This window comes from Mytilus trossulus, chromosome 5 (genome assembly GCF_036588685.1).
Source record: "Mytilus trossulus isolate FHL-02 chromosome 5, PNRI_Mtr1.1.1.hap1, whole genome shotgun sequence".
NCBI lineage: Eukaryota > Metazoa > Mollusca > Bivalvia > Mytilida > Mytilidae > Mytilus > Mytilus trossulus.
The window spans coordinates 12,392,529-12,536,707 of NC_086377.1; the positions used below are offsets into that span (position 1 = coordinate 12,392,529).

The window sequence follows — 144,179 nt, forward strand, 5'->3', positions numbered from 1 at the left end:
CGGCTTTGTTTATACCCAAACAAAAATTTACGAAAATAAATATGACAGACCTGAACCAACGACCACTGCTGTATTAATTTACAATCTCATGAAATTGTCTGTTTGGAAAGGCACATTAGCCATTTGAGCAATTTTCTGTTGTTTTTCTGTCTTTTTTTTTATTTTCATACTTCAGTAGTAACTTTTTTTGTTCTGCTTTTATTCGAAATGAAGTTCTATAAAAGTCAGAATATAGAGGGTAAAAATAAGAAAGTCAAAAAACTAACCCAATGTCTAATTTAAGGTAGCACAATACAAAGATTTTATAACTCCAACTTTCCAAGTTTTAAAATGCTGTAACTTTCTTAATAATGATTGAAAATTTATAAAAGTGGTAGTGTTGGATAGCTAACAGATTACTCTTTCAAATTAATGCAATGTTAGTATTATGCAACAATAATGTAACCAATTATAATGTTAACTGTGTCTAAAATATTTTTCACCAAATTTCCACTTTCAAATGAAATTAGCTTCTGCATAGGTATCCCTAGAGGGTTGATTTTATTATATGTTGTTCCTATGGCCATTATCTACAAAAGGGTGTCTCAGATTTCAGATATAATGTATAGAACAAATTTTACACATAATTAAACATTATCTTCTTTTATGTGGTTAGGATGTTTACACCAATTAGAGATTTATGAGAGAATGGAATACCATAGAGACAATCTGAGACACCCTTTTGAAGCCCATGATGTGCTGATTAAGATTTCGTTAAAATTTTCTGTATAGTTAAAGAGATGATAGAGCTAAATTCATTCAAGTGAACTTACCCAGATTTTGCCACTAATTACATAATAATTGATTACATAATGATTGCATAATAAAAATATTGTATTCATTTAAAAGATTAATCTTTTATCTATCTATATATACCACTTTTATTATTTTCTGTGCATTCATAAGAATGTTACAGCATTTCAAAGGTTAGTGATTGGAAGTAAAAAAATCTTTGTATTGTGCTACCTTAATATAGGACTGCTTTTTGACATTGCTTGACCTTAATATGCAAATGATAATTAACAGGATATTTTATCCACGTGGTAATATTTGTTTACAAAACTTTGATGACACATGCATACATCAGTTAATATGATAACATTGGGCGGGGTCAGTTATCAAATTATTTGATTTTATACATGGAAAATCTAGATATGTTTACTTCATTTCAATGAAAATCCCGAGGAGAACTCCCACATTCTATTGATCAAAGATCACCTGTATACATCACCTTGTGTAACCTTACACATAAAGTTGATACATCTATTAAATAAGGACAAGTATTTGGCAGGTAGGCTTGCAGGTAGTCATTTAATTGTTATCAAATATAACCCCACTCGGGTTGGGTGAGGGAACGACCATTTTACCTTAAAAAAAACGGGGGGGGGGGGGGGGGGTGTTACTGCGTGTTCTAACTATAATATTCTAATCCCTGATGAGATGAATCAAAATAATCTGGTCAAGCAGATGATAAAAAAATATGAAAGCAAAATCCCCCAGTAACATTATGGATAAATTTTGAAAAACTTAATAAATTTGTTCGCGCTTGCTTGAAAAAACAATTTCCGACTAAGAAAAAAAAACATAATCCCCCTCCTCCTTTTTTGTAGTTAAATGGTTGATTCCTAACTATTACTCAACTAAAAACATCAGTAAACATCACAACTCCCTAGACATTTGAAATAAAACCCCAACTAGGGTAGGTTTCTGTATTCAACCACACACTCCATGCATGTAAAAATTACCTCTCCCGAAAACATGTCAAATATAACCCCACCCATGGTAGGTTACTTTTATCTGTAGTTAACAACACACTTCATGTAAACACCACCTCTCCATAAACATGTAAAAAAACATCTAGGATAATTTACTCTTTGAGTATGTTTGTTTTGTATATGCATCGTTGACAATTTAATGGAATTTGATGCGACTGTCATATAAGTGAGAGGTTTAGCTAGCTATAAAACCAGGTTCAATCCACCATTTTCTACATTAGAAAATGCCTGTACCAAGTCAGGAATATGACAGTTGTTACCCATTCGTTTGATGTGTTTGGACTTTTGATTTTGCCTTTTGATTTTTGATTTTCCTTTTTGAATTCTCCTCGGAGTTCGGTATTTTTGTGTTTTTACTTTTTACTTAGTATTATCTGTACGTATATCCCCCCCCCCCCCTCCGGGGAGGGAGTGTAACTTCCTATATTGTCAGTGGTACGAGTGTGCCGCAAAACAGGGTCGCCTTTTATATGTCCTGCTGGTTAGAACAGGGCCGCCTTTACATGCCCTGCTGGTGAGAACAGGGTATTTTTTTAAACAAAGTAATTGTCTAGAACTGGATCGCTTATTTAACTGTTTAAGATATAGTCTAGAACCCGGGACAGCAGCATCTATTTTATACGGTCTAGAACATGATACATTTTCTGAGCCTGTCTAGAACAGGGTGTTTTTAATGTTTTCTAATTTGGCAAGTGCTGTCGGCGCAGTTATATTCGGATAGAAAGTACCCCCCCCCCCCCCGGGGGTGGGGTACAGACTCACACACATCATGTAACATCGCCACTCCCTAACAACATAATCAGATGGATGTGTGACGTTTACGGTAACAGTTTAATACTAGACGGTATGGGGTTTGTTCGTTGTAGAAGTAGGTACGCGATAGTTTGTAGCTTCTTTATCATTTGGTCATTGGTGGATAGTTGTTCCCGTGGCTCCGGTTGAAGGCTTCACTGTGACTTCAGTGAGACGAAGAACACCAATACAAGCGCGTTTCATTTGTTTTTTCTTTCATACGACTTTTTCTTATTTATTTATTTACTTACAAGATTGATCGTTTATATAAATGTTCCGGACCATATGAGTATTTGGTCCATACGCGTATGGTCATGACCATATGGGTATATACTCATATGGTCCGACCATACGCGTATGGTCGGACCGTACGCGTATGGTCGGGGTAATTAACAGGTACATTTAAATGCTTAATATAACTCTTCATATAACCCTTCTAGATGTCTCGTCATTAAAAAGACACTACCAAAAGTCATTTTATCATAGATCTATTTAAGAAATAATTGATGCCAGCTATACTTTATTGTAGTTTTAACATGGGTAGGCATTATATTCGTGATTATTTTTGCCAGAGCGATAGCGAGGGCTAAAATAACACGAATATAATGCCTACCCATGTTAAAACTACAATAAAGTATAGCTGGCATCAATTATTTCGATTCTGATTAGGACAATTACGGTAATATCTATATTCGCTGTGTATAAAGTGTACGGTATTTGTGCTGACATTCGAGACTTGGCAGGAGGGGCCCTTTGACTTGCGGTGGCTACACCTTTTAAAGGGGTACACGACAACTCGTACTTTCGGCAAGTCGTACTCAACCAACTCGTACCCTATTTTTACCAACTCGTAACCATGTTTTATTTGATATTATTTATCTGGTTTTCACAAATGAATAACTCTTCAAGAGGTGCATTTTATTCATTTTATAAAAAGGAATTTCGTTTGGAAACCTATTTGATCAAGATGAAGCTGTGTGACAGGATTTATATGGCAAAACTCAGATGTTCAAATTTAAAAATTCCTGTAGAAACGGGAAGATGGTCCGGAATTCCAAAAAATGCACGAATTTGTCATCTTTATGGAAATGGAATAGGGGATGAATTTCATTATCTTTTTAAATGTCAAAAACAGGAAATAAAACTGCTTAGAAATAAATATATTCCACAATATTATACTTCAAAACCAAAGGAGTACAAATTGAAACAGCTTTTAACATTTTGTCATGTAGAACTTTACAAAAACTTAGCAATATTTATCCTGCTGAACATACTTTAAATAGAGCTAATACTAATGATGACCACTGCCCTTTCCTCGATCTAGATATCTATATAACTAACGGAAAGCTGAATACTAAAATTTATGATAAAAGGGATGATTTTTCATTTCCTATCGTTAATTATCCGTTTTTAGATGGTGACGTTCCCTTGTCATCATCTTGCGGTGTTTATATATCTCAACTTGTACGATTCGCTCGTGTTTGTAACAATGTTTTAGATTTAAACGAGAGAAATTTATGTATTACTGAAAAATTATTACACCAGGGTTTTCGATATCACAAACTAGTCAAAACTTTTACTAAATTTTATCATCGGTATAAGACATCATTCGTAAATATAGCTCAACATGCAGACTTCTTACACGTTCAGGTATTTCACATCCAATTTTTTATGGAAATATTCTTTATAAAGCACAAAGGTGTCAGTATTCACCTCAGAAACTTACAAAACCTTTAAATAGACTGATTAAGAAGGGATATAATTACGATACTGTTGTCAAGTCATTAAAGATTGCATATTTTGGCGTTAATATTGAGTCACTGATAAGGTCTTTGCGTCGGAACTAAAGACATTTATTCTAAAAACAGTTGTTGGCATGACACGGGTTATGTTCTTCTCATATATGTTATGATGGTATGATACTAAATCCTTAACGGGAAGGATTGTGCCTGATGTTCATATGATGAAATCATAATCTTTCAGTCAGCTTAATTGAAGTCTGGAGCTGGCATGTCAGTTAACTGCTAGTAGTCTGTTGTTATTTATGTATTATTGTCATTTAGTTGATTTTCTTTGGTTAAATCTTTTGACATCAGACTCGGACTTCTCTTGAACTGAATTTTAATGTGCGTATTGTTATGCGTTTATTTTTCTACATTGGTTAGAGGTATAGGGGGAGGGTTGAGATCTCACAAACATGTTTAACCCCGCCGCATTTTTGCGCCTGTCCCAAGTCAGGAGCCTCTGGCCTTTGTTAGTCTTGTATTATTTTTATATTAGTTTCTTGTGTACAATTTGGAAATTAGTATGGCGTTCATTATCACTGAACTAGTATATATTTGTTTAGGGGCCAACTGAAGGACGCCTCCGGGTGCGGGAATTTCTCGCTACATTGAAGACCTGTTGGTGACCTTCTGCTGTTGTTTTTTATTTGGTCGGGTTGTTGTCTCTTTGACACATTCCCCATTTCCATTCTCAATTTTATTACACGATACGTGTGATTTATGTTGGTTTTTAGTTGAAAGTTATAGTAGTTTGTAAATTGACATTTGCTATATTTTCTCATGTATGTAGCATTATGTTTAGTGTGAATGTATTGAGTATAAACATGTGTATACGTGTATATATGATGTCCACTTGTACACCTATGTGTCTGAGGTTTATTAATAAAGTATTGTATATTGTCTATTGTTAAAAGTAGAATAAACAGAGAGAAGTAAATGAAAACAAAAAATCGGTATAAGTGCGGCACTATGAACATCAAAGACCGTTAAGTTATACTTAAACAATCACCATCCTCATCGAAAAGAAAATGCATGGCTTAAACGTTGTAAAAAACCAAGCTTTGAGAAACCCATATTACTATTATTTATAGCAACAAAGCCTTGTAAAAATGTTTTATGATTTAACTCTTACAATGTGTTTGTAAATATTAGTGATACTAGTGGTTTTTTTCATACGTCTCTCATAATTCTTCTAAATATTGGCTTAATTTTTGTTTTAACTTTTATACTTTTACAATCAAAATGTGCTACTGTATAATTGATGTCAATACGTATATAAATGATAGAAGAATTGTGATGAAATTTACATTTTAAACTATTGTGCAAACGTACATGCAGAAAGATTAGATCAGGCGTGAAGTTGTTTTGATAACGGTTAATTAATGGCACACTTCGTGTGTGAATAAGGGCCGATTTACTGGTAATTAATCGACATGCTTCAGGTGTGAAACAATGATCAATGATCAATTTATCACCGGCACGCGAACTGCAATAATTAATTTGTTTATTAAAGTGTCACATATTACTTTAAATATACGTGATGTCAAGTGCCTTTGCATAGAATTGTTAGTAAAATTGAATTATGAAATAAAATTATCTATCATAATTATATAAAATTAAACCAATACATTTTAATTCTTATAGGCATATCTAAAGAGTTTTATAATCAGCTAGTACAACAGGAAGAAGAGATAAATATTAACTACTAAAGTAACACGAAAAAACTAAGACATGTTCAACGCAATGTTCACTAAAAAATATCCTTTTCATATTCTATGCATCTACCTCAGGGTGCACTGGGATACTTCAGGAAGTTAAAATATCCATATCTACGGATATAAACGTAGAAAACTTATATTATAATCCTAAAAAAATATAGGATACGACTTAGTAGAAGTACGAGTTGGTAGAAGAACGAGTTGCCGAAAGTACGAGTTGGCTGAGTACGAGTTGCCGAAAGTACGAGTTGACATGTATCCTTTTAAAGTTGATCAAAGGGCACGCCTTTGTGCATCTGACGATTTCAAATGCTGTATTTATACATGAGATTAAAATTAATGCTGGGTGACAATCTTGTTGCGTTTGTAAAATGGATTGGAAACCTTGGTGGTATATTGGTAATTACGCCTATTTGTTTTTATAGGAGAATGGGGTTCGATTCCCTGCTAGGGTCAATCCATTTTATCAGAAATATGAAACAATTTTGTCATTTCAGTACAACAGTAATAGTAACCTATTCTTTATTTTATATTTTATCGTCGGAACATATGTTTCAATGAAATTAATATACAATGACATGCCTTTTTAACAGGAGAGATGAAACGTGTTTTTAGGGGAGGGGTTTTGAAGTTAGAACAGCCAACATGGACGTTGCTGTATCTAGGTCAACTATTTTCAATTACGAATTGTAACACATTGTTGTCATTGTTAAAGTATTAGTAACAAAATGTGTATCATTTTAGTGTTTGAAAGTGTTTTAATTTAAGGAAATACATTAAATGCATACCATTTTGACGAAATTCATTTTTCTGCCGTAGTCAATATACGCATGTGCAAACTAATTTTATTGGATAATAAAGTATGGTTTCTTTACAAAACTAATGAAAACACGTCATATTAGTATGACCAGGTTGTTGGTCACCTCTGTCATGTTAATTAGTTTCTGGGGGAAACTAGCGATAGTTGAGATAAAGTCCAAGTCGCTGGAAAGTTTACATATTTATTTCACATCCATATATTTCAAATATTAGAACATAACTGAATAACAACATAAAAACAAATATAAATTACAATTTCAAAAGACTGATTGACATACGGAAAATGAACCAATGAAATATCTTTTTATTAAATAATATTAATTCGCGTTTTGCCGAAAGCGGGGATAAAGGATTAAAAACATGCTTCGTATAAGTTTGTCAAGAATGGCTTTCGGCAGTTATCACTTAGTGTCAAATTATCTATATTCTTTGTTACAAAACCTTTTATCTTAAAGACGGATATAAATCTTTGATAATTAATCTGAATGAAAGGATTATAGTTAAGTGTACAATACAAGTAACTTTTGAATAGCGTAAAATACAATAAACTAATAAATTATTAAAACACATTGACGACTCGGAATAATTGATCAAAAGCAAATATTATAAAATATACAAAATCCTCAATGTGAACTTTGAACGAACAATTGTCGGGTCATATTACCCCGTCGCTCCTTATCTGATACTCCCGTATCAGCGTGTAAATTATGAACGAATAATATTTCAAAATGCATACAAGAAAAATTAAAAAGAGCAATTTACATTATTTACAAGCGCGCTATTACGAACATTTGTCGTCTAAAATTTTCTCTCTCGAAAATTTCTTTAAAATACATGTTATTGAACCAGTGTGTCTAAATACCAACACGAATACATCACGAATCAATAAGTATAAAACGAACAGTCTGTAATATTTGCCACCATGCAAACAAACGAATGAATAAACACTCTGTCTCTGTCACAGAAATGCGATACTCAACTCTATATTGGAATATAAAAAAAATCTGTAAATATATATATATATACATTAAGCATTGTCATTGAATAAAGAGTGATATTGTTTTGTCAAATTAATCTGTTTTCATCACCAACTCTATTTCCACCTGGAATGAACACTAAGATTTAGAATACTAGTATCACGGAGATTCTCTTCAATCTGAACTTTGTTACTTCATATTTTAAGTTTCAGGAACATTTGTCCGAACTAGTTCTGTAGCACTATATGTATTTATGTACACATTTTTGTACTAATACGTTGAATACATCTATGTGAATGTGTAACCATTTATCAAAATGTCGCTTATACCTGATATCTATTTTAAATAAAAACGCAAAGTGTAGATCATTTCGATACTTGAAAAGACATTGTATGAAATATCGCAATCCTGACTGATTGTAAAGTTAAAAATATATATTTGCAAGTAAATAAATCTCAACATATTTCTCTTAAAATATTATAATAACTTGGGTACGGACATAAAATGTTGGTAAACAAATAGGGGGGGGGGGGGGGGGGGGGGGTCAAACTGTTGAACTTCAAATTGAGAAAAATAGAAAATAGGATATATAAAACTCAAGTGTAAAATTCTTTCTGATTGTAAACATGCTGTGTATTTTAAAACTAAACAGGTTCTGATGGAATTTTAAGACACTATTTTGTCTGAATAAAGATCTGAAGTAACTTTTTTATACTTTGAAATATGCAAATGAACTTGTGTTGTGATGTTGTTAGGAAAAAACATATAAGTTTTGAAATAATATAAAAGTTTAACAATAGTTTCTATAAATGCAAAAAGCAGTTAAAATGATTTTTCAAGGTTTGATCGTTTCAGCATAGGATCGTCACTCCTATATTGAAACTCCTTTGAACACGAATTGGGTGACGAGTCCAAGTCATGATCGAAAGGGGTCGAAATAAATGCCAAAAGTTTGGTACGACTGTACCCGTTATACCATTGTTAGAACATGAAAATAACACCAATTTTGTAACAAAATTGCAGTTACTTGATGTATGAACTGTCACTGATGTTTGTCTGATAATACGACCATTAACTTGTGTAAAAAAAACACTAGGTCCAAATTTACGACAAACATACTATGACAACCCAATATAAATTTAAATGTTGTAATATACTATAAACAATACCGTTTGAAGGTAAAAACATATGGAAATCTGAAGTACTTGATTATGTAAATCTATCAAATTGTAATGTAAGAAAAACACGGGATTTTACATTGTATGCAAGTTAACTTTTGCTATTTATGATTTGAAAAAATAATTTGTAATTGTAATGTGTGATTCTACAGAAGAATAAAAAGGGTGTGTGTCAATTCTATCTCTTTGTTTTACGTGCTTTTATACGTTTAGTCTGATCAATACGAACTTTAAATTCGTGTCTTAATTCTGGAGGAATATTTTCTTCCGGTTCCCATGTATTATCTCTGTGACTAAACCCTAACCATTTTATTTTGTAATGCATTTTTTTGTTTATACGTTTTGCGTCAACTATCCGTTCTACTTGGTACAGATCTGGATCATCGTTAGTTCGTCGGATGTCATCGGTATTTCGTTGTACTTGGTTCTCTGGGTGTGTATCAGTTTGAACAATTTCGTCGGCATCTTGAACATTTTCCTCTTCATCTTCGTCGTCCGACATTTCGTCGTCAGTTGTAACATCTACATTGTTTGTAGGCCTGTCTTGTGGATCGTGATATTGTTTTAACCTGTTTGCATTAACGGGTCCTTTGATTGGTACGTCGTCTGAACAGCGCCGTAGTTTGTACGTATTCTTTCCGGTTACCTCAGTTATGTAATATGGACCTTGCCATTTGTTACAAAGTTTTCTAGAATATCCAACTGGCGTAGTCTTTGTATCCATCCAAACTTTATCTCTTATTTTAAAAGTTGCCTCTCTCGCATTTTTATCATGCTGCGCTTTGTATTTCTTTTGTGCTTCAAGTGAATTTTCTTTAGCTATCTCTCTGGCTAATAAGACATTGCTATGTAGTCTATCGATGAACAGTCTTGCGTCTGGTCCAACATTTGTGGGTGTTGTCAAAACTGTATCAATCGGCGTTCTGCATTCTCTACTAAACACCATGTAATACGGGGTATACTGTGTAGATTCTGTACATACGCTTGTGTTCATCGCATGAGCAATACTGGACAATTTATCTGGCCAATCTAATTGGTTTGCGGCGATGTATGTACGAAGTTTCTCTGCTATTGTTTTATTGTTCCTCTCGCAAGTACTATTTGTTTGAGGTCTGTAGCTACTAGTTCTCATCTTTTTGATCTCGAATATATTGCAAACCTCTTTTAATATATTAGACATGAAGTTTTGACCTTTATCTGTAAGAATGGCATCTGGCGCGGAATAACGGCATATCCACTGGTTGTAAAATATGTTGGCTACATCTTTTGCACCTGTATTCTTCATTGGAAAGATTTCTACATATTTCGAGAACGAGTCTACGACAAGTAAGACATGTGAATATCCATCTGGACTCTTTCTAAATGGTCCTAAAATATCCATATGAACCCTTCTGAATACGTCTAGAATTGGAAGTGGCTGTAAAGGTGTCGGGCGTTTGTGCGCATCCGGCTTAGCTCTTTGACACTGTATACACGTCTGTACGTATTGTTGAATGTCACTGTACATGCCAGGCCAATAGTACTTATATCTTATGGTATGATAAGTTCTTTCAATGCCACCGTGTCCACCAAGTAAACTGTCATGGTATGATATCAGGATATCGTCTCGTAGAGTTGAGGGTACTGCTAACCGTTTGACTATTCTATCCGCCCTGTGACCTTTTCCTTTCGGATAGTATAAGTGATATAATACGTCATCGTCCATGATATAATCTTGGGATTCAATAACAGTTTTTCTCGCTTGTCTGGTTTTGTCTGGAAGTTCTTTATCTAATATGTACTTGATGACATCTTTGAAATTTTCATCTGTTCGTTGATCATTTACGACTTTTTCCTTTGAACTTGTTGTTATTTCGCAAATGGACGCATAGGGGTCTAACTCGATGAAAGAGGCTTCTGTCTGTGTTGACGATTCGACTGTAGCTGTTGTAATAGTAGCTATTTCGGTATCATATGGTCTTCTACTTAACGCATCAGCATTACCATTAGCCGTTCCCTTTTTGTAAATTATTTCATAATCGTAGCTTTGTAGAAACATAGCCCATCTTGCAAGTCGGCCTGTGATTTTCTCCTTCGTAAGCTTCTGAGTGTGTAGTAGTGCTTCATGATCTGTAAATATTGTGAATTTCCGGCTAGCCAAATAAACATGATATTGTTTAACTCCTTCAACCAAAGCTAAATATTCAAGATCCCTGATACAATAGTTCTTTTCGGCTCCTCTTAATGATCGTCCACCATAAGCAATGACTTGTTCTCTGCCTTTATGATCTTTTTGTCCAAGTATGTAACCAATAGCGATCTGTGAAGCGTCCGTGTAAAGTATGAAATCTTTTGAAAAGTCTGGAAACGCGAGTATTGGAGATGAGATTAAAAGTTTCTTTATCTCGTCGAATGACTGCTGGCAGCTCTTGTCCCAAATAAATTTAGCTCCTTTCACAAGCTGTCTGTGTAACGGGTTAGCAATTTCAGAAAACCCTTTTACGAACTTCCTGTAGTAATTTGCCAGTCCTAAAAATGCTCTGACATCTGTTGTATTTTGCGGAACAGGAAAAGTTTTTACGGCATCTGTCTTGGTTGTGTCAACAGCTATTCCATCTTTGGACAAAACATGGCCTAAAAATTTTACTTCTTTTGCAGCGAAAGTACATTTTGTTGGTTTAAGTTTTAAATTGGTTTCCCGTAGCTTTTGAAATAGAGTCGTAAGGTGTTGCAGATGCTCTTCAAATGTTCTTGAAAAAACGAGTACATCATCCATGTAGACCAGTGCACTCTTCCAGTTTATACCACGTAAGGCTTCGGACATGACTAATTGAAAAGTGTGAGGACTGTTAGAAAGGCCGAATGGTAGTCGGTTAAATTCGAAGACTCCTTCGTGACATGTGAATGCGGTTTTATGTTTCGTTGCCGGATCAAGCTTTATTTGATGAAATCCATTAAACATATCGACGGTACTATAGTATTTCGCCTTCGCCTCGCCTAACATATCAACAATATCGTCCATTTGTACAATCGGGTGCACCTTTTTAGTTGTTAAAGAATTCAGGAGACGAAAATCAACGCAAAACCTATACTGGGGTGTGCTTGGTGTTGATGATGCTGACTTTGGACTCTTCTTTTGGACTAAACAAATGGGACTGGCCCATTCACTTTGTGACGGTTCTATAATATTGTACTTTAACATCTCTTCGACATGTTTGCTGGCTTCTCCTTTGACGACTGGTGATTGCCTGTAGAACCTTTGTCTTACAGGTTGCGCATCGCCTGTTTCGATACGGTGGGGATGGAGATCTGTACAACCAAGTTCGGATAAATTTATAGCAAAAACGTCCCTATTTATACCTAACATAACCATTAGTTTTTGTTTTTGTTCTTTTGTTAAATCAGAGTCAGAAAAATTGAAATTTAAACTTTTAGCTATTTCGATGTACTTTGCTTCATTATTTTTATCTTGTTTACCCTTATCTATTGAATTTATTTCTACTGTGTCATCGGTGATTCCACTTGAAATCGAGTTCTCTATAATGTCGCTGAACTTGCCTATTTTTGTATGTTTCGATAACCGTACATTTGCATTTGTAGGATTAAGGACTTGTAAAAATGTTTTATTGTTTCTTATTTGTACAAGACATGTGGCACCTACAATATTCTGTTTACCAACTAAGGCTGGGTTCGGTTCAATGATACCTAATTTAGATTTTATACTTTTGTCAACAGTTTGAACGGGGATAATGACTTCGGACCTACTGGGAATTACTTCATCGTTAATTAAAGAAATAAAGCATATACTATTGTCATAATTATCACCATTAGTAAGGGGAACCTCAGTAATACCAGACTGTAGAACAAGGGTTTTGTCATCAAAGTTAAGCCTTGCCTTCTGGTTGTCTAAAAAATCTAAACCCAGAATTATAGAATGTGTAAAATTTTCAAAAATATGGAAAGTTTGTTGCATTGTTAAACGACCTATTTCTATAGGGACTTTAATTGTTCCTATTCCCCTTAAAGATGCTCCACTTGCTCCGGTTGCAAGAAGAGATGCCTTTTCAAGTGTAACCTTCTTATGCAAATTTGCATAATAAAAATCTGCCGAAATTGCGCTAATAGTAGCTCCAGAATCAACCATAGCCATACCAGAATGATTTGCAACCCGAATTTTAATTAAATTTGATGCTTTTGTGTTATTTAAACCTGTTGCCGAAATGAATTTTGTTGGTTGCGCCGAAAAATGTTTTGGTTTTGATCTACACATTTTTGCTTTGTGGCCTATGGATTTGCATTTATTACATTTTATTCTAATAAAGCGACATTGAGATGGTATATGGTCACACTCACCGCATCTGTGGCATGGGTTACGTCTGCGTTGTCGTCTTGGCGTTCTTTGCCGATGTTGAACTTTGCGATCATCAAGAAGTGGTTCCACCATTGTCGGACTTGCAGTAGGTTGCTGAAATGCTTTGCTGTTTACGGCACTAATTTGTTGTAACAACTTCTCCATTCCCGGTTGCAGTTTTGTGACGATATAATCCTGCATTCTCTTCTGGTCTTCCTCTTGTAGACATTTTGATGTCGCTTCTACTGAACGCAATCGAGTTTCTGCTTCTGCCGCTGTCTCTGGCCATTTACCGAATGCCATTTGTCGCATAAGCTCAGGTTTACATTCATTCCGGAGTTTCCATAAAGTAAATTGTTCTCCATAATCGTGGTTTTCAGATAAAACATGAAGCCGGTTAATATAGTCTGACACTTTTTCATCTTCGCGTTGAGAAAGGTTTATTAAATCAGTACTAGTTTGAAAATTTTGTCCTGAAGAAAATTCGTATTTCTTTAAAAACTCGCACTTCAAATTGTTTTGACTTTTTGTTACATCCTCTGACAGTTTATTATACCATATCTGTGCGTTTTCTTCTAGAAATAGTGGAAATGCATTACAAAGTTTAGATTCATCGTAATATAGCGAAACAAAGTTTTCAAATAATTTCCACCAACGACTTGGGTTTTCGGTAAAGTCACCTTTGAATTTAGCTAATAATTTAGTAGGGTCCATTTTGGAATCGGTTGTACAGATCTATATTTATGTAAAAAGTTCATCATAGTTGTGATAGGAATAAGTCCAATGGAAACGGAAAACACAATTTTCTCCTCTTTCGTCGTTTCATTTCCTCGATAAAATTTTGTAACTAGCACTTATATATAACGAAAAATTGTTAATTTTAAAAGTACATTTTCTCACTCGCTTGGCTTTTGAGGTACACTTCTGAGATCACGGGTACTATTCCACCACTTATGACCAGGTTGTTGGTCACCTCTGTCATGTTAATTAGTTTCTGGGGGAAACTAGCGATAGTTGAGATAAAGTCCAAGTCGCTGGAAAGTTTACATATTTATTTCACATCCATATATTTCAAATATTAGAACATAACTGAATAACAACATAAAAACAAATATAAATTACAATTTCAAAAGACTGATTGACATACGGAAAATGAACCAATGAAATATCTTTTTATTAAATAATATTAATTCGCGTTTTGCCGAAAGCGGGGATAAAGGATTAAAAACATGCTTCGTATAAGTTTGTCAAGAATGGCTTTCGGCAGTTATCACTTAGTGTCAAATTATCTATATTCTTTGTTACAAAACCTTTTATCTTAAAGACGGATATAAATCTTTGATAATTAATCTGAATGAAAGGATTATAGTTAAGTGTACAATACAAGTAACTTTTGAATAGCGTAAAATACAATAAACTAATAAATTATTAAAACACATTGACGACTCGGAATAATTGATCAAAAGCAAATATTATAAAATATACAAAATCCTCAATGTGAACTTTGAACGAACAATTGTCGGGTCATATTAGAATAAAAAATAATAATAACAAGATTAACAAAATAAAATAAGCAGTTTCACACAGTAAATTTCATCACTAGTCAAAACTATAGTAAACTCATTTTTTTTCATTACCGATAATAAATTATGTTTAATATTACGAGTGAATGGCAAAATGTCGACCTGGGAAGATAATTTTCAAAAATATTTTAATTAATTGTTACACACGGAGTCAACTGTTTTACTATAACCTGACGTAAAAGTCGACAGGACAAAGAGTCTAATAATTTGCTCCCTTTTGAAACTTAATATAATAAGCATAAGAAGTGCAACATTCAGAATTTTTATACTTATACGTGTTTTGTTTAAAAAAATGAATTACGTCAACGGCAAGGACACTAGTTCATTTTTTTAAGTTGTCTGGTGATATGATGTACTTCGGTCATATTACGATATTGGAGATCTAGAGGTTTTGAAAATCACCGTAGACACAGCTATAGTACATGTACCGTGTGGAAGTAAATTTCATACATGCAAGAATGCAACTTAGCCATAAAAACTAACTTTAGCATCGATATTTAATGTTATCTGAATTGTAAATAATACAATTGCATGTAGTAATCATTGTTTTTTTATAAAGTTTTTTAATGCATATTATTGAAAAAAATACCTGTATGGTCCAAATACTCATATGGTCCGGCCCGTTTATAACCAAACGAGTATATACTCATATGGTCCGACCATACGCGTATGGTCCAGATACTCATATGGTCCGGAACATAAATATACAGTGTTAATTTCCATTGTTTAACCCAAGCGTACATTTTAGAAATGAAAAATTGAAAGAAAACTACGGTTCCTAATTTGTGCATTGGGATTAAAATTCGATATGTATCATTACTTTCTTTTGTTTACAACTCTGTCTTGTATTGTTCTTATTGACATAACTGCACGACTCGATTCTAAATTATATGTGGTAGGATAATCGTTGCAAATATAATCCTGCTCAAACTTAAGTGAAAGTCGGCCGGATTTAACTTTGTTTTGTTGCGAGAGTTTATATTCTTTGTTGAAGGCAATTGTAGTGACTTGGTATACAAGTACCATTCAATTGAGTTTAGTTATGTCTTGTGTTTCAGTCTCTGCCCTAGGTTTTCTATATTTTGCATTGTAGTGCATCATGCCATAAGACATTGTTACGTGTACCATGATGAGCTTTCGCGCAAGACTGCTGTGTGAATTTTCACATGGAACATTTGGACTTTGACTTTTTGACTCCCGACCTACATGTATGTACGTTGAATGTGTCATCATGTTGCAGTGTGTTCCACGGTATATTACCTTGACCTCAAAATATAATTTTCAATTGACCTTGCTTCTGAATATGTTGCATGTAGATGTGTTGTCATAAGATGACTAGTCTATTGGCACGATAAACTTCATATGAGCTTGACCTTTGCCCTCAATGTAAAACTTGTATATTTTGTTTGCATTAAATGGAGAATTAACTGTATGATTGGCACTCTTACCACATCTTCTTAGATATATTAGATATAAAGATATATTGTTAGTTTTGTGTACCACGATGACCCTTGTCTCAAAATCCACTTTGTGTTGGGTTATTTTGGTCAAGGATCTCTTGACCAGACTATAACTTTTTGACTCTTGACCTTTGCATATTGGATGCGTCTTCTGGTATGATAAGTCAGGAGTCTCTGGTTTTTGTTAGTATTGTATGATTTTAATTGTAAGATTATTTTATTATTTGGAGTTTGAACTGGAACACATTTTGTTAAGGACCAGCTGAAGCCTTCCTCTGAGCGAGGGATTTTCTCGCTTTGTTGAAGATATAAAAATGAAGATGTTGTATGATTACCAATGGGACAATGATCCACAAAAGACCAAAATGACACAGACATTAACAGCTATAATGGTTTACTTTTAAAAATATTATTTGGATGGAGAGTTGTCTCATTGGCACTCACACCACATCTTCCTATATCTATAGGTTACCGTACGGCCTTAACAATGAGCAAAGCCCATACTGCAGTCAGCTATGAGGACCAATGAGTGGCCTTTGACTGCTTTCTGCCCTTTTTGCAATGTAACTGTCTCTTTTACACATTCCACATTTCCATTCTCAATTTGTAAGAATGTTTGGTTCAGATGAAACTAAATCTTTTAATTTCCGTGAATATCAAGTAAGAAAATTTACTGCTTCACTTGCATCGTGTGCTGCCAGTTGTGATAGATAATGTAAAATGTTTAACTCCAGAGGCGGATTTAGGGGGGGCATGGGGCCCGCCCCCCCCTTTTGGGAAAAATTTTGGTTGCTTATATAGGGAATCACTGAAGCGCAACTGAAGCGGGCCCCTCTTAGGTCAGTCAGTGGGCCCCACTTATGAAAATGTCTGGATCCGCCACTGAACTCATTTTACCTTAGATTTCATTTCATGGACATGTAGGTGGTGGATAGTCTGCTTTTACATCATAAAAATTCACACTGACGAAATACGCATATCAATAAACTGAACTCAATGCTAAGCACCTTTAAAGTACACTTAGACAGAGAGCTCAACCTAGTGAAACACTTTGTTAAGTTGGTCACATTTAACTTAGAATATCACTGTCTGTTACCAAACTGCACCGAGATTCTGAAAAAAAAAATGTGCAAGTTACTTCTGTAAGTCTATTCAAAGAAGAACTCAATGGAAGTAAATAAGCTGATTAATGAAATAAATGTAGAATATGTCTATTAACCACAGATGACCCTGCTTGTGAAAAAAATGAGTAAACTTTCACATAAAATAGATGCCGGATTCGCGTAATTTTGACCGTTTTGTGTTCATAAGCATTGTGAAAAAGTTTCAAAACATTTGGTTGAGGTAAATTAAAGTTAAAGAACGGAAACAATGGTTTTAGCAGTTTTCCTATCTCAAGGCTCCGGGTTGACATTTGTATCATTGGTACTCGGACAACAGCTTTATACATCTAAAAACTCATGAACAGTGTCGCCATCGGGACCCAATATCGAACTTAATAGATCTATGTTATTGGGTAATGTGAATCGCGTATTATAAGGTTCCTAACATTTTATTGAGTCAGACTTATTTAAGAGAAAGGAAACGAAAGAGTCAGCACTTATGTTTTTAAAGGGACATGATAACTCTTAAACGGTAAAAGTGACACTTAAAAATTTGATTTTGTGTTGAGGTGTGGATCCCGCTTACATGCTCAACTCCGCCTTATTCGGTATGTATGTGCCTGTGGTAAGTCAAGAGCCTGTAATTCAATAAATGTTGATTTTATGTGTTACAGACTTGTTTTTCGATCATTTTTTGTTTGTTTATTTTCTCGTTTGAATATTGTTTTACAATGTCATTTCAGTGCCTTTTATTGCTTACTATATGCAGTATTGACTTTGCTCATTGTTGAAAGCTGTGTATGACCTATGATAGTTGTTAGTGTTTGTGTCATCTGGTCTTTTCTTTTGTGGAGAGTTCTCATTGGCACTCATGCAACATAAGGGGGAGGGTTAGATCCCGCTTACATGTTTAACCCCGCCTTAATTTATGTGCACGTACCTATCTTGTTTTTCAGTTATTTTTTATACATAAATTAGACCGTTTGTTTTCTCGTATTGTCATGTCGGTGCCTTTAATAGCTGACTTTGCGGTATGAATCTTGCTCATTGTTGAAGACTGTGTGGTGTCCTAGGCTACATTGTATAATTGTTAATTTCTGTGTCATTTAGTCTCTTGTGAAGAGTTCTCATTGACATGCATGCACCAGCTTCTTTTATATAGTGTGTATAAGTTTTGTAGTATTTGGTTGAGGCAAACTAAAGTTAGGAGAGCGGAACCCGTTTTTATGGGACGTTCGGGACAGATTAGTGTAACTCTTTATGCCCCTTAATCATGGCGCTAACACAGAAGTTCTGACTATTGTGCTTATGATACACATCCCCACTAACACTGTCATTAACACATCTTAACATAATTTATTATAAACATTTTCAATCTTAATTTTGATTTCTTTATTTTTGGCCGAATGATTATATGCATGCCCTTTATAATGACTGAATAAGTATCAAATTTAACAAATTTATTGTATAATCATACATTTTATTATACTTTACAACTTTTTTCCAACTAGTTAAAGCTTACCAACTTATTGATCATCGCTTTCCGTTATATGTCTTTTAACATTCTGTTTTGAACAAAAAGATTTGTTGCATATACTTCCCATGTATTTCAAATCTGACATTATTAAAAAGCCATTAAATAAAATTCAGTCGAACTTGATAATAAATGTGCAATCAAATATTTATATTAAATAAATGCAAGTCGTCAACTGGTCAAGTGGCTAGATGCACATATTGTTAGCCATATAAACAACATGTACTTTCGTGGGGGAAAAATTGTGGATTATATAGGGAATCATTGAAGCATGACTGAAGCCGCCCCCCTTAGAAAAAGTTCTGGATCAGCCTATGTCAATACATATTTACGTAAATAAGGGATGAGTAAAGGGGAAAAAAGAAAACAAAACGACTGCATTAAATAAAAGGATGTTCGATGTACTGTATACTTCGTTTTTTTTTTAAATCTATACGATATGCTTTATTTTATCTAGTTTCCTTATCAAAATAATTAAAATGAGAAGATAAATACCTTAAAGCTTCCTTTACCGTCAATGCTCAACTGTTTAATGTTATAAAATAATTATAGCGTCTTTGACCTACATTACCTTTTTATTCGGAGACTTGCGGTTATCTTCTGTTATGTTCAACGGGAACATTAGAATGATCTAGAATAGAACCCAGATGGAACCAAGAAATCGGGTTGCCTTAACCAAACAACCCGGATGATGAACCAGTTACCATGGTTTCGAACCAAAGAACCAAGGTTCAGAACTAACCCGAATAATCCAGTCGTTATATTACGATCACTTCGATCACTCCTCTGGAGGACAATGACCGTAAGGGGGCGCTGTAATTATTCGAGTTAGTTCAGAACCAGAAAACCCAGATAGAACCAAGGTTTAGAACCAGAGTGCCCGGATATAACCCGATTGCATTCGGAATTCTCATGACTTTTTATACCTTCAGTGTATTTTCCAAATCATTTATTTATTTAGTATACAAGATTGATCGTTTATATAAATATACAGTGTTAATTTCCATTGTTTAACCCAAGCGTACATTTTAGAAATGAAAAATTGAATGAAAACTACGGTTCCTAATTTGTGCATTGGGATTAAAAATTCGATATGTATCATTACTTTCTTTTGTTTACAACTCTGTCTTGTATTGTTCTTATTGACATAACTGCACGACTCGATTCTAAATTATATGTGGTAGGATAATCGTTGCAAATAATCCTGCTCAAACTTTAGTGAAAGTCGGCCGGATTTAACTTTGTTTTGTTGCGAGAGTTTATATTCTTTGTTGAAGTCAATTGTAGTGACTTGGTATACAAGTACCATTCAATTGAGTTTAGTTATGTCTTGTGTTTCAGTCTCTGCCCTAGGTTTTCTATATTTTGCATTGTAGTGCATCATGACATAAGACATTGTTACGTGTACCATGATGAGCTTTCGCGCAAGACTGCTGTGTGAATTTTCACATGGAACATTTGGACTTTGACTTTTGACTCCCGACCTACATGCATGTACCTTGAATGTGTCATCATGTTGCAGTGTGTTCCTCGGTATATTACCTTGACCTCAAAATATAATTTTCAATTGACCTTGCTTCTGAATATGTTGCATGTAGATGTGTTGTCATAAGATGACTAGTCTATTGGCACGATAAACTTCATATGAGCTTGACCTTTGCCCTCAAAGTAAAACTTGTATATTTTGTTTGAATTAAATGGAGAATTAACTGTATGATTGGCACTCGTGCCACATCTTCTTAGATATATTAGATATAAAGATATATTGTTAGTTTTGTGTACCACGATGACCCTTTTCTCAAAATCAAATTTGTGTTGGTTTTTTTTTGGTCAAGGATCTCTTGACCAGACTATAACTTTTTGACTCTTGACCTTTGCATATTGGATGTGTCTTCTGGTATGATAAGTCAGGAGTCTCTGGTTTTTGTTAGTATTGTATGATTTTAATTGTAAGTTTATTTTATTATTTGGAGTTTGAACTGGAACACATTTTGTTAAGGAACAGCCGAAGCCTTCCTCTGAGCGAGGGATTTTCTCGCTTTGTTGAAGATATAAAAATGAAGATGTTGTATGATTACCAATGGGACAATTATCCACAAAAGACCAAAAATGACACAGACATTAACAGCTATAATGGTTTACTATAAAAATATTATTTGGATGGAGAGTTGTCTCATTGGCACTCACACCACATCTTCCTATATCTATAGGTTACCGTACGGCCTTAACAATGAGCAAAGCCCATACTGCAGTCAGCTATGAGGACCAATGAGTGGCCTTTGACTGCTTTCTGCCCTTTTTGCAATGTAACTGTCTCTTTTACACATTCCACATTTCCATTCTCAATTTGTAAGAATGTTTGGTTCAGATGAAACTAAATCTTTTAATTTCCGTGAATATCAAGTAAGAAAATTTACTGCTTCACTTGCATCGTGTGCTGCCAGTTGTGATAGATAATGTAAAATGTTTAACTCCAGAGGAGGATTTAGGGGGGCAGGGGGCCCGCCCCCCCCTTTTGGGAAAAAATTTGGTTGCTTATATAGGGAATCACTGAAGCGCAACTGAAGCGGGCCCCTCTTAGGTCAGTCAGTGGGCCCCACTTATGAAAATGTCTGGATCCGCCACTGAACTCATTTTACCTTAGATTTCATTTCATGGACATGTAGGTGGTGGATAGTCTGCTTTTACATCATAAAAATTCACACTGACGAAATACGCATATCAATAAACTGAACTCAATGCTAAGAACCTTTAAAGTACACTTAGACAGAGAGCTCAACCTAGTGAAACACTTTGTTAAGTTGGTCACATTTAACTTGGAATATCACTGTCTGTTACCAAACTGCGCCGAGATTCTGAAAAAAAAATGTGCAAGTTACTTCTGTAAGTCTATTCAAAGAAGAACTCAATGGAAGTAAATAAGCTGATTAATGAAATAAATGTAGAATATGTCTATTAACCACAGATGACCCTGCTTGTGAGAAAAATGAGTAAACTTTCACATAAAATAGATGCCGGATTCGCGTAATTTTGACCGTTTTGTGTTCATAAGCATTGTGAAAAAGTTTCAAAACATTTGGTTGAGGTAAATTAAAGTTAAAGAACGGAAACAATGGTTTTAGCAGTTTTCCTATCTCAAGGCTCCGGGTTGACATTTGTATCATTGGTACTCGGACAACAACTTTTTACATCTAAAAACTCATGAACAGTGTCGCCATCGGGACCCAATATCGAACTTAATAGATCTATGTTATTGGATAATGTGAATCGCGTATAAGGTTCCTAACATTTTATTGAGTCAGACTTATTTAAGAGAAAGGAAACGAAAGAGTCAGCACTTATGTTTTTAAAGGGACATGATAACATAACGGTAAAAGTGACACTTAAAAATTTGATTTTGTGTTGAGGTGTGGATCCCGCTTACATGCTCAACTCCGCCTTATTCGGTATGTATGTGCCTGTGGTAAGTCAAGAGCCTGTAATTCAATAAATGTTGATTTTATGTGTTACAGACTTGTTTTTCGATCATTTTTTGTTTGTTTATTTTCTCGTTTGAATATTGTTTTACAATGTCATTTCAGTGCCTTTTATTGCTTACTATATGCAGTATTGACTTTGCTCATTGTTGAAAGCTGTGTATGACCTATGATAGTTGTTAGTGTTTGTGTCATCTGGTCTTTTCTATTGTGGAGAGTTCTCATTGGCACTCATGCAACATAAGGGGGAGGGTTAGATCCCGCTTACATGTTTAACCCCGCCTTAATTTATGTGCACGTACCTATCTTGTTTTTCAGTTATTTTTTATACATAAATTAGACCGTTTGTTTTCTCGTATTGTCATGTCGGTGCCTTTAATAGCTGACTTTGCGGTATGAATCTTGCTCATTGTTGAAGACTGTGTGGTGTCCTAGGCTACATTGTATAATTGTTAATTTCTGTGTCATTTAGTCTCTTGTGAAGAGTTCTCATTGAAATGCATGCACCAGCTTCTTTTATTTATTGTGTATAAGTTTTGAAGTATTTGGTTGAGGCAAACTAAAGCTAGGAGAGCGGAACCCGTTTTATGGGACGTTCGGGACAGATTAGTGTAACTCTTTATGCCCCTTAATCAAGGCGCCAACACAGAAGTTCTGACTATTGTGCTTATGATACACATCCCACTAACACTGTCGTTAACACATCTTAACATAATTTTATTATATACATTTTCAATCTTAATTTTGATTTCTTTATTTTTGGCCGAATGATTATATGCATGCCCTTTACAATGACTGAATAAGTATCAAATTTAACAAATTTATTGTACATAATCATACATTCTATTATACTTTATAACTTTTTTCCAACTAGTTAAAGCTTACCAACTTATTGATCATCGCTTTCCGTTATATGTCTTTTAACATTCTGTTTTGAACAAAAAGATTTGTTGCATATACTTCCCATGTATTTCAAATCTGACATTATTAAAAAGCCATTAAATTAAATTCAGTCGAACTTGATAATAAATGTGCAATCAAATATTTATATTAAATAAATGCAAGTCGTCAACTGGTCAAGTGGCTAGATGCACATATTGTTAGCCATATAAACAACATGTACTTTCGTGGGGGGAAAATTGTGGATTATATAGGGAATCATTGAAGCATGACTGAAGCCGCCCCCCTTAGAAAAAGTTCTGGATCAGCCTATGTCAATACATATTTACGTAAATAAGGGATGAGTAAAGGGGAAAAAAAGAAAACAAAACGACTGCATTAAATAAAAGAATGTTCGATGTACTGTATACTTCGTTTTTTTTAAATCTATACGATATGCTTTATTTTATCTAGTTTCCTTATCAAAATAATTAAAATGAGAAGATAAATACCTTAAAGCTTCCTTTACCGTCAATGCTCAACTGTTTAATGTTGTAAAATAATTATAGCGTCTTTGACCTACTTTACCTTTTTATTCGGAGACTTGCGGTTATCTTCTGTTATGTTCAACGGGAACATTAGAATGATCTAGAATAGAACCCAGATGGAACCAAGAAATCGGGTTGCCTTAACCAAACAACCCGGATGATGAACCAGTTACTATGGTTTCGAACCAAAGAACCAAGGTTCAGAACCAGAAAACCCAGATAGAACCCGATTGCATTCGGAATTCTCATGACTTTTTATACCTTCAGTGTATTTTCCAAATCATTTATTTATTTAGTATATTTATATATAATTTATATATAATTTATCAAAAACCGATATTAGGATATGGGCATCTATTGTTATTTTCATGAACAATAAACTGTAGAAATACATGTATATCTAATGAGTTAAGCCTTTTTCAACTGATTTTTATAGTTCGTTCTTATGTTGTACTGTTCTACCACTGTCCCTATATGCAAATGTTCATCAACTTGTAACTACAGGTTCAAAACTATATCGTATGCCCTTAAACCTTCTTCTGTATTAAAAAAAATAAATATGCAAGATACTCTTACTGAAACTTTGAAGAGATGATTACAAATGTAATTTAATTTCTACTTGATAATATGTATATATTCTTATGGCCACCTCTGTTATTGCGTCCTTTAAGCTGGGGTCACACATTCCCGAGTTTTACTGCCGTCCTTAACAGGACCATTTCCGATTAAAATTTATTAAAAGTCTGATCAAGATCCTATGAATCGTGGATGGAAATTCAAACTTTAATTTTTGTAAAAAAAAAAATTAATCACGAAAACAATCAGATATTATTCAGGAAGCGTCGATATTCAACCGATTCCAAGCGTATGTATCCCGATAATTCCGTTCTAAATCCGCTTCTAATCCGATTTGTATCTTTCGCCAGGTAAAATTCGACCGAGTCTGTCTAGACTGCGTCCCGATTCTACCGAATGTAATCCGACAGAGATCAGATAGTGACAAGACAGTGAACCGAAGCTGACGGAAGTTATCCGTTCGAAAACTGTCGATCGCCATACTCGGGATGATCAGGTACTGTCGGAACGTAATCCTATCACGGTCCGCTCTATCGCATTGCAAACGGCTTTGTCTGGTCTCAGGCGTATTGTAGTCTGTATTTGTCGTGGGTATCATTGACGAAGTTAGAATTAATAACGGGACTGTTTCGGAACGGTTTCGGCAAAAACGGTTCGCAATCGACAAGATCTGGATGCAATCTGGACTCAATCGGCAGAAAAACAGCAATGAAAAATTTCTCCAGATCATTCCGGTTCCACAGGACACCGTCCCGAATACACAGAACATTGTTAGGAATTCGATCCGATACAGCAGAATCTGTCATGACATAGGCACGATTGTAATCCGACTAGACAAAATCGGCTGAGTTTCCCCGAATGTTATGGGACGCACCTATCTGTCGGGGTGCTTGCCGAACTATTTGGACCCTTCCCGACCAGAAGGAATCTGTTACGAACTAAAACGACTGCGTTCAGACATTCCAGATAATTGATGATACTAATCCTATCGACTTTTTCACTTTTCGTGTCGTATTGCTGTCTGATCTCAAACGGGAGAAATAATCGGCAATGTGTGAATAGCATACAGTTTTGATCCTGTAATGTTATCAATCACATGCAATTAAAGGCCAAACTTAGTAAAGATCCTATTGACCGTTACCTTGATTATATATTATTTTGAATATCTAATAATTTACAATTTATTTTGCGGAAACATGAGAACCAGGACAATTACTTTAAGTAACAAATAATATATACTTACATGAATCTGATGCACAGTAGTTGTCGTCAGTTTATGTAATTTATATGTGTTTCTCGTTTCTTGTTTTTTGATATAGACTAGACCGTTGGTTTTTCTATTTGAATGGTTTTACACTAGTAATTTTGGGGCCCTTTATAGCTTGTTGTTCGGTGTGAGCCAAGGCTCCGTGTTGAAGGCCGTACATTAACCTATAATTGATTACTTTTATAAATTGTTATTTGGATGGAGAGTTGTCTCATTGGCAGTCATACCATGCACATCTTCTTATATCTATTTACAGCAAAAAAAAAACCCAGTCATTTTCTACTATAGATTGGATAAAATTATTAGTCTCACCATTGTGAAACTCATTAAAAAAAGTAACGGCATGAGAGATGCTTTTTTTTCTTTTGTCATCATAGTTTTTTTTTTTATTCTGTGATATTTCTTTGTCTTCTTCTTCCGATGTGTAAGATATGTCAGAGCTTAAAATTGAGAATGGAAATTGGGAATTTGTCAAAGAAACAACAACCCAACCATAGAAAAACAACAAAAGAAAGTCACCAATGTAGCGAGAAATTCCCGCTTCCGGAGGCGTCCTTCAGCTGGCTCCATAACAAATATATACTAGTTCAGTGATAATGAACGCCATACTAATTTCCAAATTGTACACAAGAAACTAAAATTGAAATAATACAAGACTAACAAAGGCCAGAGGCTCCTGACTTGGGACAGGCGCAAAAATGCGGCGGGGTTAGACATGTTGATGAGATCTCAACCCTCTCCCTATACCTCTAGCCAATGTAGAAAAGTAAACGCATAACAATACGCTTGCTTGCAATTGTCCTAGTCGGTATTAACGTTTTTGTAAATATTGCTAAGAACGTAGTCTATAAGTATACCTGGTTAAATTACAAGATTTTGTAACCACAAAATCAAAACTTTTAAAAATTCCTAAATTCTTTCAAAGATTCAAACATTTGCATAATGCTTTTTTTCTAAACGGATCCCGGAATATCCCATCGGCCTAGTTTAGCGGCCTTTTATAATGCATAGATGCAATGACAGGTTTATATAAAGACCCAAGCCACCATCTTAAAATAAATGCATAAATATCATCGGAAATATATCAAGAATAAACTGTTGACACAGATATATATGTCTAGCATTAATGTAATTTAGATTGTATAAATGTAAATGTAAAACTTTAACATATAAACTATTCTAACAATTCGAAGTCAATATATTATCTCATATGCATGCCACAAAATATTGCCTTATCGTTATTTGTGTATAGTGCTTTACAAGGGTTTCAGTGTGAGGTAGGAGATTCCTGTCACGGCTGAAAATGATCAAATTGACCGGTTTTTTTTTTTACAGGCAAACTAGTCTATGCAGAGCGGTAAGTAACTCACGACTCGCATTAAAATCAAACTTTTTGGAATTCGGATAACACTTGAGCTACATGATTAAAACTACAAAATGTTGTTTTTTTTTAAGACACTCACACGCTTTTTACCTTGTGTATGTCATGATACGTGCTTGAACTCAAATATATTAAAAAAATATATAAAATGGTATCCCTTTTAGATAATGAACGCGCATTTACGTGAAGTTTCGCATATTTTTTTGCGGACCTGTGAAATTTCCCCATCACTTGGCGTTAATCGTAGTCACCATTACCTACTAGTATCACAAACGTGAAATCAAAGCTGCATGATCAGCTTCTGTGAAACTTTTGACTATATATTTGACTATCCATGTGATCATGGACTTTCCGAATAGATTTTCGTATAAGTTCAGTATCATAGTAACTGTTTTGTGATTTTACTTTTTTTTTGTACATCAACACTGTCAGATAAACTTCTTTTATGTGTTATATACTGTCCTTTAACGACAAATTCTAAATAAATACATGTATGTTGTATCTCGTTTAATTTAAAAAGCAAAAGACCAACAAGGAAATGTCTCCGTAAAAATAAGTCAACAAGAAAAGATCCACAAATGAATGAAATTATAATATCAGAAAAGGGCGTCAACAAACTTCTTCACAACATTAATCCGAATAAAGCCACAGGTCCTGATGAACTATGTGGGAAGGTATTAAAGGAAATGAAAGATCATCTAAGTCCTATCATCACACTCATCTTTCAAAAATCAATTAACACTCATAAAATACCTACAGACTAGAAACATGCAAATGTCTGTCCTGCATTCAAAAAAGGCGACAAAAACACTGCCATAAATTACAGGCCAATTTCATTAACACTGATGTATACTTTGTAAAATAACGGAGCATATCATAGCTAGTCAAGTAATGGATTGGTGACTTTTTACAAAATCGTACATAAACAGTCATGCTAGATGGAGAACAATCAGAAAAAAATGGGGTAACATCTGGGGTGCCATAGGGAACTGTCCTTGGCCCAATTTTATTCCTCATTTACATAAACGATTTCCCAGAATATTTACAACACAGCAGATTAAGATTATTTGCCGATGACAGCATCATCTATAGAAACATCAAACACTCAGAGCATGCTGCCAAACTACCACAGGATTTAAATTCGGCGGCACAATGGGAAAAAGACTGGTTAATGTCATTCCATCCAGACAAATGCTCCATAAGTAGAATTACACAAAAAAAGAAACCAGTCAACCATGACTACATCCTGCATGGTCACATCCTCCAAACTGAAACAGCTACAAAATATTTAGGCATAACCATCCAATCTGATCTAAAATGGAATAAACACATAAATAATGTAACAGCTAATGCAAACAGACAACTTAATTTTCTAAAACGTAACCTTAAAGTTTCATCCCCAAAAATCAAAGAAAGGGCATACATGTCGTTAGTCAGACCTAAGCTTGAGTAAAGCTCTTGCGTCTGGGATCGACCCTCACACCAAAAGTCAAATCAACCAAATTGAGTTGGTCCAACGCAGATCTGCTCGCTACACATGTAATAAATATCACAATACCAGCTCTGTCTCAAACATGCTTGATCACCTACAGTGGCCTACATTAAAACTGAGGTGTATACACACAAGACTAGTGGTATTCTATAAGGTCATACACCAACACATAGCAATTTACCCTAAAGATCTTCTTGTTAAATCAGACAGTAGAACAAGACATAAACATACCAACCACTTTAAATAAATTCAAACAAATAAAGATTCATACAAGTTTTCATTTTATCCACATACCGAATAGTATGTAATGGAACCTACTTCTTACATCAGCAATCCTTTGTACAACAGTCGACGGCTTCAAAAAGCAGATTTCTCTATCTGCTCTTTCACAAATATTCTAAAATCTGCATAACATTTACATAGTTTTGACAAGAAATATACATAGGATAACAATCCACGGTGAAAAAATTTAAAACACTGTACACAACTTTTTGGAATTTTGGTTCCTCAATGCTCTTCAACTTTGTATTTGTTTGGCTTTTTAACTATTTTGATCTGAGCGTCACTGATGAGTCTTATGTAGACGAAACGCGCGTCTGGCGTATAAAATTAAAATCCTGGTACTTTTGATAACTAATTATATTTTTACTTTATTTATTTTTTCTAAGCACCAATGCAATGTAACGTAATATTACTGCAAATTTATTTCTTTTAAATTGCAAATAAGCCACGCATGCAACGGCACGTAATAGTCAAAGTTGTGACTGAGTGCAGAAATATATAGATAGAGATATAGATAGGATGTGACCTGTGACCAGGTGAGCCAAACTTTTATGTTTACGGAAATACATTTGTCCTTCTGTGTGCGCATGCGGTTTGGATACTTCCGGAATTATCACCCCATAATCTAGATGACAGAAAGATGGAATTTTATGAATTTTACGCCGCTTTTTGCATAGTAGTCGATTGAATGGTCCTGAGACAATTAAACACTCTCACAATGGCTTAAAGAAACAGTGATTTAGCTTTAATCAACCAAAAAATATACAAGAAATCGATCGAATACACGGAAGATGGCGACTAGTGTCGACCAAAACGTCCCCACACATAATGATCAACCTGTCTTACAAAATATTCAAAAAGAAGGTGAATATCGCATATAATTTGCACAACTCCATTTATCATTTCTTTGCAGAAACTCTTATTTAGGTTGGAAGATATGTCATAAATTACACACACTCTAAGGTTGGGACATAATAAATTATATATATTTACAAGTCTTACATTATTAACAAATTTAAGATACATGTATGGTTATGTAAAATACTTCCATATACATATAAGGCACATATCTATCCATATAAGACTTCGATGCAGTAATTACTACACTATAAGCATATTTACATTATAATATCCATGCTACATGTAAGTCTGTTATTAAATTAATGTATTTATAGTCTAGTCTGGACACTGAGCGGAAATCTACAAACCATGTATTTCATTCCATGATTGTTCCTGGAAAGAATGAGCTCCTGTATACAACACTGTAGTCCAAATAATTATGACGTTTTGAAAGGCTTTTATTATTTTTTTATGTAAGCCTTTAAAGACGTCATAATTATTTGGACAAACAACACTGGTGATCCTCTGTAGGTCATTGTTGGTAAAACACTGAACAGTAATACAGGAGATTCTAGATTTGATTCTGCATCTCTTACTAAATTGACCTCGGGCATGTGGGGAAAACTTCTAATAGCACATTGTGGCGTAATGACATTTTTTGTTGCCTCAATATTTTCCTGGAAAAAGCAATTTGAAATCATGTATATTGTGGTTACTGTTTGCCACAGTCAGTGTTATTTTCATGATCTTGTTCAATTCAGTTTTAAATGTTTGAGTTTGTTGAAACCACAAAATCTGATAACCACTAAAATTTGAATTTCCCTTTATTATTCATCATGATAATTAGTACATTTATGCATTAAAAGATTATAATTCCACAGTCATGACAGTATTATCATGATTAAAACTACAGTGGTTAAATTATTATGTTTATTTTAATGTTTAATAATGTCAATGTTTTATTTATCAGGTACATTGCCCAGAGAAATATATAAACAATCACCATTAGAGGTTAGTACGTTTTATAGTAATTTTTTATATTGAATGAAAAAAATATTGAGATGGGCCAGTCATGTGGTATGATTGATAATAAGACACACATACACCAGAGACAACATGGGATGTTAGCAAATATCATGACTGTAAGGCTTTTAACAATTCAAACTTTTGAAGAAACTTAAAAGGCGTAAAGGGAAATGCATAAAACAATTGGAAAGACAACAAAAAGCCTAATTATACATTGTACTACATGTACTAAAGAAATTACAATATATACATGACATAGCAAATATACCATCAAAATATGACACACATCAACATGATCAACCAAGTTATGAAGTCATGCATTGTTTTGTTTAGAGTGAAGTCAAAACAGGGAAGTCAATGTTAACTGACAAATTCATTAAAAGACTGCATCAATCTTCATTTTTGAAATTCATTCAATATGTGATACATGTAATACTTGAGAAACTGTAATCAGAATTTTTTTTTTGTCATCATGAATACAAGACCAACAAATAACAGATTATTGTACACATTAACATTTTATTCTAGTCAAAAATGTTTGAGATGGTCCATATTTGAAATGCTCATATAGAGACCTAGGTGATCAAATCATGCTATTTATATCATTGAGAATTTTGTCTAAAGAAATAAAAATATCTCCAATTGTTTAATTTTAGCCCCAGACAAACCAAAACATGGCTACAGATACACTGAGGCCGTCAAGTAGTATACATGCTGGTAAAGACAGAGAAAAGAAGATTGGTCACAGAAGAGTGGACCATCACACAGGAATGGTCACTTATAAAAAGGTATTTTATAGGTGGTCATTATATTCTATACATCATAGACACAGGAGAGTGGACCATCACACAGGAAGGGTCACTTATAAAAAGGCAGATATTTTATAGGTGGTCATTATATTCTATTTTTATCTTTGTATATAAAAAGTACAGGCAGTCTTCACGCTGAGTGGCAGCCCTTGCAGCCCAGGCTGGTAGAACTACTCTTGTGTTTGTACACATCAGGCCAACAGAATATATAACTAAAAAAAACCTAAAATTGAGCTCTGGGACCTGTAGATTTAACCCTTTCAACGCTACACAAAAAAATAGAAAAATGGTTGCTGCTGCTGCATTTTTTGTGTGTTCATTCATTAGAACAGTATATTCCTTTTCAGACTGCTGTATCTTTTTAGCTCACCTGGCCCGAAGGGCCAAGTGAGCTTTTCCCATCACTTTGCGTCCGGCGTCCGTCGTCGTCCGTCGTCCGTCGTCGTTGTTAACTTTTACAAAAATCTTCTCCTCTGAAACTACTGGGCCAAATTAAACCAAACTTGGCCACTATCATTATTGGGGTATCTAGTTTAAAAAATGTGTCCGGTGACCCGGCCAACTAACCAAGATGGCCGCCATGGCTAAAAATAGAACATAGGGGTAAAATGCAGTTTTTGGCTTATAACTCAAAAACAAAAGCATTTAGAGGAAATCTGACATGGGGTAAAAATGTTTATCAGGGCAAGATCTATCTGCCCTGAAATTTTCAGATGAATCGGTCAACCCGTTGATGGGTTGCTGCCCCTGAATTGGTAATTTTGTGGAAATTTTGCAGTTTTTGGTTATTATCTTGAATATTATTATAGATAGAGATAAACTGTAAACAGCAATAATGTTCAGCAAAGTAAGATCTACAAATAAGTCAACATGACCAAAATGGTCAGTTGACCCGTTTAGGAGTTATTGCCCTTTATAGTCAATTTTTAACCATTTTTCGTAAATTAAAGTAATCTTTTACAAAAATCTTCTCCTCTGAAACTACTTGGCCAAATTAATCCAAACTTGGCCACAATCATCATTGGGGTATCTAGTTTAAAAAATGTGTGGCGTGACCCAGTCAACCAACCAAGATGGCAGCCACGGCTAAAAATAGAACATAGGGGTAAACTGCAGTTTTTGGCTTATAACTCAAAAACCAAAGCATTTAGAGGAAATCTGACATGGGGTAAAAATGTTTATCAGGTCAAAATCTATCTGCCCTGAAATTTTCAGATGAATCGGTCAACCCGTTGTTGGGTTGCTGCCCCTGAATTGGTAATTTTGTGGAAATTTTGCAGTTTTTGGTTATTATCTTGAATATTATTATAGATAGAGATAAACTGTAAACAGCAATAATGTTTAGTAAAGTAGGATTTACAAATAAGTCAACATGACCGAAATGGTCAGTTGACCCGTTTAGGAGTTATTGCCCTTTATAGTCAATTTTTAACCATTTTTCGTAAATCTTAGTTATCTTTTACAAAAATCTTCTCCTCTGAAACTACTGGGCCAAATTGAACCAAACTTGGCCACAATCATCATTGGGGTATCTAGTTTAATAAATGTGTGGCGTGACCCTGTCAACCAACCAAGATGGCCGCCACGGCAAAAAATAGAACATAGGGGTAAAATGCAGTTTTTGGCTTATAACTCAAAAACCAAAGCATTTAGAGGAAATCTGACAGGGTAAAAATGTTTATCAGGTCAAGATCTATCTGCCCTGAAATTTTCAGATGAATCGGTCAACCCGTTGTTGGGTTGCTGCCCCTGAATTGGTAATTTTGTGGAAATTTTGCAGTTTTTGGTTATTATCTTGAATATTATTATAGATAGAGATAAACTGTAAACAGCAATAATGTTTAGTAAAGTAGGATTTACAAATAAGTCAACATGACCGAAATGGTCAGTTGACCCGTTTAGGAGTTATTGCCCTTTATAGTCAATTTTTAACCATTTTTCGTAAATCTTAGTTATCTTTTACAAAAATCTTCTCCTCTGAAACTACTGGGCCAAATTAATCCAGACTTGGCAATCATCATCTTTGGGGTATCTTGTTTTAAAAATGTGTCGGGTGACCCGACTTTCAAATCAAGATGGCCGCCATAGCTAAAAATAGAACATAGGGGTAAAATGCAGTTTTTGGCTTATAACTCAAAAACCAAAGCATTTAGAGCAAATCCAACACGGGGTAAAATTATTACTCAGATCAAGATCTATCTGCCCTATAATTTTCAGATGAATCTGACAACCCATTGTTGGGTTGCTGCCCCTGGATCGGTAATTTTAAGGAAATTTTGCTGTTTTTGGTTATTATCTTAAATTTTATTATAGATAGAGATAAACTGTAATCAGCAATTATGTGCAGCAAAGTAAGATTTACAAATAAGTCAACATGACCGAAATTGTCAATTGACCCCCTAAGGAGTTATTGTCCTTTATAGTCAATTTTTAACAATTTTCATAAAATTTGTAAATTTTTATTAACATTTTCCACTGAAACTACTGGGCCAAGTTCATTATAGATAGAGATAAATGTAAGCAGCAAGACTAGTAAAGTAAGATTTACAAACACATCACCATCACCAAAACACAATTTTGTCATGAATCCATCTGCTTCCTTTGTTTAATATTCACATAGACCAAGGTGAGCGACACAGGCTCTTTGGAGCCTCTAGTTTATTATAAGAGATACAGAGAAAGTTATTGCATGAAAAATGCTCAGGAGAGTATGAACTGTAATGTTAGGCAGTTATTTCAGTAAAATTTTTATCAGGTTACCTGCATTTTCAGGTAATTAACAGGTAAAAGGTGTAATTTATTACATTTGTGTTAAATTTTGAATAAAAACTACTTTTAGTCTTCATCTATTTTGTTGTTTTATCTGCCATATAATAAAGAAGACATCAACTGCTCAATTCCGTAGCGAATTGCACCATACACAACAGATTATGTAATCGTGGCACAAATCAGTGGCTCCGTTCTCAAAATTTTCAGTCAAGCTCCGTTTTCCCCCCTTTTTCTACGTCTCGTAATGATCGATCAAATTATATTTCCCAGACGAATTGAATGTAATAAACACATTGAGGTAACAAGAAACATTTTAACTAATCCTCGTTGTAAGTTTCCCCATAGAAATGCTGAAATATTTCCATATTTACAGCTTCGTTTCCGATTTCCGCCATTTGCATTTTTCAAAATATTTGTTTTTATTTTCCTTCAATTTTCCTTCTACTGCATGATTTTACAATAAAAATTGTCGGGATTTCAAGCACAAATGAGACCTTGTATATCCTCGATTCATACAAGGAAAAATTAGAGAGGACCCGAATGAAAACCGAATGGTTTAAGAGTCCTTATGAAAAATCCGTTGTCATCGAGGCATATGCCGGGAATAGCAGTGGCGGACGGCGTATGTCATCGCGGCATATGCCGTGTATAGCGTTGAAAGGGTTAATACTTCATCAATAATACATATATGAACACAAACTATGTGACAGAATAGCAGAAGGTGTTGTAGTAATAAAAAAACATTGTTTTAACATTTCAGATCTAACATGTCTAAGCTTAAAAGATCTAAATATAAATTTACCTAAATTACACAACTCTTTCATAGCCTTTCAACACTGGTGTTGTGAGTTTTAAGCCTGCATATGTCAGATACGTAATTGATTGTCAGTTATCCAACTGATTGTATGTGTTTCTTAAGGTATTCCAGCTTCCTCTGACAATAAAAACTAATGCATCTGTTTAACTGACTGCTTGGCATTGTTAGTCCTTCTTTAGGTTTCTATCGATCCTTCAATTATTGAAAATTATTCGCAGGGCGTCGACTATAAAATTTATGATTTACACTAATTTAGCAAAAAAAATCTTAGTTAAACGACAAAAGTGACTGTCAAATTCTCAATTGACTCTGCCACCTTTTAACATTCCTTAGTTGATATGTCACACAGTGTTCAGAATGTTGGAATTGTATTTTGTAGAAACCTACGTCCGAGTTAATGGCTGCCATACAGTTGGGTATTGGACAGAGCGTGGGAGGTTTGTCATCTAAGCCAGAGAGGGACGTTCTCATGCAGGACTTTGCTGTTGTAGAAAGTGTCTTCTTTCCTTCGTAAGTACATGGAAAATTTGGGTTCAAAGTGTCAATAGTTATAAGAAGATGTTGTATGATTGCCAATGAGTCAACTCTGGAACCAAGTAAAAATTCATAAAAGTAAACCATTATAGGTCAAAGTACAGCCTTTAATACATGACACACTGAACAGCAAGCTATAAAGGACCTCAAAAAGGAATAGTGCAAAACCATTCAAACAGGAAAATCCACGGTCTTATCTGTATGAAAATTGAAAAACAAGAAACACTTATAAACCACATCAACAAACAACAGCGGTGGATTTAGGGGGAGGGGGGGTTGCTTATATTGGGAATCACTGGAGCATGACCAGAGCAGCCCCCTCCTAGGCAGTCAAAGGGCCTCCACTTATGAACATTTCTGGATCTGCCACTGAACAACAACCACTGACTTATAACAGATGCAAATAAATGAAGTGGGTATAAATGTTTTAACAGGTGTCAACCTTCATCCTAACCTGAAACAATAGGAGAACACTACAACATATGAACACACCCTCCAAAATATCCTTTGAAATGGCTTTACTCAAAAGACATATTAACAAATACAAGTAAACATACACTGAACTAATAAACTTAATCTATGACACAATGTAAATACAAATTGCATGTTACTATAGTTATGATAGTAGATCCTTGTTTCTTGTCTGTAAATATAGGATAAAAAGTTATAAATAGATATCATCATGTCCATTTTTTTATCTTTCTAATACACATGTATGTCAAGCAATAAAATAATTGAATCAACTCCTATTTTATATATTTTCAGAGAAGGCAGTAATTTGACCCCAGCTCATCATCTGAGTGATTTTCGATTCAAAACATACGCACCAATTGCATTTCGTTATTTTCGTGAATTGTTTGGAATCCAGCCAGATGATTTTTTGGTAAGTAAGAAATATATGTGATATGTTTACTGTCTACATATCTGTTTTTTAGAAGGGGAGATCTTTCTGATGTTTTTCTTAAAAAGAATGTGTCTGACTGGTTCATGAAAAGAAAGATCAGGGACTAAAATTAAATCTTTTTCTCCAGGGGCCAGCTGTCCCCTAAAATATTTTTTTCAGGGGCCCAGATGAAATTTAGGGGCCCAACCAATTTCTATTCTTAAAAGTTAAAAAACTTAAATTTTCTGTTCATATACTAATAAAGCCTTTTTATGTAATTCATGTGAATTGTTCGAGTCAGGAAAAGATTATGTGTGATATACTTAAATTATTGCCATCAGAAATTTTTCATAAGATTTGACAGGTAGCTGAACTTCCTGTTCATGGAAGAATTACGAATTTACCCGTATTTCAAAGGCAGAAGTTGTTGATTTTCCGTCAAATAAAACGGCAGGGCGTCTGAGGGACGGCAGAAAAAAGGCACAGGTGTCAATAAATTAAGGCGGGTGCTGTGCCCTGTTCAAACTTTGTAGCTAGAACACTGCATACCAAAATTTAGTCTAGATGTTGAGTTCATTTACATTTGATGCTGGGGATCTGAAGAGGTTAACTTACCCAAATGAATTAATATTTGTATCTTATTATAGTTATCGTGTTGTGATGAAGCTCTGAAGGAGTTATCTAACCCTGGTGCCAGTGGAAGCATTTTTTACCTGACAAATGATGATGAATTTATTATAAAGACAGTACAGCATAAAGAAGCTGACTTCTTACAGAAACTTTTACCAGGCTATTATATGGTGAGATACATAACGTAACTAGTAAACTATAAAATAAAATATTAAAAATACAAAAAAACAACAGAATTCTCATGCTGAAATAATGAAATAATAAAGACCTTTACAAATGGTAGTAATTTAAGAGAATTGAAACATGCAAAATGTTAGGATATTGGAAGGGAAACAAGAAATATATAGAAACATGAGATTTAATAGAAAATAACCATTTTTGGTTAAAAATATAAGAAGGATGTTGCATTTTTTCTATTTCACATGTTTAAGAAGCTGAAATTTTATCTTAAACAAAATGATGTTAATTTATGATTTATTTTGTTGCAAATCGGTTCTTAGAATATAAAGGAGGAAGTGAAAAACAAAATTATCATTAGAAATCTTTTTTTCCCTTCCTACTGACACGACTGATAAAAAATTATGTTAGGGCAATTGATGTGAACATGAAATATATTTTAATTCACATGTTGAATGAAGCTGAATATTTTCCTCAATCAAAAAGATGGTATCTAATGATTCATTTTGTTGGCAATTAATTCTGAAAAGATTTTTTCCTGTTCCTTAATTTATGACTGTAATAAAACTTAAAAAAAAAAAAATTAATACAATTTGTTTATTTAAATCAATGTTTTGACAAGATGTATTTGTTAATGACATGACCTTTAATTTATTTTGTACACATTTCAATCTTTGATTTTATCTTACAGAATTTAAACCAGAATCCTTGTACATTGTTACCCAAGTTTTATGGTCTATACTGTTACCAGGTAGGTATTTAGTTAAAACCAGTAAAAGATAAGTATTGTTTATTAGATTTTATTTCCGAAATAATGACATAGTGACATGACAGCTATCCACCAAAGATCAGAGAAAAATGATCAACTAAAGGGCACTGTATGACCTTCAACAATAAGCAAAACCCATACTGTTTAGTTATAGGCATTATAAGGTCTATGAATGAAGAAAAGCATACAATTCATTAAAGGCAAAAACACAAACACATGAACGAAAACAATAAATCATTTGTTAGGGACGAGATAAAAAGTGAAAAAAACTATGTGAAGTAAGTATTTGAAGGTAAAATTTTGTATTTTCACCTATTCTATCATGTTTTTTGGCTAGTAAAATTTATATTTATATACTGCAACTCCTTAAACTTCAAAAAAAGACAATCATTTAAAAGTTGGAGTGACCAGTAAATTCTGCAAACCTGTATTTTAAAAAACATCATAAGTAAAACTCTACTGAAACACCTTGTCAAGATCATAAACTAGGCTAAATATGTTCAGCGACTAGTATATTACATATCTTATACAGTCAATGTAATTTGACTGGTCAAATATCACAGCTGCAGTATATATATATATATTAAAGGTAGTGATTTGCCCATGACACATTTTAACAAATATTAAAGTCTTGTTAACAATGATTTGTGTCTTTCAGTGTGGTGGTAAAAACATTCGATTCGTTGTGATGAACAATTTACTTCCAACAACAGTGAAAATGTCTGAAAAATATGATTTAAAAGGAAGTACTTATAAACGAAAAGCATCCAAACACGAGCGTGAAAAATCAGTTCCTGTGTACAAAGACTTAGACTTTATAAATATACATGCCGATGGGATATATCTGGAAAAGGACAAACAGGAACCTCTAATGAAGACCCTTATAAGGGACTGTCGGGTAAGTTATAATATATACATACAGGAACCTCTAATGAAGACCCTTATAAGGGATTGTCGGGTAAGTTATAATATATACATACAGGAACCTCTAATGAAGACCCTTATAAGGGATTGTCGGGTAAGTTATAATATATACATACAGGAACCTCTAATGAAGACCCTTATAAGGGACTGTCGGGTAAGTTATAATATACACACAGGAACCTCTAACGAAGACCCTTATAAGGGATTGTCGGGTAAGTTATAATATATACATACAGGGACCTCTAATGAAGACCCTTATAAGGGACTGTCGGGTAAGTTATAATATATACATACAGGAACCTCTAATGAAGACCCTTATAAGGGATTGTCGGGTAAGTTATAATATATACATACAGGGACCTCTAATGAAGACCCTTATAAGGGACTGTCGGGTAAGTTATAATATATACATACAGGAACCTCTAATGAAGACCCTTATAAGGGATTGTCGGGTAAGATATAATATATACATACAGGGACCTCTAATGAAGACCCTTATAAGGGACTGTCGGGTAAGTTATAATATATACATACAGGAACCTCTAATGAAGACCCTTATAAGGGATTGTCGGGTAAGTTATAATATATATACAGGAACCTCTAATGAAGACCCTTATAAGGGATTGTCGGGTAAGTTATAATATATACATACAGGAACCTCTAATGAAGACCCTTATAAGGGATTGTCGGGTAAGTTATAATATATACATACAGGAACCTCTAATGAAGACCCTTATAAGGGATTGTCGGGTAAGTTATAATATATACTGTCGGGTAAGTTATAATATATACATACAGGAACCTCTAATGAAGACCCTTATAAGGGATTGTCGGGTAAGTTATAATATATACATACAGGAACCTCTAATGAAGACCCTTATAAGGGATTGTCGGGTAAGTTATAATATATACATACAGGAACCTCTAATGAAGACCCTTATAAGGGATTGTCGGGTAAGTTATAATATATACATACAGGAACCTCTAATGAAGACCCTTATAAGGGATTGTCGGGTAAGTTATAATATATACATACAGGAACCTCTAATGAAGACCCTTATAAGGGATTGTCGGGTAAGTTATAATATATACATACAGGAACCTCTAATGAAGACCCTTATAAGGGATTGTCGGGTAAGTTATAATGTATACATACAGAAAGAAACGAAACATAGGGAAAGTAAAAAATGCAGAAAATCTATATACAAAAGAAGATGTGGTATGATTGCCAATGAGACAACTATCTACAAAAGACCAACATGACACAGACATGAACACCTATAGGTCACCGTACGGTCTTCAACAATGAGCAAAGCCCAGACCTGATTGATGTAATAAAAAAACAATGAATAAAATTTAAATATGTTATTCAGCAACTAACACTGATTTACAGGCTACTCACATACAAAGTGTTAGGGCATCATTGCTTTACAAAATAAAGAAGATATTGGGTATACCCCAGTGAGACAGTTACCCAAATGAAAATACTGGGGATTCATATATTATCCTTGGTACCAATTTTCATAGATTGAAAAAAAATGATATGTTAGTAGATATTTGAATAGTGGTTTTGAAAAGACATGAAATCCACGAAAATTGGTATTTAATGAATAATAATGTATCCATGGCAACTAAAATCAAGATATCAACAACTCAAGTGCTTTTTGTTCTAATTGTTACCACTGCCAGATTGCAAAAAAGTGGCTTATCGAAAATTTGCAATCAATAAGAAAGAAATTCCCTATGTTACATTTGTACATGAAAAACAGGTGTGTTTTACATGAAAAAAAGATGTATACTAATAATGATTAAGCATAAGATTAAGACAAAGCTCTGTAGATAGTTGTATGAAAAAGAGAACATCCACTCCAAGCAGTTAACAGATCGTTTTAATACATAAGTTTGAGAAAACAATCTTCTCTTTGAATCATGCTATTTTCACATTTCCTGACCGGTGTGAGAAAAATATTTCTAATCTCTAGTGAAATATTTGTTCTCAGCAAATGATTGGTTGAAATTTAATTGTGATGTCAAATTTTTTTGTTTTTTTTCTCAGAATTTTCTTATTGTGATGTCATGAAAAAAGGCAACCATGCCTGATGACTTGACATCAAAAGTGCACAAATTTCCTCAAATCTTTGAAAAGGAAGAATAAAAATCATTAGAGAAACAGATTCAATGAGATTCCACCACTGTAACTCGTGAATTACAGTATTTCTCCACTCTCAACAGTTAAATTTCAATTATTTTTAAAACTCGGCAAGCCTCGCACTTTACATTGCTTTAGATATTAAAATTTAACTGTCTTGAATGGAAAATTATCGTAATACACTTGTTGCAGTTGTGGAATCTATATATAATCTAGAACTTTTTTAGAATGACTATCTTGACTCAACATGGCAAAGAAACTACTTGTTAACTTACTAGAAACCATTTGGATATTTGAATTTAGAAATAGCTGTTTATTTCGTGACAATTTAAGTCATTTATAAATCATAATCTAAAGTAAAAACATGGAACCATTATTTTGCTTCATGTGTTGCATCATATCTATTTTTAGGTACTTGAAAGCTTTAAAATAATGGATTATAGTTTGTTAGTGGGTATATATAACTTAGATCAAGCTGAGAGAGAAAAGGTATGTTAGTTTTATCAACTATAAAAGATTTACAAAGTTTAAAGGGGGGCAACATGTTAACAAAACCGCGATTTTGGCAAAAACATTTAACAAAAAATGCTAAAATGCTAATAACAGTTAAATAAGTTGGTTGGAAACAGTTAACAGCTTACATTTATCTCAGATAACAATATTAACAACACATTGAAAAAGCACCCCCCCCCCCTTTAAACCTACAGGCTGTATGCTGAAAAGTGTGTGTACATGTTTGTTCACGGTTCTGATCCTCTATACACATATTTATATTCTGAAAATCATGAAATAATGCAAGTGCATGTATATATGACTTTGATAGATTTGTGAATATTCAAATGGGAAAAAAAAAGATGAATTTTGGTCTGTTTTGTAGGGTTCTTACATAAAGTCAATTTTCAAACAGTTACAGACTTTCTGAAGACATTTGTTCAACTTCACATAGTTTAACAAATGTTTTGATATTCACTTGCATGAGGTCAATTTCTATCAGAACTGAAATTGTTAAAAAATTGTGAAAATTTCTTGAACAAATATAATAATCATTTACAATCAAATACTTACTCACATGTCTATTGTTTTCAAAGTATTGACAACTTAAGGGAGGTACCTAACACTACAGGGAGATAACTCTTTTAAAATCAGCTAAACGTTTTAAATACGTTGTGTTGTAAAAGGACTATTCAAGCTTCTCAATGATCAAAATTAGTGTTTTGTCAAACTGCTATATTTAACCAGTGTATTTTTTTCTGATTGGTTCAAAATTTTGGAAATTTTGATAGTTTTGTTAAAGATTTATTTGGCCCACAATTTTGATGAAAATTAAACGAGCCAAATTAATTTTAGTGATGGTGTTGGGTACCACCTTAAGTTTTAGATGATGAATTGCAAACTTAGTTTTGACTATGTATGACTGCATAATGAAAAGTTAATTTCAACTGAAGCTGACCATATAAAAAAGAAGTTCTGGTATGATTCCAATGAAACAACTATTCACAAGAGACAAAATGACACAGAAATTAACAACTATAGGTCACTGTACAACCTTTAACAATGAGCAAACACATACAGCATAGTTGATAGTCAGCTATAAAAGCCACTGAAAAGACATAAGTAAAACAATTAAAATATGAAAACCAACGGCCTTAATTATGTACAAAGTATGAAGAAAAAACAAATAAGTTACACAGCAACAAATGACAACCACTGAATTACAGGCTGTTGACTTTGGACAAGCACATTTAGAATGTGGTGGCTTTAAACATGATAGTGGGGGCCCAACCATTAATTTGACCAGTCAATTTGCAAGTTTCATTCAAAATAGTGACTTGAAATGTTGGGTCATAAGAAAAAGAACTCTTATAAAGAAATAATAAATTGAAGGGGAGATAATTCAGTTGTGAAATTGTAATGGATTAACAACAAGTTAAATGTTTTGGAAATTTCATTAGATATAATCCAATTATACATTATAGGGAAGAACACGAGAAGATTCCGGGGCAGATCATACAGACATTCCAACATTAGACGGTCCGTCTCCAGAGGCAGATTCTTCAGGTGCTAAACCCATAAATAAAACAGGTGTGCTTTACTAACAAACTAACATAGATATATATAGTAGTAATCTAGATACTAGAGTTTTTGTTAAAATTTTATTTAAAAAAAAGCACATGAATCATGCTAATTTCAGCTTAACTGAGTGTGTTTAAAATGGATGAGGTTAAATTTGCTTGCTTGAAAATATGATAAGCCTTACCTTTGTTTTATATTTAAAAAGAACGAGAAATAATACATAAGTTTATTATCTTGTATGTTAGGTCGATATTGAAGTCAACATTACTTATATTCATTATCACTGAACTAGTATATATTTGTTTAGGGGCCAGCTGAAGGACGCCTCCAGGTGCGGGAATTTCTCGCTACATTGAAGACCTGTTGGTGACCTTCTGCTGTTGTGTTTTTTTATTTTGGTCGGGTTGTTGTCTCTTTGACACATTCCCCATTTCCATTCTCAATTTTATGATATATTTCCCAATAAAACTGATTACCCAGATTATTATTTAGTCTTTAAATGCTGATGTGGCGTAAAGCAAACATCAATCAATCAACTAAATAGAAACAATAACAATTAGTAATCTAATAATTACATTAGTACTCAAGCTGAATGGATTTAAAATGCAATGTGGAATCATATATAACACCCCCCAAAAAGGACCTAAACAATATTAACATTTCATGTACTGTATTAAGGTGGTACCTAACACTACAGGGAGATAACTCTTTAAAATCAGCCAAACGTTTTAATTACGTTGTGTTGTTCAGGGAATATAAAGCTTCTCAATGATCAAAATTAGTGTTTGTCAAACTGCTATATAATCAGTGTAACTTTTCTGATGAATTGGTTGGTTCAATTTTTTTGAAATTTTCATGTTTTTGTCAAAGGGTCAAAATAAATATTTTGTCAAAATTTTATGAAAATTAAACGAGCCAAATAAATTTTAGTCAAGGTGTTGGGTACCACCTTAAGCTTACAAAAATTATAAAGAATATAAATACCTGTTTAATTAACCCTTCTAGTTATGATCTTCATTCTTTTCACATGCTTAAAATCTCTTTTCTGTTTGATGAAAAATTATACTCTCAAAATTTGAAAGTAAATCTAAATCACTGCAAATCTTTATTGTTATTAATATTAACTGTTTGTATTTTATGACAGTTATTTTTTTAAACAACAAATTTTAAGGGACCATATAGAATGATTACTTTTATGTATTGATGTTTAAAAACACAAATTTTAAGATTTAAAAATCAATAGAAATAGTCAGGGAGAGAACATATACCATACATACAAAATGTCACCATATATGATAACTCATAAGTTTAATATCTAAACCTGAACTAATACGTAGCGTTAATTGTGTAGAATTGTCATAACTTATTTTATAATGTTGGTAGGATGTTTTCATCACTAGTTTTAAGCACTCTTTCTTATTGTCAAACTTAACCAGTGAAGAAATAAGACCATATTGAATATGGATCTTTTAATTTATGAATTCAATTAATAACACTATAAGTTGTTCTGACTGATAATGAACAACTGCTAATTTCAACTTTTTTAAATTTCTGTTCAATTTTTTCAATGTTTGAATTGGTTTTCTTATAGTACTTTGAGGTCTTTGATAAATTTGTTTTTATTTTAGACTCCAATGGAGAGAGTTAGTATTAAACATATTACTAATCAGTGGTGTTGGGTACTAATATATAACTTTTATTTTGGGGTAATATTATAATAAATGTATCCCTGGTTCTTAATGTGTCTGTAGTATGGAATTATGGGGAATATTATGGAGCCTGAATTTGATTTGTTTTAAATGTGTCTGTAGTATGGAATTATGGGTAATATTATGGAGCCTGACTTTTGTTTTTAATGTGTGTGCAGTTTTGAATCAATGGTAATATTCTAAACTCATGTTAACATCACAGACATTTGGTGTGATTGCCAATGACCTTACCAGTGGTCATCTGGTATGATTGCTAATGACCTTGCTAGACCCTCGTTTGTAGTCAAGGTTGTTTAAGTAGTATGATTGCCAGTGAGACAACTGCCTGAAGCTGAAGGTCAATGACTGCACATCTACAGACAAAAGGTGACCATGGCTGGTCACACCTCACAGAAAGAACACTTTGTTTTAGAAAATCATTTAAAAAATAAAAATCCAAGAAACAGATTTCTCACCCAAATCTTTCACAAATATAATATTTATCCACTTTGACAGTTGTATATTAATGCTTAATTAATTTTTATAGTGTAACTGCCTCCAGTGCAGAAATACTGTATTGCACTGGGGACCATTCAAGTTTCTATTTTAATCTTGCTCAGAAACTTTTAACTAAACATGATAAATTCTGAACTACATGTATATACATGATATATTGTCCTAAAGTAAATGATTCAAAATTTCCATCTGTACATCAAATTTCTTAGTATACCTAGGGACCCTTGGTGACTGAGTGGTCTCTGTAGTTTGACTGAGGTAGAGAATTTAAACCCCACATATTGCAAATCAACTATCTCAATTGACAAGGATCATCATGCAGTGGCGGATCCAGAACTTTTCCTAAGGGGGAGGGGGCTGCTGACTGACATAAGGGGGCCAGCTCCAGTCATGCTTAAATGATTCCCTATATAATCAACCAAATTTTTCCCACAAAAGGTGGAGGCGGGCCCCCAGGACCACCCCCAGATCTGCCTATTGGATGGTTTCCCGTCGTTGATTGGTGATTTATTCCCAGAGTGTCTTGCTTCTTCCACCAATTAAAACTTACTGCTGCAAAATAAACAATGGTGCTGAGAGTGGGGTTTAACATCAATCAATCAATCATACCCTGAAAAAAACTATATAATTGTTTACTTTCATTTTATATTAAAAGTGAGTTAAAGTTGACACTAAAACATACAGTTGTCTAATGCTATTCTTTTTATCTTTATATAAAAAAAATAATTATAATTCTAAAGCTTGGCTTTATTACAATTATTATTGTTACTATTTTTTATTTAGAAGCTAGTATAGTACAGACCTAATGCTATTAGTTAGTATATCAATCATTTATAAACTTAACCCTTTCCTTAATCATGTTAATGGAAATTTGTTGTTCGCAAACTTGATTCGCATAGGATTTTTCAATAAAATGCTGAAAATATGCCTGAAAGTATTAATGCATTGCAAAAAACAAATATTTCATCAAATAAATTTAAGTCAGATATTCTTATGAATATCCTTTTCATTTTGGATACAAATTTTATTAAGTCTAATGCAGACATTTCGTATTCAAAACCTTTCAACTGAGCCTGAGGTACTACACAGGCGTCAAAAGGCGCCATGGAGTAAAGGGAGAGGCGTCAAAAGGCATCATTATGGAGTAAAGGGTTGAGACAAATAATAGTGAGTCCCAAGTCAATTAAGCCATGAGCCTATCTAAAACACAGAAGAGCCAGTTTGCTGTCAATTTGATAGCTAAATCCTTGTTTGTTAATTGTTTGTGATATCGATCAGGTAGTTTGTTTTCCCTTTTGAACAATTAGCCTAGTCTGAATCTAATGCATTCTGGGTAATATTTTAAAACGTTTTAAACAATGGAAATTAAACCAATGACGTAACGAGATTACCCACAATCGTTTAGATTCTGAAAAGGTGAAATTTCATGTTTTGTCCTGTTAGGGCCATTTATAGTATAAAATAAAACTTTTAATTTTATATGTCTTGATCCATCTTCATCTGGAAATATGCCTATTAAACTTAAACTTTCAATAACCAGGGATATATTGAATTCATAGAACTTGGTCAAGAGACTGTTGGTTAATTTTATTTGTTTACTTGGTCATGGAACAGTTGTTTACTAATGTTGACCTACTTTGGATTTATTTATTATCACAGATTTGCAAAATTCTGCATTCAAGTCAAAGAAAATTTGCAATTATTACATTTAAATTCGTGTTCAACTGTACCCACCAAATCAATGAAAAATTGATATCCAATGTGAAAATAATGAATCCACAGTATTAAAACTAAAACCAAATTCATCAGATTTCATCTCACCAGAGTATAAGTGAAATTAAGTCCTACTTATAGATACATGTATATATAATTATATTTCATGACTCTTTTAAGTTTCATAATTTCGCCAAATAATTGCTTTGAACAATAATACAAAAATATATGAAGATGTAAAAAGATAACATAAACTGTATATTGTTTTGATATGTGGAGAACTAATGTTGCCTGTTATGATTCCACATGGAAGCTTATAACACACATAATTTTTCGTCAGTTTTAGGAGTAATACTGATTTTTTACTCTTGAGAAATGAGCATAAAATGTATTGGATTTACTTAGGTTTGCTTGAAAATAAAACAAACACCATGTTTTTAAGCAAATTGTGTACAGCATATCAAGTTTTTTAATTAAGTGACAGTATAAAGTCTGTGATGAAAATAAACATGTTGATGTGTACCATTTGGATAATATTGAAGCCTACCTAGACTTAATGCACAATGTCTTAATAATAATACAATGTAATTATAATAATGACATGATAATACACTGTAGTGATAACAAGGATTGAATTTTATGCCTACCTTATCTTTATCCTTAGGTACCTCATTAACAAGAACTAAGTCAATGAAGACAAGGCTGGCAAATTATTCCACAGCTATAGAATCTATACAGGCCAGAAATGTAGATGATGATGATGAGGAGGACGAAGATACACCGTAAGTCAGGGGTTCTGTACAGGGTGGGGAGGGGCACTAGATGTCAGTAGACATACCAATTATTCCACAGCTATAGAATCTATACAGGCCAGAAATGTAGATGATGATGATGAGGAGGAGGATGAAGACACACCGTAAGTCAGGGGTCCAGTTTGGTGAGGAGGGACAATATATGTCAGTAGAATAGCAGTTTTCTATCATTGACAGGGGTCCAGTTTGGTGAGTAGGGCCAACAGATGTCAGTAGAATAGCACAGTTTTCTATCATTGACAGGGGTCCAGTTTGGTGAGTAGGGCCAACAGATGTCAGTAGAATAGCACAGTTTTCCACTGCTATTGACTCTGTCCTTGAGTTACATCATCATTGACAGGGGTTTCGTACAAGGATTGGGCAAACATATAAGAAGATTTTTATATAAATAGTGTGTATTACAGATTCAGTAGTAATTTGTATAAGGTTTAAGATTTTTAGATCAATTGAAATATTATAATACAATGATTTTGTTTCAAACCATGCATCTTTCTATTAATAGATTTGTTTATTTTTAGGCCTGGTGGTATTCCTGCAAAAAATGCAAAAGGAGAAAGGTTGTTAATATTCCTTGGTATAATAGATATATTACAGAGTTACCGACTGAAGAAAAAACTTGAACATACCATGAAATCTATAGTTATAGATGGGGTAAGTCTCCAAGAATATACCATAATATACCATCAAATGAATAGTTATAGATGGGAAAGTCTCAAAGAACACACCATAAAATCAATAGTTATAGATGGGGAAAGTCTCAAAGTATATACCATAATATACCATCAAATGAATAGTCATAGATGGGAAAGTCTCAAAGAACACACCATGAAATCAATAGTTATAGATGGGGAAAGTCTCAAAGTATATACCACCAAATCAATAGTTATAGATGGTGAAAGTCTCAAAGAACACACCACCAAATCAATAGTTATAGATGGGGAAATTCTCAAAAAACATACCACAAATTCAATAGTTATGATGGTGAAAGTCTCAAAGAACAAACCACAAAATCAAGTTATAGATGGGGAAAGTCTAAAAAAGAACATGCCACCAAATCAATAGTTATGATGGGAATAGTGTCAAAGAACATACCAACAAAACTATAGTTATAGATGGGGAACGTCCCAAAGAACATACCAACAAATCAATAGGTATAGATGGGGAAAGTCTCAAAGGAAAAGACCATCAAATCAATAGTTATGATGGGAATAGTGTCAAAGAACATATTACCGAATCAATAGTTATAGATAGGGAACGTCTCAAAGAACAAACCACAAAATTAATAGTTGGGATGAGTAAACAATATGACAAGAATTATACTAATTTTTCCATCAAGGATCTTAGGCTGAGGGAACAAGTTGAACACATTTGATGTATTATTAAACTATGTAATTTTCCTTTATGATTTTAGGATTCTATATCTGTACATAGACCTAGTTTTTACTGTCAAAGATTCCAGGATTTCATGTCCAAAAGAGTTTTCAAGAAACTACAAACTCGTAAGTTTTTACTGTAATCTTTTACTTCTACATCTACATATAGCTTTGTCATTTTGATTGGTGTAACATAAGGAGATAAAAAGTATTTTATCTGAAATGGTTGATGGATTCACAATGGTGTTTATACAGTGCTTTTGAAATTTAGTGAGTCTCTTATGTATTTGCATTGAGGATTTTATTTAAGTAATATTTAGGCAAGATATTTTACATACACTAAAGGCAACTTGGTGGCTGAATGGTATAAGTAGTTCATGTACTGTATCACTAGCCTAGCAATAGACCACTTTTGAGTTCATCCGTCACTGGAAAAAAACTCGTCAATTATACATGCCTTTAAGATGTCATTTACCAGATAGTGGGGATCGCCTGTATCCCTGCACTTTTAACATTCATCAAGCATCTTAGTGATTGTCATTGTGCAGGAATAACTAGAAATAATGGTTGTTCTGTATGAACTTAATGAAAATTCCTGAATGACAGCGATTGCCAATTTTACGAATAATTGGTACAATATAGAATTACAGTTTTCCAACCACTCGCTCAACATTGGAATGGAAGTGACGACGCCCCTTATCATACAAATGACGTTCACTAAAACCAGAGTTTTTGACGGAATTGCATCGAACTGGAAAGTTGTCTACACTAAGGCTATGAATCAATCACATGGCAGGTTTATGAGACTCCAATCTTGATTGATGAGGATTGTCAGTTTTCCTGCTGAAGGTCAGAGGTTCTCTAGGTTCATACCAAACTATCTTTACCAATAAAAACTGTAATCCTCAATACAAATACATGGAATTGTGCTGAGACAAAGATGATACACCAATTAATTACATGCATTTTAAGTCCTATCTGCTTTTACCATTTTAAAATGTTTTAAAAAAAAGTAGGCAAATTTGACTTTTCTGAAAAATAATGCAGTTTTTGTTATTTCACTTATTATAGAGTAGGAGTGTGAAGATCTTATGTTGTTTTAACCAAATCTCTGTTTTGAACAAGGCAGTGTATCTTATTCATGTTTGATGTACATGTATTTCATTAAATTCTTCTTGTCCTGAATATGCATGAAATACTGTCATTGAAAATTAGTTCTACTTGACAATGTTAAGGTTAGTCTTCAATATGATGATAATAGACAGGTGTCCGATATAAATGAATTAACCCATATAAAATAAATATCTTTCTATGAAAAACATTCTATCCACATAACTGGCATGACTGGTTAAACATTTCATGTACAGTGAAACCTGGGTAAACCGAACCCTGATAAAACCGAATTTCAGATTAAACCGAACAATTTTCAAAGTCCCACAAAATTTCCCTATGATTTAACATTAATATAACCTGAAAAAACCGAACCCTGTCAACACCGAATTCCGAACGCTTTTTGAAGGGTCGTTAGTAAATTTGTATCTAAAAATTACCCGTCAAAATCGATCAATACCAATCAAAACAATAAAATATTATTAATGATTTGTATGATTTAATTAAACAAACACAGGATGACAGAGTATTCCCGAGGGTACTTGAGGTTTAATGAACTTGTGAGATGTTATTACAAACTAATTAGTATGTCTGTGTCCATGTAGAAAGTATTTTTTTGTAAAGAAGCGTTAAAATGGTACCTATTGCCGATAATGACAAGAAAGGAAATTTTCCTCAGATCAATTAAATGCACCTTATTTAAAATAATAACGGCCACAAAATCGTAACTTTCATTCTGTCGCTAAACTGTTTAATTAAATAATAGTTTTAAAGCCTTTCACTTGATTAAGAGGTAGTGCAACACAACAAGGTCAACGGATTTCGATTGCTGGATTCCCTTTAGAGGCCCTATATATTTGATTCGAATACTCCCGAAGACTTCCGTTAGCTATTTTAAAAGCAACGATAAAGTCCGAGAATAAACTTGATCTCTGCTGTTGCTTCACTGTTATCATGTGCCTAAGTTTCAATCAGCGGGTGACCAGTTTAGTCAGAGAACTCGTGTGCACAATGACGTTCCCAATTCAACAACGGAATCGTCATTTAACAGTGAATCTGAATTGGTCAATGAATTTACGGATGAGAAAATAATTATAAAAAGCAAAATCGCTCCACGTCGGACATCTCCAATTGACGAGCGTGATTGACGGAGTGGCGTTTGATTTATAAACAAAAATGTAGCAAACGTCTATCTTCATCTTCTTTTATTTTTACATTTACATCTAAATCAACACAAAAATAAACTGTCGTTTGTTGTGTCACCTATGACCCCTTGTCAGTAAATGCCAAAAAATATTTTGGTGTCGACTTCCGTTAACCTCTACAATCTGAACACCTGTGCAAACCGAACAAAACGCAAAGTCCCGTGGGTGTTCGGTTTGGACAGGTTTCACTGTTTTTACATCACATGGTCAGTCACCTATTTTATTAGTCCCAAGAGCCCCTTGACCCAGAAGCCTCGATGTGAAAGATAAGTGCACCAGTAAGGCAATTAGTGTTTCAGATGGATTAGATTCTACATTCATGGGAAAAGTAACAAGTTAACTATGAAAATTTGTATTAGTGAAAACTATGAAAATATTATTTAGAAAAAGTTACACTGATATAAACAGTTATGAAAGGTACCAAGCTTATGATATAATGCGCCAGACACATGTCTCATCTACATAAGACTCATTAGTGACGCTCAAATCAAAATATTTAGAAAGCCAAACAAGTATAAAAATTGTGCCAAATACAGCTACGGTAATCTGTGCCTAGGATAAGAAAATCTTTAGTATTTCGAATATTTCATGTTTCTGCAAACAGTTAGTTTATAAAAATGATAATATAATTGATATTCATGTCAACACCATAGTGCTGACTGCTGTGCTTTGATACCCTTGGGGACATATAAGAAATTTACACCACATGACAGGTTAGATATTACATGTATTTTCACCACATGACAGGTTAGATATTTCATGTATTTACACCACATGACAGGTTAGATATTTCATGTATTTACATCACATGACAGGTTAGATAGTTCATGTATTTTCATCAAATGACAGGTTAGATATTACATGTATTTACATCAAATGACAGGTTAGATATTTCAAGTATTTACATCACATGACTGGGTAGATATTTCAAGTATTTACATCACATGACTGGGTAGATATTTCATGTATTTACACCACATGACAGGTTAGATATTTCATGTATTTACACCACATGACAGGTTGGATATTTCATGTATTTACACCACATGACAGGTTAGATATTTCATGTATTTACACCACATGACCGGGTAGATATTTCATGTATTTACACCACATGACCGGGTAGATATTTCATGTATTTACACCACATGACAGGTTATAGATATTATGCTTTGCTGTATCGGCACAATTGTTTATTTTGCTTTATTTTTGCTCTCAGTGGACCCTCCAACATTCAAGGGATCCCAGAGATTTAGAAAAATTGCCAGATTAGGTAACAGTTGTCTCCCTTGAAGCAGTTGTTTTCATTTCATCAGTTGCCATATATTTTGTATTTTTGCCTTAATTTGTACTTATGTTTTGTTTTTTTCATCAATATTTTGATTTTAGTTGATATTTACACATAGTTTGAATTCCCCATGGAAGCTGTCCCCTCAGATTTATAATTCATTTTTGATTGCATTTAATGATATAAACTCAAGAGGACTAAAAATGCCATTGTTGACAATGTTTCATGGTGTCTGTTCTGTATTAATAAGGTACAGGCGAATGACTAGGAATTGAAGTGTTTTTCAAAATGATGAGTTCCTTCCTTTAGAATTGTAGGAAGATCATTTTAGGGGGAACACCCATCCCCACTCCCACTCCCTTTTTGTGGGAAAAATTTGGTTGGATCATATAGTGAATCACTGAAGTGGTGCCCCTTTTAGGCAGCCACTGGGCCCCTCTTAAGAATATTTCTTGATCCGCCACTGATTAAATCTTTTTATAGTATAAGCATAATTTCCATGGAAATTCAAAATTTATGGAACAGTTTGGAACGTTTCAATGTATATTTATTTGCTAAAGTGTCATATTTTTTTGTGAAAAGAAGTTTGTTTATTACAAAAATTTGTCAACAGAAACAAGAATCATTTGACATATGAAACTTGATGAAATACCTACTTTCCATTTTATTTTTTTGTGAGAAGGATTACAAGGTTGGATGTAGTTGTAGTTTCCATGGAAATTCTAAACAAAGTGTAGCATGGTTTTATTTTTCAGTATGTCAATATATTTATTTGCATAATTATTGTAAATTTTTAAATGTTATTCGAAACATTGATTTATTTTTCTCTGTTCACATCACTGAAATCAATTTAAATACATATTTTTCTTAAAGGCAATACAAAATATTTTTTTCTTATTGATAATATTTCCAATATTCTATAAATTCCTCAATTACTGGTGCAAATTCTTTACTTTGACCTATTCTTTAAAGCAGCAGTAACATAATTTTGGTTGAAAACTTGAATCATTACTCCCAAACATATACATTTGATTATTGATTTAAAATTTCAAACTTTCTCAAACATACATAATTATAAACTGTTAATTCACTAATGTAAGGGGTTATCTTCCCCTTTTTAAATGAAGCTGCTTTTTATTCATAAACTTCTGTACCAGATTTCCTTTAAAAAAAACCATTTAATCTTCAATTTTGAATATTTAGGAAGAAACAATTTAAAAAACCAAGATCCTTTAAATTCAATAATATTTATAGTTTTTTTTTAAAACTTTTATTTGATATATTTCAGTAGGAGATGTATTGTTTTTTGCTATGATTGTTGTAAACACAATATTTATTTTACTGCAATTTAAAAGGTCGTTTTTCTCTTGGTCTAAATTTCATCAACAACAGAAAGGCCAAACAAATTAAACAAAGTGTGTCTTATAATCTCATTCGGAATTGAGTAGTGACTTGTTTGTATTCAGAGCTCACTGTGAGCTGAAGGTCAATAATAAAAGTGCTGCTCTTTTTATACCCCTGCTTTAAAAAAAGGGGTGGGGGGTATTCTGTTTTACCACTGTCTGTCCTTCAGTCCGTCAGTCAGTCCGTCCGTCCCATGAATATTTTTCGTCGCATTTTTCTCAGGAACTACAATACAAGGATTTCTGAAATTTGGTTTCAGGGTTTATCTAAGTCAGTTGTACTGTGTGATGCGTTTTCAGATTGATCACTTGACAACTTCCTGTTTACCAAACACTTGTATGATTGTACACATGATAGCCAAGTTGAAACTTTTCGTCACATTTTTCTCATGAACTACAATACAAGGATTTCTGAAATTTGGTTTCAGGATTTTTATAAGTCAGCCATACCGTGTGATGCGTTTTCAGATTGATCACTCAACAACTTCCTGTTTACCGAACACTTGCATATTTTTACACTATTAATGTTATCCACTTGTGGCGGGGTTTTATCAGTGAGCAGTAGCTCGCAGTTTCAATTTCAAAAAGGACCATATCCCAAACACATCAAGTCCTAAAAGCGCTACCTAGTTAAAATTTTAATTTTATGTGTGCATATGATAATGTTGTAAGAAGCAGTAAGTTATTTGCTGGCATTATTTGAAGTGATCAGTTTCTTCTTCATGAAATCATACTTAATATCTTTCGGGGATTCACCAAAGAAAGATCATTTCTTTTTGCTATGATTTGAGGGGAAAATGTAAAAGAGGTAATTTGATCCCGTTAAAATGTGACTTATCGTCAGCATGAATTTCAGTAAACCAGGACTTTTTGGAAAAAGGTTAATTTAAACTCAAAAGAAACGCATATTCATCATAAACAAAGCAACATACAGTCAGTAACTATTTACCACAAATGAATCTACAATCAATGCAATTTGACTGCTTAAATAAAAAACACAGTTGAAGTGTGAATTGGTAATTTTGTTTATTTAATCCTGATGACTCTAAAACTTTGCATTCTGTGCCATTGTGTTATATTGAAGGAATAGGAGGGCAATTAATATTTTAATGGAGAGAGAGTAGATTGCTTGGCTCACTGCAATATAGCATTTTGTGCTGATACAGCATTATTAATGATTGGTATTCTCCCATGGGTAATGTATAAATCTTGTGACTTGATCACAAAAGATGAAAAGCAATGTCAGAAGAATCCTATGTATCATGTTATGTGTAGACTAGCTAATTATCTACCTACCCATTTTGTATTTATTTGGCTGAAATTATTATTCACTTTCGTTTTATATATTTTCAGCCATTAAGCATTCTCCTTCCAAAAGAAAACCTACATATCCAAGAAGACATGGGAATTCTGAAGGAGAAGGTGAAACCTCAAAATATAGGGCATATAGTTACTCAGAGGAAAGTCAACCTGTCTCAGGTAAAGGTCATCAAAATATAGGGCATATACATGTAGTTACCCAAAGGAAGGTCAAAAGTATTAAGCTAAAAAAACTAACTTACATGTACATAAAAACAAATGAAAAAAACAACAGATATAAGAAAACTGACAGTAACTGAAAGTTAGTTCAAAGCTATCAATATCTAAAAGATAAAACCATGTTCTCCAAGAATTAAGTATCAATGCTTACACATCCAACAGATTTAGTTTTAAAATGTCATAAATAGTCTGGGAAATTATTGCCTATGTGTAATGCAAAATTACTAGTTAGTAGTATTGTGTGTTGCTCTTAATAATGTACTTAGGTGATCTTAGGTGAAATTAAATAAATCAAGAATTTAAAATTGATAGTATAAGCTGGAAGAGTATTAGTTAAGGATCCAAATAATCTAAGAATGTTGGTAGTTCATGGAGCTCCTTTTGAGATATTTGATTGATATAATATGGGGAGAATACCTTAGATTTTCATTGGTATTATTTGGGTCTCAAATCAAAAGAAAGAAAATCAAGAATCTGCTTAAATTTTGTCAAATGACCTTTTATGAGTTATTAAGTCTTCTATTTAAAAAATAAATAGGTGCTATGGGGCAAAATATTTTACCTTGTTTTGTGTGGAAAGAACACCAAGGAGTTCAATCATCTGATAAAATTCCAAGAACATCTTAAAATGTTTAAATCCAAATTTTGTTTTAGGAGCCACAGGAAGACGCCCAGATTTAGTCCCAGAAAACTCAACTCCTCCTCCTACATTTGCAGAGGCCCTTGACAGAGGGCCATCACCACAACAACAAAACAGGTCACCTAACGCATCAAGAGTTTTATATACAGGAAGAACTATTTCTTCTGAATCTGAAAACAAGCGGTAAGAAATTGTCTATAAAACACTGTTCCTTTGGTTTTTAACCAGATTTCGGAAATATCAAGTTATTAATTTGGTCGGCAGGTAGTTGCTATGATTTTAGCCTATATAGTTTTTGGGTGTTAGATCTTTTATTTATAGCAAAATGTGATACATAGAGCAAGGCTCTGACAAATATTGTAAATTCAGAAATGAATGCATGCATTTAACTTGTTTAATATTGCAATTTTGTCATTTTATCTCTAAAATGCCAATTTAAATTTTTGCTATATTAAGAAAAATCCTTTATAATTCATACCTGTCAACATATTTTATTTGTTTTTCAGGCTAGATTATTCCAGTAGTGGTAAATTTACGGTAACATATCAGGAGACCCCACAGATACCAGCGTCACCTAATCTCAGTCTGTCAGAGTCCACGCCCACTCATACAGATTTTACAGAGGGTACGCCCAGTTACACGCCTTCTACACCCAGTTGTTACAGTGAAATAGGTACAAGTGACACCACTGCTTGTCAATCAAAAGCTTAGATTTCACAATTCTGTTAGCTTTCTTTTTTATGACCACAATCACAAACTTTTGAAATGAGCATTATTAAGTGACAGCACTGCTTGTCAATCTAAAGCTTAGATTTCACAATTCTGTTAGCTTTTTTTTTATGACCACAATCACAAACTTTTGAAATGAGCGTTATTAAGTGACAGCACTGCTTGTCAATCTAAAGCTTAGATTTATTCTTGGCCAAATTTAGCTTCAAATCTGTTAGCTTTTTATTTTATGACCACAATCACAAACTTTTGAAATGAGCATTATTAGCTTGCTTGGACCCTTTGCAGCCTGACTATTTTGAGGAACTCTTATGTTGTGACCTTATTGTTGAAATGAGCCCTTTGTAGCATATGTGTTATCATCAATTTTTTTTGGATACCAATTTTTGTGGGCACCGGTGAACCACGAATTCAAATGTCCAAGCAATAACAAACTTTCAATAGTCTATGTATACAGAGATAGGTAAACCACAAAATCAAATGTTCATAAAAATGTTTTTCAGTAATCCATAAAAATTGATACCAATGAAAATCAATGAATCCACTGTAGCTTCTGTTTGCAGTATAGCAGTATTATATAGATCAGCTTATTATATATCTAGAAATAAGTCTGGCCTCTTTTAACATTTAGTTGACAGAAAGTGAACAAGCTTGCTATATAATCCACCCAAACTTTGTACATGTACGTATGTTAAAGCTTGCATTTAGTTTTTGGGTTGTCAAAATAAAAGATCAAAAGCAGATTAATTACATTCAACTTGAATAAATAAGCCTTTCTTTACTAAGCACCAAACTTCCTTGTGGGTTATTTTATGACGAAGCATCACTTTTACAGAGTCATTATCTGGTTTTATTTAATGAGATTTGATTCATGTTAATTGTTTCAAAGAGTTATGGGACTTTGATTAGGAAATATTGAAACATCTAACATTGACATTAATTTGATCCCTATAGCATATTTTTTTCTGCACAGATTGAGAATAAACACCCTTCCATACTAGCTGTATTTGAATTTTTTTTTCGTGAATAGCAGTTCATAATAGATTTTTTATAACCAGACACAATGTTGCTATTTCTTTATCTTATTCTTTTAAGCAAACAAGATATGTTTTTTATATGTTAGCAATTCAAAGCACTTAGATTTAGCCAAAATAAGTAATATGATTTTGAATAAAATTGAGTAAAATCTTTATATCAGATAAGATACCTACAATTAATCATTTAACTTAATGAATTATCATGTCATGGAGCTGTTGAAAATGATTCTTGAAATATTTATTTGTTCTTACACTTGTGAGATTCAGAGGTTGTACAGTTTTTCATAATTTTTACAGATCAGCTTTTATTTTATTCACATAGTTGATAAATTGTTTGACAAAGCAGCAATGGATAATTGTTTTTTTTTTCACTTGCTGAAGGAGGTAGACCTAGGTTAAGGGAAATAACTCTTAAAATCATCAGTACATTTGTGTTAATCATTTTCATAAATATATTCTAAGCTTCTAGATTACATAGATTATTTCCAATCTGTTTCAGGTAAATTCATTAATGATTCTTGACTTTTACAAACGCATAACTGATTTAATGAGTTATCCCCCTGAACCAAGGTCTTCTCCCTTAATGTGAAATTGTAATTTTGAATTTAACCCATTTTTTTCCTCCTGATATTTACAGAACAAAGTTTCCAAGCTGAGCTGGACTCTGAAGCTCCATCATCTCAATCTTTATCTCCCATTAAATCTGTGAACAATACAATGATAAGTAGTACAGAGACATCATATGCCTCTGCGTTAGAATCACAGGGACCAGAAAACCAGGAACTCAACGGTGAACTGGATACTAAAAGTGAGGACACAACGTTAACAAACCAGGGGGGAAATGTGAGAAACCCAACTGAAAATCCAAGTCAGATTGAGGAGGAGGAGGAAGAAGAAATGGTTAGTAGTTTTGTAAGCATTTAGGTGAAGGGACTGTTTTAGAAGAAATAATGTATAGTATGCTTAAACGGAGCTTCTTACAGAATACTTTATGCAAGTCAGTCTGATTCTTGTCACATCAAAAAAAGAAACAAAATGATTGCAAATATGTATGATTGTAAATGGTGTTTGATATTTAGAATATTGTGAGAATACCCTCTGATCTATCCAAACAATCAGAAAATGAACATAATTATGTGCAGTAGTGTAATCTGTTTATGTTCATAATTTTTTTTGGTAAAAGGATGTCAGATTGTTAACCTTTTTTTTTGTGTGTTTGTTTTTCATTATCAGGCGATTGCTTGTCTCTTTATCAGCATTTTCATGTATTACCTATATGCTAAGATTTTTATATAAAAAATGAGAAAATGTTAAAGATGGAAAAAGAAGCATTAAAATTGAAAATATGTTGGTGAAACAGGGAATTCAATGAAAGACATTTGCTTTATTACTGTTTGTATTCAGACATCAGGTACACAAGTTTTGCTTTATGTCAGTTGTTTGGATTTTATATTTTAATATTCTTACATTTTTGTGGCTCCTTATCAGACTTTTCATTTATGCAAAATATAGTGGACATTTTGATTAATTTGAAAAGATATTGCTGAAACAAGGATAAATGAATGAATACTAATGCTTTATGTCAGTTGTTTTGGATTTTTTTTTTATAATCTTACATTTTGTGTATGATTTTATTTATCTCTAAGAAGTCATTTGAAAGTTTCATTCCCTATATCATGTATATAATTTGATGCATAATTTGAAGTCATACCATATTTTTCTTTAAGTATCTTTAAGTATCTTTAACAAATGCTGTAACGAATGGACCAATTAAAATCATTTTAATAAAATCATTTTTAGAAAGACAGGAGGGTGATAATTTATGAGGTAAAAGCATGAACTGTATATCTACACACAAACTACGTATACTTCTCTATCTCTTTAGTTCTGTCTTTTGTCATATTCACACAGGATAGATACAGTTGTATTCCCCAGCATTTTCTAGTTTGACTGAAATACCCCACAACTTTTCATTCTTGAAGACGTTTGCATGTAACTTTATGTTAAATTAATTCATGCTAATATTGGGTTCTTCTTTTCTGATCCACACAATTATGGGTCTATATTTTGCAATGACCTACAAATATTTTATTTTATTATTTGAACAATTATGTAGGCTACACACGTAGAAAGGAAAATTCACTAAAAAATAACAAACACAACACACTGCAAATCATGGAGTTGTCTTTAAAATCATGAGGCATGGGTAGCTGAGGTCATTCAAATGTTTGCTTAAATCATTTATTTCCATACAAATAGACAAAATAATTCATTTGATAGCACATAAACTTGAAAATTAGTTCAGACAACATATTGATATTCAACATTTTATGAATTGAAAATGATACAGTAAAACATTCTCCAAATGTTTTGTTGGCAGAAATTTTATTTTATAGGATAATGGGTAGCATGAAACACATAGTTTTTTTTGTAATGCATGAAATGCAAAAAAAAATTAACAAGATAGATACACAAATGTTCCAGTCAGATACCCAAAACAAATCTCATGAAATATAGCTAGGTTGTAAATAAAGGCAACAGTAGTATACCGCTGTTCAAAACTCATAGACAAAAACAAAATCAGGGTAACAAACTAAAACTGAGGGAAATGCATTAAATATAAGAGGAGATCTTTGGAATTATTGGTAGGAAATAAATCTTGATGGTAGTTACTGGAGTTACTTACTGTCCTGTTAAATTCCTCCTGTGTAAAAAAAACAAAAAATAAAAATTAACTGAAGAATTATCATTATCATTTTGTTTTTTCTATGGTCAGGTTGTTGTCTCTTTGACACATTCCCCATTTCCATTCTCAATTTTATTAGTATGTTTTGCTCAAAACAGCTGAGGATTAGAGAATGATACAAGTTGGTAGAAATTAAGTGATTGGCTATTAAACTTCAATAAATTAACTGGGAAAAAGTATTTAAAAATTTGCTTTACTTGAAAACATTTTGAACAAGCATTAACAGTGTTGGTAGTGCACATTATCATGAAACATCTTATAAAAAAGTGAAATTCTTGTTAGATATTGACAGAGAATACAATGGTTATCCATCTGATGATAAGTTAAACTAATATCATGCAGTCAAAATATTATCAAATTCTAGGGAATATTATCACTTATAGGCAGAACAGACATTAAGATTACACTTGTTCAGACGTAAGTCACATGTTCAGTTGTTAAGTCACATGTTCAGATATTAAGTGACATGTTCACCATGTTCAATTGTTTCTTGAGTTTGTTATTGTTATATCTTTGATGATTTGATTTTACTTATTAAAAGGGATGACATGAATGATTGTGAAGAGCTAATTGTGATAAGTTGGTGGTAATTGATTATCAGTTTTACAATTATTTCAATATCTTATTTAGTTCCATCCTGAAAATGCTTTAAATGTTAGCCTCTGGTTATTGACCAAACAACAATCAATCAATATTTCCAAAGTTCTTTATTTACGCCTGGTTACGGTATACCTCTGTCTTTGGTCGTCTTCAACATGTCGGATATTAACTCAAAAACACTTTAACCAATTTGAATGAAACTTTGGGGAACTGTTTATATATATAGACATGGACTCTTTTATGTTTTTTATAAGTTATGTAGCTTTATTCATTACAAAAAGTGGGATTTTCCATTTTTCCAAAAAATACTCATAAATGCTTTTAGCAGTTTTCCTGAAACCTTGGTGAATCGTTTATATCTATCAATGCAAGCTATCTTTCAATTTTTATGACTGTCAGATTTTAAGTTTACTAGTTGTCAATGATTGTTGGGTTTTATTCATTAAAAAGGGGGATTTTCCAGCTTTCTGATAGTAACTCAAAATGCTTTCAGCAGTTTTCATGAAACTTTGGTAAATTGTGTGTATCTTTTGTTATAAGCTCCCACAAATTTTACGTTTCAGACTTATTATGATTATGGAAATTTTTTCCTTAAAATTGGTTGATTTTCAATTTTGCTGATGATATTGTTAAGGTACTGTTCATTTGTAAAGATTTTAGTATTAATTTTCCTACAGAGTTGACATGAATTATTATAAAGAGTTGTGATCAGGTCAATGGTATTTGATGGCCATTTACAAAATTAACTATGTCATCATATAATCTGCATAGATTTGATAATTTTCATTTCATAGTCAAGTATAACAGGCTATAATTCCTATAACAATAAAGGCAACAGTAACATACAACTGTTTGAAAGTTATAAATTGATTGAGAGAAATCAAATCCTGATTACAAACTTAAGCTGAGGGAAAAACATCATTTATAAGTTACTGTGTACACATATTAACATGTATACAAACTATTTCTGATTTGATAGGAAGAAAATACAGATGTATTAGAGGTATAATGTGAACACCTAAATCAATGCTTCTGTTCTGTTTCAAATGTTCTTTTCTTATTGTCTATGTTTCGAGTTTTCTGTCCTTGATCTAGTTGAGCACTTCTAGCCAATGGTTGATTCTTGCTGTACATCTTTTTCTATCTGACCAAAGTATGTCTATCTTAACTTTTTTCTTACAGAGGAATGAATTCTTTGTTCTTGCCAACTGAAATGATTCTCTGCTAGCTGTCATGTTTATGATCAATTGATCAAATGATGACACTAGTACTGTTCCCTACTGCTGATATTATGCATTGATGATTTCCAGTAGACAGGTCACTGTTTCATGATTTTCTGATTTGTGCATAAAATTATATTGGTCATAATTTTTGTTAAAAAAAAAAGTTGAAAACTGCATTTGTAAACCGGAAAATATTTGAAAGGAGAAAATTTAAATCTATCTTTGCTCCACTTTCAAGTATATGACACCTCTTCAACATTGTTATAGTATTTTCAATAGGAAGAGTTATCATTTTATTGGGCAGTGAAAGAAAAAAATGCATTGGAATTGAAATATGTTCGTATTTGTGAAGAAATAAGTTTTTGATTCAGTGTGCAATGGAAACTGAAAGGATTGGAACACAAGTGATTAATAAATTCCATTGTTGTAACACATGCCTGTTGCAAAAAAATAAATTTGATTTTCAATTTAAGTTTGACACTGAACAATGCATATCACCCAGTTAATAATATCAAGTTGCTTTGTTTTTAAGAATGATACCGTTTCAATGAAAAGGTCATACAAATAAGAATATGACACAATTACTGGAAAACCAAATATGTATTCTTGAATCAGATTTTTATGCACCACCTACGATAGTAGAGGGGCATTATGTTTTCTGGTCTGTGCCTCCGTTCGTCCATTCGTCCCACTTCAGGTTAAAGTTTTTGGTCAAGGTAGTTTTTGATGAAGTTGATGTCCAATCCACTTAAAACTTAGTACACATGTTCCCCATGATATGATCTTTCTATTTTAATGCCAAATTATAGTTTTGACCCCAATTTCATGGTCAACTGAACATAGAAAATGAAAGGGCGAAGTTCTGGTTAAAGTTTTTGGTCAAGGTAGTTTTTGATGAAGTTGAAGTCCAATCCACTTGAAACTTAGTAGACATGTTCCCCATGATACAATCTTTCTAATTTTAATGCCAAATTATAGTTTTGACCCCAATTTCATGGTCAACTGAACATAGAAAATGAAAGGTCGAAGTTCAGGTTAAAGTTTTTGGTCAAGGTAGTTTTTGATGACGTTAAAGTCACAACTACTTCAAACTTAGTACACATGTTCCCTATGATATGATCATTCTAATTTTAATTCCAAATTAAAATTTTGACCCCAATTTCACGGTCCACTGAACATAGAAAATTATAGTGCAAGTGGGGCATCCGTGTACTATGGACACATTCTTGTTCATGTATGATTTATATGCATGTGTTAATCTGTTCTTTTGTGAGATAATTTAAGCATGACAGCATAATCAATTAGAAGTAACCTAAGTTAAAGCATGGGTTGAAACTTGGTCAATGAATACAGCAAATTACAGAGGATTAGATGATAAGATATTTAGATTTAACCCTATGCGGGATCATTATATTTAGGAAAACAATATAGTAATATGATTAGAACATGGATATTCAATTGACTTCTAATTGTCATATAAAAAAGATTTCAGATAGTGATTTTTGAAAAGAAATTATTTCTTGTATCTCTTTATCTATAGATTTTCTACTAAAGTAGTAGATATTACAGTACATGAAATTATTTGTCATAAGTATATTATCACATTATAGTTACTTGGATTAACATTTTGTATGCCAGACACTTGTTTTGTCTAAAAAGGACACATCATTGCTGCTCAAATTTAAAATGTTAAAAAGGCAAAATATAACAGCAATTCACAACACATTTATAGCCATGATTTTTTTATCACTTGGTCATATATGTATAATTTTCAAAAATATTCTCAGCTGAAAATTCTCTGCCAAATTTAAACAAGCTTGGCCACAATCATCATTGAGATATTTTGTTTTTAAAAATGTGTGGGATAATCCTGCCCCCATCCAAGATGGCTGATATGGCTTAAGATTGAACATATTTGCAAGTTTTTTCAAAAAATTTGAAACCATGATAAATAAAGAAAATCTTAAAAGGGAGGAAATGTTCAATACGTAGAGCTCTACCTATTGGACGTAAAGGTGAATGTAAGCAACTTTCGGTAATTTAAGCTTTCAAACATGAGTAAACACATCCTGTATATTCATCTTTATAAGGCCCATATATTACAAAAATTGAAAGCACCCAAATTTAAGGCAAAACAATAAACATGATTAAATAAAGCATAATTATCATATACAGCAACCATAATGATATTTCATTTACTAACATTTTCATTATGACATTTGAACTTTTATCATGTTCATATTGTGTAAATAGTATATTAAGCCTAATAAGAATTATTTAACATATTGGACAATAATACTTTATACCACATTAATCACCAACACGCGACACCAACCAGTCTTAATACTTTTCTCTTACTCCTGTAATTTGTTGTGACTTTTCTGAACCATTTAACCTGTTTTAGCATGATCTAAGATATCTTAACATCTAATTCATGTAGTTTGCTGTATATTAATTGTATAAAGTAACATTGAGATCTAACCAATTGTTTTGTATTTTATTTACAGCTGTAGTGAGGTAACTTTAGCTTCATTGGTTGTGGGTAAAAATGATATTACAACTAGCTGTTGACATGGTTATACTGTCACGTGACATGTCATGTGACATTTCATACTGGTGACCTAAAATACAATTGAAGGGATTACTGTTGATATGAAATACTTTAGGGGAAACATTTTATAAGTCATGTGACCAGATCAACTATTTTAAGGTTCAGTGAAATGCTTGCATATTATTAAACAGGTGGATGACCTGGCATAAGTCACTGTAGTAAGAGACAAATAATTTAATCATGTAATAGTTTTATTTTGGAACTGTGGATTGATAATCAACCCCTCTTGAAAATTACACTGATTTTATCTTTAACCATCTTCCAAATTTTTCTGGCAATTGGCTGTGTCTTTTTCCTTCGTTATGCTATTTGAAAGTTGATATAATCTGTTCAAGCATAAATGAAAGCCAAACCATCTGTGTAGGATTTAATGAAAGGCATACTATCTTTTGGTAAAAAGAACTGTGCAGTGAATTTTTATCTTAATATGGTATTTTTGAAAGCTAAATTAAAAAAAAACATTTATTATGACCACAAATAAGAGAAAATTAAACTTTTACTAAAATGTATCTAACTGTTTATGTTTTGTTTATAACTGTGAGAGTATTAAAGTCACAGCTGGTTGTAACCATGACAACCAAGTTATGGATCTTTTAACAGCTAGTCGTAATTCTATTAATGTAGTTATTGCCAGTTGTAACCACTAACAACCACATGTTTAGTAACCATAACAATTACAGTATTATTCCAGATGTTGTTATCTATGGATATTTTCCAATGACACCCCAACATTTCTGTTGTAAGGCCTTTAAATGTTCTTACACAATTTACCTTTCTTAACCTTGACATTTTGGGGGGGTAAGATGTGTTATTGTGGAGTAAGTCCAAATTGTTCAGAGTTTATTTATTTTATTGTTTTACCATGATGTCAGTGGTGTATTTTATTGTTGTTTTTTCCTTTCATTTATTTACGTTTTGAATAGTGTTTTATGTATGTTTAATTGTCAAATAGAATGATTAGGTACTATTTGAATATTGAGAAGATAAGATATATCTGCAATTTACTGCCAATTATATACCTAAGGTAATAGCCCTTCATTAAAAGGCAAACAGTTACTCTGATTTCATTTCATAAAGTTTTTATACCCCACGCTTTATAAAAGAGGTATACTGTTTTACCTCTGTCTGTCCTTCCGTCAGTCCGTCAGTCCGTCCGTCCCATGAATATTTTTCGTCGCATTTTTCTCAGGAACTACAATACAAGGATTTCTGAAATTTGGTTTCAGGGTTTATCTAAGTCAGCTATACTGTGTGATGCGTTTTTAGATTGATCACTTGACAACTTCCTGTTTACCAAACACTTGTATGATTTTACACATGATAGCCAAGTTGAAAATTTTCGTCACATTTTTCTCAGGAACTACAATACAAGGAATTCTGAAATTTGGTTTCAGGATTTATTTAAGTCAGCTATACTGCGTGATGCGTTTTCAGATTCATCACTCAACAACTTCCTTTTTACCGAACACTTGCATATATTTTTACACTATTGATATTATCCACTTGCGGCGGGGGTATCATCAGTGAGCAGTAGCTCTCAGTTTCACTTGTTTTCTCTTTGTAAATTCAAGCCAGGAGTAACAATTTGCTGGTGTTAAGAATTTAAGTGTACTTTTTTTGTCCTGTCTTGTTTCTCTACACACTGGTTTCCAATCTTTTCCTTAAGATTGCCTCAATCAGATCTTATGAAATTTGATTACGATACACAGTTGTTTTTTTTTCACCAAACACTGATTCTGTTCGAAATGTTGATGGTGTCACTTTCACGCTTTTGAATTGACCATTACTTATAAGTAGTCAATGGCATCTATCAGACTGACATATTTTACTTTTATTTCTTATAAAAATCATCAAACAATCCAGTCTATTAATTTTTAAAATCAGACACATATTTCATCTTTATACAGTGATATATGACTGAACAAAAAGACTCAAATCAAAATTGTTTAGGCCAAATAAGGAGGAAAAGACAACATAAATATCAATACCTACTGAATGCTTAAAAGTTAAAATTTGTTTAAAAGATGTAGCATAGAACTATTTTTAAACTGTAACAATTTTATGCTTACATATAATAATTATATTTGTTAACTGAATAGTGGCCTTTTATTGCAATTTTACTAACACATTTTACAATTATAGTTAGCATGTACCACATATAGCCAATTATAATAATATTTCACATACTTTAACAATTTTATTCTTTTTTGTGTATCTAGGGATCAGAATAAAATATTTTGTAGGATTAAAGTATACAAAATATAAGTTTCTTGTGGCATTAATTCCCCATTATATTTTGTTTGTATTTGTATGATCAGATTTTCAAGAGTTTATATATTTTCAAAAACAAACATCAAATTGTCATTTGGTTTCCATTCGGAGGTTTCATCATTGGCAGTCTTACCACATCTTCTTATTTTTTTTGGTGAAAATTTAGTATAGATTCATCTTTTAGTAACTAACATGTTCTGACTAAATTGGATAAATTAGTATAAGTATGTAATTTCAATAGTCCTTTAGATTAAATAATTCCTCATTATTTGGCAATTTTTTATTTCAAGAAATTTTAGAAAGATTTTTATAAAGTAATAATCTCTTTCAAAAATTCGCTTACAAATGACAATATTCCCTATTCAACTATAGTGAACAAAGGTTTTAAATTGGTTTTTTTTGTGTTCAATACTGTTCATGATGCCCAACTGTAAGTGTTATATTAACATTGTCTGTTAGAGACATCATGGAGTTGGATGAGGTTAAGATGATGATGATGTGTTATCATTTTTTAAGAATAAACTCATCATAGATACCAATGTTGATTGAAAATAAAGAAAAGAGTAACTGCTACAATGATTGTCACATTTAGCTGATAACAATATGATTTTGATATTAAGATTTGAAAGGTTTTTTGATAGATGTATATACTATTTTTATCCTGATGCTTAATATTGTTTTCTTTCTTTTTTCAGACACATTTGTAGCATAAGGAAAACTTCCAGATGTAAAAACTGTGATTGAAATATTCCCATGATGCAATACAATAGACTCATCCATTGATCATCCACTTCCTGTTATCCCATAATTCATCTCTGAATAGAACATCCCAAGAAGGAACAAATTTATTATTATTTATTTATTTTTACTGTCAGTAATACTGGTATTTTAGATCAATTTTATGTCATTTATTTATTTTAAATACGATCATTGTCTTACTGTGTGATACATAAAACTATTTTGAAAACAGAAGAAGATTGAACATATATACAACAACTTGTCGAAACATTCCTTATATGAAACTTTGGTGGTCATTTAGTGCATTGAATGACTTAATTGAAGGAAGGAGTTTTTTCAAATGTACAACTTTTAAGTTTAAAAATTTAGTGCAGATTCATTTTGGATATAAAGAAAATGAAGCTGATATCAGTATTTTTTCAAGTTGCATTACCTGTGTGTTCTTTCCATATAAATATTAAATGGCATGTCAATATATCTTAAAGAAGTAAAAAAATATCTCTAACAGTAATTGCATATTCATAACCACAACAAGATTATGTGGACTGCAAGATATCCTTCTGCAGCTCAGAAACTAACAACTGCATGATGTAAACTAGCCATGGTTAAAGGGAAATAGTCTGTGTTTGACAACCGAATTGTGATAACAAATTGTAGTTCCCTGTGTAAGGTATCCACTGATTAATAATTGGGGGTTCTTTGAGTATGAGAAACAACTAAGAAAGAAAGTAACTTAAAAGATAAAGATTGCCTGTATAAGTTAGATATCTTCTGATAGAAGGAAGTAACTTCTATTAAGTAAAACATTATATCATATAAAATGTGAGGCACACTGTGTTTGGTTAATAGTGTTGCATGCAGAAGTTCCTGTATATCATGTAATTAGGATATGAAATCTAAACTGAAAGAGATAACTCTGTGAGATAACTCTGTAAGTTGAAAAATGTTATAAAATGGATAATAAGATCTGAATTCATTTACAAGTTAAATATCTTATCAGTTATTCAGGCCATTTTATCAACTTCTTTTTCGCAACAATATAGCCTTTTTGTGCTAATGCAGCGTAAAGAAACCAACAATCAATCAATCAACTTCTTTTTTTTTGCATATTTGACAACAAATTTATAGTTTTATGTTTATATATAACAACTCGATCTTTGCATTTCAAAAATCTTTTTAATTTATTTCTTTAAAATAATGCCCATGATACCCTTGCTAGGAAAGGTTCCGTTAAAAAAATACCAATACACGTAGCAAGAACAGTGTAGTGCTGTACCACTTTCTTCAAAGCGACCACTTCATGTATATTCACTTATAATGCATGTTATCATTATTACTAGGTAACAATTATCATGTGAACACTATGTTATAGAATATGTAGGATCAAATAATTATAATGTCACATAATTGAACTTTGAACTATTTAAATAATCACATGATAGTCATGTGATTGATATAAAAGTGTAGACATCTATTGTAAATTAAATCATTGTAAAATTAAAATATTTTCTTACAAACTATTTGTTTTTACTTTATTCAGGTTAAGATATCTGTAGGTTTTTGGTACACAATGGTGTGTGTACTTGACTTTCTGAAGTGAGACTTGCTTTTGTTTTTTCTGCTTTAAAATGGTGTCCAGGTTTGTTCTTGTCTGTATTATCTGTCAGTGACATAGTTGTATGATTTCTACTGCGAACCACAACCACAGATATATGAGAAGGACAGTATAATTTCTTTATGGAGGTTACAAACTTTGATCATACATTCAATACATGTGTACACTATTTGAATACAATGGTAAACAATGAACACATGATTATGGCCCAAACAATAAATGTCAAGAATGGTTCAATAGTTTTTCTTTACAGAGAGTTACAAGAATCCAAAAGTACGCACATTGTACATGAATCATTCAGTCACAGAAGTACAAAAACATGCAATAAAAAAATACAAATAAGTCAGTAACATCATTTCAGGAATAGTCCTGTAACAAAACAAAAATACCAGTTAGAAGTACTAAAATGCAGCACTGAAATTCCATGCAGTAACACATTTACAGGTTGCACTTTGTAAATACAGCTATTTTGCAAACTACATCTCTTTTGCTTACGTACTGGTTCCCAGGTATGATCTCTATGTTTCATCTCACAAAGACATTACTTGGGAATGTTACAGGAATAAATGCACATGGTAGGCGATGGCATTGAATTCTATGAAAGACCTAAGGTTAAGTGAAGTGCAGTGTTTTAGTATCAGTTTAAACTTTTAGACTAAGGGGCATATTAATGTTGAAAATAGGCCAAACAGCCCTATATTTTGACCTTTGAATAAAAAAAAGTAGTTCATGTCATCTTTCCATTATAGGAAATAATTCTTTACAAAAATTCATAGTAAAAGTAGTTTTAACCGTAAAGGGAGTTCCTATGGAAAATTGCATTGTGTATATTTACAGAAATTCAACCTATTATTCAGTAATTTAAGTTCACGAATCACACAGCATCACTACGGAAAATACACAACACAAGTCATTCAATTTTAACAGAACGATTAAGAGGCAGTAATAAAAGTATATGATTCATGATGTAACAAAATTACACCAATAATCCGGTAAATATTGTGCACAAATCAGCATATGCAGCATATCAGGTTTCTATGAAAAATTGAATTTGTGATTCTATGTCCTCTACATTATTAGATGAGCAAATAATTCTTATAATTTCTCCTGTAATAAAACCTTTGAATACAGACGAATGGTGTGATGATGATATATGCAGGTATAGGTAGTTATCTGCTGGTTTGCGATATAATTTGATGTCTAAAATATTTTTATTTTTTTTATTCAACAACAAATTGTACTTTCTGCTGTAAACAATATACTTCACTAGTCCAACAGTCCTGTGAAGAGTCCCTGTTTGTCAATAACAGAGATCCAGGGTTGTTTTCTGTAAGCCTCTTTATATAATATTAAATTAACACTAGTTTTGATATAACACCTAAATTATCAGTAATGAAATATTAAGTAAATGTCAGAGATCCAGGGTTGTTTTCTGAAAGCCTCTTTATATTATATTAAATTAACACTAGTTTTAATATAACACCTAAATTATCAGTAATGAAATATTAAGTAAATATCAGAGATCCAGGGTTGTTTTCTGTAAGCCTCTTTATATTATATTAAATTAACACTAGTTTTAATATAACACCTAAATTATCAGTAATGAAATATTAAGTAAATATCAGAGATCCAGGGTTGTTTTCTGTAAGCCTAATATTATATTAAATTAACACTAGTTTTAATTATCACCTAAACCCTAACCCTAACAGATCGTTTGACCATCTTAAAAAACAACTATTATAAGTTTCATGAAATTTTGATAAGCGGTTCCCAAGTAACGGTGCGACATGTTGACGCCGGACAGACGGACGGACGCCAGACATTTGTATACCATTATACGTCCCGTCAAAATTTTGGCAGGCGTATACAAATAATTGCTATACTTTTTCGAAATAGGTTACAACATTCTTTCATTCATTAAGTTTACTATGGCACATCCTTGATAAACGTTCAATATTCAGAAGTAACAATGTACAATGGGAAGAGATTGATTAAAAATAAAATTTAAGATATATTTTAAAAAGAAATATGTATTTACCCTTTAATTTTCTTTTTTTTTTAATTTTGATTCAAACATACCGGTGAAAATGCTACATCACATCTGTTTGATTTGATTTTTAAAGTCATGACAGGTGAAGCAATTTTTTTTTCAAAACAAGGAAGATATTTTATAGAAAAACAATTTAGGTGTTATATTAAAACTAGTGTTAATTTTATATAATATAAAGAGGCTTACAGAAAACAACACTGGATTTCTGATATTTACTTAATATTTCATTACTGATAATTTAGGTGTTATATCAAAACTAGTGTTAATTCAATATAATATAAAGAGGCTTACAGAAAATAACCCTGGATCTCTGATATTTACTTAATATTTCATTACTGATAATTTAGGTGATAATTAAAACTAGTGTTAATTTAATATAATATAAAAAGGCTTACAGAAAACAACCCTGGATCTCTGATATTTACTTAATATTTCATTACTGATAATTTAGGTGATAATTAAAACTAGTGTTAATTTAATATAATATAAAAAGGCTTACAGAAAACAACCCTGGATCTCTGATATTTACTTAATATTTCATTACTGATAATTTAGGTGTTATATTAAAACTAGTGTTAATTTAATATAATATAAAGAGGCTTATAGAAAACAACCCTGGATCTCTGATATTTACTTAATATTTCATTACTGATAATTTAGGTGTTATATTAAAACTAGTGTTAATTTAATATAATGTAAAGAGGCTTTCAGAAAACAACCCTGGATCTCTGATATTTACTTAATAATTCAATGATCTGTATACTTTCTGGTGATGATTAAAAAAATTGTTTAAGTGTTTATGAGTTTTTTTGTAAAAAAAAGTGGGGGTGGGTTTTCACATGTCGAGTTATATCTCATAAACGATTTATGATAATAGCTTAAAACAGATTGTATATATTGTTCATGTTAATAATTTCCCGAGCAGCACTCACACATATTGTATATTATGTTCAAGTTAATACTTCCCGAGCAATTCTCACACAGATTGTATATATTGTTTATGTTAATACATCCCGAGCAGTACTCACGCAGTTTGTATATATAGTTCATGTTTATACTTCCCGAACAGCACTTACACAGATTGTATATATTGTGTATGTTAATACTTTCCCGAGAAGCACTCACACAGAGTGTATATATTGTTCATGTTAATACTTTCTCGAGCAGCACTCACACAGATTGTATATATTGTTTATGTTAATACTTTCCCGAGAAGCACTCACACAGAGTGTATATATTGTTCATGTTAATACTTTCCCGAACAGCACTTACACATATTGTATATATTGTTTATGTTAATACTTTCCCGAGAAGCACTCACACAGAGTGTATATATTGCTCATGTTAATACTTTCCATAGCAGAACTCACATAAGATTGCATATTTTGGTTATGTTTATACTTTCCCGAGAAGCATTCACACAGATTATATAAATTGTTCATGTTCATACTTTCCCGAGTAGCACTTACACAGATTGTATATATTGTTCATGTTAATACTTTCCCGAGCTGCACTTACACAGATTGTATATATTGTTCATGTTAATGCTTTCAAGAGCAGAACTCACACACAGATTGTATATATATATATATATATATTATGTTAATACTTTCCCGAGCAGCACTCACACAGATTGTATAAATAGTTCATGTAAATACGTCCCGAGCAGCATTCACAAAAGATTGTATATATTGTTCATGTTTACACTTTCCCGAGTAGCACTCACACACAGATTGTATATATTGTTCATGTTTATACTTTGCCGAGCAGCACTCACACAGATTGTATATATTGTTCATGTTAATACTTTCCCGAGCAGCACTCACACATATTGTATAATATTTTGTTCATGTTTATACTTTCCTGAGCAGCAATATCACAGATTGTATATATTGTTAATGTTAATACTTCCCGAGCAATTCTCACACAGATTGTATATATTGTTAATGTTAATACTTTCCCGAGCAGCACTCACACAGATTAAGCATATTGTTTATATACTTTCCCATGCAGCACTCGTACAAGCTTTTATATGTTGTTTTTATTGTTAATACTTCCCCGAGCAGCACTCACACAAATTGTATATATAGTTCATGTTAATACATCCCTAGCAGTACTCACGCAGATTATATATATTGTTCATGTGGTTTGGCGAACCACTATTAATTGGAAAAATCACTGATTGCATTTGCAATCTAGGTTTGTTTACAAAACCTTTACCTGCGAAATCAATTACACGGTACTGAGGGTTCCAAAGTAAAACAATTGGTCTTGGGTTAGAGTCCTTCTCAAAATTATGATTAAGTGGAAGACAATGTTGACCTTTTTTTTGTCCTTGATCCAGATTTTGATAAAGAAATCATTGAGATTATCAAACCCTTTGTCAAAAACCAGGATTGAGACACTCTCTTTTTCTTGCCTAACATATTTTTAAGAAAACATGAAAATAAAAGTAAAATCTATCAATTATATGTATTTAGTGTTTGTTCAATGAATGTCATTTCAGCTTGACTAACAGATCTGAAGCCATACCAGAAAATTTTACAGTTCACTGGTCCGACTGGCCAATACACAGAACATCTTAAATTCGACCCCTAATTCAAACAAATACTAATTTTATAAAAATCATATATATGTATTATATATATTTCTACATTTGAGAAAGCCTGTACCAAGTCATGAATATGACAGTTATTGTCCATTTTGATGTTTTTTATCATTTGATTTTGCCATTTCCACACGACCATCTAGGTTTCACAAAATAAAGCTTTTGGTGGCCGTAGTTTCTAATAAGTTTTAATATAACGTCGTAATACAGTATACAATTTAGAATAGAAATGGGGAATGTGTCAAGACAACAACCCGACCAAATAAAAAAACAACAGCAGAAGGTCACGAACAGGTCTTCAATGTAGCGCGAAATTCAGCTGGCCCCTAAACAAATATATACTAGTTCAGTGATAATGAACGCCATACTAATTTCCAAATTGTACACAAGAAACTACAATTAAAACAATACAAAACTAACAAAGGCCAGAGGCTCCTGACTTGGGACAGGCGCAAAAATGCGGCGTGGTTAAACATGTTTGTGAGATCTCAAACCTCCCCCTATACCTCTAACCAATGTAGAAAAGTAAAGGCATAACAATACGCACATTAAAATCCAGTTCAAGAGAAGTCCGAGTCTGATGTCAATACATGATATAAAAGACAAAAGAAGATGGAATTGTTACAGATCAGTTGAATTATCTAATTGTAAAGGATCCTACAAATTAATGCTAGATACAGTGGCAGAAATAATTATTTGTATAAGTAGTCTGAACAAGTTATAACTCTTCAGCACATTTATCAATCGGACCACCAGCAGTGATGGTGATACAAGGCTGAAAAAATTGTGTATATACAAGTCTTCCAAACATAGGCCCAACAATGTTAGATCTGTAAATTTTTCTTTCGCAATTTTTTGTTCTTCCCTCGCCATTATTCGAGCTGCATGATACATCGTGAAACAATTCTCCTTGCACTGTATCCGACGCGCTCGACAACCTAGGTTGGGTCTAGCGCGTCAAATACAGTGCAAGGCGATTTGATGTCACGATATCTCAGTAGCATGATATCGATATATAGATAGAGATAAACTGTAAACAGAAAAATGTTCAGCAAAGTAAGATTTGCAAATAGAAGTCAATATGACTAAAATGGTCAATTGACCCAATATAAAGTATCTATTTTTAAAAACAAGAAGATGTGTTATGATTACCAATGAGACAACTCTCTACGAGAGATTAACAACTATAGGTTACCGGAAGGCATTAAACAATTAGCAAAGACCATACCGCATGGTCATCTATAAAAGGTCCGGAAATGACAATGTAAAACAATGAAGAATTGTCCTTTATAGTAAATTTTTAAACAAATGTTGTAAAATTTTGTATTTTTGTTTATTTTCCTCTTCTTAAAACTAAATTTTATTAACATATCTACATTTGTTAATAGATATATCAAATACCAATACCTTATCCCGGCCTTGTTAACTTGAATATAGAACATGTTTATGGTTAATTGTGTTAGAACATAGCTTTTCTTTAATTGGCATATAATGTATGTCTTGACTTCACCTGAATGATATTTTATACTAGCTCCTGTGTAAATTAGATAACACGTTTAGTACATATGGAATAAAATAAAATTAACGGTACCAATTTTCTTGCACCAGATGCGCATTTCGAAAATACATGTCTCTTCAGTGATGCTCGTGACCAAAATATTTGAAATCCATAGCTTATATAAAAGATGAAGAGCTATAATCCAAAAGGTCCACAAGTATAGCCAAAACCGTGAAAGGGAAGATATATCAGTGTATTATCTAAGGATTATTTTCCCAAATATTTGTTTTTAAAGGATGACTTATATGCCTTTATTCTCTTCTGTTGTGAAAATTTGTTTGCAATTCATATGTATTATACAAAATAAATCTACAATAAAACCGGATGCTAGTTTAAACTAGTCAATTTAAGTTGACAAAAAAAAAACAAGAGACGAATAATATAAAACAAATTGTAACACAACAAGAGTAAAACTATTGTTTTTTTTTAAAGAAAACTATACTATTAAATTGTTCTAAATCATAAAAAGATTCGTGGCTTACAATGAAACATAAATATGGTCCCAAATTCATTCAAGGTGAACATTTTGACATCTGTAAGATTGAGGATATAGTCATCATGTTAAATGAAAACTTCTACATCATGATAATACATAGGTTTAGGGAAACTGATATGAAAAGAGGAGGAAGGACGCATAATCTAAATACAAAAAAGCGGAAATATTTAGGAACACAACAACACGTTAAATAAAATTAATGCAACGAAAATATTTCAACCGTTGTTTACTTATTAAATCACGTTTTCGTGGAACACAATATATGTTTTTGGAATGATATCATCCATTTAAACTTTATGCTGACGTTGACAGCCATTCATAAAAATGTTTTGTAGTCAACTGTGATTTAAACATTATCTAGATAAAATATCAAGCTATTCTTGTGAATATAGTAAACGACTTTAACCATGATCATGTGATTTACATTGTGCAAGTGGAGTTCGTTTCAAGGAAAGGTAATGTCTTATTGAATTTTATTGGATTGTTTACGCGAATGTTTACTTTCTCACTTACCTTATATCCTTTCGGATATGTTCCCATATCGTCGGTCTTTTAGCATAAGCGTGCTTTAAAAGCATCCAAACTTACGTCTTGTTCAAACTGATCCTTGCATTTTATTGTGACGGCATATTGATTATGATCAATTTTGTGATACCTCAAAAACGATCGAAGACTCATATCAGCACACGAAACTTAGGCTTAATGTTCAATTACATGTAATATAGTCCAAATGTTTGCACCTGTCCTATGTCAGGAATCTGATATACATTAATTATCGTTTGTTTATGTAACTTATACGTGTTTCTGGGTTCTCGTTTTTTTATATAGATTAGACCTTTGGTGTTGCCATTTGAATGGTTTTACACTAGTAATTTTGGAACCCTTTATAACTTGTTGTTCGGTGTGAGCCACGGCTCCGTGTTAAAGGCCGGACATTGACCTATAATGGTTTACTTTAATAAATTGTTTTTTGAATGGAGAGTTGTCTCATTGGCACTCACACCACATTTTCCTATATCTCTTGATGCATACTTGTAGAATGTAAAAATCTCATTTTATAGTTGTTATGGAAGACCGGATTTGTCAAAGCTTTTAGGAATGTTGGTCCTCAATGCTGTTGAACCTCGTACATTATTTGCCTTTTTAAACGTTTTTAGATTAGAACGTCGCTGATAGGTCTTTTGTAGACGAAACTCGCGTCTAATGTAAATATAAAATTTAAATCCTGGTATCTATGATGAGTTTATTTACACATTGGATTTTATATAGATACTGATCTCTATTTTTCGCAGAAGTGGACATACAACATTAAGACTCGTATGAAAATTTGTCTATGTTAGGCCCAGTTGGTTAATCTTGGTTAAAGATATCTGGTTATTCAAAAATTGTAATAATTTTTTCTTACGAGTTGGTTGGCCGTTATAATTATCTGCGTCTTATTGGACGTCTGATGTAGTTCAATAGCCGTACTTAAAACTTTTTTTCAAATTGATCTTTCGAATTAAAATTTATATGTGCAAAGGCTTCACTTAAACAGGTCGAGAACTCTAGATTTTCTGACGTCAGAATATATATTTGCATAGTCATTTCCAACGCAGGCAGGTTAATGCAGTTTAAAAAAATTGGCAATGATTTTGGGTGTTTGCATCGCAATCTAAATCTGACGTCGTTTTCTCAACTATTTGACACGTGATTGGCTAGAACGTTTCGTCGACGTCAATCTTGAGCTTGTCACGAACAGCTGATCAGGCACCTGGTTATGATAGAAGTCAGTGTCACCAGTTCGACAACAACACGTTAATATAGTTGTGTGTTGCTTATTTTTGAGGAACGTTAGTTTTAAATAATTTTAGCCTTCTGCCGAGGATCGTGGATAGTCATTTCATTCACGATTATGAATGTATCCTCATCCCCAAGGGTGACTGGGGTATAGAAATATGGTCACTTGGTATTCTCCCGACCGGCAGTAAAACGCTTGTTGGAGTGGGGCGTCCGTTTGGCTGTGCGGGATGTATCAAGTTCGCAGTCACGTCCGTCAGAAGGGGACGTTAAATCCGATGCCTCGTGTAAAGAGAGTGCCACGCTCTTTGCACGTTAAGAACCCTTGCAACAACTCTTTGATGGGTCCGTAGGTGGCCTGTTGCAAGGCAAAATTTCTGTCCCTATCCAATATACCCTCATTTTCCAGTGGCAGTCCAAATTTCCCCGACCACCATCCTAGATGGCCTCTATTACAACAACCTACCCATTGTATTTATTGTGAACTTGTTCTCGTCCTGAATATGCATGAAATATTTGTCACTGGACGTTAAGCAACCAACAATCAATCAATCAATGAATGTATCCTCAATCCTCAATCTTAAGGCCTGTTGGCACGAATTGTCCCAATGTGCGGTTTTCCTCTCTGGTGCGTTTTCCTCGACGTATTTTCTTCTCTGTGCTTTAAATTGGTATGCGCTGGTTAAGATTGGGATTGTGGAACAGCAGTATTAAATCTGCCCGTTCTGTCAATGTAATGAGCCACTGTTTGTAGTTTGGCTTTTGTCTCTTCTGTGTTCTCGCCGTCCAGTCTCGTTAGCATAGTAGCTAAATTCAAGTTTCTGACCCCGACCTCTTTGAATATTTGGTGTAGCATATCTTCTCGTTCGTTTTCATACAGGGACACTCCAGAAGGAAATGTAGTCTGACGAGAAAGCTGCATGTTTACTTAAAAAATGTGGTTATTTACACGTTTCGCTGTCAACATGATGTGGGCAGTCTGTGGAAACTTCCTTTGTATTAAGTTTCCACGTTAACACTATTTTACTTGCTTATAAACAATCCGATCTTCATTGACTATTGACTAAATTATTTTATGTGGACATTTTGCAGACTGACCAGGGATGCACACATGCGGGTTAAACTTTCTTAATCATTAATGGTCAGAAACCATGATCAACCATGCAACGTAAGAAGTAGAATTTGTTAAAGTGTCCGAGTACCATGCCCACCTGAGACCCGCCACCTTTCCCCTATGCCTTAATTCCCCCTCCCCCCTCAATTTGTCTCGTGATGCATGTCATTTTATAATTTATGTTTGGGGCAAACACCTTAACATTTTTTAAAGATGTATTAGGTATATTTGAACATGAATCTTTAGATCGATCTGATTACACATTCTAAATCATTTCTTATTCCAATTTATAAGATATTATAAAAGTAAAACAAAGAATTATTCAAAATATATGCATGCATGACTCTGTGCATCATACTAATGGCTATGGCTTGTCTGTATTTAATAAAATTGTGAAGGCAGGCACAAATATGAGATGTTATGATATGTGAGAAATATTATTTATCATCATGGCCATAATTGATAAACAACATTTCATTTATGGTTTTAAATCTGATGCTAAGTCATTATACTGTCATTTTAAATCATCCCTCTTAGTGTACATTTACTTTTTGTGTCTTTATTAATTTGTTCAGTTTTCTTATGTTTAGTTTAAAGGCATTATATTATATTTAATATTTATTTGTAATATTGATAATAATGTGTATCTGAAGTATTTGTTTCTTTGTGTAGATCTTTTTTTAAAGTTTGACAAACTTGTTTTAAAACAATTTACATCAACAGATCAATCTTAATTGTGTTTATTTACAATCTGCAGGTGTGTATACATTTGAGTTTAATTGAAACCTGTCAATAAATATTGTTACTTTGTTTGCAGATTGATTTACACCTGGCACATATAAGTTGACAGTTAATGCATAAAGAGTGTAGTTTCTATAATATCAAATATGAGGTCTACACAATTAAATGTAAGTATTAATTATATTATAATGAATGATTCCTGCTGGGGTCCTTCAGTTCTTTATTCTTTTTATACCATTTTCTATAATCTTTATCTATTTTTTCTCATTATTCTCTATTCTTTGTATTTTAACACACCAGCATTGTCTTTTAGGGGTCAGACCTATAATCCGACAGTCCCATAATCCGACAGTCCGATAGTCCCACAGTCCTATAATCCGACAGACCGATAGTCCGACGCACGGTCACTTGTCTCTGAAAAGTATGCCTATATAGACAGGGAACGTTTGTAAATTGGTATATTTTTTCACACAGAAAATTTACAAATCAGTCAGTATGACGTCTTGTACAGGACCGCAATAATCCCATACGTGTCGGAAATGAACAGAATCCGGATCCGTTCACCTTAAAACATGAAGATAGTATAACGTATCCACTTGTAACCTACGGAAGATGTCAAGTTTAAATTGTTAACATTTACACCCTTCATCTTCCTGTTATGATGTGTCATCATTTAACTTATGATATTGTCACATAGTACTGATATTGTATATACATGTTTTCAAGGTCGAAAAAAATATACAACAATAACAAAAAAATGCAGTCTGATTTATCACAAACATTTCCCGAGTGTAGTCTCTTTATTATCAATCTAATTAAAAATAAATCCTTTAATTGCTCCTGTTCTGATATGTATCAGAACAGGAGCAATTAAAGGATTTAATTTTAATTAGATTGCTTTATTATGAGATTGGCCGTTCACCTTAAAACATGGTCGCTCTCATTCAAATTCGCCCCCTTTCACTTTCACACCCTACACCTTCTTACCAAAAGTCTGTTTGCACCCTATACGTTTGCTTTTGTTTATTATGAAAACAATGATAACATATTTATAGCTATACTATCACTGCCCAATTAATATTCTAACCAAAACTCGATTTTTTTTTCATTATTTCATAATAAATTGACATTCTAAAAACATTTTTTTGTGTTGATGGTTTGGTTAGAGACTTGCAATGACTATATATTTTTTTCATTGTTTCAAAATAAAGAGGCATTCTGGCAACGGTTTTGTGTTGAATAAATTTAAATCATGTTTTGGTTAGTGTATTTGTATTGCTATTAAAAAAAATGACTAGGGATGCTCAGGTCCTTATGATAATTTACATATAAGTGTTATCTGTTATCAGCAAAGAGTTCAGGTTTTGGCAATCAGTAAACCAAAAGAGTGACCACTTGTTTATATGAAGAGTCAACACACACAATGTGTAACCATATATGGAGATAGTTTTAGATCTATGCATGACAAGAAAGTGAAATCAATGTTTTTAAGATAAAAGCTTGAGGACATATAACAAAACTATAACAATGCTGATTATGAAAACCCCATGACATGTCACATACAACTTTTGGAATGCAGCAATTTTCAGTATGAGAACAAAGGCAAGGATTAAATTACTGTAAAAACTGACTCTGAAACATTGAAGACAAAGAAATAAAAGTTTTACATCAGAGGAAATGACTGTGCACTTCTTTCTTGAAGGATCAACACACAAAAGGAAAAGTGCATATCTTTATCCATCACTTGCAGTAGTTGAGATAATTTTGGATACACACAAAAAACTGTGAACTGAGTCAGAATTATAATTTAAACATCATATGTGGTACCTGCATGTACTTACTGGTACACGTACATATATTGTTACTTTGTAATTCACAATATTTTACATGAATATAGGAATATTCTTTGCATGTTACATGTGAAATAAAAAAAGACAAGTATAGGAATAAAGAATTATCTATTACAACATTATCATATGAAAACCAGTAGGATGATATATGCCTTCATTTATTATGGATCATGGAAACCCACAAGAAAGTATTGTACATGTATGGATTGTAATTATCAGTTTTAATTCAATGTGACATATGCAATGCTTTTTGTTTTAATTTTCAGAAAACTATTTGAAATGAATGAAAAAGTTATCATAAGTTTCTTTGACATTGAAACTGTTGAAATAGACATATATGTATTTAATAGGCAGATAATACTCATAATGAACTCAATGCTTTCACATGCATACAATTTTATTGAATAAACAAATAGTTTTATCTCAAGGAAATTACTTTTTTAATGTTTTTTTTTTCTATAACAATTTACTGTTTTATACTGAAAAGACTGCAATGAATGAATGATGCATGTTCAACAAATGAACATAGCTCTAGAAATTCTTGCTTACATGCAGCTGATATAGTTTTAAAAAGACCCATTCACACATGTTATGTGACATCTATTGATCCTAATAATTCAGTGAACTAATTAGAAATGTTTTTAAATAAAAACATTTAAGAAACTTTAACAGGGCTGAGCAGATGACTATTTCTCATGAAACATGAGTTTGATGGAAGGGGCTTCATACTACCATTGCTTGGTGCTTGTTAAAGTATTTTTCCCTATCATGAGAATCATTTTGTTTTAGAAATACTGTTTTGCCGTTCGTCATCACGTTATTTTACTCTCGATTTAACTATGCCAAACCTTGGTATTCTAAAAGTCGTTAAGACCCAATGATAATCAAATTTAAGAAAGTAAACAAGATAATTTTATTTGCAATCGACACATATGACACACATGTGCAGTTAGAAATGAACATATGGTTACGAAATCTCTTTAATACAAAGTATAACGTTAGCGCATCCCCCCTTTTTTCTCTTCGTATGTACGGTGATACTTTAAAGATGCATTAACACCTCAAGAGCAAAAATAAATAAAAATAACATTATTTTATATCTTTAATGTGTCTATTTCCAGTCAAATTTATCAACATGTCGATTATTTCTTTCCCGGCATTTTTACACCGAAAAGGGGAATAATCGATCTGAATCAATTCAGTGTTTAAATGTCGCCGCGTAAGGACTTGCATATCATTTATCTATAAAGATCGCATTGGCACACCCCGTTAACATTTATCGATCTCTTTAAAACTTGGCATATTTATTCTTAGAAAGCTCATGAATACCAAGATTGCTGTTTCTTGTTTTTAAAATGAATACAACATTTAAAAATTGACAAGATAGTTGACTTTTGGTGTGGCCACGGTTGGATTGTTTGTCACTTCTGGTTTTTTTTTATTATAAAAGGGCACATTTAAAGAAAGAAACAGCTGTTACGGGAAAGATAACATCTTTGTCAACCAAATACAACTTTATTTTCATTCATTTGTCTAGTTCTTTGGGGTGCGCCAGGCTCTTGAAATTGGACGTTCAAACGCCATCTTTGAATGCTGGCCGTTACCATGGTAACCAGGTGGAGGGTTCTGAGACACCAGAAATTAAAACTTTGGATGATATAAGGGATGATAAAAATAAGTTCTGGGTAAGAAAGTTTCTAGACTAAAATTCTAAATAATTTCAAATTTCATTGATTTTTATATAAATAAATAGCCGATTTACTCCAGAACAGCATTAACCTACCTGCGAAAATACAAGGCCAATATGGCCTTGAAAAACTGACCAATCGACTCAATGAATTACAATGTATTGTTGGCTACTACGAGTAAACTACTAATTTAAACACGTGGAAAACAGTCAAGTAATATATTGTCTGGGATTCTCATTATCAATGTTTTTATTCTGCAAATATGTTTAATGTTAAATATATAAAAGAGGGACGAAAGATACCAAAGGGACAGTCAAACTCATAAATCTAAAACAAACTTACAACGCCATGGCCAAAAACGAAAAAGACAAACAGAAAAACAATAGTACACATGACACAACATAGAAAACTAACTAATAAACAACACGAACCCCACCAAAAACTAGGGTAATCCTCAATTTGCATGCTCAGATTAAAAAAATATTGTTTACAGGCTTCACGATTCACGACTTTCTTTTTCGCCTTGCAAAAGTAGTCGAACCGGTTTTGTGCATTGTTATGAATTGTACCTCCATTAATTTCACGACATGAAACAGTCAAATATCCAATGAAGTGACCACTGTCCAGTAAGAAAATCATTTGAGCTCTTTTAAACCGATATAATGTCATTCCAAAATCATTTCTGCCTAGAAAAAACACTAAAACTTTTATTGAAACACTTCTTCTGTACTGAATGTGCATTTTTTTGTAAACGGACCTGAACTAAAAGTAAGAACATCATAATATTCAGTATGCTAAAAAAAAGATGCTATGAAAGCGACAGGGGCAGATCCAGCCATTTTTTTAAAGGGGGTCCTAACCCTGGACAAAAGGGTAGGGTGTTCCAACTTCATGTCCCAATCCAAATGCACTGATCCGTAAAAAAAGTGGGGTCCATTTTCCAAAACCCCCGCCCCTAGATTCGCCATTGAGCGGGTACGGTATATAGCTCAATACATTTTTTATAGTTTCATCGAACGATAACATCCGTTTGTTGCTAATTTTATCACAAAATATCTCCAGTAATAAAAGTCTCTGGATCATAGTGGGTGCCATATTACTTTTTTTTCTTTCTAAAACGTGCTTTGTATATTGAAATAAGAAGATGGGGTATCAGTTCCAAATGAGACATCTTCAAACAAAAAAAAGTAAGCAGTCATAGGTTCAATGCTGAAAAGTAAGCCATAAATGACCCAAAATTACTTGTGTAAAACAATAAAAAAAAAAAAAAAAAAAAAAAAAAAAAACTAAGCCAAAGAAGCATTAATAACTGACTCATACAACTCAGTTCGCCAAAAAACAACCTGTATGTTGAACAATGTGTGCTTGTAGTTTGTTAACATTTACATTCACGTGTAATTTTTCTGGACGTGAATGCGGCTTTTGATGTATGAATCTATTTATGATGTTGCGCAATAAACATGTCTGACATGTGCGATTTCTCGGTTTCATTCTACTCTTGAAAAGTTGACCATAGTTGTTTTCCTATATTTACAATATGGTTTGACCTGACAACTCTCAACTATGATGAAAATAAAATAGTTGGTATCTTTTTTATTTAATTTTTTTTTTAACTAAGACGACACCTTTTTTTCCTTTTTTTTCTCCATCAAAACCGTTCACTTAAATTTGATAAATACAATAAAGATGTAAAAGTAAATGTTTTTCAGGAACTGATTCCATATAATACCACTTTTGGTTTGCCAAAGAATGATTTTCTCAATTTTACAATTTACAAAAAGCCCCACATGTTATCCAAATTCACATTTTTGTATCCAAAATAGGAAAAATGTTTGTGAAAAAATAAGTAAAATGATAATACAATAATGTAAATATTTTAATCAGTAAATTTTATATGATGAAATACCATGACAAACTAAAAAGTTACCGTTTCATTCAATTTGCTTAGTCACGCCAGTTTTTTAAATTTTATCTCATTTTAATAAAATGAAGTCAAACGATTTAAGCTTGACACCATCTAATTTTAGATAAACCTTAACAAGATGCACAAAATCATATCTGAAAATATATCGATTCAAATTCTGTAATGAAGGGAATATGGTAAGCATATTTTGATAATTTAACTTAAATTACACATCAATAAAATGTCTTCATCTATTTTTGATGAATTCAGCCATCTATTTTTGACAAAAATCTTCATCTCATCACTATAATTTAATTTTGTTTTGAATTCAATTTTGATTTTTGTTCTCCTGACAAGAGGCTTATGGGTGTCATATTGAGAGTTGCAATCATTGTTTAAAAATATGTATCAGTAAATTAATGTGTCCTATTACCACATTATGTAAGAGACCTAAGTGATAGGTATGACAAAATCTATGTTATGAATCATTATGCCCATGTAACTGTTTTTATTTCACAGAGGTCTTTGTTATATTCATAAAAACTCTTCATATCCTTTCGCCTCAATTTCATAAATTGATTGCGTGGTTTTTTGTATTGAACCGAACGTTCTGTACTAATGACAGATTTTGGACAGCCAGCTGTAATTTTTCTGTTTATGTATCATTCTACATCAGGAGTACGTGAAACGTTCAGTTCAAACTATATTTCTGGATTTACACTGATTTTTAAAAATGGCATACGCACATAACACGTTTATTTCTAGTATATATGTGCAGTCCTCCTCCTTCCTTATTTTGACATATGACGCAATATCAAAATAATTTCATTGTTAAAGAAATTAGTTCTTTACCTCAGTCACGATTCATTCATGTGAATGAATTACCCTTAACTCAACGTATATGAAGAATGTTACTTCACTTATTTAAAAAACCACAAAATAGATCGTTGTTTTCTTAATTCAGTTACACATCATTACACACACTTTATCTAACAATCGTCGTTTACCGAATTCTTCATAACAAAAATGCACATATATTCAAATTTCAATCATAAAGATGACGTTGTAAGTCATTCAACCATTTCGGTATCCTGTAGTCGACTGCAACTAAACTGATATCGTAGTATGTTTAAATATTAAAGTAAATGTAGTAGACAAATATATTAAAATCACCTTGGGATACATCTGGATTTTAAAACTAGTGAAGGTAAAAAATGTTTTTCTTTTTTTTAATTGTACATGAATGTGCAAAGTGATTACTTATTCATTCGACACGCTGTCGAACAAAAAATATTTTCTATTTATAGGTTAATCAATACTTGGTCATGTTTTATGAAGATTTAAGCCTAAATCTTCATAAAACATGACCAAGTATTGTCTGACCAATTTAGAACATATTCACACTTTCGAGTAACCTTACAAAATTAGCCTTTCCCATTGTAATATTCAAACATTTAAAAGAGTTCACATTTTATAATGAACCAAAACATAGGTAATCATCATTTCAATGGATTGAACGAAATAGCACTGACGTTGTTTGTGAGGACCGAACGGATAAATTGTTTTTCTTCTGCTTTAGGTAAAATTTAAAACTAATATATCTTAAGTTGTTTTTTTTTTTGGATAGCAACACAATGTTATATAAATCACCTTTTGGAAATTTGATTTTTTTAGAAAGATAAAACTCTGTATAAGCATTTAAATTTAGACTATTCAACGTTAAATGCTTTTTTTGTTGATAACTTTTTATGTATTGTGTTTCTCCGTAAAAAATTATTTGCTCTATATATCAGCAGCCTGAAATTGTTTTCTTGAAAGAAAAAAAAATATCCCTCAAATGCACGGTTTATAATAAATGAATATTAGTTTACTTTACATCCTTACCCCAATTGTTTTTAATTATTCAATATATGTGTACCATTAGAACATTTATGAAAATTTGCAAATTCAAAATAATTTCAATCTTTGATCTTTGATCTTTAATCAGTAAGCTCTTTTCCAAGGGAAAATGCCTCAGGTGATTGTACACTTCATTAGTGCAGTTATTAAGAGTTCACTTTCATAATTAACTGACAATGAAAAGTCATTCATGTATAGCATTTCATAGTGCATGGAAAACCATGTACTATGAAAATAAGAGGGTGAAAAACTGACTTTTCATTGGACGAGAAGGGTTGAGTATGTTCTAAATGGAAATCAAGACCCTTAGGATTAATTAATAAAATTTAGTTCGTCGTACGTAAGTAGTTCATGAATATTCATGACATGTGACCATTTGTCCGCACTTAAAACCCGTGCGGTCACCTTTCTGACCATCGTCTCTCGCTATAGCCTAAAGCAGACACGTGTATTATGTCCGAAGAAGAAATTTCTGCCGTGGAGCCAAAGGACGAGAGTTAACTCTTAAAAGACGACGAAAGTGATCTTACTACAGCTGATGCAGTTTCCTTATTCAATAGTTCTTTAAATAAGGCGCTTCAAAAGACAGAAAAGTTAAATTTTGTCGGAGTTTAAAAAGACACAAGTAAGCTCTGTCAATACAAACACACACACGTTAGTCAGTGGTCAACCTTTTACCATTCCTTCCCGGCCTCCGTCATTTGAATTCAGACAGGAAGGGATTAAAATACAGTTTAATTTTAACTCCGACCGTATTAATACATTGAGAAGAATTGAACATTTGCTAGCTTCCGAGCCACTTGACCAAACGCTTGACCTACAGTCTATTGTTAAAACTGAGCTTGACACGTACAGCTAACAAGCCTCACAGCAGAGGTGGTGGCAGAGGAGGTTTCAATGCTAGAGAATTTTTTCGTGGCTTCTGGACCCAGAAACGACAACTACAGTCAACAAAACAACTCCCAGCAGCAGTTCAACGACGGACTGTGCTTTTACTGCAAAAGACCAGGACACACTGCCCGTTTCTGTCCCTTCAAAGCACGTACCTTCAGTAGTGCCAAGTCAGCACCAGCCACTATTACAAGTGCTCCATCCCTGTCTTTATGAAAAAGTTGAGTATTATATAGAATTTGATATTTATGAATATACTGATGGGTTTAAGACTGTAGAAAATCGATTAAAAGATCATGTCCAGTTTTGGTAAGATAGTGTAAAAATTTCTGAATTAGTTTTAAGCACTGTAAAATTTGGTTACGTTATTCCTTTTATTCAAGAACCTCCATCAGTTTATTTGAATAATAACAGATCATCATTTAATAATTCCTCATTTGTTTTGAAAGCTATTACAGAATTAAAACTGAATGGTTGTGTTACTGAAGTTTCAAATAAACCTTATGTTTTAAATCCTCTAACTGTAGCCATCAGTGATTCGAAGAAAGAGAGATTAGTTTTAGATCTGAGACATGTTAACAAGTATGTACAAAAACAGAAAATAAAATTTGAAGGCGTTAAAGAGGCCAAGCAATACGCAAAAAAGTTTTTTTTCATGCTAAAGTTCAATTTACGTCATGGTTATCTTCATATTAATATACATCCAGAACATCAGAAATTTCTAGGTTTTTCCTGGGTAATTGATATACAAGAAAGATATTTTATTTTCTCAGTTTTACCTTTTGGGCTATCTTCAGCTGGACATATTTTTACTAAAGTTGTTCGTACACAAGTTAACGTTTGGAGATCACAAAGTTTCCCGATTATTGTGTTTTTGGACGACGGATGGGCTTGTGACAGCAGGAAAAGATGTGACACATGTCCAAATCTGTTTTACATACTTTTTTAAAATCTTGGTTTTTACCAAATTTTGAAAAATATTTTTTTTTCACCAGTGCAAAAACTAGACATGGAATCTGGTATCTGATGTCATTGAAATTCCCAGAAAGAAAATTGAAAAAATACAGTTAAAAATTGAAAAATTCTTTCAGATAATCGTTCAACTGCTAGAAACTTGGCATGTGTTCTTGGGAAAATCATATCTTTTATCCCAGCTTTTGGTCAGATTTGCCAATTGATGACACGCAATTTATGCATGTCTGTTTGCCAGAGAAATACTTGGGACTCATATTTTGAAATTTCCACCCAAGTCAAAACCGAGCTTGAGTTTTGGAAAAGTAACTCTAAATCAATACCTAATTTATTAGTATGTATTATACACAAGATCCCAGAACGTATTGTTTTTTTCCGACGCCAGTATGTATGCTGGAGCAGGTTTTGTCGATGGTAATGTTTTACAAATTGCTCATTATATGTTTAGCGAACAAGAAAGACTTAAGAGCTCCACATGGAGAGAGTTGAAATCTGTCGAGTTTATATTAGAAAGTATGTTTGCACAGTTAGCAGGAAAACTGATTTACATGAACTTGTTATGAATATTTATACAACTTGCATAGTTAATAGTATTACGATCTAGGTTGAGTGGATCCCTCGATTCGAGAATGTACAAGCAGATAACTTAAGTAGAATTCTTGATTTTGATGATTGGGCTGTGGACGACAGCGTTTTTCTTATGTTTAATAACAGATTGGGGAAATTTACGTTTGACAGATTTGCAGACGATAAAAATCATAAAATTGCACAGTTTAATTCAAAGTTTTGGGTTCCAGGAACCACATGAGTCGACGCTTTCGCTTTCGACTGGTCAGGAGAAAACAACTGGATTCAAATGTGCCTCCAGTCTGCTTAGTTCGCCGAGTTTTAAATCATATGTTAACTTGTCGTGCAAAAGGTGTATTGGTAGTTCCAAAATGGAAGTCTGCTCTACTTTGGCCTATGGTTTTGAACAACACAGAAAATAAATTTTACGATTTTATCACAGATGTTGTTGAATTTGATAGTCCTAAACATTTCTTTTTATCTGGTTCAGACAGAGACAGCTTTTTTGCTCAATCCCCATTCACCAGTAACGTCCTTGTTTTTAAACTTGATTGTTCGTCGTAGGAGGTCACGTTCCTTTGTACGGTTCAATGCACAATTTTACTATCGGGTGTAAATTTTTACTACACGGTAAAATACACTATCGAAATAGGTAATTACTACGGAATGCACCCAAACACTTACATATGTATACATTATTAGTTCAGAGTATATTAGCTTTAAAGAATTAAGATGCACCTTGTGTGGTTATAATTTGAGAAGCACCTTGTGGAGTATATAATTGAGATGCACCTTGTGCAGTTTATAATTGAGATGCACCTTGTGCAGTTTATTTTTTGTTTTGAGATGCACCTTGTGCAGTATATGATTGAGAAGCACCTTGTGCAGTTTATAATTGAGAAGCACCTTGTGCAGTTTATAATTGAGATGCACCTTGTGCAGTTTGTAATTACGAAGCACCTTGAATAGAATATTAATTACTTTTTATTCGGATGAACGTAGTAAGGGAGAATATAAATAAAATTTAGTTCGTCGTACGTAAGTAGCTCATGAATATTCATGACATGTGAACATTTGTCCGCACTTAAAACCCGTGCGGTCACCTTTCTGACCATCGTCTCTCGCTATAGCCTAAAGTAGACAAGTGTATTCACGGTTGATTTAATGTGAATTTGTAATTGGAATTATGATATTATTGTTATTATGTTTGTATGTGATACATACATTGTTGTAATATATTGAATTAAAGGTTATAGCGAGTAGCACACCTACTTTATGTCGTTTGTTCTTTGTAGGCCATAGAATATTAATTACTTTATATTCGGACGAACGTAGTGAGGGAGAATATAACTGTGTGGATTGACTGTTGGTGTTACAAGTATACGTAATAGTTGAATGCCGTGTGGGTGACATCTTGTTATAGTCCAAAAAAAAAAAATGCGACGAAATTAAGTGTTTGAAAACCGGTGAGCAATAAATAAGTCAGCAAATGTCATAATAAAGAGAACAAATAACAAACTATCTCTATAGAAAATATATGAAAAAATAAATAAATTCTAAAATCGTAACATTTCTGTACAATTAAACAAAAAGATCTTCTTTCAATAAAAAACTAAAAAGCTTGTAACACCTGAACAGTCCTCCTTCATTATTTAATAGACTACCAAAAGCTGAGTATTCGATTACAGTATTGCTTGTACATGTTGTATACTGCTTTGTAATTAAGGCACGTGACTTTAGACAGCGGTCGTACCAAAATGAGGTAGAATAACGTTTGTATGAACACATATTATATTTATCTGAACAGGTTTTTTGTAAATCTGGACATGTTTCGTATATACTCTTTTGATCAGATAAAAAGGCGTATGGTCTGATTATTTCACACGATGCACGTTGAAAAGTCTGCCATAAATGAATTATATTTATAAGTACGTCTGAGTTGGTGACAACTCTACAACAGATTTATCCATCGGATCGCAATCAATGATGGTGATACATGGCTATGTATATTGATGGCGATCCGATGGATAAATCTGTTGTAGAGTTGTCACTGACTCAGACGTACTTATAAATATAATTATTTTCTGTGACTGTATTAATCTTACATTAATTTGTAGGATCCTTTAGTATAGATAAATGAGCTGATCTGTACCAATTACATCTTCATGCCTTATATATCATGTACTGTAGTACGCCGCTAGATTAAAACTGACGTGGAAAGGTAACATATGGCCACCGAAAGCTCTTTTTTTGAGAGTCCAGGTGGTCGTGTGGTCTAGCGGGACGGCTGCAGTGCAGGCGATTTGGTGTCACGATATCACAGTAGCATGGGTTCGAATCTCGGCGAGGGAAGAACCAAAAATTTGCAAAAGCAAATTTACAGATCTAACATTGTTGGGTTGATGTTTAGACGAGTTGTATATATATATATAAATATAAAAAGAAAAGAAACGATAAACACTATTGAGTATTTAAAAAAAAAAACGACAACCACTGAACACATGTTCCTGTTAGAACTGGCGTGCACAAATACAGCAGTTTTTAATGTTTTATCATGCACCACAATATGGGTCTTATCATTTTTTACCTGGGGGTGGTAGGGGGCTGGTAATTTTAAAATTGATCATAAAAAACATTTTTTGATCCAATCCCAAATTCCATATTTTATTTTTGAAACAGTAACAACACGAACAACGTCCCTATCTTGAACGCTGCCTTAACATAAGTTCATGATAGAAAGTGTCGTTCAGACAATTTCCCATTAGAAGAGTTATTTGACTGTTAATAAGTTTACAACTTTGAACCCCTTATCAGCTGTGGCGGGAGAATAACAATTCTAAAACATGTAATTCCACGTAAAAACGTCTATGTTAACTTGGTTCCATACGCTTGCTTACTATGTTCTTTTTAATGTCATAAAATCATTGTAATATTAATAAAATAAGAAATGGATTAAAATGTAATTAATTTTATAATTTGTTCCAATGTGGGGTGGTTTCACACTGCTTTCCCAGTAAGCACAAACACATTTCTAAAATATCTTGAACAATATTATAGAAACATATATGTATGGCTTTAAAATATTTTCAAAACGTTTTCGTGATACTTTTAAAACATCATTCAAATCTTAATGAAGTGTGATGACAATGTTTGTTAAATGTCATATACAGAATTTAAATGTTTTTTTTTTGTTTTTTTTTATCAAATATCATTGAAACATTTAAAAAAAACCTATAAAAAAACCCATTTCTTCAAAATAATTTTTTGAAAATCTTCGTATTCTCATTAAATAATGTCAATCTCTTTTAATACCAGCATTACAGTGTTCTTTAAAATATTCAGAAACATTTAAACAATGTTTAAAATAAAAGGGGGTTAGGTACCTTGGTCAATCCGTATGGAGCTACATTTGTCCTTGATCCAGATTGTTTTCTTATCTATTTATCTAAAACTTTGTGTTGTTTGGGGCCTGGATCCACATTTGAAAAAAAGACTGTTTTCATACTGATCTTTACCCTACATATACTTACACGTTTGATTGCATGCTGCTGGTGCCGGCTTAATCTAAATATCTTTTAATATTTTTTGTTGGGTTGATGTCTCATTGACATAACCTCATTATTTCCTGTCTTATATATCAATTTTATCGAATAGTTAATTTTTATTTTGTTTGGCTCTGAATACCTAAAATTACAATTTGTATCACTTACACATAAGTGTTTTTTTTCCAGAATATAAATATATTCTCGTGCATTGAGTTGGTTGACCGTTGAATGGAATAACCGTTTCAAAAATAATATCTGATATGTTCCTTACGTCGTAACTACAATCCCCTTCCCTTTCATGAAAGTGAACTACAGATTTTGACTATTTACCGGATTTAATATCACATAAGCAACACGACGGTTGCCACATGTGGAGGAGGATCTGCTTACCCTTCCGGAGCACCTGAGATCACCCCTAGTTTTTGGTGGGGTTCGTGTTGTTTATTCTTTGTTGTGTCATGTGTACTATTGTTTGTCTGTTTGTCTTTTTCATTTTTAGCCATGGCGTTGTCAGTTTGTTTTAGATTTATGAGTTTGACTTCCCTTTGGTATCTTTGGTCCCTCTTCTAGTTAAATTTAATTTTCCCTTGCCCAGTCTGCATGGTCTGGATCAGGTTTACATTTCATATAAATATATACAATCTGTATAACACCCCTAGTTTTAATAATACAAGATCATTTACATGTTTCCTAGAAAGTTTGATTTTACATTTATTACTATATATGTGTGTACAGTGTTTTTTGTTATTTTTTAACTTGAGGGTACCGAACATGTATTTAGCACTTGGTATTTTTCACTTTAATTATTTCATACAAAATTGCTGTGATTACAAAAGATTTTTTTAGGGACATTTCTGATTTAATTTTATGATTTAAATACAATAAAAGTATTTTATATAAGATAAATAGGCCAAAAATATAGGCAACTAAATCATTTTGACCATGTACTGTCATTGGATAAAAGTGAGTTTCACTCCAAAAAAATCCTATCATTACAACTAAAATCAATATTTTTCAAAAAATATTATCAAGTGACTTATACATGTTATAGAGCGATTTTTATAAAAAATAGAAACCATAAGAGGAAGAAATTTTGAAGTTGTTTTTGTTTATTTGGTCTAATATTTTTTGGAAGATGTTTTCTTTTTTGGATTGGTTAGAGACACGCATGCTAATTTTTGCGGTTCTAATTTGGATAGAATACAAGCCAATTTTTCGAGAAATATTTTTCTTTGTGTTAACCTTGTCAGAAAACTAAAAAGACCGTGAATAATATCATAGCCAAATAAACAATAAAACTGTAAACCTTTCTACATCTGACGGTATTAATTTTATACAAATCAGTTGTGTAGTTCTTTAGTAATATTTTTTCTGAAAAATTTCGATTTTAGTTGAAATGATAGGGCATTTTTTGAGTGGGAACGCACTAAATTTTGTCCACTGTACATGTAGCTGCGTTTCTGCGTTATAATTGAAGAAACATCCATTATTTATTATACATCGAATATCTTTCTGTAAGAGATCTATATTTCTCTCTCTTGTGACAGCCCCACGGAACGTTGGTCAAGGATGGAATAGTGTGATGTAATCTTCGGATGATATTATTTACATTGTAACTACATGTTCAAACGTTTTACGTGATTCAAGCGTTCAAGTAACCATTGATGAAATAGAAGTGCCAACATGCTTGAACAATTGGGAAGGATTCATTTGTTTTTAAAAAGTTTTATTTACTTTAAAACACAACAAAATTGATGACAAAATACAACGGACCATTACCATTTATCATTTTGTGCTTAAAACTTTTATGAATACAACAGAATAAAGAAATTAAAAGTCATTGAGAGATCGACATTATTTCACGCGCGGGAACTATGCATATGGCATGTACGGTGCTAGTAGATCGGAAGTTGCAGAACAATTTAATAACTACCTAACCTTCTAAAAGCTAAAGAAGTAGGTGATAAGATGTATTTATTTGGCAAGATAAATCGTCATAAAACCTTTAATAGTTTATGTCACAACCAATTCAACAAAAGGCTGTTTGGTTTTAAAAGATGTTCGCTACTCTTTTTAAAATAACTAGCTTAAAAAAAATGTTATAATTAATTGATGGAAGCGGTAACTTTTCAATTTCAGTCCGCATCTGGTGTAAACATTAATAAGATGCGTTAGTAGTAAGCCATGAGTTTTATGCGCCAAATAAGAGTTTCAACTTCAAATCCCAAAAACCATTGCACCAGTTTAAAATTACCTTTTATTTTCTCATTTTAGGCACATTAATGTGTTGGAACCATGAGTGGTCTAACTGAGGTAATGTTGCTAACAGTTTACTTCTAATAATATATCAAATTATGATGGCATATACACATTGTTGTTTTCTTCAATGATGAATATGTACAAGAACAGAGTTAGTCCCTGCGTCGAGTAATATTTTAGATGCAATTAACATGCTATGTAATTATTAGAAATTCTTCAAATTGGGACTCGAACAGCTGTTAGAGCAAATTGGATAGGGCAAATTCAGCTTAATCAGGGCAATAAGGTTGTTATAAGACATATCAATACATGATGTGAAATCAATACTGAAACACAGAGGCAAATAATGTACTCATATAAAACTAACACATTGTGTTATATTATATATAACTTACAATTTCATTTGATATTTCCAAGATATGGTTTCAAATATTCAGAACAATTTCATTATTTAATTGTTTTTTTAAATATTGGCATGAACTGTGTACCATATAATTCTTTGTTTGGACGTAAATAACACTCAATGCATGGTATTATTAGAAGCTTGGTTGTCTCTTTAACATTGTACATTAATTATTTCACCGTAACATACACACATATATATATAAACGAGTCTAAATTGAAAAATACGTTCAAACCTATGATTGCGTTGGGTAAAAACCGCATTTTTTATACGTGTACATGTAAAACAAATTGTGTTGTAGAAGGGTATAAAACAGCACAAACAACATTTTACAACAGAAAAAAAAAATGAAAAAGTGTATTTAAACAAAACGCATTTGACTAACAGGCCGAACAACTGATGTTCTTTAACCCTGCTGACTGCCATTGGCGATTGCTAAATAAAATTTATCACAAGATGTAACGAAATGAATCTTAATATAAATTTAATACTAAACAGAAAAAAAAAACAACATAACTTATGCATGTTGTGGCCACGATGTTATGCCACAAACATACGGTGTCAATTTTAGTCGAAAGTATAGTAAATCCGGATTTCGACAATAAATGTCTCTTCATTGATGTTAGGGATCGAAACGGTATTTGGAAGGCCATATACAAAGAACCCTCATTTTTAGAAAAAAAGTACCCTCATTTTTAGATAAACTCTTGAATTTTTAGAGTCAATATAGGATGAACGGATCATATAAACCGGAGGGAAAATGTGATACAAGCCCAAAAAAAAATAAAAAATAAATAAACGAGTCTAAATTGAAAACTACTTTCAAACCTATGATTGCGTTGGATAACAACCACATTTTTTTTACGTGTGCATGTTAAACAAATTTTGTTGTAGAAGGGTCTAAAAACAGCACAAACAACATTTTCCAAAAGACCAAAAAAGTGAAAAGTATATTTAAACAAATATATATATCATTTATACAAACGGATCGAAATAATACTATTTGAAGTTCAAGACTAGCAATTTCACGATGGAAATGAAATTCAATTTTAAAGTACAGGGGCGAAATATACCAGAGGGATGTTCAAACTCATACATTTATGATCTTGTACAAATTGCTTATAGAAAAGTCATGGTTGGCAATATTGCTATTTGTTATTTAATAAATGTTACTGTCCTTTTAATTTGTTCTTTAATTCAGGAATGGTTTTGTTCTGAAACTCAATTGTAGAATAGCTATTTTTCTAGCCTATGGGAAAGTTATTTTTTGTTACAATCAATACGGCATCAACATTTCTTTTTCATAATGCTGTGATATTTCCAAAAACAGTAATTCTTTGTGATATTGAGGTGAGAGCGTTTTTTTTTTAATATTAAATAAATAATTGGTTACCAAGTTTTAATACTTGTATAAATCGTGTCTGTCTAGTTGTTTTGCCTCACATATGAAGCAAGGGTGGAATCCATGTTGGATTTTCAGTGAAAAGAATATGACGTTCTGAATGTCTATTTGCAAATAGCATGTACACATCAAGTGCTTAGATATAAAATCGGCTACTAAACATTACGACCTCAACCGAATTGCTTGTTGAAACATATTTTCTAGTTTGAAAATGACAAATGGAAAAGACACAAGTTTCACAAATTAAAGTAATTAGAACGAACAAATTCAATGACTATTGACAGAAATGACACCTTAAACCATTCAGTTATTATTTTGATTTGCTAAGTCGAAAAACTGTAGATAGGCCAGAAGTTTTGAATTTAATAAGTTGTTTATATTAGTATATTTGTTTAGGGGCCAGCTGAAGGACGACGAACTCCTCGCTGCATTGGAGACTTATTGATGACCTTCTGCTGCTGTCTGTTATATGATAGGGTTGTTGTCTCTTTGACACAATCCCAATTTCCATTCTCAATCTATTTTTAATGTTAAAATACAAATATTTCCACATTTTTGTTTTGTTGTAAAAACTATTGTATTTTTAAATAAATATTTTTTTTTATAGAAAATGGTTCCATTTGCAAAAGTTATTTCGAAATGCAGTAGCAGTTACTTAAAGGCATATAAAGAATGATAAGTGTAGACATATATTTTGCTCTGACACTTTATAACATTCACTCTTAAAATCAGGGAAATATTTATCTTTATCACATCAGATAAAAAAATGTCATGAGAAAATGTTTTACGGATGATATATATGTGGCATACACGTTTGTGAATCTTATGCCCCATAAATTTACATGATTTTATATTACCTTAGCCGTGTTTTGCACAATTTTTTGGAATTTTGATTCCACAATGCTCTTCAACTTTTTACTTGTTTGGATTTATAAATATTTTGATATGAGCGTCACTGATGAGTCTAATGTAGACGATACGTGCGTCTGGCGTACTAAACTATAATCCTAGTACCTTTGATAACTATGAGAAAGTATAAGGTGCCATATAGGTGACAATAAATCTTTTTATTATAAACTTAGAAGTAAATACAGATAAATTGTCTGTGTAATACAATCAATGGCAAGCGTGCTGTATCAGCCACCCGTGATGATATCGCTTTCAGCACGGTTGCAAAAGCTTTATCACCCCTTTTATCTTTATGACGTCACGTCATCGATTGCAGTCACTGTTGCAAAGACTTTATTATCAAAACCCTAATCTGTATGACGTCATTTCTAACCTCCTTATCTGTATGACGTCATGTCACATTAAAAAAAAACCATCTACTTGAGGTGTATGTATATAATAAAGTGTAAATAATATGTCTTTTTCAATATCACACACCGTATTAACCCTTAATCAACATAATCCCTCGAGCAGAGCTCTTGGGATGATAGTGTTGTCTCGGGTTGATACGGATGCGATATTGAAAACGCCATATGATATTGTCTATATATATTATAAAAGGAGCAATTTTATGAAGATTATGTATACTTCTGATTGGTCGCAATGTGCAGTCGTCGATATTTTGTATATATAAATACTTTGTGCACCCTGCTTTATACCAAAGGCAAATTTGTATGTTTTCATAAGCCATAAAGGACCTGGAAAGTTTTTGCTTAGCTGTGACGAGACACGTATTTCGTATTTCTAAGTGTAGAAATGATAGGAAAATAAGCACAAATCGCTTTAAAATTGTTTTCCTCCGCTTCATAACAGCTATTCCCTGCCAAACAAAAAGGACAGCCCATACGTGGCGTTCATCATGATGAATTTCAACATTAAATAAATTCCTGAAATAGATCATATCATTTCAAGAAACTTTGTCGGGCTGTCCATTATTTACAAGTCGACAACACTAGTAACAAACTAAAAAGAGGTGCATTCATAAATGATAAAATGTAGTTACAAATTTGCATTCGTTGATAATCATGAAAGGTATCATGCTTATAATTTGATACTCCAGACGTGCTTTGGTCTAGCTAAGACTCATTAGTGATGCTCAGATTAAAATAGTAAGAATGCGAGTACAAAATTGCAAACCATATATTGAGAACCCCAAATTCCTACACGTTGTTACAAAAAACGGATAAAGTTATCTACGCATGGGATAAAAAAAATCTGTAGTATTTCTAATAATTTATAATTTTGCAAACAGTAAATTTATAAAAATGATCATGAATTACTCTATTTTTTTCAATAATGGACCTTTACGGATTTTAAAATTTCATACAATAATTATACAATGATTTTTGTCAATGACATAATTATAAAAGATTCGCAACAAATGAACACTGCATAGATATTGCATTGACATTAACGAGAAAGGCAAAACTATATATTTTCATTAGCCCTAAAGGACCCAGGAAGTTTCTGCTAATTTGTGACGGGACACGTACTCCTATGTGTAGAATTGGTAGGAAAATAAGTACAAATTGCGTTTAGTAAAAACTTGGGAACGTATATTTATTTTACAAACAAACTCTCCTTATAATTTTCATTTCTTTTAGAAATGTTTAGTTCTAACAATTACCCTTTGAAAGTCTATTTTACGAAAAAAGCCACTTTTCTCTTCTCGTAATTGTGGAACTTATTTTTTCTTTGCAATCTGAAAGAGGTATAAGAATATCATTTTCGATCTTCCTTATACATTTTCCCTCACGACATTGAAAAAATTCACCGAAGGATAAAATAGTGGTCTATTTATAGTTTTAATTTGAAATTCATCCTTGTTGTAAATATTTTGTTGTCATTGAATTGTTTTTGTCTATTTTTAGTTTTTTTCCCCTCTTTTTCGAAATGTTAAATTGCTCTCTACCTAAAAGACGAAACTATTTACCTTGCTTTTGTGATATGCTGGAAATAGACAATGATTAGATTCTTTACATGGAATAAATTATATGGTACTAACAATTCTTAAAAAAAAGAAATGTTGATACTTGATCTCACTTTCTCCACTTCATAACCGCCATCTCGAATCAAACATAGCGGACATCCTACTCGATGCGTTCTACATGTTTATATTGAACATTTCAACTAATTCTTGATACTAGTATTGATCATTATATTTATAGAAACTTCATCGGGCTGTCCATGATGCTCACGTCGACGAAATAAAGAATTTACTTGAAAGAGGTGCTTCTGTAAATGGTAAATTTAAGGTGAGTTAACACTATGCATTCGTTAGAAATAATGAGAGGTACTTTGTTTATAATTTGATACGCCAGACGAGCGTTTTGCATATAGAAGACTCATCAGTGATGCTCAGATCAAAGTAGTAAGAAAGCCAAGTAGGCATAAAACTGAAGAACATTGAGAAACCAAAAATTCCGAAAGGCTGTGCCTAAAACAGCTACGGTAATCTATATGGAAAAGAAAATCATCAGTTTTTTTTTATATCTCATACTTTTTCAAACCGATTATTTTAAAATACCTTAATATTGAAATTCATATCAACGACAAATTGCTGACTGCTAGGCTGGTGGTACCTTGGGAGTAGAAACGTCCATCAGCAGATGTATGTATTTGTGGTGTAAGTTAGTTATTTCGAGTAATATGGTAGATGCCCTTAATTGAGGTGATATTTTCATGATTGCACAAGTTAATTTTATGTTCTAATTCATAACTTCAAGCGAACATTAATTATTTACGAAATAAACTCAACACCTTTGTATGGGATCAGCTCGCCTGACAGTGTGCAGCAAAGCCTTAATTTTATTAAAGACAAATGCAGCGTAAAAAATGTTCATCAGTGTTACTGTCTGCCTAGGCCGCTGCAGGTAACAAACACAAAAACCAATCTACAAAAATAAAAACAATTTTCATTATGTACGAAAATACATTTTATGAATCAAATAAAGATTCTGTTCTTACACACATTATTATTCACATTTATAAAAAATAACACAAATAAAATACATTAAGTTGGGTGGGAGGGTGGGAAACTTTACTGCACCAAAAGCGAACCTCGAATGACAATATCTTTAATATACAAAACCGTCAAAAGTATAGCACGAAATATTTGAAATGACCTTATTCAAATATTATGGTCAGTTCTAACTCGACCAATGAAAAACATTTAACCTATTATATACTTTCAAACACGTGTAATTTTATAAACAAATACACGTGGTAATGTTTACATGTACATACCGGTGTACATAACTTTAATAAATATATTTCTCCATGATAACATTTACGTTTTTGCAACTAGTTTATCGGCAATGGTTATTATTAGAAAATGTAATTCATACGGTATAACACATCTTCAATTTTTACGAAAAGGTAATTTGCTGTGACCGGAAATGTAGAAACTTATCGATCCTCTTAATAAACTTATTATAAATTTACCAATTCAACACCATACGATTTTTAATAAAAATATTTTACTGTTATTAATTTTGATTTTGGTATCAATAAATTAAAGGCAAACTAAATATGTTTGTTGTGTAGAAAAGACAATGCCTTATTTATTCAATAACGGACACAAAAACACTTCATTTTGTTACCAAAATATTGTGTTTAGACAAAAACATTTTTATTCATACAAAACAAAGTCATTTTTTGTTCGTTTTAATGACAATGTTATCATAAACTATTTTCCAATATTATTTTACAATTATTTTTATCATATTCCATCCGAAATAAGAGGCTGATTTTTCAAGTTAAAAAAAATCAAGGTATTGCAATACTTTTTTCCATGTGTTTATGATAATTAACTTGCAAGCATAGGATAACACCTCTATAAATTTGACTGCAGTTTAACATATACATTAGACATAACATATATATATATATATAAAATATGCAATCGATTAACTTAGCTGTATTTGGCAAATCTTTTGAGAATTTTTTGTCATCAATGCTTTTTTACTTCGTAATTTATTTTTGCTTTTTAACAATGTCACTTCTGAGTTTACTTAAGAATTGAATGCTTCTTTTTGTAAATTTATTGGGTGGTAAAAGCGTTGACCGAAGTACATTTTGTATGTGCACTTTATTGTGGGACCTCGTGTCATCATGCATAATAAATGTTATTGTCTGATGCAATTGTTTACGGAATAACATGTGATGTGCAGTTAGCCAATCAGAATAACGTATTATAATGAAACTTACATCTAATGTAATTATTGATGCATACTGATAGATAGAGTAAGTTGTATATAAATAATGTGTTTTTGAATTCAAAATATATAACGATAAACTAAAAAAGCTTTAGATTCAAAGTTTGGGATTCTAATTAAAAACTCTGGCTTAGAACTTTTTTTTCATTTTTTAAGTATATATCTATCTTCAGTGGTCAATAACAATACAATATAAACATTGATTAGCAATCAAAGTTATTAAAATTTTGACAGTGCTCATGAGCTTGTTCAAACTATAATAATGGACAGTTTATCAAAAACATGAAACTCATCTTCTTTATCATTATGTGAACGAAATTTACAAGCTATTCGTTACCTATCAATAGTTTTTGTATGTTCTCCTTTTTCAACATGTGTTTGGTTCGCACTTACACAAATGTATGCAAAAAATGCATACTATGTGTCTTTATTTAAAACTTGGAATATCAGAAAAGTTTGCCATTGGGAAAATCATTTCATGATACATCCGGTAACACAATATTTATCATGGTTACAGAACACCATAACTTATCTTCTTCAACAAAGGTTAATAACATTCCATATAATTTTCTTTTTATCAATTGCATATTATTTAGTAGCTGTATAATTATGTGTATTGTGTATAAACAAACCTTATCACTTAAATGATATATACTAACGTTAATGATCGCGAGGCTTGGATAAGGTATCGATACTTAAGGATGTCTGCTTGTCATGTTTTGGAATTTTGTCAGATTTTCGGAATCTTCTGGTTTTATCCATTTGAATGCCTTAAAAAAAATCCTCACGAACCCCCATTTATCTTTTTATAAATCTTTTACATGTATTGTTATAAGTAATTTGTAAAAGTGTTATAAAATTTTATTTATTTTTTAATAGTATTTAAGAACTTTAAATGGTCAACGATAAAGCTATGAAAAATCAAGAGAGAACATTTTCCCGCCAAAATTTCAATGGCTAATATCTCGAAAACATGCACATTGACTCCTATTTTTGTTTTGCTTTTTTGATTCCTCATTTGATTCATTATCAATAAATACTAGTTTTATGAAAAGTTATTTATTTTGAAACTGAGCAGCGAACATCCTTAATGTCTTTTTTACAAATGTAAAATTTAAATCCAATTATATACCGTTCTACTTTCAAGTCCATCCCATGTTCTTCATGTGTTGGATGTATGCATAGCATTATGCTGACCAGAGTTTTGATTTCAATTTTTTGTTTATACATATTATTAGCACTCCTGTTCTCTCTTTTACGATAATCAAAAGTCTTTTTTAGTTTATTTGTGGTAGGGTTTGACAATTCATCTTCTAGATAAACTATCACCTTCTTATAATTTTGATGTATTTAATATTAAAGGGAGAAACTGCTCTGCATGTAGCAGCAACACATGGAAATGTTGAAGTTGCAGATCTTTTGATCAGAAACAGAGCTGATATAAATGCTATTAAATACAATGTAAGTAATTACTGTTTTGAAATAGAAATTAACATTTATGCATTTGATCTGTATATTTTACAAAACTACTTATTATTGTTAATATGAACCTGGTTGTAAATCAGTACATTTTTTCACTTCTTAGTTCAAATATAATGTCATATTAGATTTAATAGTCGATATTCCTTGTTACAATAATTTGTTTATTTCAAATAAGATTGCAATTATTTAGTACCGCTTTTCTTTAGGAATCTTCCCTTTGGTTGCGGTAAGTGCAGAAGAAACCATAAAAACTATTCGAAATTTAATATCAGCTGAAGGTATGATCCGATTTCGCAATATGTTTTTTTTTTATAACGTGGTAAGTTAACCGTATTATGTCTTGTCGTACATGTTTTTGAAGCTATGTTTTGTTTTTTTCTCCATCGGTTTAAACTACATAGTACACCTGCCGCAATTATTGTATCTCAACATTGCATGAACTGCACCAATTTAATGTTCCAGATGAACATTAAATCTCTCTTTTGTCATTACTTGTGCTGTATGAAAAGGACCAAGTTTTCTGACATGGAAAACACTTAAGACCGGACTAATCATATAAAGTGTTATCTATCATATAATACTGTCTCATATTCTAGAAATTATAGAACTTATATAAATAATTAGTCTACATGAATTTTACTTGTTTATATGTGTAAAGGTCTTCTACCACAGACTGTATTAATGTTTATAATTCATGTTTTATAGGCTGACTATATTTATATGTGAATCCTAAAGTCTCAATTTTATGAAATGTCTATATTATGGCTTTAAGTTTAAGGAAACCTTATATGGCTTGACAAGGCCCAGTTGATAATAACATTTAATTAAAATGTTGCATCAAACACATTTTTCTTAAGCTTATCCTGGAAATTTATCAATTAAGATGCATTGAGTATTAACTTTTTTAATATAAAATACAAAATCAATTTACCACAAATGCATAATACATTTCCAGTACAAGAAAGGCATCATATATTATCGGGACATTCAAACTCACAACTTAACAATAAACAAGTGTTATTGATTCAAGTGACACTAATTAGTCTTTTGTAGACCATTAGGACATCTTGTGCAAATACAAAATATTGATCCTGTAATGTTTGATGAGTTTTTGTAAATTCACAGATATGACTTTATTTCACGAAGCTGCGGCCAATATAAATGTTATAATAATCAGAAACAAAGTGGAAGTGAATGGTTATCGAATTAATGTGTAAACAATCTTCATGCAATCTTTCACTCTGTACAGTGATGCCGACATTTTTTACGGTTTTCAGTCCAGTCAATTGTTGTTATCACATTTGATTGCTTTATTTAAGGAACAGACTCCCCTTCACACAGCAGCGAACACAGGAAATGTTCAAATGACAGAACTTTTGATCAGGAATGGAGCGGATTTAAATACTACTGATTTGCATGTAAGCAACAACATTTGTAAAATAGAAACTTATTTGAAACAAAGAGTATTTTTCCTGTGTTGTTACACAGAAATTCTTGAAATGGTCTTAAGTTCTCCTTTTTTTCCAATTTCATAGACAATTTATGACTGATTCACATATAGACGTTTTCTTTCATGTTGTCGAAAATTCTCGTTCATAAAACTGTAGAACAGTGGTATGCTCGATGCATCCGATAGCATATGGAGATGCCATATTCTTAAAAGTATATATGTCAGGCACCTCTCGATTTCTTTGTCAATACAAAGTTCAACAGCGAAATATACAGTTATCTTAACGGAATAAAGTTGCAACGCTATATCAGGCGACGTACAAAGTTAACCCTCATCACAACCTAAGGAGTAGGTTCGGGTACACAAGTGTAAATAAAAAAAGCAGTTACATGACCATACGACTCAATAGAGATTTCCAATAAAATGACTTTACTCGACATAACCGACCTTACTCAACGTATTTCGTCCTACTGCATTGAAGCCTGACTGAGGGGAGCATACACTGCATGCATGTTTTGCCCTTTGAACACGCATTGTTGCTGGAATATGCCTTCAGTAAAAATCAACCACAACTATTTTTTTTTACTCTTTAAATATTTTGTCATGCAATTTTGAATGATTTTATTACTGTAACATAAATACTATAATGGAACAAGTACATTACCAACTTGTAATCAAACACACCAATCATTTCTTGTCATTTCACTTGATCCATATCTTAGTTCTTCTCACATTATGAATTTAAAAAACTACCAAGACGACATTTATCATACAAATATTAAAATAACGAATTCCGAAGCGAGAAGGTTGCCTTTTTGTTGTTGAAAAAGATTTAACGTTTAAAGTAAATTCCAACACACCCGAATGTAAAAGGTGTACTTGACTTGTAAAACAAAATAATATTTTTCTATAATTTAATTGAAGATAATTTTTCGTCTTTAACTATATTAAATTATGGGCGAGGTTTTTCTTTAAATATACCTAAACTTGCATCCAAGGATATCGGGGTAGAGGGCGTACTTCCCCTTTTCGATCGATAAATAAGAAATTAAATATTGTAAAACATTAAAAATCGAAAAGAAGAATCTATCTGATAACGACACACAAAATCAATACAAATATCAAATAATAAGTTCATTTAATTTTGCAATTATATCTGAAAATCAACGTCATTGTCAAAACCATGAAAGACAACTCCAATGAATCGTATGATAGGTAAAGATACGTATATATATACGTGGTCTTATGACAGTGAAGTTTAGGCGGGAATCTGAAGAATCACGTGATATATAAAAATCATGATTTCTTTCGTTTTATATCATCTTAGAAATATTTGATATTGATTAAATTTATTATGAATGGGTTTCCTAATTTATGAATACTTAGTCAAAACTTGAGTAACGCATTTTACAAAATTAATTGGTAGGCAATAACCGGTCCCGTTACGTGCGTACGTCGAGTTGGGTACGTATGTCATTTTATTGGAAATCTCTTATATAACTTTATACAACATTGAAAGTTAATCAAAGGTTAATAGAAAAATATAAAGGATGAAACACAATTAACATAGTAATTGAAACTAAATGTAACATGCATACGGAACGCCACAGATTTTTCTGTGGAACTCTGATATAACGTTCTGTTGTTCTATTATTTCTTAATAATAGTTTGTCTTTACATAATAAGGTTTTGACATTACGTAATGCTGTTCTGATTTAACTCAATATGGAATTGTCTTTACATAATGATATTTCGATATTACATGATATGGTTTCGTATTGACTTAATAGAGGTAACCGGTGAGAGCACGAACCGACGAATAATGACGAACGAACGTATTAGGAGCAGTGATTTTCATATTGGTTAAAATTTATTAAAATCGAATAATGTCCTAAAATATCACTGACACCTCACAAAGTTCCCTTTATTAGAAAACAACGATACAATACGAGCTTTCAAGTATAAGGATGGATATATAAGACTAAGTATTTTATATACCGGAAGTGCCTAAGTACGGATCAGAACGAAGCAGTACGTATAAATGTATACCTGTGGTGATCACCTTCTACAGTTTTAATAGTCACGTTGAATGATAGCATGATTTAATCATGGGGACAATCTATTAATTAACCACGGCGCATTTGTTTGAAAGAAAAAAAATATAGAAGATATTGAATATATATGTGTTCTAAATTAAACATTTTAACACGAAGGAACCGACCATTTAACTTGGAAAAAAATATGCGGCGCGACAATTTTTTTTATCTTTTTTTTTAAATTTAACACTATTTTTTGGTGGTTATTAGTCAAGATAAGATTTTTTCTTAAGAATTCAAAATCAAATATATTATTTCCCTCCGTCTTTTTACTATATATTATTTTATATCGCAGTTAAAGCGGGTATAGATCATCTATCTTTGAGGAGGGTATACGGAGGATTGTTTATTACACATGTATCATTTTACCGTATAATACCGGTTAATAGAGTTTGGAAGCCAGTTTATTTTAGGTGGGAGCCAGCATATTTATTACTATTATTTTCCTGACCAACAAATTTATTTACGTGACCTGCCAGCTCCGATCCTAGAATCAAAGGGTCGTCTACTTACCCCATTTAGTATGCGGTGTTGCTGGTATTATTTAGTATATTTTGTCCAGAATAGAACGCCGAAAAAAATTTGGAACTTGATACGCTGGAATTATAAAATTATATTATTAGGTCTTTTACCTTTCGGATGAAAGACCTATTGTTTTTGTTCTGATTATTATTTTTTTTCTTCCGCCAACTTTTTTTCCCTTTGCTGTTTTTTTGTTTTTTGTTTTGTTTCGCAAGGTGTAGCTTAGATAAATGAAATATGATATCAAACAGTTTATGCGCTTTTGAACCTGACACCGCGAAACCCAATACTTTCCCAGATAAGAGCTATCTCCCCGAACACTGTTTTTTTTTGTTATCGCTTAAACTTCACAACCATTTAAGAAACCGACAAATTTATTTTTCCAAATGGCGCGTTACATCCTCAGGATGTTCTGTTTTATTTTGACCGAAGCCGTATAGATATTCCATATGAGAGTTATTTCCCCTTTTGTTTTTGAATTTTGAAATGTATTTTAAACTGGAAAACCATAAGTGATAGAGACCTCGGGTCTTTTGATTTAAGATCCTTGGTCCAAAAAAATGAAAAACAGGTCAAGGTCAAAGGTCAGGGGCATGATCTAAATTTTGACATTCACTTCAAACTGCTTTTTTTTGAAAAAAGTTAGGGGTAAATTTGAAAAAAAAATGTGAGCAAACTGTTAGTCGTGACATTATTTATGTTGTGAAATTTTATCGAAAAAATACGCGTAGTATTTTGAGTGTTTTCATGCCACTGAAATGGGAAAATCAACAAATTGACTAATTATAGCTCCAAACTTTACAGCTCTCATGATGCGTACATGCAATTTGTCTTTGTAAATCATACAATCATACAATGCCCACACACAACTACCCATCTGCCACCCCCCCTTTTTTTTAGGAATCTTATTTCTATTCTTTATAAAAATGCTAATCCATCTTTTTTTATGAATAAGCTTTCCGAAATGCAAATATATTCCTGCAAAATGAAATATCTGCTCCATATCATGTACATGTATTTCTGAAAATTAATCGATAAGCGTTTTGTTAAAGAACTTCATAACACCAGCATTATTTTTGTGTGCATGCAATTAATGAGTCGAACAGTGGTCAGCGGTCAGTGATTGGACAATAGTCTACCTGTAAAATAAATAGAGAAAATATATTTTCCGCTATCAGTATAATTCACGTGCAGTCCGCTTAACGTTCCAATCTGGATTGAGAAATTAAAATCAATAACGTAGAAATCAATCCAAAGTTCGTAAATAGTAGTAAAATCCTAGATTCAAACTTCTAAACAAAAAGTCATGTATTAAAAATCCAAAATCTGTGTTCCCGTTGATACGTGTACGAAAAAAGCATGCACGATCCCACATCAATGACCTGTAAGTGAAAGAAAATTGAATCCGTTTGCACATTCTTTATTCTTAGTTGTGATCAGGACGACGTCTCTCTCTGCAAAGGATTATAATAAACTGTTTGACTATATCAGTTTGGTGACGTCACAATCGCTGCATCCGGTACTACCTAAAATGAAAAAGGGGTTTTCCCCTTTTCGATTTTTTTTTAAATGTGCACGTACATTTCAAACCATGCAGCTGGTCAGGTTCGATTCACTTTACATACAAAATTGAAAAGTAAATAAGACACACATCCTGGGAAACCCTATAAAAAAAAAACATTTATAAAGGAAGATGCAAGGATTTTTTTTATAGGCGTGTATATATCCTTGCATGTTCCTACAAATATCATAATTTCAATACAACTAAAATGTTGCACGGACCCGTTTTCACGTGTTCCTAGAGGCTAGGTCTCAAGTGTTAAAACACGGGCACTAGGCTCTCAATGCCGTTTTCAAGTGTTCACAGAGACTGGGTCTCAAGTGTTTAAACACGGGCACTAGGCTCTCAATGCCGTTTTCAAGTGTTCACAGAGGCTAGGTCTCAAACGTTTAAACACGGGCACTAGGCTCTCAATGCCGTTTTCAAGTGTTCACAGAGGCTAGGTCTCAATTGTTTAAACACGGGCACTAGGCTATCAATGCCGTTTTTAAGTGTTCACAAAGGCTAGGTCTCAAGTGTTTAAATACGGGCACTAGGCTCTCAATGCCGTTTTCAAGTGTTCAAAGAGGCTAGGTCTCAAGTGTTTAAACACGGGCACTAGGCTCTCAATGCCGTTTTCAAGTGTTCACAGAGACTAGGTCTCAAGTGTTTAAACACGGGCACTAGGCTCTCAATGCCGTTTTCAAGTGTTCACAGAAGCTAGGTCTCAAGTGTTTAAACACGGGCACTAGGCTCTCATTGCCGTTTTCAAGTGTTTACAGAGGCTAGGTCTCAAGTGTTTAAACACGGGCACTAGGCTCTCAATGCCGTTTTCAAGTGTTCACAAAGGCTAGGTCTCAAGTGTTTAAACACGGGCACTAGGCTCTCAATGCCGTTTTCAAGTGTTCACAGAGACTAGGTCTCAAGTGTTTAAACACGGGCACTAGGCTCTCAATGCCGTTTTCAAGTGTTCACAGAGACTAGGTCTCAAGTGTCTACACACTGGCACTAGGCTCTCAATGCCGTTTTCGAGTGTTCCTAGAGGCTAGGTCTCAAGTGTTTAAACACGGGCACTAGGCTCTCAATGCCGTTTTCAAGTGTTCGTAGAGACAAGGTCTCAAGTGTTCCTAGAGACAAGGTCTCAAGTGTTTAAACACGGGCACTAGGCTCTCAATGCCGTTTTCAAGTGTTCCTAGAGGCTAGGTCTCAATTGTTTAAACACGGGCACTAGGCTCTCAATGCCGTTTTCAAGTGTTCACAGAGGCTAGGTCTCAAGTGTTTAAACCTCTATCTGGCGCGCGAGCTGTACATAAAATAAAATAAAAACTTTCCAAACAAAACATAAAACTTCTCCGGTAACACAATAATATAGACCCCATACCGAAACAAACAAAAGAACAAACAAATACCCCTCCCCCCCATATAATCAATTTCAAAGGGGGAAAGACCGTGTACAATTGATTTTTAAAAGCGATTGATTTATATTTATATCTTAATTGGTTATAATTCATTGGTCATTCTGCGAAAGAACACATAGTATATTTATATGAAGTTTTCGATTAAGTATTTGGTATTCTATTTTTTTCTTTTTTCCCTAAGTACAAAAAGTAGAAGGAATCTCCGCTTTTTTGTTATTTAGCTCATTTTAAACAATGATTCGAATTAAGACAAATTTCCAGTTTATTTTTTCTAAAGCTTTTCAGCTTTTCAAACGAGGGGTCAATTCATATATTAAAAGTATAAATATATAGCATTCCGCAAGAATTAATAATTTTTCAACTCGTCAAATACATGACTGCATGGGTTTGAAATTTAAAACCTTATTATATGACTTGGCCGTTAATTTCAGCCCTAAGAATTGACCAGGCGAAAATTATCAGGCAAATCTAAGATTGGGACAGAAATTTTGAACTAAGAGACCAGTCTGGGGAAAGGGCATGTTCAAGGAAGAACATGTCCAATTTTCTCGTCAGAAATTATTTTTGTCTCTGCCATTTCTAGCCATTCTTTATTCGTTCAGTTTCTAAGAATTTGGAATCAAATTATATATTTCAGAAAAATACCCCCCCCCCCCTTTTCCCTGCAAGTTAAATGCAAGTTAAATGTTAAACTCATGTTCTGGTCACAATTTCAACCGAGATGTGTGGTTTTGGAGAGTTTAGGCCTGCATTCAATGAAAGTTGTTACTTGTTTTTAAAAGCTTCAAATTTGCAATAATGAAAAATGAGAGAGCCAATCTTTTTATCTTTTTATGATTTCCTTATGGCCTGTCCTGCCTTTTTATTTCAGCCCCCCCCCCTTTCCCCTACAAATTAAACGGTCGTTCTCTACTCTTTGTGCTGGCCAGAATTTTTTTTTTTACCGAAATCAGAATCAAAATATTTTGTTTTAAAAATATAACCCCTCTCCACTCCCACCAGAAAATGTTTATGTATTATTGTTTAATAGACTATTTTCAGGTTTAAATAATATTAGTCTTTCTATATTTGATATCTTTCTTTCATTTATACCCATTGATACTCCTTTTATTACATGAAAGTTTTCAATTTATGAACACTCGTGTATATCTAATCACTCGATATTTAAACCATCACCACTTTTCCGTCCTGAATTTAAGATTTATGAGTCCTTCTGTAGCCATGTGTATTGCGAAATTGTGCAATAAAATCAAAACAGCAATGGTACAATAGAGATTTGCCATATTGTGCATATGTACAAGGGAAACTTCGTTCAGTAAATCGGGACTTTTTGGCAAATTTATTAAAATCTACAGACTTGAATAAATTGAATAAAGAGATTTTTATTATAAAATTTTAAATATGATAGTTAACACACTTCTTAAGTTGCTAACGTTTATTGTTAACAAAAAGTCATTCAGAACTATTCAAAAACAAAACTCGTATTAAGTCCGAGATTAAGTCACTAAATTCGAGCGCACCCTAGAAGGTGTAGTATACTTCACTACATATTTGACAGAGGGCGGATCCAGGATTTTCATCTACAGATAGACGGGCGGACAGACGGTCGCAAAGTGAGACGAGACAGATCACAATTGCTCACCTAACCAATATATTTTTCAAACGAAAAGTTCTACTTTTACCAGCGATTTTTAATTGTCCTTTCATACTATCTGTTTTTTACTTTTTTGATTTTCGGAGGTCGTGCCAGACTTCACTGTGTTCGCCACAAACAACTAAAATCAGAATGAGATGCATTTACGCAGATATTTTTATTTACTTGGGATCCCAAGCATACGGTAATACGGTACAGAATTCGGCTAAATATTTAGGTTGCAAGGGAGAAATAAATATAGACACAGAGATACAAATTAATAAACTAACCTTTCGCTTAAAACAGTATTTCTATCTTTCATTACGGATATTATAAAAGAATCTCACCTGCCGACTGTTTTCTGGACCGTGTCATGACGAAATTGTGAAAGTGATTTAGGGATGTTTTGGAACTTCGATTATCAAACAAATTGATTATAAAAACCGCAAACACAATGTTATAGCTGTTTTACTTTAACAGCTAAAAACCTATTATATATGTCATCAAACGCAGCTCTGCGTTTGACACATCCCTTTATAATTATTGATAGAACTTTGATAAAGCGTAGGTCAGTTGATTAGTAATCACGTTGATTCTGTGAAACTGACTGTTTTATATATACTTTGAATGTTAAAAAAGATTGAATGGTCTCTTCTGATACTTAAGTATGTTGAAGTCAACCCATGCTTTGCAAATTTTATTTTTTTTTGGGGGAGGGGGGGGGGGCGCACGCCCGCCACGCCCCCGCCTTAATCCGCGCCTGTTTGAAAAAAGGATTGCCTGGTACATTTGAATTTATAAATTTAGTTTAATGGTATCAGTAATCAATTCCACTCATATGATGTGGATGATTCAATTCCCTTTTATTAGCAAATCTAAAGTAAGTGTATGAATATTGTTAACGTTACCTTTATTTGTTTTAAATTTCAATTTCACGCCTGGGTAGTTCTAATGATTTAAATATCAAGTTTCAAAACATACACAAGTATATAAATTGACACGGAAATCACGTGATTGTTATATGTGCGTAAATGTTAGCTTCTGTTGTCGTCCGTGCAATGTTTTTTATATTGTATTATAAGTACTGAAATAAAGTAGAAACATCACTTTTAGCGCAATAAATATAATTAAGTCCAGATTTTGACATACAAGAAGCAAGTATGCAAACATAACTAATACATACATTAAACAATTATTCAACATTATTTATATATCAGAAATGAAAGAGATAAAAAATATACATTGCCCTTTCCTTTTCCCCTAATCTCTTTACCCTTTTCTCAATTACTAGTACTTTTTTTTAAAGCACGTAAATAATTACTTGAATAATAACCCATATATACGTTTAGATACGTCAACGTATCAGATACGGATACGATACGTCTTTAAATGTCCCACTTCTAATAAAACAGAGAATTGAAATGGGGAATAGTTAATATATAACTTAATATCGTTCGTTCATTACTCGATGTGGTTTCATCATTATTAAATGTGGTCATATCATTAGACAATGTGGTTTTAACATCACTTGATGTGTATGTGACATAACGTAATGCAGTTGTTTTATTACACGATGTGGTTTTGTTATTTCGTAATGATTTGTCCATTTTTTATATGGCTTTAACATTACGTATTGATGTTTCAAAATTTGACGATTTTACACTAAATGCTGTGTTTGTTTCATTATTTGATGTAGTCATGTCATTCTATGATGTGGGTAATCCATTACATCTACGAGGTAAAACCACGTGACCATTTTGGAAAAACGTTGTATTTTTAGACCGATTTCCATATGTCGTTTGTGTAATATGCTTTGAATGAGTGCCGCTATCAAGTTGTTGTTTATAGTTTTTTTATATGAAAAATGGGAACGACCAACAAATTTAAGAAAATAGTACTAAATCATTTACAATAGTTCGGACATAAGGTTTTAAAAAGGTTTTTAAGGGGCCTCGCGGGTCTAAATCAAATTTTTTTATTCAATAAAGGATTTCTCTATATTTTTCTATAAATGAACTATATCTTATACTTAATAGAAACATTAAATTTAAAAGTTGGGTCACCGTTCATTTACGCTTACAATCTGCCTTCCAAGGAAACATACATTTTGGTTAATGTCATTTATTTTCTGTTGAACTAATAGGAAAAATGGCGGTAATATCATAAAAAAAGAAGAACAAAACTACAGAAATAACTATTTTACAATTATTGAGTTTATGTTCAGCTTATTCGAAAACAACAATAAAAAATAGGTCACCGGTGAGTTAAAACATATATTTCAATTTCAATGCCAAAAAATGAAATTTTTTCACCAAAGGGAGATAATTTGGAGCTTTTTTTAATGATATCTACATTTTAAAAGTCACCTGGGGGCAACACGAATTGATAATGTGGAATGTTTTTTGTACTATATGATAAAGTAACAACTACTCAAAGTAATAAATAAAATATGTAATGAAAAATTATTGTTTAATTTTTTTTCTGAAAATGTTATACCTGCGAGCCTCCTTAACCAGTATTATAATAAGTTCGTTAATGATTCCAATGAACACTGCTTTAATTTGGTCACGTTTTTTTAACAATTCATGGAGGTTTACAAATTTATCATATCGAAACATTTTAATTCTGTAATATTCAATGCCTAAAAAACCAAAAAAAAAACAAAAAAAAATGTGGTATGATTGCAAATGAGACAACTCTCAACCACATACAAAATGACGTAGAAGTTAATATATATGTCTGACTGTATGGTCTTTAAGAATGAGCAAAACTCATACCACATATAGTCAGTTTAAAAAGGTCTCGAAATGAAAAAATATTAAAAAAAATCAAACTAGAAAACTACATCTAAATGGCGAAGACGCCGACGATACTACTATCGACGACATATATGTTTGGTGTATCTCTATATCGTTGCATCAATGTCGCAGGTACGTCAAACGTCCAAAGACCTGTGGTGTATTATCAACAAATCAGACACTTTAAATCAACTTTAAATAAAGTTAAAGTTAAAGGGAAATAGAGGGGGTAATAAGCAACAAAGCATCAATTTTATAAAATTAGAATTCTCCGAGATTTGCTCTAGCTAGCGTGTATATTCATTCGAACTTATGAATATTAAACTTTTTTTTTATCAATTGCAGTTTCTGATATATACGCACTAATTGAGAAAAAAACTTTTCTGAAATATCTGTTTCTCAGGTGACGACGGATAGGTTCCAGTTGTCGTAACCACAATCCCGTCATCTTTTCTTCAAATGTAAACTACCAACAAAAAAAAAACCCCACAAATCACCGGGTTTGTTCAAATACGAATAACACGACAGGTGCCACAAGTTTAGCAGAATCCGCTTACTCTTCTAAAGCACCCAAGTACGCTGATGGATTTATGTTACCCAGTCAAACTGATCTATGAGTTGAGCCAATCAAAGCTGTCCGTACATTTTCTTCTTATTCTGTGCTGTTATACACTTGGTTCGGTATGTTTAAATTCTACACACATGTTAAACTCCGCTGCATGCACGCACTTTCTTTATATGCCTGCCCAAGTCCGGAGCCTGTAGTTCAATGATTGTCGTTGTTCCTTGTGTGTCATATTTGTTTTTCGTACATTGTTAAGCTATAGATTAGACCGTTATTTTTTTCGTTTGAATTGCTTCACATTTTTAAGTAATGGTCGTATGTGGCAGACTATACTGTGTGTTGAATGCGATTTAGTTGCCTTTGATTGCTTGCATCGACTGTATTTTAACTATGGGGGATAATTTTCTCATTGGTGATCACACCACATCTGACTTTATTTCAATTTCTATGTTGTGTTTTGAATGCTGTAAATTTATTTATCTTTTGTACGCAAACTTCTGTTATAAAAGTACAATTCACACGACGTAACGTTATTTTCATTCCCGCACTTTCACTTTCCCATTGTTGACGTCAACTTCCGCCCAGCAATTGTTGATATGGTTTTGAAGAGTGAAGCTGTTGTACACGTTGATGGACAAGAAGATTGGTATTTAACTTGTACATGTTGTTACATGTTTTATAAAAGGTAAACAGCAAACATTTTACACACTATTATATAGTATTTTACTGATCTCCGCATCAAGTTCTAAATATATACTTTGTCCTATGTATAGATCGTAGTTTCCCCTGTTAAATATTGCGCGATCGGCAATTCAAACACATTAACGTTGGTTGTTTATTTGTTTTTATTTATTCGCGTATTCCTGTGTGAATAAACTAAGTTGTATATTTATTGTGTGTTATAATAAAGAATTGGATGTTTACATGTTGTTTGCATAAAAACGTAACTGCCGTATAAAGTTGTGGTAATCGTTTAGTTAGGCAAATACTTGTTGTGAAGCCCATGTATGATTTTACCCGCCAGGTCCCGTTTGTTCTATAAATATTTAAGTTCACAACACCTACCCCTGAACCCTCTTTTTCGAAGCTCGAGCAGAAGGCCAGGTTGATCCGCGATAAAAAAACCAAAAAACTCATATTAGATAACTCGAATTTTAACTCTTAATCGTACTCTAAATGAGACTCAAATAAGGGTTTACCTCGAACTCAAAGTTGAAGTCGAATTGTAATGTTAAATGTGAATTAAACTCGAAGTTCAACTCGAAATTTGGAATGTGGTTGAGAGTTGTATCATTGGCAATCATACCACATTTCTATATTTCTATATAAAGTGTTTTTTTAATGCATTTGATATGACCAAATTAAAGTGTTTTGACTTGATAAATTTGTAAACCTCTATAAATTGTTATAAACGCATATAAAGAAGAAAATAAAATACATCGCCAAGTGTATCGGTAAATGTAAAGTCATTCGACATTTATACGCTTTTACACTAACATCAGAATTATCAGGCGAGACACAGGGTCAATAAGAATCATGACTTTTTTCATTCGGGAACTAAGGAAAAACGGCAGGACCAAATGGCTTTAGCGGCGTACCCCTATATCCGAATTACAGCAAATGTTAAAGTACCTTTTTTATGATTGTTTCTGTCGTTCCCCTTTTTCATATCAAAAAAATTATATAATTTGAACTTAACTTGATGGATAACGGTACTCACCCAAAGCGCATTACACCAACGACATATGGAAATCGGTCTAAAAATAGAACATATTTTTTTCCAAAATGATAACGTGGTTTAACCTCTTAGTAGTAATGGGATAACCACATCAAAGAATGACATGACCACATAAAAAATGAAACAAACACATCATGTTGTGTAAAATCGTCAAAGGAGTAGGTCCGGTAAGGACCAATTTTGGCCTCAAATTTCAGGTTCATACGACGAAAGATTTTGACCCCTTTTTTTTAACACTCAGAGACTATTTCATTTGAATCAATTAGTATATGTGAACGATTTTAACTGATTTAATCATTAAGAAGCATGAAAAGCATCCGGCAACAATAGAACATAACATCAGAGTTCCACATAAGACAACTGTGACGTTCCATACATCCAGGACAAAAAAATTCAACCATCATTATATTATAAGGGTAAAATAGATATAAATGAAGTTCACTTCTAATTAATTTATAACAAATATCTCACACATTTCAAATCCATCCCTTAAAATAAAGGGTGACATGCATTAGGAACATGGGAAAAACTCAGGTCTGTAAATCAAAATGAAAAAACGCATACATAGAAACTACTGCCCGTTGTGATTCCGGTTGCAAAGGATACGTGCTTATCTCTAGAAAGAAGTACGAATAGTTAAGTATATAAAAAGGAAATGTAACATAAACCAACGGTAAACTACAGGCTCCTGACTTGTGACATGCACAAACAGAAGTTGAAATATTCAACATATTTGTGAGAGCTCAACCCTAACCTAGCATGGAAAATTGTTTTATCATAAACAGAAACTGTAAAAATCAGTTGGTAATGGCCTGACTCATCAGTGTTATACACAAAGAAACACATCTTACAAAGAACAGAGTGGACGTGGACGGATACTTATATATCTCAAAAACAGACATTAAGTACAGATTTGAGAATACTCTCATTTACTGACAGCTAGTTCAAAGCGGATATCATCTTATGAAACAAATAAAACAGCAGACAAACATATGAAATAGTACACATCAACCATCAAATGGATTTCACGTAAAGACGTCATCAACAGTCTATGAAAAAAATAATGGAATAATGTTGATCTTACTTTGTCTTTTTGTTATATTATAATCCATGCAATGATCTGTCTATCTTTATTGAACTTTTGTTGTCCCTCATTGGATATATTTACCATATCGTATTATCAATTATTTTTGTGTTTGATGTTATATTTTTGATCGAATGTTTGATAATATCACATCATCCGTTACTGTAAAAGATCAAGTTATTTTGTACTTTACATTGAAGAGAAACACTCCCCTTTACATCGCAGTAATGAATAAAAATGCCGGAGTGACTGATTTGTTGATCAGGAACAAAGCTAACTTGAATGGTACTGGAGATAATGTAAGTAAGACCTGATGCTTCATTCTAAATAGACAATACACCAATTCGAAGATGTCGCGATCGCTTAAGTAAAGCACTCACGGTGGTTCTTTACGAAAGTTTTGGTTGTGAACATAAGTTCATATAAATCACGTTTCATTACATGATTGTGTAATGTTGATGATAAGCTAATTTTTTTTCTTCGTTTCTATTAACTGAACTTTGTTTTTAGATTGCTTTTTTTTAAGGAAGAGGAAATTACTTTGATTGATTATATCACACTCTCTGTTAGTTAAACACATTATTTCTTTATTTTGTAAATTCTGGTGGTAATCATCTTCATATTAGTCGATGATTTAAACAATAAGGAGACATGATAATATGTTCAATGAGCCAACTTTCCATCAGAGTTCAAACGAAGTTAATATAGAAATTATAGGTAATCTAAGAGCCTTTAACTATTTGGAAAATCAATACAGTATGGCCATCTTTAAAAGACCCCGACAAACGGTCATATCTAAGACAAAACAGTTTACAAAAAACAAATATAAATAATATGCACATGTTGATCGAACGAACATCATTTTTTGCTTAATTGTATGTACCTAGTTTGTAAAGTTTCTATGTGCCATTTTGATTGTTTTTGGTGAAATAGTTAATAATTGTTATAGTGATTCAAATGCTATTGCAATGTTGACTGCTGTACCAAATGTATTGATAAAACATTGCTTGCCTTAATTGATAATCATTGCTGTATTTTGTAAAATGAGCAACGAAGATAATATGCTGGGGAAAAAATAGTCTTTTCACTAGAATATCTTGAAAATTCTGCTGCAACAATATTAAATTGACCATATGCAAATGAATATCAAAACATCTGTTAACTTGTTTCTGATTGTAAAAATATTTTATATACAGCCTGTAACTTTAACTTTTTCCAAAATTGAAATAACATAAAACGGACCAAAATTATCTTTTGTTCTTTACCCTTATTATTCTAGAATCCATTAAACACTTAAATACATGCATGTTTATGCCGACTTGTATATTACCCGTTTTTTTGTAGATATTGTATCGTGCTGCTGAATTAGGAAATGTAAAAGAAATCAATATTCTTCTTGCAAGTGGGGCCTCAGTTGATTATACAACCAATGAATTTGTAAGTGGTGTTGATACTCTAACGCAGAAATAAAGTTAATATAACGCAAATAGATAAAGGACACAGTCTTTTGACATTTTTTTGCTTATAATTCGACATGAATTTTGTATGCTAGATAACATGATTCAGCGAATTCTGTTTCACTTGCCTACTATTCTGCTGGTTATGCCTTCTCTTTCTGCTCCATTTTTCTCCCTTCCCACAACGACCGAGTTCCTCATGTTATTATAAACCTGGTAAATGGTAAATAAGGTCACATTGTGTAAAGGGATGGGGATTGTGGTTTCAACATAGGAAACTTATCCGATAGCATCTGTAAAACAGTCAACCAACCTCTGAATTAGCATATTTACCGGGTTTGTAAAGCCATGAACAGCACGACGAATGCTACATGTGGAGCAGGATATGGCTATCTTTCCGGAATGATTCTTAATTTTGGATAAATTTAGCATGTACAAATTGAAGTAAACCTAGAAAGAATGCAAACACGTTATGAATCCAGTCATATTGCAAATTATGCTGTTAAATCAACTTCTAAGAATTGTTTCAAGGCTTACCATGAACTTGCAAAAGGGTGTGCCAAATGAAGTAAAAATGTTAAATTGCATATACGACATGTTGCATTTCACTCTTGAATTATCGAACAAAATAATCTCATGCCTTTTTGTTTATCGTAAATAATGGTTGGTTACCTATTTGTGTCACCTGTTGAATAAATAGAAACATGTAAACAGTCGAATCGGTCATTTTGATATAGGAAACAAATTAATTGACAATCTTGGATACCCAGTCATGTGCAAATATATTATGTTATTTTTTGAAATACTGCAAAACGAAACATCGTTTTCAAAGATGTCCTAAATCAGTAATAGGTTGCGCTGTTTATGGGCGTAAACATTTTATATACGGGTATTTTTTGTGTCGACAGATTGACCTTCATCTGTCAGGGAATTTAATATATTTTTTATTTGTAATGTTTTTCACAGATATACAAATTAAGGAGTAGAGATAGGAACACCAATAGATGAAGCTGTACATGTGTCTTTATAACTTTAGCGTCTTCGTTGGTAATATTTAATATTTATCAACATTACAGGGATTATTTTCCATTTAATATCATTTTAACATAACCAAGTTTTTTAAGGAACTGGAAGCAAAATTACAATACAGTTTCAGTTTTTCGTCAGCCAACAAAGAAACTACATATGTTTATTTAATGTTTAATAGGGAGGACAAACAGCCTTGTATGCAGCTAAATCGTCCACAATAGCGGAAATATTGATTCAGAAAGGCGCACTTGTTAACTTTAGCAATTCCCTAGTGAGTATATATGTGTTATGTTATATATGTTTACTATGGTGTTATATATAAGGCATCCTTATATATAATACCATATAATTTTGAACGCAAAAAGTGTAGGAGCGTTAGTAGAGACATCACATGGAAATGAAAGATGTCCATGTTAGTAGTAGAAAAATAATTAAAAAAAAATAAACCTTTTTAGAAATATGATTGTTGATCAACTGCAGAAAATCCTACAAGAAAACAATATTGGTGAAAAACAGCTAGACACAAAGTTTCGGAACTTATTTTTATACCTTTTACGAATCATTTCAATAAATAAGGTACCCACTCTTGCATGATACACCTATGCGTGAGGGAGGAACTTAATCAATAAAAAAACCCTAATAGTTGCTCTTTTGAAAATAGTCGCTCCAATGGCATTTATTTAAATGCATTTTAGAAATAAATGAGCAATAGTTCATACGACGCAAACAAAAAAAAAAAACCGAACACTTTAAAAAATTTCAGGGTATGGAATTTTCTATTGTAAGTAAAGGCTTCATTTCATATCATTTCTTTTTAAATTGTTCATATCATGAAGGTAACATGGATGACTTTGTCATCAACAAGGAGAAGAGCTATTATAATATATTTATTCATAAATGTATGTTAAGGTTAAACGATGGGGCCCACTCAATTTTTATTAATAGTGATTTTGCAGATTGCATTCAAAAAGACACAGGGACGTCTGTTTTATTTCAAAAATGATATATAAATTGACGATATAATTGGTTGAGAAATAAGCTTCTCACGACACACGTGATGATTAAAAATTTCACAGTGTGAACTTTTTATTCCTAAGTTAAAAAAAAATTCAGTACCGCTTACATATGGAGTATATGTTATCACACATTGCATTATTCATCTAATTAGAAGAGCAAGGCGGCTTACCTCACACTTCACTACTTTCAAACCGAAAAGTCGAAAAAAAAATGACAGAAATAAGGATAATGTGAACTATATGGTGCTTGTCCTCTAAATAACTATAGTACAACATATGATACGCAAAAAAATATATTTCATTTTATGCAAAAGGGAAAGACTCCTCTTCACTTAGCAGCAATAAATAATAAAAAAAGCGTTGCGGATGTTTTGGTCAGGAACAAAGCGGATTTTAACGCCACAGACAAGGAAGTAAGTAGCGTTTGATTATAAATGAAGAAATAGAAAATGCAAACAGCTTCATATATTGAAAAATAACGAAATAACAAATTCCAAAACCACGTAAAAATGAAAGAATACATGTACACGAAATACATATAATAAGGAAGTATTTTAAACGTCAATTTTCCATAAGGATCACCCAATAGTTGGTCACTTGAAACAAATATGTTACTAAGCTAGTGTGTTTTAACTGGAAATAAAAAAAAAAAGAAATGTTGATACTATCGAACATTTTGTTTTATTGCTATGCACAAGGCTTTACCTAGCAACTATAGCAAAAACAAAACAACTTGAAACTGACATTACATTTAGTTTAACTCAGGTTATAATGCAATCAAGATTATATACAAAACATCATTAAAGACAAACATTATATCCTTAAATAAAAGCATTAAGATACTTTGCAATATTTGATATCTTTTTTGAGTATGCATGGCCCAAAGTTTGGTCTTAAAGATTATGTTAAACTAAGCCAAAATTGTTTCCTGGCATTTCCTAACATATAACATTGGTACTGATTTTTCTGTTCTAATGGTATAATACTTGTATAACTTGTATTATCCTGAGATGTTCCCCTGATGTATTGCTATTAATATTTACTCTCAGATCTCTTCCTAATTTAATATTTTTATTGACTTTGGACTTTTTCAATCAAAGTCAAAATACATTACTCATTGTAGTTTATTCTTCAATACTGCTTTTCCAAACATGTAGTGTTTATTGCAGTCATATATTATGTGTGTTTATACATGATTCAAGAAAATGAGGTCAAGGTCAGAAAACCCAAACCAAGATATACATGCATTCGATACACCAAATATGTATGTTTCCCCATCTTAGAATTCAAATTTGAAATATATGAAATTGAGATAAAAGTAACTCCTTAAGAAAAGAAATTTTCTTAAACTGTAATCCATCATTCAAAAACACCTTACATTTTATAAGTGCTTTATCTATACAAAAATACAGGGTAGCTAAATGACATCGTCCACTTCAAAACCAAAATTGATGTGATTTACTAAAAATATTGTTACAGGTTTTATACATGTTATATTAGAGTATAAGATAAAATTACAATACATTTTCTCAAAATATATAAAGTTACTTGTCCTAGGGCCACATTCAAAAGAATGTTTGTTTCCCCTCTCCAAATTCTACCCTTTGGAAACAGACCAGTAAGTCAGGTTATCTTTACTTTTTGTTTTAAACTGGATGTCATAGCATGGTCACATGAATGGGCTTGTGTAGTCGAGGACACAAATCAGTTGTTTGTGCTCAATTTGAGTATATTTATTTAGATTATCACTCCTTTTGCTTTCAATAGATATAGGAAGATGTGGTGTGAGTGCCAATGAGACAACTCTCCATCCAACTAACAATTTAAAAAAAAACCCATTATAGGTTAAAGTACGGAGCCTTGGCTCACACCGAACAACAAGCTATAACGGGCCTCAAAATGACTAGTGTAAAACCATTCAAACGGGAAAACCAACGGTCTAATCTATATAAACAAAACGAGAAACGAGAAACAAGCCCTTTATAAAAATGGAAATGAATTATTATTGGACAAAAATGATTTCTATATTTTTGTGGAAATCTTTTTTACCAGTTTTTTTTCTGATTTTTGTGGGGAGGGGAAACAAACATTTTTTTTTTGGCTAGTTTCAATTCAACATTTTGTTCAATACAGGATAGAAAAAGTGACAATACTAGGAAAAGCCATGCAACATGTTTTCAAACCTTTTTCAAATAAAGTTTATAAATATTCTTTTGTCCTTTACTATAGTAGGTATCCTTTCTTGTGCTACAGTAAAAGGATCTTCTTTCTTTCCAGTTGTTTCTCCTATCTTAAATTGTTCATCCAAATACAGCTTTTGCTACTTATTAAGTAAAGTTGGCGGTTTTCTGGTCTTTAAAGAACAAATCTCTGTAATATTTTCTTTAGCAACAACTGGCTGTTATCAAAGGGAAACAATTCAATCTCAATCTCAATGTGTTTAAATCTCAGGAGAGATAAATCTTGTTACACGAGGGGGTAGCTCGTCAACTATAGTCTATTTCTAAAACATATTTTGGACATTTATTTTGCTTAACCAAATTGTTTAATAATAAATTCATCACTTTGTGCTCGATAAAAACCCTGAGCATGAATTTTTTATGCAATCTTTAGAGTTTTGTGAATAGATAGTTTGTATTCTGTGTGTGGATGCCATATAGTTGATAATTACAAATACGCATGGGAGTTAAAAAATGAGATGTGTGTAAAAAAATGTCCATTCACATTAAAGCAAAAAAAACCTGACTCGTAATTTTTACATATATACGTCAGACGCGTTTCGTCTACAAAAAGATTCATCAGTGACGCTCGAATCCAAAAAAAGTTATAAAGGCGAAATAAAGAACAAAGTCGAAGAGCATTGAGGACCAAAGTTCTTAAAAGTTTTGCCAAACCAAGCTAAGGTAATCTATGCATGAGGTAGAAAAGGATCCATTATGCAGGGGATACAGATCACAGATTGGTCTAATTTGACAACTGATAAATTAAAATACGATGGATGCCGAATGTAATAGCGCTATCTAAATAAAATAAATGAAAACAATATATATTTTTTTTCAATCAGTACAATTTTTATTATGTAGACCAAAGGTAGAGAAATTTAGCATTTAATGACTCCAATAAGAACGAAGCCGGGAGAGCGCAGCTTCCCATGGTCAAACTCCAAGGTCGGACTGAACGTCAGGCCACCAACATCTCATTCATTGCATGTTGTTTATAACTACATACAGTTTTACTGCTTTCAATCAACAGGATATTTCCAAACAAATTATATAAAATGATTAAGTCTATCAACAAGGGTTATAAATAATAAGCAACGATGCAAAAATTGAATTTTAGAACATAGAAAAGTCTCTTTAGAAAATGATTTCAAAACAGTAATATTTATTCAATTTATCAAATATGTACTGAATAGTGTTATGTACCAGAAACAAACAATGGTTTGGAACAAACTATATCACTACGAACGACAACTCGACCTAGAATGTTACTCAAATTCGTTGATAATGTAAACAAACACCAATTCACAAAAAATGATAATATGTAGCAATTTACAACAATCAGAATACTGTAGTAAAGATCGTCAGGAAATTAATCTGGTTTGCCGCCCGGAAATGCCGATAAGTGATATCTTACAAAATCATGTTTTCAGTGGACGTGATGAACTGTCCTTGCCAAAATTACAAATAATTCAGGTATCCAACATTTCTAACATATATTGATACAACGATAATACATTGATAATTCTGCCTTCTTAAATATACCTTATTGTCAAAGAATACAGCAATAGTTATGTCGTCAACGGCCAAAGAAAAAATCGTGATGATGAAGCATGGAATTCCGGAAATTGACTGTCTCCAAAAATATTAAATTCTAAAATTGAGTTATCGTCCTTTTCGCGCCAGACGACTATTGAAAAGGCTATAAAAGGAGGTTTATTATTTTTCTATTTGGTAGGAATTTTTAATCATAGCTATGACACTTGTAAGAGTCGGTAATGATGTATTAAAGCGACATGTTATACATGTATTTAACCAGAATAGTGAATAAGTTTAGGGATACATCCCGAGACTCTGACCCAAGAACAATACAAATTGTAAAAAAATGACATATATCAGAAATAAGCCAGTCCTGTTTGAAAACATATGTATGGCAAAACAATATATGTGTTGACTAAAATTTGTTTCTATTATATTTATCAAGGATGTCCATATTTGAGCAAAAGGAGGACTTTTTCATGTCTTACTATGGTTGACGAATTTGTAAACTATGTTATGTTCTTTTTTTCTGTATTTAAAATTTCAGAAAGACAAAACCAAATGTCACAGGATATACAGCCTTTTTTGCCATTATTACCACGTGTTCTTCCAAGCAATGTTTTCATAGTATTTGCGATCATTGTTTGAACTATTACTGTCTCTTACCTTTATGAGTGAAAATACCTTTATAATGTTTATTAATTGTACTTTTTCAAGTTATATAATTATTTTTACTTTTATTAAGAAGAAGAATCGCTTGATTTGTTTGTAATGGCAATAGTAGTATACTATTATTTGAAAACCATAAATCGATAGAAAAACACTAATCCGGGTTACATACTGAAACTGAGGAAAACGCATTATATATGAGACATGTGAGAGGAGAAGAACGACACACCATGAAAATGTAACACACACAGAAATGAACTAAGCATTATACAAAAACAAATATAACATCAAAACAAAATACATGAATGTGGGATAGAAAAGTACCGTGACACGTCCTATAGTGAATTCACACTCAAATGTAAGAGGAAACAAACATAAACACAACGTTAAAATATAACACACACACAGAAACGATTTATATTATAACAACGGCCATATTCCTGATGTAGTACAGGACATTTTTTAGAACAAAAATGGTGGATTGAACCTGGTTTTGTGGCATGCCAAACCTCCCGCTTTAATGGCAATGTAAAATATAACATTGAAATGACAACGTTACATTACAGGACTACAATACAAATAAATAGTAGTACATATTTAACAAAGAAACACACGAATAATAACTAATTAAAGGCATCAGGTTTTAAATTTACTACACCAGACGTGCGTTTCGTCAATTCAAGACCAACTAGGAACGCCCAGAAACAAAAGTTTGAAAGCAACAACAAGTACAAAGTTAATCAGAACAGATTAAGTTTGATTTATATAATATCATTACTGTAATGAACTTTGAATATAGGGAAATACACCTCTACATGATGCAGTTATTAATGAGTCGACGTCCACAGTGGAAGAACTTATTCGTCTAGGTGCAAATTGTTCACCTCCAAACAACCAGGTGATATTTCTTAAAACACAGTTGCAAGTTAACGTATAAACTTACATTATTCTTTTAATTATTTAGAGGATTTGGTATACAGAAAGTGCTAATGTAACAACTCTCAATTCAAATTATAATGTGTTAAGACACACATAGCCTATTGTATACTTAATGCTGGAGGATATATTTCAGTCTGAAATGATAATTTTGGTCTGAACAGGTCAAAACATGCTGCAGTTTCTTTGAATGAAACGAGTTTTGATTTTTTTCCGATTTCCAGTTCCGTTCCTAATATTTACTACTCAACATTTGAAGATCTAATTAGATTCATTCCGACAAACCAATCAATTATTTTAACATTCGATGAGAACGTGTTCCTACGCTCAGCATACAAAATATGATTTAAAAACATCAGACGACAACGTATCTTACAGCTTAACTATTTCTTTTTTTAGTATTTTGCTGTAGCTTTACGTCCTATTTTCTGATTGACAACAAATACAAACAGGGCTAGCCGTACACTTGGTTAAAACCTGATCCGGCTTAGCTAAACTTATTTTAAAAACCCAACTAAAGTAGGATGATTGCAATCTATTTTAGATAAATATATGCACATGGGTGTGTACTTTTTCAACTTATTTATTCTATAAAACGACAGTCGAGCGTGTATATTTTTGTTAATTTGATATGATTTCATACGCTCAATTTAATAAAGTTTAATGAAAATTATAGCTGTAACGTAGTGATTTCCAATCAATATACCTTACACATGATGCATCATGTCAGCGTATCTCATGACCGTAAATTACGCGAACATTTTATCTTCAATTGTGCTTTGCATTTTTGCAATGTGGTTCGCCATGTGCAATGCTTGTGACTGGAAATTTTAACGATCTTAATGCATTAATATGTATTGAATTTTAGTTTATGACTTTGAAGTGTAATAATTTCATACAATTGAATACTCTAATTTCATAATTGCTTATTGATATGCACATGTTTCACGAGTTGGTTGACCATAATGGAATTACCGTTTCATATAAAATGTTGAAAATGCTTCTTTCGTCGTAACTGCAGTCCCCTTCCCTATTTTATGCATGTCTACCGAATAATACTATTTACCGGGTTTGTAACAACAAGAGCAACACGATGTGGAGCAGGATCGGCTAACCCTTCTAGAGACCTGAAATCCCCCTATATTTGGTGGGGCCCGTGTTGCTCAATCTTTCGTTTTCTATGATGTCTGATTGAGTACTATTATTTGTCTTTTTTTAACATTTTATTTAAGCAATTTACTTATTAAAGCTTATTTCTCTAACTATTTAAATATCTAAACAATTAAAACCTTTTTGAGCTTTTATATATCAATGATTTTACGATTTGCAATTTGATTATTATGTTACCATAATGTTTGTCAAATGTGTATACCTATAGGGAGATTCGCCTCTACATCAGGCAGCTAGTCTAGGTTTATCAAGGATGGTTATCACGTTGATTCAGTTGGGTGCCAATATATCAGCTACGAATTACAAGGTTTGAGGCATCACAAAAGCATTAGTACATTTTCATCTTCATGTCTGAATAGGAGTTGTATTGAAAACAAAACTTGTGCATGTAACTATCAATAATGATTAATCTCACGATCAATTTTTTGTTCACCTTATAAACACACCAAAAAAGGTACAAGTGAAACTTACTACCTAATAAGGTATAATAAAAATGTTACCCATTAACATCGGTTACGGTTTCAAACAATAAGCGATTAGACATATTTATAAGTTCCGGAACTATCCAGTGCAATTTCCTTATATGTCACATGTTACCTATATCTTTATAGGTACGTACCGCATCTATCATGCGCACACCACGGTGTCTGGTGGAGTTGCTATATACACGGGTTATGACCACAGGAATGACACTGCTAATTTAATCAAAGTGACATAATTTCCTATTGTAGTATTTTGCTCTGCGTGACTCCGAATAAGGCGTATGTACAGTTTCTTATTTGATAGCCGACATGACGTAAACACAACTCAATTAATTGAACTTTATGTAAAAGTTATATTTGTTTTCCGCATAATTAAAAGTACCAATAATTGATAAGTTCAAGATCGACGGGTTCAAACATTTTTAAAGCAAAGAAAACTGTTCATCTTAAAATCAGCATGACTTTTATTATCAGATGATAATACATGTACCAGTACTAAAATCAAGGATAAAAATAGGAATTTACGACTATCCAAATAAGACGATGCAAGATATAGGTAAAATCTTTACAGTCATTTTTCTCAAATGTAGCATGTTTTGTCAATAGTTACTCAGCTGCAAGGTTGCTCTATACCATTAAATCATATCGGTGCACCGGAATTGTCAAGGCACTTTGAAAATTTCCCGTTGAAAAAATCGGGATGATTATCGTAACCCTATCATTTGTCAATTGCGTGTATCTTGTTTTGTTATCGTAATTTCTTCAATCGGATGATAGTAACTGAAATAAATGTGTCTTTCAGCATTTCACTGGTATTTTTGTGTGTGTTGAAATGTAAATGTACAGTTAAATGATGATAATTACGCAAAATAAAAATAAATGAAGAAACTTTGAGGTTAATATCTAGGACAAATTTACTTTTTCTAGAATATCTCGAATAATAACTACGAATAATATGAATTACCTTATAATATATAAGTAAGACTCAGATCTTCGTCCGGTCTTTAATCGACGTCCGTTCCTAAAATCGACGTCCAAATCTGACGTCACAATAAAATATCGTACCAAATCAACGGCCAATGTATTGCCTTTCTATAAATCGACGTCCATTTTTTGGCTTCTCTTAACGACGTGAAACTTTAGCTTCTCTAATCAACGTTTGTTTAACAGAATACAAAATTTACAGGAACCGACATCATTTAAAACCTTGAGACCTTTGAAAATATAATGTGTGACAAAAAGGATCTATTAAACAAATGGTATATGCAACCAGTTGTTTAATAGCACAATATAAAACATAATGCCAAGTTCTTGGGTAGATGTTTCACTCCATGTGTTAAACTAAAAAAAATGTTAAAAAATGTACTAATTATTATAATCATGTAATACTAAAAAATCATTTATCTATACTTTATTTTGTCTACTGTTGAAGATTGAATAATTCCCTCTAGATGTCGTTTGGTTTTCTTTGTCGTTAGGCTGCTTTCTCCTTGACATACAACTACATGCATGTCGTCTATTAACATGCACAGGAATGACACATTACTATAGAGATCGATTAACTTTTTATAAAGATAAACTTTAATATGCATGATATTTATTTCGGGTGAGATGGAAAGTATGTATAAATGTTTGAACCTTACAAAACATGTTCAGGAATCTGATTTTCAGTGGTTGTCGTGAGTTCGTGTGGTTCATAAGTGTTTCACGTTTCTTTTTTTTTATTTAGATTAGACCGATGGTTTTCTCGTGTGAATGGTTTTACTCTAGTAATTTTAGGGCCAATACTCGTTGTTGAAGGCAATACTTTGACCTTAATGGTTACTATTATAAATTGTTACTTGAATGGATAGTTGTCTCATTACCACTCATACCACATCTTCCTGTATCTACATTTATTAATTGAAAACAATAAAGTCATGTAACTTATTATTTATCAATATTGAACAACGATTAAAGACGACTACATTCAATCGGACGTCGTTTTGACAATACATGCCGTCACATTGGACGTCGATTAGAGTATCAAAATATGGACGTCGATTTGAGAATGTGACGTCAGATTTGGACGTTGATTTGATAAACGGCCATAGATTTAAGGAACGGACGTCAATTAGAGGCCGGACGTCGATCTAAGTCTAACATATATAGTCCAGACCGTATGAGTATGTGGCCCGTACACGTATGGTCTGTTCAAAAACATGCAAATGCAAATGAACACTCATGAACTGCAAACATTTAAATGCAAAAAATATTGCGATACATGTGGTAGCATTATGAGTAAGTGTCACAATGTGCGAGAGTACCAAAAAAGAATCCAGATATACAACTAAACAAATATCTAATTTCATTTGTTCGTTTGTAAATTTCATTATAATAACTATTCATAAACGTATAAAAATAAAGATTGTGATAAAAGTTTTAATTTAACCCGTTTTATCCAATAACATATATGGGCAGTTCGTACTTGATCATACGCATATACGCAAACGGTCCGACAATTGTAACAAACGCATCTATCAATAACTTAATAATTGCAATATCGGATTTAACAGATTATACTTTTATCGGTGGATATAAGTGTTCATATTGCCCTTTTCCTTATATTTCAAGAAAAATGCATATAGTTTAATTTTGGAGGGTAATGTATAATTCCGGGTAAAATAGCCGTTCATATTTTTTCCCAGTGAATTCACTATTTTTCTGTTTTCTTCTGATATACATTTGTAATTTCTGATTTAAAAAATCATATTTAAATATTTTGATCAAATACCCATGTATTTTAATCGTTTCATGAAACACGTGTTTAGTGTCAATATTAATAAAACACTATCCAGTTACGATTATCTTCTCATTTTTTAATACCATAATTGCAATTATCTTTTTTCCAAAATACAATTATCATCCTGAATTTTTCAACGGCAGTTTTCAAAGTGCTTAGACAATTCCAGGACCATTACGGTTCAAATATGATGTAATGGTATAATTGCATCTAAGTAAATATTGACAAAAACATGCTACATTTGAGAAAAAATGAGTGTAAATAGTTTACTTATATCTGCCATCGCCATATTGGGATAGTCGTAATTCCTGCTACGATTATCACTTTAATACCAGTGTGTCTGTAATCTGTGTTAATAATTGACATACCAGTTAGGTCTTTTTCATATTGAAAAGGATAAATCCTACATCCTAAGAAATTAGGATGAAGCCGTCAATATAGTTAGACGAGACGCATACCCGCGTTTAAATGGTCCCCTGGTATTTTTTGCCTCTCTTTATAAACATTTCATGAATGACATATTATATTAATAAGACCTTTGTTTATATCAACATTTAAATGAATTATAATTTGTTTATGTTTATTTAAATGCTGCAGATAAGTATACTAATAGTTACTATTGTATCAATTCAGGGCGATACACCTTTACATCAAGCGTCCATGAAGAGCAAATTGACCGTGGTTGAAGATCTGATACGCTTTGATGCCGACACCACAGCAAAAAATAGCGACGTAAGGATTAATTTTTATACATTTTTGAGTTTTCTGTGTCTTACTTAAAAGTTTCGTGAAATATATGTACACATAACGCTAGAAATACATTTTTACAACTAGCTAACTTATATAAAGTAATTTGTCTTTCATTTTTATTGAAACCTTTCGTAAGTTTAATCATATACCCCCCGGTTGATATCATGTGAATAGCAATGAATGTCTGACATTTGGAAAGGCAACACAACCACAATTAATTACAGGGTTACTCAATGTTATGTTTTGAACTTCAAATAAATCATAAGTATATACTTTTTGAGATCAAATTTTCTTATACTTTTCCAAAAATTAAATAAAAAGTATGGGTCACCGTGCTATTTATCAAGCACTGAGTTGTTGCAAATTGTTTAAATTTGCTACGATTGTTCATGAAAAAAAACCAACACTTCTTGTTTTGAAGAAAATCTATGAGACATTATTTTGTAATACATTGTAAAAAGATAGGTCTTATGATATGTTGAAGAAAATAAAAAAAAATCCCTATCAGTCCAGTATAAATTATTCACTAAAATAATCATCCTACTTACATGACTTATTTAAAAAAAAAGATTCGAAAGACAAAAGCAAACAAATACATATAAGTGATTTAGTGATTAAAAGATTTAGAACAATACAATTAATCACCCAGTTGTCTTAAACAGAACAACCATTAAATTGCAAATATGTCTGCATAGGATTAGGTACGATAATGGTCGATTTTGGCTTCAAATTTCAAGTCCATCTAACCAAAGGTTTGGGAAACTTTTTAAACACTAAAGAGTCTATTTCAGTTGATTCAATTAGTTTATGTTAAAGATTTTAACAATTGAAGTCATTTAAAACACTTTGATTCAAGTTTAAATATGAAAAATCTATCAAAATTCCAAAATATGTCAGTTTTCAGATGTTTTTTTGTCAAAAATGAAAGTGACCCCATCTGTGTTCATCCTCAACCTTTATATATGTTGTGTATAATCATCAAATACAAGAATGAACACAAATACCGCCACTTTCATTTAAGACAGAAACCGCCTAATATTTATCTAAAATGCTAAAATTGTGAAGATTTCAGTAATACATGGTCATTGTATTATTAAACACAGATCATATTCATTTTAACAATTTTGTAAAAGTGCTACATGTTGGGGCCAAACAGGGATCTTACTGGACCTACTATTTTGTACATTACAATACGGCGGTATACCATGAATCTTAATATGTATAATTCTTTTCTTGTCTTCTTAAATAGTTAAAGGTTATGAAAATTACCAAGCTTATCATAAAGTACATCAGTCGCGCATTTCTTCTACATAAGATTTAGCAGTGACACTAAGATTGAAAAGTCATGAAGCCGAACAAGATCAAAGTAAAAGAGGATCGACGACCCAACATCTCCAAAGGTTTGCCAAATACACCAAGGTGATCTATGCCTTGGAAAATCCTAAGTATTTCGAAAAAGTATCTGGAAACGTCTACCAGCGTTGGCATCGACCCAGTGGAATAAATAATTCTAAATGGCTTTCAATTTAATATTCCAGAAGGTCGTGCTGATGAATGTGATCTACCAAATAATACCGTTTACCGGATTTGTTATCACATACGCAACATGACGGTAGCCACATGTGGAGCAGGATCTGCTTACACTTCCGGAGCACCTGATATCTCCCCTAGTTTATGGTGGGGTTCTTGTTGCTTATTCTTGAGTGTTCTATGTTTTGTCATTTGTACTATTGTTTGTCTCTTTGTCTGTTTTAGTCAGTATCTTTTCGATTTATGAGTTTGTCGGTCCCTCTGGTATATTTCGTCCCTCTTTTGTCTACATAAAACTCATTAGTGACAAAACTGCAATGCAACACCGCTTGAGTGCTGGAATTATCGGGCTAAAACCTCGTCCGAATAATCTGGACAACCAATTGATAAATAAAAATGCAAAAGTTCTATAAAATTTCGTCTTGATAACATTGTTTTATGTGGACGAACATTTATTGAGTAAGTCTTATGTTTCATTCATTACCCTTTCCAATGGGTTCATTAATCGATTTACGTACGGATGTCATTTTGTAGAAAATCTAATTGTGTTTTAATACCACATTAATGCTTTTCCTTTCGTGTTAGGAAGACATGCAGACTTCTTATACACTGAGGTATTTCACTTCCAATTGTTTATGGAAATATTCTTTATAAAGCACAAACATGTCAGTATTCTCCTTAGAGGCAAGCACAACCTTGTATTTAAAATAGACTTAAGATCAAGAAAAGAAAGAATATAGTTGCGATACTGTTGTAAAGACATAACAAACTGCATATTTCGGCTTTAATATTGATTCACTTATAGGGTCTTTGCATCAGAGATATACTCATTTATTTAAAAATCCGCTGTTGGCATGACACGGGTTATGTCCTTCTCATATTATAAGTGTATGATACTAAACCGCTAACAGGAGATATTGTGCCTGATATTCATAGGATGAAGACATAATATTTCAATCACTTTGATTGAAGTCGTGAGCTGGCATGTCATTAACTGCTAGTCTGTTTTTATTCATGTATTAATGTCATTTTCTTTATTACTCGGACTTCTCTTGAACTGAGTTTTACTTTTCTACATTTTACTATATGTATAGGTGGAGGATTGAGATCCAATAAACATGTTAAACCCCGCCGCATTATTGCGCATATCCTAAATCAGGAGCCTCACACCTTTGTTAGTTTTGTATTATTTTTAATTTTAGTTTCTACTGCATAATTTGTATGGCGTTTATAATCATATTATATATTTCGTAATCAATTTTATTTGGCAATCGCCAATGGCGGTCAGCAGGGTTTAAGAACATCAGTTGTTCGGCCTCTTAGACAAATGCGTTTTGTTCAAATATACTTTTTCACTCTTTTGGTTTTTTGGAAAATGTTGTTTGGTCTGTATTTACAACCTACGCTGTAGAAGGGTCTAAATACTGCACAAACAACATTTTCCAAAATATCAAAATCAAGTGAAAAAGAATATTTAAACAAAACGCATTTGACTAACAGGTCGAACAACTGATGTTCTTTAACCCTGCTGACTGCCATTGGCGATTGCTAAATAAATTGATCACGAGATGTAACAAAATTGATCTTAATACAAACTTAATACTAAACAGAAAACAATGAACTTGTGACACAGATGTTATGCCACAAACATTGAAATTTCCATTCTCAATTTCATATCTTTCTACTTTTTTGATATTAGGACATTTCACATATTTTCTATGTATATTCACAGGGAAAAAAACCATTGGATTTAGTTGAAGATATCTGCAGAGAATCGCATTGGTATAGCAAATACGCTAAGGTAAGATGCACGTGGATACTGATTTTTGCCAAACTATTCAGTATTAAGGATGTTTGCTGTTCAGTTTGAAAATAAATAACTTTCCATAAAACTAGTATATATTGATAGGATATTAATTAAGGAATCAAAAGAGCAAAAAGTGTTAGGGATCACCGTGATTGTTTCGAGATATTAGCCATTGAAATTTTTGCAGTAAAATGATCTCTCTTGATTTTTCATAGCTTTATTATTGACCAGTTAAAGTTCTGAAAAACTATTAGAAAAATAATTAAGATTGTATAAAACTTTTAAAAAATGGCTTTTAATTATACATTTGAAAGATCTATAAAAAGAAAAATGGGGGTTAAGGGGTAAATTCTGTTAAGAAATTACATGGATTAAACCAGACGATTTCGAAAACCTGACAAAAATTCCAAAATATGACAAGCAAACATCCTTACACGACAAATATATTGCACTTTATTTTATTAAAGATTGTTTGATGTAATCTCAAACACACAAGTTTGTGTTTCTAAAAGAAATACAGAACTATATATTCACACAAATATTTAATTGGTTATAATGTTCTGATATATTAAAGATAACAAATTAAGAATAGAAATGGGGAATGCGTCAAAAAGGTATTATTACAACAATACATAACTCCGGGGAATATTCAAATCGAAAAGACCCTAATCAAACGGCAAAACCAAATTATAAAACACACCAAACGTATGAACAACAACTGTCATATTTTTGAATTGGGTAAGGCGTTTTCAAATGTAGACAACAGTGGATTACACCTGGTCTTACAGCGCTAAACTTCTAACGTGTATGACAGTTGCATCGAATGTCGTATGTTTACAACGATTCATGTTATGTTCTTCTCATATATGTTATGATGGTATGATACTAAACCCCAAACGGGAAAATTGTGCCTGATATTCAAAATAATAATCTTTCAATCAGTTTAATTGAAGTCTGGAGCTGGCATGTCATTAAACTGCTAGTAGTCTTTTGTTATTTATGTATTATTGTCATTTTGTTTATTTTCTTTGGTTACATCTTCTGACATCAGACTCGGACTTCTCTTGAATTGAATTTTAAATGTGCGTATTGTTATGCATTTACTTTTCTACATTGGCTAGTGGTATAGGGGGAGGGTTGAGATCTCATGTTTAACCCCGTTGCATTTTTGCGCCTATCGCAAGTCAGCAGCCCCTGACCTTTATTTCTTGTAGTATTTTGATTTTAGTTCCTTGTGTACAATTTGGAAATTAGTATGGCGTTCATTATCACTGAACTAGTATATATTTGTTTAGGGGCCAGCTGAAGGACGCCTTCGGGTGCAGGAATATCTCGTTACATTGAAGACCTGTTGGTGACCTTCTGCTGTTGTTTTTTATATGGTCGGGTTGTTGTCTCTTTAACGCATTCCCCATTTCCATTCTCAATTTTATGAGAGAAAAAAAGAACCCAGACAAAATAGGTTAAAAGAGACACAACAACCCGACGACACGCATCATTACGCTTTGTATTCTCAAAACTGAAATGTTATGAAAGAAAATTCTGTTTTAAGGTTAATGACGAAAAAAGTCAATGTTTGATATGTCTGAATACAGGGTTTCCCCTTGGTCAATTATTTTTTTCCCACCTCTTTCGCCAAAACAATATATTTTTCGCCACTTTATTGTTTTTTTTTCGCAAAGAAACATAAATATATTTTTGGTTTAAAATTTACCTTTTTTCTACACCCCTCCCTTGAATAAGATGATTTTGCCTCTTTGTGCTATGATTATTCTCTCAAACTTTTTTTAGAGTCTACATTTTTGTAAATAAACACTAATCATTTACTTTAAAACAATAGTTTTTTTTTTAACTTAAAAGTGAAAAATATTCATTGTACTTTATACAAATTTTCTAAATGAGGGAACCACTATACTTCTTATAATAAAGAAGATATTAAGTCTTGGAATATAACAAAATTAATGGACATGTTTTGATCTATAATACCAGTATAGTTCGTGGGGAAAGCTTCTTTAAAAGAAAAATATTGATGTGCACTTTTGTACTAAGAAGCGTTTTTTTTACAACAAAACAAATGAAATTGACCCTTCATTTCATAATTAGTCCTTTGTTGTCGATAGCTATAAAATGCAATAAACTTATTATTGAATTTCTGTCCAAATCTGAATGAGGTCAAGGGGAATTCCGAGTATTGTCTGATCTCGTAAAGTCCGAGAAACTCGAAAAAAGTAAATAAACAAAATGGAGGAAAATAAATCGTTATATATTTCTTTCGCCAAATTCTTTCACAAATGACGAATTTTTATCGCCACAATTATTATTTTTTGCGCAAATTTCGAAAATGGCGACCGCTAGCGGTAATCCTGTCTGAATAGCACCGATCACAATACATTTGAAATTGACGAATAAGCTGAACAAACCTTACAACTTAATCCTTCATTGTTATAATATAGTTCGTTTCTGTGTGTTTTACTTTTTAATGTTTCGTTTCTATTGTGTCGTAGTTCTACCTCTATCCTTCATGTGTTCCCTCATTTTAAGTTTGTTACCCGGATTTGTTTTTTTTTCTTAATCGAATAATGAATTTCGAAAAACGGTATTCTAGTGTTGCCTTCGTTTCATCAAATGAAAAGTCAAATCACAAAAATACTGAACTTAGAGGAAAATCAATTCAGAAAGTCCATAATCACATGGCAAAATCAAGGCCAGGTTGTTGTCCTTTTGACACATTCCCCATTTCCATTCTCAATCTTATTTAAATTTCTACACATTTTGAATACATATTTACTAATGTGCTGGCAATACAATTTCAAATATTCACAAATACATCAACAGTTGTGATTATCAACTTGAATTTGTCTCCAAAAAGCCCAAACTAAACAGTGTATACCATCCATACGGTTATGTGATTAGTCTTGAAAAACGGTAAATAACTAAAGTACCGAACATATATGTTAAATCAAAATTGGAAAATCAAAAGCTCTAATACATTCAACGATATGATAACAAATGTCATATTCCTGACTTGGTAGATGCATTTTCTTATGTAGAACATGTTTGATTAATCCTTGTTTAATAGATAGGGAAACCTCTCATATGTATGACCGTTACATGCAATTCCATTATATTGACAACAATATGTGATCACACAAAACGGTCAAAATGTCAACATACGAAAACAGCAGTATTGATGTTATTATTCTAATCACTATACAAACACAATATTGGAATGTGCAGAGCCACGTTTTATGCACAAAGTAAATACATCAAGGCATTTAAACATTACATTAGTTTTATGCAGAATCAATACAATTTGTTATACAATAAAATAATATTAACTATAGGAGGTGATATATGTGTCAAAGAGACAAAAACCCTACCAAAGATGCCACCAATGGGTCTTAAATACAGCGAGAAAATCCCGCATCTGGAGGCCTGCTTTGGGGTCTGCTTAAGATGGACTTCGAAAAAAATGTGTACTTCTTCAATAACAAAGGACGACATACCAAACTTCAAAATATATAACCAGTATGACTGCTATCCACAAAATTACAAATTTATTAACTGCATTTCTAAGTATGTTCGTGTTGACAATGTAAAGATAATTCTGCATGATTTAACAAGTTATTTTGCGGATTTTTTTTCAAGGTTCTAGTTTACTTTCTGTAATTGTTTATCATTAGTCATTTATTGACTCCTTGTTTTAATAATTTTATATTTACGTTGTGTGGTAGATCAAATTCATTGTTTCAGTGTACCTATATTTATAAAGATATGGTATGAGTACCTATACAACTCTACGTCCAAATAACAATTTATAAAAGCAAACCATCATAGGTGAAGGTATGGCCTTCAACACGGAGCCTTTGCTCACACTGAACAACAAGCTATAATAGCCCCTAAACATTACTAGTGTAAAACCAGTTAAACGGGAAAACCAACGGTCTAATAAAAAAAAAAACAGAAACGAGAAACACGTATAAATTACATACACAAACGACAACTTTTCTACATCAGATTCCAGACTTATGCCAGGTGCAAACATTTGTAGCAGGATTAAACGTTATAATGGTACCTAACTGTCTCCCCTTTTCTGAAATTGTTAACTTTTATTTATATATGTCTTTTAATAGAGTTAAATCATTCTACTTGCTGTTTCTTAGTGTGTCTTTCTATGTTGTCATACATTTTTTCGTGTTTCGGTACAGTGTTAAGGTTGGCACCTATCCAAACGTGAACACGCTGCATTTTTGCACCTCTTCTACTCTACGTCAGGATCCTGATGTGTACATTTTTTTGTTTGTTAATTTGGTATCTACGTGTTTCTCGATTTTTAAATGGATAATGCCGTTGGTTTTCATGTTAGTCATTTTGGGCTCCTTATCAACACATTGTTCGAGGTGAGCCAAAGCATCGGGTTGACAACCGTACTTTAATGTTTTTTTCTTTCTGTTACAAAGTTTGAATTGTGTGGAGAGTTGTTTCATTGGCACTCAAACCACATCATCTTATATCTTTTAATCTATTATAGGGTGAGTCACCTTTACATCAAGCAACGAGGTTTGGAGAGAAGACAATGGCGAATGTGCTCGTTAGTCTAGGAGGCGATTTATCAGCAACAAATAAACAGGTTGTCTCTTTTAACTTTTACAGAAACAAAGGAAATGCAATCATGTGTTCTCTATGTTTTTAATGATGCCGCTATTTAAGTTTTCAAGGCTAATTAACTCCGTACTTTTTTTGCCTTTTCTTCAAACATCTCGTTTGATTCCCACGAAACAATGAGTCTCTTGTATATGTTCCGGATCATATGAGTATTTGTACCATACGCGTATGGTCGGACCATATGATTATATACTCGTATTGTTATTAACACGTCGAACCATATGGGTATTTTGACCATATAGGTATTTTTTTTCAAATATGCATTACGGACTTTTCAATAATACAATAAACTTTATATACTAAAAAATAATGGGTACATGACAATGTATTATTTTTAAAGGCTAAATTAAATAAAACAGTGATGCCAAGGTAAATTTCCATTGTTTATTATATTTTTGCATGATGTTCTGTTATAACTTTCTCAAACCAGCCCAGTAGCCAGTACTGAGGTACTGTCAAGAAAATACGGATTTTTTTTGTGTTTATAAAATTTGCTGTTAATGTTAAAAATTATTATAAAGTAAGGAATGTATCTGTCTCATGCAAAGCTCTGATTCCTTTCACGGTTTCGGCTATACTTGTTTTACCTTTTGGATTATAGCGCTCCATCTTTTATATAACCTTTGATTCCAAATTTTTTGGCCGCGAGCATCACTGAAACAAACATGTATTGTCGAAATGCGCATCTGGTGCCGGACAATTGTTACCGTTATTGGCTTGTTGTGATTTTTTTTTCAATCGGTAGCATAACTGTTTTTCCCCATTTGCACATAATGGTAGTGCACGATACTTTTCAGTAACACCTTTTGTTTGCAAGTGAAAAAGGTAGCCTTCTTTGTAGCTTGGTACAGTGTTGTCGAGGTGTTGGATTACTCCGATATATCTACGGTGTTTATGAAGCTCCAGATTTCAAATGACGTAATATGACTACAGAACACCATATCCACAAAACATCTTAAATAAACTATGTTACTTGGCGGTGCTGATTACCTCGACCATACGCGTACGATCGGACCATATGAGTATATATCCATATGATCATGCTCACACGCGTATGGTCCAAATACTCATATGGTCCGGAACATATACACAACACATGTTTTGCATACCGAAGTATAATACTTGTATGACTGTGTGATATGTTTATTAATGTATAAAGGTATTGACAATGATATGACATCTCATTTAAAGAATATGTAGTCAAGGAACCATCCAAATAATGTATGAATACATAACCAATTAATGCATTACACCACAATTAAGTCCATGTTTGTTAAATAATATCAAAGGTGTATGTTGGCAAAAGTATTACGTCAGAAGTTGTTGGTTTCATAAAACGTTGACGGTAAAGGATGAGATTGCATTACTTTTCATAAATTGAGATTTCGTGCCATAACAGTATTTAAAGGACGTCAATTTGCATATGTATTTACAAATCAAATTTCAGAGTGTCATGAACTCGATATTATAAGTAATATTATAGAACATTAGACATGTTATTTAGTAATTCACCTTTAGATTGAAACAAACATTCTGATTTCTAAATCAAATTATAAGAAATTCAAAAACACATGTAAAATAGAGAGAAAACAAATATTGATCAGTGTTATTTCCATGATATAGCAAAATAGCTTATTTTATTCTTTTGAAGGGTGATTCACCTTTACATCAAGCAGCCCTCCATGGAGAAATGGGTCTAGCGGAGAATTACGTTAATCGAGGTGCAAAGTTGTCCGCTGAAAATAACAAGGTTTATTTTTGATATTCTATTTCTCATTTGTATTGTATTTGTATGGTTTTACTTAAAAGCTGTTTAATAAGTACTGATTCCACCAGATCCAGTTTATTTATTTACGATTACGTTTTCTAATTTTATTTATTTACAATGAAAAAAACCCCAAAAAACTCAAAAACCCATTACCGTTTTTGTTTCCATCCTATAAAATATGTGAAGGTCAAAACAGTTGTACTGCCTTGATTGAAATCTATTTCTGATGATAATCATTGGTATGCCTTTTATATAACTTTACATCATGATAGCAAACATAATTCCTTTTTAGGGTGATACACCTTTACACAGTGCAACAATGAGTGGCGATGAGCGAATGGTGGAGACTTTAGTTAGACTTGGTGCCAAATTGTCCGCTAAAAATAATAATGTAAGCCGCTGTAAATACTTAGGATATGGTCGTTATTTTCCTTCTTATGTTGTTTATATTACAAATTAATTTTATTTAACTTCAAATTCTATGTTTTTGGGAATATTTCCTATTATCTGAATAGATTTTATCGTGTCGCAGGAAGTTATCTAAATTTTAACCACATGAACCATCTGTCATGTGTCATCAATTTAACAGAAGGACTATATGTATAGCTTACATACAAGATAATCACCACGCAATATACAACTGATGCAAAAAGTCGGGTATGCTATTTTTTTATTTTTATTAAAGACAATAGCAATATTTGACGTAGCCAACACGGAAATTAGTATGGCGTTCATTATCACTGAACTAGTATATATTTGTTTAGGGGCCAGCTGAATAACGCCTCCGGGTGCGGGAATTTCTCGCTACATTGAAGACCTGTTGGTGACCTTCTGCTGTTGTTTTTTTATTTGGTCGGGTTGTTTTCTCTTTGACACATTCCCCATTTCAATTAT

At 32.5% G+C, this 144,179-nt stretch overlaps 2 protein-coding genes and 1 long non-coding RNA gene across 13 annotated transcripts in view; all 3 read left to right on the forward strand.

The window, feature by feature from the left end:
- Window positions 1-29,573: 29,573 nt before the first annotated feature.
- LOC134718530 (phosphatidylinositol 4-phosphate 5-kinase type-1 alpha-like) lies at window positions 29,574-69,230 on the forward strand. Of its 11 annotated transcripts, XM_063581123.1 has the most exons (21): window positions 29,574-29,857; window positions 30,804-30,844; window positions 31,516-31,647; window positions 35,634-35,764; window positions 36,554-36,671; window positions 37,319-37,471; window positions 38,170-38,229; window positions 38,906-39,145; window positions 41,732-41,809; window positions 43,297-43,402; window positions 45,022-45,036; window positions 47,975-48,092; window positions 48,641-48,773; window positions 49,534-49,621; window positions 55,855-55,980; window positions 56,695-56,863; window positions 57,187-57,353; window positions 59,084-59,346; window positions 60,247-60,273; window positions 62,772-62,795; window positions 68,593-69,230. In XM_063581123.1, exons 1-21 carry the CDS (start codon window positions 29,785-29,787, stop codon window positions 68,602-68,604), a joined length of 2,274 nt encoding a protein of 757 aa, XP_063437193.1. In that variant the 5' UTR covers window positions 29,574-29,784; the 3' UTR covers window positions 68,605-69,230. The 11 variants fall into 11 exon arrangements, 10 of the variants coding, with proteins under 10 accessions (XP_063437193.1, XP_063437198.1, XP_063437190.1 ...); XR_010107407.1 differs by lacking the exons at window positions 60,247-60,273; window positions 62,772-62,795 and adding an exon at window positions 65,523-65,590; XM_063581128.1 differs by lacking the exon at window positions 62,772-62,795.
- Window positions 69,231-80,351: 11,121 nt separating this feature from the next.
- LOC134719420 (uncharacterized) lies at window positions 80,352-82,868 on the forward strand. Its single transcript, XR_010107580.1, has 3 exons — window positions 80,352-80,393; window positions 80,673-80,763; window positions 81,946-82,868. It is a non-coding gene; the product is annotated as an uncharacterized LOC134719420 (long non-coding RNA).
- A 13,338-nt stretch (window positions 82,869-96,206) lies between these two features.
- The window catches only part of LOC134717605 (serine/threonine-protein phosphatase 6 regulatory ankyrin repeat subunit B-like), a 55,399-nt gene continuing 7,426 nt past the window's right edge, over window positions 96,207-144,179 (forward strand). Inside the window, exons 1-13 of the mRNA XM_063580099.1 lie at window positions 96,207-96,224; window positions 101,092-101,178; window positions 104,503-104,601; window positions 105,942-106,040; window positions 119,667-119,765; window positions 120,811-120,903; window positions 122,131-122,223; window positions 128,195-128,293; window positions 129,710-129,808; window positions 136,778-136,846; window positions 141,384-141,443; window positions 143,169-143,267; window positions 143,578-143,676. Of these exons, the coding sequence (XP_063436169.1) occupies window positions 96,207-96,224; window positions 101,092-101,178; window positions 104,503-104,601; window positions 105,942-106,040; window positions 119,667-119,765; window positions 120,811-120,903; window positions 122,131-122,223; window positions 128,195-128,293; window positions 129,710-129,808; window positions 136,778-136,846; window positions 141,384-141,443; window positions 143,169-143,267; window positions 143,578-143,676 (1,113 nt within the window). The remainder of the gene's footprint in view (window positions 96,225-101,091; window positions 101,179-104,502; window positions 104,602-105,941; window positions 106,041-119,666; window positions 119,766-120,810; window positions 120,904-122,130; window positions 122,224-128,194; window positions 128,294-129,709; window positions 129,809-136,777; window positions 136,847-141,383; window positions 141,444-143,168; window positions 143,268-143,577; window positions 143,677-144,179) is intronic.

Bases quoted from the DNA above. Each gene is read 5' to 3' on its own strand.
- LOC134718530 (XM_063581120.1), top strand. From the start codon at position 29,785: ATGGCGACTAGTGTCGACCAAAACGTCCCCACACATAATGATCAACCT. The intron at 29,858-30,803 runs GTGAATATCGCA...TTTATTTATCAG, and splicing joins ACAAAATATTCAAAAAGAAG to GTACATTGCCCAGAGAAATA. The intron at 31,648-35,633 runs GTATTTTATAGG...TGTATTTTGTAG, and splicing joins GAATGGTCACTTATAAAAAG to AAACCTACGTCCGAGTTAAT.